The sequence below is a fragment of the Lathyrus oleraceus genome, chromosome 4 (assembly GCF_024323335.1).
Source record: "Lathyrus oleraceus cultivar Zhongwan6 chromosome 4, CAAS_Psat_ZW6_1.0, whole genome shotgun sequence".
Classification (NCBI taxonomy): domain Eukaryota; kingdom Viridiplantae; phylum Streptophyta; class Magnoliopsida; order Fabales; family Fabaceae; genus Lathyrus; species Lathyrus oleraceus.
In genome coordinates this window covers 398,310,727-398,454,905 of record NC_066582.1, presented here as the reverse complement: position 1 = coordinate 398,454,905, position 144,179 = coordinate 398,310,727, and the positions used below count along the sequence as shown (strand labels likewise).

The window sequence follows — 144,179 nt, the reverse complement described above, 5'->3', positions numbered from 1 at the left end:
CGCTGTCCATTGTAGCAAGCATCATGGCTCCACCAGAGAATACCTTCTTAACTACAAATGGCCATTCGTATGTGGGAGTCCATTTGCCCCTAGAATCACCTTGTGGTAGAATGATACGCTTTGTTACCAAGTCGCCAATTTGGAATTATGGTGTTGTATTTTGACCTGCGTGCAGAGTTCAGTAATCATCTTGTTGTTCAAATTAGTACCATTATCAGTGATAACTCTTTTAGGAGAGAGCAGGGTTTTCAAATAGATATTTGATAGGGTCCATCTTAGAAATCAATAAAGCGGTATGATTCAACATATACTGTCTTAGTCGGCGAGCAGCCCAAGCCAAAGCACAGCAAGCTTTCTCGAGCTGTGAGTATCTTGTTTCATAGTCGGTACCTTTTTGCTAAGGTAGTATATGGTATGCTCTTTTCGACCAGACTCGTCATGTTGCCCCAACACACATCCTATTGAATTTTCTAACATGGTCAAATACATGATTAGAGGTCTTCCTTCAACTGGTGGCATCAGAATTGGAGGTTCTTGGAGATACTTCTAGATTTTGTCTCAGTAATTTGAAGATGGGTTTGCAAGTAGCAGTCAAATGGGAGCTAAATCGGGCGACGTGGTCCAGATTTACGATTTTGATCGATTCCTCATGCGGCTGAGTAGTCTTTTCTTCTTGCAGTAACAGTCTGGCAAGTTCTCCAGGTACTTCACAATCTTCCTCACTTCCATCCTCGGCTTGGTAGATCGGATTTTCAAAGTCATAATGAACAGTAGCAGACTTATTATCAACAGGATCCAGAGTGGATATGGATATGCAATTTGTTACGTGAGTGTGTGCAAGAAAGCATAGCTTGTTTGAAAGATGACAGGAAAGATAAAGAGCGCAATATTTGAATGCAAAAAGTCCATTGATTTATTGAATGTGAATATGCTTATGAAAATGACAAAACCCTTAACAAATTAGCTATCATGCCCCGGGTATAGACACAATGCTCTAAGAAGTTCAATTGTAAAAATTAAAAAATGCAACATTAAAATAGACAATAACAATTACTCCTGACTAAAGGAAATCGGGATAGTGTCTTCAGCCTTCCAATTATTGGGTCCGTCACCAATTGTTGGGAAAATCCAGCTATCCAGGTCGCAATCGCTATCAACATCTTCCACAGCATTAATAGTCTCGTCATGGTTAGGCAGAGGGGCAGTGATGTCATTAGGAGTCTCTGGAGGATCAGAGGTAGCCGCCTGTATCTTTCCACTTCGAATGCCGCTTTCAACATGTTCACCTGTCAATATAAGTTCAGTGAAACCCGATGAGGAACTTCTCAATAGATGACTGTAGAATGGGCCAGTCAGTGTGCTCATGAACATGTCCACTAATTCTCGATCAGTCATAGGGGGTTTGACTCTTCCAGCCAAATCTCTCCATTCTGAGCATATTCTTTGAAGCTTTCTTTAGATTCCATAGTCATATTCTGTAACTGTAGCCGAGTAGGCGCTAGTTCAGAATTATACTGGTAGTGCTTGTAGAAAGTCGTCGCTAAATCAGTCCATGTGTGGATGTTAGAGCTCTCGAGCTGGTAGTACCACTCCAGCTGTGTGCCAGACAGACTCTCTTGGAAGAAATGGATCCATAGCTTCCTATCAGTGGTATATGGCTGAATCTTTCTCACATAAGCTCTCAGATGCATCTGAGGACAAGACGCACCATCATACTTAGTGAAAGCGGGGACCTCAAATTTGCGGGGAATGACCACATCAGAGACCAGACCTAAGCTTTCGAAATCCAGACTGGGCGCCTTCTGACCCTCCATAGCTAGCATACGTTCTTCCAGCAACTTATACTTATCATCTTTTGGAGAGTACTGTTCATTTTCATAATCTTCATCGTCGTCCTCAGGGCTGAAGAGATCAACATTCTCCTCTTCTTGATCCTTCGGCATTCTGATCTTGACTCCTGCGGCCTGTCCTTTAATCCTTCTTCCCGGGTTGATGTAACTCACAGGTTTCTTGTCTTTCTTCTTTTCGAGCAAGAGAGCCTTCAGTTCCTCCTGCCCCTTGGATAAGTTCAAGATCATCTCCCGGAATTGAGCATTTTGAGCCTGGAGATCCTTGACAGTTTGTTCGAGGTCCATTTTTCTGTTTGCAGGAAAACCGTGAGAACATTGATCCCTTTAGAGTACCTGTTATGCAATGTTATGTTATGCTATGCAATGTATGAAATGTTTTCAATGTTTAGAGTCCTTGAAATGGTTAGTACAATGCCATGATGTCATGATGTTATGATGTTATGATGTTATGATGTTATGCGAATAATAAGCACAAACAAGTCACACAACAATCATCCCTAAGTTTTAAGGCTTGCATGAGTTCCATAGGTAAGTATCCTCCCACTGAAGTTCGGTTGGTTCAACCTGTCCTAGAATAGTAACCGGGTTCTAAAAGGATCTCCAATCATTGACCTTCCTTTAAGTCCACTTCAGTGCAACACCAAGTGGTTGACCAAAGCTTCCCTAAAGTCCAATCTCGAGGAGTGTAGTATCGAGTCTCAACCAACCCCAGTCGGAACCGAAGTCAGTTATCTCACTACTTTCTAATGGCTAGGATGAGTCAATTAGGGTTCTAAAGGTCTGGTTAATGCTTTGATGACACCACACAGACGCCAAATTTTTCCTCAAGTAAACATGAGGAACATCAGGACATCTAAAGTGTCACATTAACCGTAGCCATCATTTTAACCATTCCAGTATACGCCGGATAGTCACGATGATCTATTGCTACTTACCTAAGGTACACTAGATCCGGGTGTAGGATCTTTCACTCAAGCATAGAATACCCAAACAATCCCTTAAAAGACAATTCAAATAAGTGATCTTTTTTTTTTTTAAGGTGACCTCTCTTTGTTATCCCCAGCAGAGTCGCCAGTTCTGTCATACGGTGAACTGGACTTTTGTGTTGTTGCTTTGGAAAGCAAATGTCGCGGTTAGCAAGAGTCGCCACCGACTTTTCTTTTATCCAATAAGGAAAGGTGGAAAAGAACAGGAAAGACCTAAATTAGATTTTGGGTTCGGGAGGTACATTATACAAAGGGAAGGTGTTAGCACCCTTTGTATCCATGGTTATCCATGGGCTCTTAATTGCTTGATCACTTATGTTTGTCTGAAAAAAGTGTCTGTGAATTGCTTAGAAAATGTTTTGGAAAGAGAGTTTAACTTTGTAATGATTCTTGTACGAATGTATACAAAGTGTTTATCTCGTTTAATTTTGAAAGTTGTTTAGAAAAATATAACTTGGCAATGATTCTAGTACGAATGTATGCCAAGTGGTGATTTTCTAATAGAGGTTTTGAAAAGTGTGAGGTGTGAAAAGTAGTTTAAACTGTGAGCAAGCATTTAGGAGTTGTACCTAACCAAGGTCTTTATCAGTATTTCCTATCCTTATGAGGATAAAACAGTCCTTACTATTGAGAAGTAAGTAGTCTTATCCTTTGGATGTGAAGGGACATCGTAGGGTCGTCGATTGGTCAATGAAGGCAACATTTGTAAGGATACCTTAGCATTCGAAGGGACGATCATCATTTAACCGTAGGCTACCACGACGGGTCATCGAGGGATAAAAATCATATATTCGCAGGCAACATCCGAGGGACCATGATTTATTTTATAGGGACATAATGATTTAATCGAAGGGTCTTTGCTAAGTGTATCCCCACATTCGCGGGACATGACCATAATACCGTAATACCGTAAGGCAACAAAGAGAGGTCCAAGATCACATATTCAAAGGCAACATTTTACAATCAATTAGGTAGTTGTAGTCAATTAGGTAATTAGGTCCATATTATAATCAGTTAGATAATTAGGACGAATCTCCACAAGGGTATCCTACAAATAAAGTGGAATACCTAGCAAGCTACCTTGTCCGGGAGTATGTGAACCCTTACAACATTCAGCAAACAGGTCAGAATACCAAATCAGGGTGCAATCGATAGTTGCACCAAACAAAAGGCATCATAATAGAAATAGTGTTAGGTAAACAATGTATGGTTATAATAAAACATGTCAGATAAGCAAAAATCAGAACGGAAAAATCAGTGACTGTCATGCTCGCTGCTGCCTCGCCTAGCGAGGGCTTGGCGAACACTCGCTACATGTTCGCTTAGCGATGTGCTAGCAAACGGCTGCGGGTTTTGAATTTTAGAACGGTACGATTTTAGCAAGATTCAAAGCATATGGCATCTATTACAGAAATTATATGGGTAAACAATCAAGATATTCAGACATATTTAAATCCACGGGTAAAACCTCAAATATATTTATGAACTCGATTATGATATCATATGTAAATTAAGCACCTAAAGCGGTAATAGTAATGCAAACCTGTTTGCAATTGAATTGCAACCTTGAATTGGCAAGTCGCTCTTAGGGTTGGCGCCGGATTGAGTTGGGCGGAGGTAACCTTTGTGCAGATGAGTTTTCCTTCAGGGTTTCCTTTAGGGTTGCTCTGAATTCTCTGGGTTAGCCTCCAGGGTTTGTTGTGCCTTCTTTCTATCTCTCTGGTCTCCCCTCTTTCGACTGATCCCCTTTTTCCTGACTGAAGTGCTGGTATTTATAATGCTTTTTTGTGACCTAATGGGCTCAGAATGAAGCCCAATATTTCTGGTATTCGCACGCTTCGCTAGGCGAGTGGTGTAGCGAAGGGTTCGCTAGGCGAAGGATTTGCTCGCCTAGCGAGCAAGCCAGTTTAGGCCATTTCCTCGGTTTGGCCACCTGTGAGCTGGGTCTTTGTTCTTTTAGGACCAATGCCTTGAAAAATAAGTTGGAGTGCCTTGAAAAATGTCTTGTAATATTAACGGGCAAATTTTGGGGTATGACACACACCATTGGAATCATCTTTCAACAAGCAACATGAGTCTATGCTTATTTTAACCTAATTCGACCTAGGTTCAAAGATTCGAGCCATGGAAGTTTCACTCATCGAACTTAAAATCAATGTAACTTGTTCATTTCAGCATGGATTTCAATGATTTAAATTGTAGATTAACCACCTAAGAAAGATCTACAAGATACATCAATCAATTTTAAGAATCATGATGGTCGAATTCTAACCTTCTTTGAAGTGCAGAACTGGATTCGATGTTTTCAGGCCTTGGCAAGCAAAAACAGATGATCTCCAATGTTCATGTGAATGAATGGATAAAAGTTTGAGTGTTAAACTTGCACGATTTAGCTTAAATCTCCATTTTCCATTGATGAACACATGCTTCAACAATCCTCGAATCTTGAAGAAATCCCTTGGATCTTGCTTCAAACAACTCCAATTATGCTAGTAGATGATGATTGGATCAAGAACCAAACAAAGTTTATGCAAAAAATTGGAGAAAAGTGAGAGAGAAAAAATGAAGAGTTTTTGGATCTAGATCTAGATTTCAGAATTCTGTTATGCTAATGAAGAAAACAGTTATGATTAGGTTTATATATGGTTTGTTAATGATGTTGCTAATTACAATTAGCCAAAATGCAAAAGATTAAGCAAAAACCAAGTTTTATGACCAATTTTGCATTTCACCCTCATGTGCATATTCCAATGGAACAGTGCAAGTTTTATGCTTCAATTCACTTCAAAATGCTGTGCAAAAGCCAAGGCAAGTGTTAGGAAGTGAACTCAATGAATAATTTTTGAACTTGACATTTCCCTCCAAATTTCAAATGAAAAGTCCAAATTTTTTGTGATCAAAATTCATGATATGTGATGCTTGAATTGGATAGAGCATGTCAAAACAAGAATATGGAAAAAAATCCCACTCCATTTGGCCTTTTGGTTCAAGAGTTATGCACTTTTGAAGTTCAAATTTGCTTGACCAAGATTGATCCATATCTTGCCAACCATACATGAGAAATTCATGTTCTTGGACAAAATTTCATTTGAAGCATTTTTGGACATGTAACCTTAAGGAGAAAACCTTTCCATTTTTGGCAATTTTGAATTACAAGTCACTTTCTATTTTTGGAAAGTTTTCATTTGACTTTATTTTCTTCAATGTTGATGTTTGAAATGTCAAATGAAACTTGTTTGGACATGAATGAAGTGGTTCTAACCCTCTCCCACCTCCAAATCCAACAGTTGACTTTTGGTTGACTTTGTTTGACTTTTGTTGACTGATAGATGAATTTCAGCTTGACTGTGGAGCTTGAGCCTCAACCTCCTGATGACATGGCTCCAAAATGAAACCCTAGCTTCCACAAGCTCAATAAAACCATATGATGATCCCCCATCTCCATGAAAGACCTCATCTCCTTGACAAGCCCTGATTGGCACAATGCAGATGATTAGGGTTGACCAGAGGTCAAAACCCTAATCCCAAGGAAAATGATCAAGCACAATGAATCTCTTGGTGATGACAAGACCATGATGATGATGATGTACCATTTCAACCAAGATGATGATCAACCTCCTTGAGGAACCAAGAAACCCTAATTTGAAGCACAAACCCTCAGATGATTAGTGATCAATCCATGAAACCCTCAGGCTTGAATATCTTAACCTCTTTATCTTATGAGCAAGACTTAGGAGGATGACTTGTTCAATGTAGCCACATGATATGCAAAGATGCAATGACTATTGTCCTAAAAAATGATATGCAATATGATAAGCTAGTCCCAAGAGAGGAGGGCAAATTTTGAGGTGTTACAGCATCCATTAGGTAGAACCCTTTGTATGATAACATAGGTAGAATTCCCTTATTCTTTGCATGCTAACATTAGGTAGATGTTCCCGTTTGTAAATCCTAACACATAGGTCCATATTGCATGACAACTCTAGAGCATAGCTTCCCCACTTTTAGACCTTCCGTGCGTCTCCGATCTTGTAGCATGTCAGTCCATTCTATTGCAAAGAGGTAACTGCCTAAGACTCGACTCAGCGAGCTGCGACACCTACTGCTAGGACGTTGAACACACTGTCCACCCTCCTTTGACACAACTGGTGTCCTTTTTTGTAAGTCCATGTTCAGATGGCAATCCTTAACCCCTAGTTAGCCGAACTACGTTTTGCTATGATTCTCATTCCAGATGAGATACGTAGGCATAAGACGCGACGTCTTACCAAGCACACTTCTCTTTAACCCATAGGTAGTCGAGCTACGAAGACTCTGATTCTCATACTCATATGAGATATGTAGGCAGTGGATGCGACATCCTTGCGAGTCATTTTCTTTTAACCTTCCTGTTAGTAAATAGTACTTTAGATATACCTACACCCTTTAGACTAGAACAACACTTATGAAAAGGGCTCCCTAGGAGTACCTAGGATGTTTTGGGTGCTTAAAACCTTCCCATTGCATAACCAACCCCCTTACCCAGATCTCTAACATTTTTACTAGTTTTTGATTCGATAAAACTTTTAGGTTTTTTGTTCGCTTTCTAACCATTCCTTTGGATAAATAGAAGTGCGGTGGCGACTCGACTTGTATGGTTTACCTTGGATTTAGTCAATATCTCTAATGGTAACGAATACCCCACTACAGAAAAGTGGCGACTCTGCTGGGGATTATCATTTGCCTAGTGGGTTTTGCCTACTTTTCATATTTGTTGTATTGTATGGTATATTGCTTTGTGACATATTTTTGTGCAATTTGGGATTACTGTATTGTATGTAATGATTGAATTGTTTGAATATTAATTCCTTGTGTGCTTGGTGATCTTCGTGAGATGAGTTCTATACCCGAACTCGAGTGCACTTAGGATAGGAGAATGGCATAGTCTTGTTGACTTGTGTGGAGTTATTCCTTAGCAAGTTGACTTGCAAGCCCATTCACTTGGTGGAGGTTATGTTGGGATCAATAATGTCACATGAGTAGTCGTGGTTAGGCATTACACTTTCCAATATATGCCTTAGAATCCAAGGACCTTAGTTTACCACGCCCATCTTGGCCAATTTTAGGACGTAATGCGAAGATCGTTCAAGTGTAAGATTTGATATGATTGTTACGCGATACTACACTCATAAGAGTCTCTCTTGAGAATATTTTTGGAATACGAGTAGTCGTTTATACGATAATATCCGAAAGATGGGATGATGACTATAGGAACCTCTTGTAGAACATGATTGTCAGGTTTAACCATAGTACACTCCCTTTGGGTGATTCTTAACCAAGACTCCATGCTCGTGACTTGCAACAAACCCTTGATTCGTGGTTGATCCATTCTTGTGTATCCTTAATATCAATGGAACTTGTGTGTTGATAAGGTGTAAACCATAACCCACCAAAATGGATGATTGATATTAAGGATGACTTGATCCATCCCATGACCTTTGTGTGGTGTGATTTGCTTGATCCTTGAGTGTGATTGTTGCATCCATGCATTCATGCATTCATACACATCCATATCATCAACAATGAGAAAATTTTCAAGGAACTTAAGAGGTCTATTTGCAAATTTTCAAACATGGATAAGCAAAGAAGAAATACGAAGAAGTACAGTTTCAGACAACCCGACTTGAAAGAGTTAAGGAGTTTGACATCCTATGTATTGGATCCCTTGGAATTCAAGGCTCGTCATCGGAAGCTTCTGTCTATTCTGGCTACTCAAGTGGATGAAGGTCTAATGAGTGTGTTGGTGCAGTTCTATGATCCCTTGTACCGTTGCTTCACTTTTCCGGATTTTCAGCTTTTGCCTACGCTTGAGGAGTATGCCTATCTTGTGGGTATACCTATTCTAGATCAGTTGCCGTTCAGTGGCTTGGAGAGAGTTCCTTCTTCTCAAGAGATTGTTGATCTGTTGCGTATAGATGAATCTATTATTGGTGCACATATGACTACCAAAGGTGGAATTCAAGGTCTCCCGTCTGATTTCCTCATTGATCAAGCTACTATGTTTGGGAAGGCCATGAGTGAGGACGCCTTTGAGGCCATCTTTGTACATCTCATCTATGGGCTAGTGTTATTCCCCAACATCGACAAGTTTGTGGATATGAACGCCATTAGGATTTTCTCTACTCTTAATACCAATCCTACTCTGTTGGGTGACACTTATTTCTCTTTGCATATGAGGAATGCAAAGGGCGGTGGTACCATTGTGTGTTGTTTGCCTCTGTTGTACAAGTGGTTTATTTCGCACTTGCCTCAGACGCTCGCCTTCAAGGAGAACAAAGGATGTCTACGGTGGTCCACGAGACTTATGTATCTCACTAATGATGATATCATTTGGTACAACCGTGTATATGATGGTGTGCAGATTATCGACTCTTGTGGTGAGTTCTCCAATGTACCTCTTCTTGGTACATGCGGTGGAATTAACTACAACCCTATTTTGGCACGTCGTCAGCTTGGGTTCCCCATAAAGGATAAACCCAATAACATTATGTTAGAGGATGTATTCTTTCAGGAGGGTAAAGATCCCCAAGGCTTGAAGGGCAGGATGGTCCATGCTTGGCGCAAGATTCATAAGAAAGGAAGGAAGGAGCTAGGACCGAAGAACTGTATCTCTTTGGAACCCTATACCTCTTGGGTTAGGAGGAGAGCTTTCGAGTACCTCATGCCTTAGGAGTATCCAAGACCCACACCTTTGGTTGTGGATGGGCCTTCAACCCTCCCTAGCCAAGGAGTAAAGGAGTTGAGAGGCGAAGACCGTTCGCGTGCTTGGATCCGTGAACGAGAGGAGTTGCTTCAGCAGATCAGAGAGAAGGATGCTTTGATAGAGTTCCTTGAGCACCATGTTATTGATGATCCTGATAACGCATTGACTTCTCTACTTCCTCAGTCTTCTATGTTTTGGAAGAGGAAGTATGATCGACTCGCCAAAGAGAAGGCAGATATGGAGGCAGCCTATGAGAGGATGGTGAAGAGGCTTTATGCAGCTTATCTTCCGGTCTCGAGGGCTTTGGACGATTGCTTCTAGGGATCCATAGGATGTTCATTTTCCTTCTCTCTTGTATTGTATTTGGTTACCAAGATTGTACTTCTTTGGCGTAAAAACATTTCCAAATATTAATTGACGTGATATTTCTGTATGTGATAAACGTTTAATATTTCCAAAATTTGCAAATAAGACTCTAAAGTTCCTCTGATATAAAAATTAAATCATAAGCATTGCATGCATCATGTTTATCTATTCCTAGGGGTTTATATCTTCTTCTTGATTCTAGTCGGGGTTTTCTTACACTGTTTATCTAATGTGAGTCTGGAATCAAAGGGTAGAATACCCTTTGAAATTGATAAACATGTCATTGCATTTGAATATTCATTAGCATGTCTTGCATAACAGGTACCGTCGCAATGTTCTCATATTGTTTGGTATTCCATTATTAGATTAGCTGACTCAGGCATTCACCAATACGGTAGCCGAAGAAATCAATAGAGAGCAATGGAAGGTTTATAAGTAGAGCTCGCTGAGATGAGGATTAGCATAAATCAGTTCATGGAAGTGGTCCAAGGAGTGGCTCAGGGACAGCAGGAGATTAGATTGTTAGTACAGGGGAATCCCCCTACTACTCAACCGGAGGTTATGGCTGATCCTCCCGCTGGAGAGGCTAATGTACCCAATGGACCGGGGCCTATCCCAATCCCACATGGCAACCTTGGTCAATAACCCATCCATGATGATCAGGAGGATCAATTCCCCCTGCTTCAGGAGGACTTTGGCATGGGCCATGGTATGGACCCTATGTTTCGGAGATTGGAAGAGAGGTTGAAAGCTGTGGAAGGGCAGAATGCTCTTGGTGTGGATGTTGCTGACTTGGGGCTGGTCCTAGGCGTGAGAGTTCCGCCAAAATTCAAAGTCCCCGTGTTTGATAAGTACAATGGCAACTCTTGCCCGAAGACTCATGTACAAGCTTACTTCCGCAAGATGATCGCGTATTCTGATGATGAGAAGCTGCTAATGTACTTCTTCCAGGACAACCTAGCTGGGGCATCCTTGGAGTGGTATATGAGGCTGGACAGAGCCCATATTCGCTGCTGGAGAGACTTGGCAGAGGCCTTTGTGAAGCAATATCAGTACAATGCAGATATGGCACCTGACAAGACTCAGCTCCAGAATCTGTCTCTCAAGAGCAACGGGTGCTTCAAAGAGTATGCTTAATGCTGGAGAGAGTTGGCTTCCCGTGTTCAGCCTCCGATGTTGGAAAAAGAGATGGCCAACATGTTTATGAACACACTGCCTGGATCTTATTTGGAGCGTCTGGTGGGTTGCAACGCCTCGAATTTTGCTGATGTGGTCTCTACCGGTGAGAGGGTGGAGAACTACTTGAAGACATGTAAGATCCAAAATGGGGTTGGATCATCTTCGGGGTCAAAGAAGCCATTCTTAGGAGGACAGAAGAGGAGAGAAGGGGATGAAAATGCCATATCTTCTTATCAGAACAAGGGTAACTGGAGGAATAACTTTCAGAATTACCATCAACAACCTTATGTTGCAGCAGTGACCATTCCGGCTGCAGCACTAGTGCAACAACAACAACCTCAACGTCAACAAAATCAATACCAACAACAACAGGGTAACAGACCTGCTTATCAACAGAGACAGAGGATGATGGATAGGCGTTTCGAGACTCTTCCGATGTCGTATGCCCAGTTGTTTCCCAACCTTCAACATTTGCAACTTGTGCAGTTACGCACTTTGGCTCCTCTCGTTGGCAGGCTTCCAGTGGGTTATGACGCCAATGCTATGTGTAATTTCCACTCCGGGGCACCTGGCCACACTATTGAGAACTGCAAAGCTTTTAAGCACGTAGTTCAGGACCTTATTGATTCAAAGGCCATTAAATTTGCGTCGGCTCCAAATGTTATCAACAATCATATGCTGCAACATGGTAGAGCAAATGTTAACATGGTTGAAGGAGAAGTCAAATTAGTCAAGGAGGTGTTGAAGTTGAAGACTCCGCTGTTAGAAATCAAAGAATACTTGCTAAAAGTAGATGTTTTCCCCGGTTGTGGGAGCGGCTGTTTGGGTTGTGTTGCACAGAGTAGGGGTTGTGCGAAGCTGCAGCAGGGTATCCAGGCCTTGCTTGACAATGGTATCCTCCAAGCTGAAGACTTATCTGCCCAAAGGTCTGTTGAAGGGGTTGTTGAGAATGCAGATGTTGATCTTCTCTTTCCTGAAGATGATGAAGAATTTACAAATGTTGTTCCTGCTGATTTTGTAATTCCCAATGATGTAATTAATATTTCTGATGTTGTTGCTGATATTCCAAACATGGTGTTTGATTCTGATGTACTTGCTGGACTTGATTCCGATGTTTTGAATGTTTGTACTTCAATAAATAAGATTTCTGAGTATGACTGTGACATTTCCACTATCACAATTTTCTACCCGACCGCTCAGATCAGTGCGCCAGTAGCGCAACCGGTACCACCAGTGCGACTGCATCAATCCACTATGACCATCACGACCCCTGGTCCTTTACCTTTCACCAGCGAAAGGTCCATTCCTTGGCATTACGGGGGGAGTGTGTACACGCATGATCATGGAGTGGAGCAGCCACTGAAAGTAGAAGAGGTGCAAGATCAGAAGTTTAAACCTAGAGTTGAGGTAAAAGATTCCGCAGTGGACAATGTTGGTGGAATCAGGTGATTCACCAGAAGTGGTAAACTGGTCTCACCACCAGTTACCCAACCTGATAGTGATGACGCCGCGGCGAAGGCCAAAGGCAAGCAAGTTGTGAATGAGGGTACCTCTGCACCACAGGCTGGCTCTGAGCCTGCTTTTGCGAAGGATGTGGACGAACTTTTGAGAATGATAAAGAAAAGCGATTACAAGGTAGTCGATCAGTTGATTCAGACGCCATCCAAGATATTTATTCTCTCACTCCTACTGTGTTCGGAGGCACACAGAGAGGAACTTCTGAAGGTCCTTAATGCTGCGTATGTGCCTCAGGAGATCTTAGTGAACCAACTAGAAGTGATCGTTGTAAATGTTCATACAAGCAATAGGTTGGGTTTTATTGATTCTGACTTGTCGCCAGCTGGATGCGATCATAACAAGGCTTTGCACATTTCGATGGAGTGTAAAGACATTGCATTATCCCATGTTCTGGTGGATACAGGTTCCTCTCTCAATGTGCTACCCAAGAGAGCCCTGTCAAGGTAAGATGTAGAAGGTTTGATCTTGAAGCCTTCTGATCTTGTGGTGAGAGCCTCTGATGGTTCTAAGAGGTCGGTGTTCGGAGAGGTAGAATTTCCAATTCAGATTGGATCACAAACCTTCAACACCGTATTCTATGTAATGGATATCAGTCCTTCGTATAGCTGCTTGTTGGGTCGTCCTTGGATCCATAATGACGGGGCAGTCTCCTCGACCTTGCATCAGAAGATCAAGTTCCCGGTCAATGGAAGAATTATCACTGTCTGTGGTGAGGAGGATATTCTGGTCAGTAACCTGTCTACATTCAAGTATGTAGAGGTAGAAGGTGAGATTCATGAGACCCTGTGTCAGGCCTTTGAGGCAGTTCAAGTCAAGGATGCAGCTCCAGTGGAAGAGGTTGAAGCAAGTGCCTCTTTGTCGTCCTTCAAGTAGGAACAGGTCTTGGTAAATTCAGGTGTTGCTCCCGGTTGGGGACATCTTGTGGATTTACCTGTAAAGGAAGACAAGTTTGGGATTGGGTATCAGCCGACATTGACTTCTACAACTTCAACGCCTTAGACTCGTCAGGGGCCGATTAATTTCTCCAGTGTTGGCATCATTCAGTACGGCCAGGTCTCCGCAATCAACAAAGAAGATGGGGATAGTGATTGCGACATTGACAACTGGGTGCGTCCAAGGGTCCCGGGTGAAGTTCTCCGCAACTGGTCTTCTGAAGAGATTATCCAAGTCACTCTTCTTAAAGAGTAATTTTCTTTGTTTATTCATGCATATCCAAGTCTTACGTTCCGCCCAGGGCATGATGACTCATTGTAGGGCTCATCTATGTGGATACCTGCATTTTTTTATCATAAATAAAGGACGTCTTTTTGCATTCAAATATTTTGTTCACTGCCTTTCTATTTTTGCAGTTTTCAAAAATCAAAAATATAAAAAAAAATATACATTTGGCAATGTTTTGTTTAGTTTTCACTTCTTGTTCACACTCATAAGCATATACCATCACTCATGCAGATGCACGTCACCGGATCCTATTGATAACAGTTCTGCTATGGCTCGCTTCGACTTTGAAAATCCAATCTTTCAAGCTGAAGAAGAGGGTAATGAAGACTGTGAACTCCATGAAGAACTTTCCAGGTTGTTAAAACAGGAGGAAAGGGTCATTCAACCGCATCAAGAGTCTATTGAAGTGATTAATCTTGGCACCGAGGATGCCAAGAGAGAAATCAAGATAGGGGCTGCTTTGGAAGATAATATGAAGAATGGGCTGATTGAATTGCTGCAAGAGTATGTTGACATCTTCGCTTGGTCTTATCAGGACATGCCAGGGCTTAACACAGACATTGTGGTACACCGTTTGCCTCTCAAAGAGGATTGTCCTCCAGTCAAGCAGAAGCTCAGAAGAACAAGACCAGAGATGGCTGTCAAGATAAAGGAAGAAGTGCAAAAGCAGTTGGATGCAGGGTTTCTAGCGGTTACAAATTATCCGCCATGGGTTGCGAATATCGTTCCAGTACCTAAGAAGGATGGAAAGGTACGAATGTGTGTTGACTACCGGGATCTGAACAGAGCTAGTCCTAAAGATGATTTCCCATTACCTCACATCGACGTTTTGGTGGATAACACGGCCCAGTTATCGGTATTCTCCTTCATGGATGGCTTTTCTGGCTATAATCAAATTAAGATGGCACCAGAAGACATGGAGAAGACAACTTTCATAACCCCATGGGGCACCTTCTGCTACAAGGTGATGCCGTTTGGTCTGAAAAATGATGGGGCAACATATCAACGAGCTATAGTAAGTCTTTTCCATGATATGATTCATCATGAAATCGAGGTTTATGTTGATGATATGATTGCCAAATCTCAGACGGAAGAAGAACATCTGGTGAATTTGCAGAAACTGTTTGAGCGTTTGAGGAAATTCAAGCTGAGGCTTAATCCGAACAAGTGTACTTTCGGTGTGAGATCTGGAAAACTGTTGGGTTTTATTGTTAGTGAAAAAGGGATTGAGGTGGATCCGGCCAAAGTGAAAGCGATACAAGAAATGCCTGAGCCAAGAATAGAAAAACAAGTTCGTGGTTTCTTAGGAAGGTTGAACTACATTGCAAGGTTCATCTCTCACCTAACAGCCACGTGTAAGCCAATATTCAAATTGTTGAGAAAAGATCAGGCCATCAAGTGGAATGATGATTGCCAAAGGGCTTTCGAGAAGATAAAAGAGTATTTGCAGAATCCTCTAATCCTTAAGCCTTCAGTCCCAGGGAGACCGCTGATTATGTATTTGACAGTACTTGATAATTCCATGGGTTGTGTTCTCGGTCAACACGGCGAGACAGGTAGGAAAGAGCATGCCATCTACTACCTGAGTAAAAAATTCATAGATTGCGATTCGAGATACTCAATGCTTGAAAAGACATGTTGTGCACTTGCATGGGCTGCTAAGCGATTGAGACAATACATGCTGACTCACACAACCTTATTGATCTCCAAAATGGATCTAGTCAAGTATATATTTGAGAAGCCAGCTCTCACGGGAAGGGTTGCTCGTTGGAAAATGGTACTGACAGAGTACGACATCCAGTATACATCCTAGAAAGCCATCAAAGGGAGTATTCTGTCAGACTATCTTGCTCAGCATCCGATTGATGATTATGAGCCGATGAAGTTTGATTTTCCGGATGAAGACATCATGTTCCTCAAGATGAAAGACTGTGAAGAGCCAGTTGTTGAGGAGGGACCTGATCTAGATGAAAAGTGGACTTTAATGTTTGATGGGGCCGCCAATGCCAAAGGAAGTGGAATTGGTGCTGTTATTACCACTCCGAAAGGTGCCCACATGCCTTTCACCGCTCGTCTGACTTTCGAGTGCACCAATAATGAAGCTGAGTATGAGGCCTATATCTTGGGTATTGAGCAAGCCATTGATTTTAGAATCAAGACTTTGGACATCTTCGGAGATTCAGCTCTAGTGATCAATCAAGTGAATGGTGATTGGAATACTCTCCAGCCTAATCTGGTCCCCTACAGAGATTACACGAGAAGACTGTTGACTTTCTTCACAATAGTAAAGCTGTATCATATACCTCGTGATGAGAACCAGATGGCAGATCCTCTTGCAACTCTATCCTCCATGATCAAGGTGATTCGGTGGAACCAGGTTCCCAGGATCGATGTTATGCGCCTTGATAGGGCCGCGTATGTGTTTGCTGCTGAACTGGTAGTTGATGACAAGCCCTGGTATCATGATATCAAGTGCTTTCTGAAGAATCAAGAGTACCCTGCAGGAGCATCCAACAATGATAGAAAAACTTTAAGAAAATTGGCAGGCAGTTTCTTCTTGAACAAAGACGATGTGATGTATAAGAGGAACTTCGACATGGTTTTTCTCAGATGCGTGGATAGATACGAAGCGGACATGTTAATACAGGAAGTTCATGAAGGATCCTTTGGTAATCATGCTGGCGGACATGCAATGGCTAAGAAATTGTTGAGAGCAGGTTATTACTGGATGACCATGGAATCCGATTGTTTCAAATATGCTCGGAAGTGTCATAAATGCCAGATTTATGCTGATAAGGTGCATGTGCCGCCAAATCCTCTGAATGTGATGTCTTCGCCGTGGCCGTTTTCTATGTGGGGCATTGATATGATTGGAAAGATTGAGCCGACTGCTTCCAATGGGCATCGCTTCATCCTTGTTCCCATCGACTATTTCACCAAGTGGGTCGAAGCAGCGTCATTTGCGAAGGTCACCAAACATGTGGTTTGCTGATTCATTAAGAAAGAAGTCATTTGTCATTATGGGATTCCCGAAAGAATCATTACTGATAATGGTTCTAATCTCAATAACAAAATGATGAAGGAGTTGTGCAAGAACTTCAACATTCAACATCACAATTCTTCCCCTTATCGTCCTAAGATGAACGGTGTTGTTGAGGCAGCAAATAAGAACATAAAGAAGATTGTGCATAAGATGGTCGTTACGTACAGAGATTGGCATGAGATGCTACCCTTCACCTTGCATGGGTACCGTACTTCAGTACGCACATCGACCAGGGCAACCCCTTACTCCCTTGTGTATGGTATGGAAGCAGTCCTACCTGTTGAAGTGGAGATTCCTTCTCTAAGAGTCCTGCTGGATGTCAAGTTATACGAAGCTGAATGGATTCAGACAAGGTTCAATGAGTTGAGTCTTATCGAAGAGAAGCGAATGGCAGCCATTTGCCATGGGCAGTTGTATCAGAGTCGGATGAAGAGAGCCTTTGATAAAAAAGTGCGTCCTCGATGGTTCCAAGTCGGAGATTTGGTGTTGAAAAGGATCCTTCCTCCTCAGACAGATCATAGGGGCAAGTGGACTCCTAACTATGATGGACCGTATATTGTCACCAAGGTTTTTGATGGTGGAGCCTTAATGCTTGCAACTATGGATGGTGAAAACTTCACTTCCCATGTGAACTCGGACACAGTTAAAAAATACTTCGCATAAAATAGACCCGCTGGACGATAAAAAGAATAGTCCAGGTAAAAAATGGGCATCCCGACGAACCAAGAAAATGAAAGGGTTCGGGCAAAAATTAGGGATTAAAAATGAAAAGATCGTACACCCGGTAAGTTGAAAACCTGAAAAGGCAACTTAGGCAAAAATGGGTATCCCGGTGGATTGAAAACCCGAAAGGGCGATCCAGGCAAAAGTTAGGGATTAAGCGAATGACTGCGTTCTGAGTAGTTCTGAATCTCATCTCGTATCGATAAGTGGAAACTTCCGAAGGATAGGAAACAGTCCAATCACCTTTTTCAGAAAGCTGATCATCTGGAGGATCTTGAAGACGAGCGAATCATAGCAGAATTGGAACCCGATAGAAATCCATTTCACATTGCCATTAGATCAATTTCTATTTTTATCTTGTGTGTAATTACCTCTTTCCAGGGATTGCTTCCTGATGTAAATGCCTATTCAGAGGCCATTCAATCAATAAAATCACGTTATTCAGTATATCTCTGAGTTCTTTTTCATTTTACTGTTTTGTTTGCAAAAATGACGTCCGAATTTTTCATAAACATTGCATCATGAAACATAAGAGCTTTACATGTACATGCTTAATAAACATTTAAAATTGCTGTAAACTTTAAGTGCACTCGGATCGTCTATTCAAGCGTTGGATTCTTCAATCCCCAACAGGTTCTCACTATGATACTTCCCCAAGCATGTGTTTCAGATTATGTATCCACCAGTAGAGTCGACAGTGTCAGACTGTATATCCCCAACAGAGTTGGCAGTGTCAGAGTGTACTCTCCCCAGTAGAGTCGACAGTGCCAGATTGTATCTTCCCCAGCAAAAGAGGCTGCTCCTCAGAGTTCGATGCCAGATCGATGATCTCGACGCTAGACCCATGGTCTCTTTCCTTGAAGCAGAATCTCGGTACCGTATCGGTGTTTGCTTCCCCTGCTGAGTCGTCTCTCTCGCAGATTATGGTTGCCAGAACCACTGGCGCTTTCCTCAGCAGCAAGTTTTCAGTGCCATTCTCTCCCCAATCAGAGCCTCGGTATTTTGTTATTTTCCAGAACACCGTGTGGCGGGTCATTTCCCCACAGAGTTCTTTGTGCTGTGCATCTCCAACAGCCTTGCCAGGGTCCAGAAGATGGTGATCATTTCCCCAGCAGAATTCCTTGTCTCAGCTTGGCGTTCTCTCTAACCTATCATTCTGCATCCCTGCATATAGAATCATATCACATTGCATCCTCCCAAATCGCGTAGCATTTCCATTTTCATGGAGCATTACGCCATTGAAAAATTCAAACATACGCATGTAAAGCATAAGACATTTTTAGTATCCCAAGTGATAAGCCAGAAGTTTTGTTTCCAGTACTCAGACTGAAGTTTGTTCATGACTTATCTTTATTATTCCCAGCTGGGGTCGTTGGCCCACGCGCCGCCTCAATTATCATTTTCCCTATTTCTGCCGATGCTGATAGGCATGAAAGTTTCTGGTATTCAGACCGAAGTGGCATTCAGGCCAATTTTCCGGTATTCAGACCGAAGTGGCATTCAGAGCAGTTTTCCGATGTTCAGATCGAAGAAGTCTCCGACGTTCAGGTCGACGCAACTTGTGGCATTCATGCCAGTTTTCCGGTATTCAGACCGAAGTGGCATTCAGGCCAGTTTTCTGGTGTTCAGACCGATGTTTGATAATCAAGTATCGTCCGATGCTCAGATCGAAGTCATTTCCAGTATTCAGATTGATGAGCAGCATTCAGGCCATGGTTATTTGTGTGTTACCATTTATGTTGGTATTCAGGCTAACATTCCTTGTTTCGGTGTTCAGACCGACTCTCACCGTACCAGACGAATTCTTTTTCAAGACCACCTCTTGTCCTATTCTGACAGGCATTGTTACTTTGTTTTTTCACTTTTGTGTAAATTTTCGGGCTTTTATTGTATTCAATCACTTGATACCTCGAAAGTGCGAAAGCTGTTGCTATCTTCCTTTCGGGTTTCTAGTTGATTGAATAGGGGAAGCTGTAATACCCCAAAATTTACCCTTCATTTTTCATGGAAGCATGGGATTATGTTTTACACTTCATTAGCATCATATTAGGCCATACTCATTGCATACTGCATTAGTGACATGGAGATCAAGTTTTGATCGATCACTCTTTAACAAAAGGAGCCCACACAAAGCAAGATTGAGAATTGGACTTCATTTTCTAAGTATACAATTCTCAAGGGTCTCAGGGGGGTCCAAGTATCTTATTATGGTCCTTAGTTCATCAGTGAAGGATTCAAAGCTATTAGAGTGTTCATCTAGATTTAATCAAAAATTAGGGTTTCATGGCTACCTGCAATAGGCAATGTTTGGTTGGAAGTAGAGGAGCTCATCCATGTCATGATTAGAGAGGCATCTTGGCCTAGGAAGATTCACAATTATCTCAGAAAGATCCATTGGCAATCAGTGCAATCAGTTCTTGATCATTTTGCCCTAAAACTAGGGTTTGGTATAAAATCAGTTTATTTCTGATTCTTTGGGTGAAACTCTTTTCCATGGCCCTCCATATGTCCACAAGGGTCTACATACAAAAAATCAGCTCTTTATTTGAGCCAGAAGTACTTCAATTGATCAATGGAATCGGGAATCGGACAGTTTAGGAAAAGTCAATTGTGGGGCCAGAAAAGTCAACTCTCGACTTTTTAAGAGTGGAATCTAAAAATTCATGCCTAGGGGAGCTTACATGTGAAGTTTGATCAAGGTTGGATCATGGATTCATCATTTAATCAGGAATTAGAAAAGTTACTTAATTTGGAAATGGGTGACTTTCCATTTAGGGCAAGTTTTCATGATAGTTGCACTCACTTTAAGCCCATTTTCCATCAATATGAAAGCTCCATTTGAAATTTTCTCCAAAATGAAAGTTGTTCCTATTGTTTCAAGATTTCTAGAGATATAAAGTTTGCTCCATTTGGATTAGAATTGAGAAAGTTATGCTTAGTCAAAGTGAGACATTTTTTTAGGACACTTGCTAATACAAGAATTAAAACGAACATCCGATAACCATTTCAAAATAAGATCAAAAGCTCGATCCAACGTCGAGTAATCATTTTCAAAACTTAACAGAACCAACACGCATTCATCCATCCTCTTGTAAGTCCAAAATCTTCAAAATTTGTCAAGACTTCTTGGCCAGTTTTCTTGCACTTCAAGGCATTATTTGAAAATAATTTCTTCACAATAATTGTACCTTTCCATGTCCTCTTTCACATCCTTTTGGAATCATCTTATTTGGATCTATGGTTTGAGAGATACATTCATTTAAAGTGGGCACCATGACTTGATTTTGTAGGCAGATTTTGGGTCTGGCTGGCCCAATCAGATTTTCTAAGCATGCTGCACAAACCATTCACGTTTCTTACCTCTTTTGGCCATAAATTGGACATCCATTCACTTAAGTTTGGCCCAAAATAACAACATTTTACACTTCACTTCACACTTTTACTCTTATGGATAAATCACTTATTAAAACGCCCATGAGAACACCTAATCCACCCTATTTAAGAAGCTGAAACCCTAACCCTAAAGGGGCATTGGAATTTTGTAGCAAGGAGAAAAAGATTCATCACATATCAGATTCCATTCCACTTCTATTTTCCATTAGGTAATCATCTCTTCCATGGTCATGTTTTGATCTATCTACGCTTGCTTACCATGTTCATCACATTAATCCTTCCATATTCATATTTCTTTTTCTTATTTAAAATATTTTCTTTGTCCATAAAATTACCCAAAAATATTTTTCACTTTTCTTAACGTTTTATTTAATTTTATATAATTTTTATTTTTGTATTTTTTTAATATTAATGTTTTACTTTAATTATTTATTCTAACTGGTCTATTTTAACACACTTTTTTTATTGATTTTATTTTTATGACTTAAAATTATTGTTAGCATTTGATTTTTGGGATGAAGGTTGACCATTGTCTCATAATCAACCTGACCTTTTCTTGGAATTTTATTTCACATTTTCAATCTATTTTGGATTTATTTTTGACCTAGTTTGGTTGGTTGACATTTAATTTGACTTCTGTTTTATTTTAATTAATTCATGTACCAATTTTCATTATTTTGAAAATCTTTTTGGGGGATGATGATGTCCTTACCCTACCTTATTTATTTTAATTTTTCATAATTTTCTTGATTAATTTACTATTTATTCTTGATTTATTTCTAACCTAGTCTCATTAATTGACTTCTGGTTTGACCTCTGTTTTATTTTAATTAATTTATGTACCAATTTTCGTGATTTTTAAATTTTTTTTGGGGGATGATGATGTCCTGACCCCACCTCATTTATTTTAATTTTTCATAATTTTCTTGATTTATTTTCTATTTATTTGTTATTTTTTAAGTTGACTTGAATTTTCAGTTGACTTCTTTATGATCGATGTTTGACTTAGGGATTGCTTATGGAAATTGAAGAGATCTTTTGATCCTCCCTCGTTCATCTCATATGCCTTGTATTAGAGGCCTTTTACCTTGATTTTATTTGGTCCTTACCTCATTTCCTAATTAAATTATTCAGTGGACCCTTCGTGTGCATATTTTCATCTGTTTGATTCATCTGTTATCTTTTATACTTGTTTCTCTCATTCATGCTTTCTATTGCTTGATTATTTAACATGTTCATACACCCATGCATTGTTTAAATGCTCCATATATTGATTCTTTGGTTTGATTATATATTGTTTATTTATCCGATCTGATTGATAATTGTTGCCTACTTGTATGAAGTATGAGGCATATATTCTTATTGTTTATTTGCCATGAACAATCCCCATTCATAACAAATGTACCCCTCTCCCATAAAGTGTATCATATTTATTTCTTTATTTCTTTAGTCACTTGCTAATACAAGAATTAAAACGAACATCCGATAACCATTTCAAAATAAGATCAAAAGCTCGATCCAACGTCGAGTAATCATTTTCAAAACTTAACAGAACCAACACGCATTCATCCATCCTCTTGTAAGTCGATTGCCTCAGGCATCGCCATCTACCTGTAAGTCGATTGCCTCTGGCATCGCCATCTACCCTTATCCGTAACTCCTCTTCGCGCTCCATCCGTCCACTCTTGTTCCGTTTAGGTAGCATCCTTTAGGTATAACCCTTTGTATGATAACATAGGTAGAATTCCCTTATTCTTTGCATGCTAACATTAGGTAGATGTTCCCCTTTGTAAATCCTAACATATAGGTCCATACTGCATGACAACTCTAGAGCAGAGCTTCCCCACTTTTAGACCTTTCGTGCGTCTCCGATCTTGTGGCATGTCAGTCCGTTCTATTGCAAAGAGGTAACTTCCTAAGACTCGATTCAGCGAGCTGCGACACCTACTGCTAGGACGTTGAACACACTGCCCACCCTCCTTTGACACAGCTGGTGTCCTCTTTTCTAAGTCCATGTTCAGATGGCAATCCTTAACCCCTAGTTAGCCGAACTACGTTTTGCTCTGATTCTCATTCCAGATGAGATACGTAGGCATAAGACGCGACGTCTTACCGAGCACACTTCTCTTTAACCCATAGGTAGCCGAGCTACGAAGACTCTGATTCTCATACTCAGATGAGATACATAGGCAGTGGATGCGACATCCTTGCGAGACATTTTCTTTTAACCTTCCTGTTAGTAAATAGTACTTTAGATATACCTACACCCTTTAGACTAGAACAACACTTATGAAAAGGGCTCCCTAGGAGTACCTAGGATGTTTTGGGTGCTTAAAACCTTCCCATTGCATAACCAACGCCCTTACCCAGATCTCTGACATTTTTACTAGTTTTTGATTCGATTAAACTTTTAAGTTTTTTGTTCGCTTTCTAACCATTCCTTTGGATAAATAGAAGTGCAGTGACGACTCGACTTGTATGATTTACCTTGGATTTAGTCAATATCTCTAATGGTAACGAATACCCCGCTACACAGTGCCTAATACTTCAACCTCACTGTTCTTGTGTTACACAAATACAAAATCAAAATCATTAAAACAAAAATGGTACACCAAAGAACTAGCATCATTAATCAAATCTAATGAAGAACATTAGGTTGGCACATCATAAACTCAGGATCATATCCCATTGCCACCAAAATTTCATAAGGTTGAAACACTTCAAGGTCCATGTTACCTTTTTCTACACATCCATACACATAAACTTTTCCATTTCTTTTACTCTCATACCCACTTCGAACCACTACAGGTTTTCCCCATCCAAAATCACTCTCATAAAACTCAAACCAGGGTAAACTTCCAATGACCAATGAATTAACGTTCGCCGCATCATCATGCGTAATAGTAAAACTCGGTTTCATTAACCAATTCTTATACTCACTTCTCAATTTCTCATCATTGTGCAAAGCAATTATCTTATTCATTTCCAATGCACCTTTCCCAATGCCGCTATCTCCCAACAACTCACCGGCTTTCATGGAAACCACACATTCTATCACAACACAAATTTAACGTCTGTTTGTGGGTCAAGTTCTTTGGAACGTATAAAAGAACGCCAAAGGTGAGTGAAAAGTGCTTGCAAAGAAGATATATTCGTTGTACCAGGCTCTAAGTTGGCTTTGAATTTCAGTTTTGAAATATTCTCTTTTGTGAAAAGAAATATTCTCTCTGATGGGTTGAGTTTCTTTTCTTCAAGATTACTTTGTTGTTATATTTAAGTGGTCTAAGTTTAGAACAAAAATAGTTCACATAAAGAAGTTTTTGAAAAATGAGGGAGAGATTTTGAAATTAAAGAAGTGGGGAGAAGATGAAGAGACTACCCTAGATACAAGAAATTTAAAAGTTTAAAGTTGAAAAGATCTGACCAAATGGGAGCAATCCAATAGACAAGTATGTAAATAGAAACCCAGATTTCCCTTGGACTTTTTTTAGAATCAAGCAACACACAAATGCACAATTATCAATCTCGAAGAGCAAAGGCATCAAATAAAGAAGGCCACATCCAAGCTTATCCAATTCAATGATCTTCTTCAAAATGGCCTATGTAGCATATGAAATCCACAAGTCACAGGTTCAACATAACAGCTTAACAAGGATCAATGTTGCAGATGAATCTGGAGAGATCTAGAATGATGTATCAGATGAATTCAAACTTGCAAGTTCTTGGTCTTTCAACAAATTGGCATTGGCCAAGTCCATTAGCAAAGGAATGTTGCCTAAATTCTAAGTTCAATTGGGGAGATCAAAACAACAGTCCACTCAAATTGTCTTTTAGTGTTTTTGTTATTATTATGTGCATTAATGGTCAAAGACCAATCAAACAAACAAAGCAACCAAGTATATCAGACAATATGGTCCAAGTGAACAAAGTGAAAATTGCATAAACATAAACAATTAGAATGATATGTACAATGACAAATGATAATAGAGCAATAAAAGTAAATTTAATTAAAAATAAAAGTTTAAAAGTAAAAGTTAATGGTTAGTAAGTTAATAGTTAGTTTTGTTTGCTTTTTAATGTTTAAGACATTCTTTGGAGAACACTCGACCCACTTGCCACAAGCATGGATCCTTGAACCAAAACATCTTCCAAAGGAAGGAAAGAAGGCCAAGTTTCCACACAATACCATGGAAGAGGGGAGACTTACAATCTCACTAACTAGAATGCTTATGCCTTTTGTGTCACAAATTTAGCGCTATGTTAAGCAATCGTAATTGGACTTATGTAGAAGTCACAACTATTTGAGGCCGGGCAATAAACTTTTGGTGTTAATGCATGTTGGAGACATAGTATTAAAAACTATGCTCATTAAACATACCACACACACAAAAAATATGCAAAGGTGTGGCCTAATCTCATCCATACTCATGTTAATCTTTCAATCAACTAGCATTTGGACTTTGAGATGTCATTGGCCAATTGAAAATGAATGGATGAAGAAGGGGAATTAGATGATGAGGGAAAGGGATGAATGAGATCACAAATTGGTCAAAGGAGTACTTTATCAAATTAATATTATTCATTCATTTTGGGAGATGAAATGTACATTCCATCAATACCCTAAATCCAATAATATTAACTTGACAAAGTCAAATCAACCTTGACCAAGGCCCAACAATAAATGAGAAACTCAAATAAGTCAATCCAAATGGTCAACATAATTAAAATGGCATTTATTCAATTAAAAATATTAAAATAATGCATTAAATTCAAATATGTTTTGTCCAAATCCTAAAATCACATCAAAACACCAGATAAATGGCCATGTGATTTATCATAGGTCAAACAAGGTCAGAGGACCTTGGATAAAAAATTTCACAATTTTTGGACACTTAAAAATATTTTTAAACAATTAAAAACAAATGAAAAATCAATTAATTCGTGAAAAATATTAATAATGATCCAAAAAATGATTTTAATTCAAAATATGAAAGAGAAAAATATTTAATTTTTTTTGGTGAAAGTCCCATATTTTTTGGATCAATATTGAATTTAATATGAATTATTGAAGAAAATGAAATAAAAAGGAAAATCAGAAATTGCAAAAATACGTGGACCATCAGATCTCCCTCATTAATTGAGGTGGCATATCTGATGATCCACAACGCGCGTTCCACCAACACCTTAGTCAATCGCATTGTACACATGGTAATCACAATGCACGATCAAGATTAAAACGTCGGAGTTGGATCACACGGTCTAGACATGAAACACATCATCATCGGAGCCAGAGCTCTGGTTGTCTTCTCCGACGAGCCTCGCCGGACTGGTCATCATCAACCATCACCAAAATTTCAAACAGGGACATGATTTTAAAGAGAAAACATCACTGAGCACGAATATCACCTCAATTTCTTCCAATTCCAACTATATTGAGATATGTGGAATTGAAAAATGAGGTTCATGATTTGAGTTGCTTCGGTTCAGCATCAAAACAACTCAAACACCTTGCATGCATTGGTAGAACTTCAGCCAACACAATAATCAAGAGAATTGAGCAGGAAACAAGGAGAATCGAAGAGATCAAATTCTCTGCAAAATACCTTCAATGGAAGTCTGAGCTTGCTAGATCTTGATCTGAATCGTGCTCTGCTTCACTTCAATTGCTTGCAGAAGATGAATGGAATGGCTTAGAATCAAAGAACTCCTGGAGAATTGAATTCCAAAACAGTGGAGATTTAAGCTTAAATTCAATAGAATTTTTCAGGTTTATCCTCTCAATGTGAAGGGTTTTCTGTGGGGAATCAAAGATTGCGCAGTGTGAGTCTTAATTCTGAGTGATTGAGCTCCAATTTATAGAGAATTCAAGTGTTAATTGCACACTCCATTCAAGTTTCCAAAATTGGCAAAGTGATATAAGCAGCTGCATGGGCACGTATAGGCCCATAAATGATTGCTATAAGTCCAAATTTGAAGTTCAGATATGTTGAAGCAAGCTTGGTATGCAAGGCAATTAAACATTGATACTTGAAGTTGGATCCATGACACATGATACCAGCCTGGTTAAGCCATGCGCAGCCTATGCATTTCTCATCCAAAATGCATGAATTTTAGCTCTTTGGAAAGGTGAGATCAAGAGGAACAAGTTTGATGTTGAAAACTTTTTCATTTGGAGCTTGGAACTTGGAGATATTTGAGGTGGAAGTTTGGAAAAATTTAACATATTGAAAATTCTCTAAGTGTCAAGCCATATGTCTCAATATTCCACCTTGCTTAACTTTTTATGGGAGCTTCAAATGAGAAAATTGTCTTCATAAAAGTTGTATCTCTCTTAAATACCGTCATAATGGTCACCAATTTCATGTTATTTGGATTTTAAATGATAGAGTTATGCATTTTTGAAGTTTGGCAAAATCACTTGATCAATGGTATAAGTCAAAAGTGACCTATAATGTGGCATCATATCACATGTGCAAACAAGTTGAATTAGCTCTCACTCCAAACATCAAAGTTGAATTAGACACATTGAATTTGATTGTGCAACTTGTAAATATAACATCTCATAAAAATTGAGCAAGTTATGGCCTTGGGAAGTTGACTTTCAAATTAGGGTTTAGATAAAATGACCTATAATGTTTAAACATAGAAAATGATTTTCCAAGAAAAACTAGCTCTAGGTCTCAACATGAAAGTTGTTTATAATGATATTTAGAGTAAGTTTGCTTTTGGAATCATTTTCATATGGTGAAAATTGTAGGAGATAGGGTCTAGGGAGACCCAGTTTTGATCAGATGAATTCATCTGGCCAACCACCATCAACCAACTTGCTAACTTCCAATTATCTTGGCTTTCTTGGCTCATGGTAGATCATATATACATAAGATAATAAATTTTGAAGTGTCCCTTGAGAAATTTGATCAATTGGTGAGATAGCTTGTTGGAGAAGTTACTCAAGATACCCATTCAAACTAGGGTTTCCAAGGCAAATCACCCTCAAACTCTTGAAGAAAACTTGATCAATATAACATGTAGAAACAATTGGGACTCATAAATGATGCTCATAACCATTCTTGAATCAAATCTTGATGGTGCTCTTTATTCATGAGGGTCTCAAACCCTAGATGTGGTCAATGAATCAAGGATATCATGTCCCTACCTATAAAAAGAGTTTGATGGATACAAAGACATATTTTTGGTATTTTGGTTAGTAAAATAATAAAATACAAGTATGATATAATCAAAAAGTGCTTAGTGATCTCTCCCAAAACAAATCCAATGAAAAAGGGTAAGGAGGATGCCAAGGTATGATCCCAATGCTAATGCTTATGATGAAATGCATGAGGGGTCTTAGGGTCAAAATTGGGGTCTTACAGCTTCCCCTATTTAAGGACGTTCTAACTGAGGAGGCGAAGGTTAAAATCTTCATGTCGACCCAGTAGAATGGGCTTAAATAACAACATAGAGAAACAAATTTTTGTCCCTAAGAGACCTCATGATGCTTATGATATGAATGCTAAAGTAAATGCTTTGTGGGGAAATATTATCACAAAGGAAAGAGAAATCAGATAGACCGAAAGTCCGCAGGAGCATAATGTATTCCATAAGGAAAACTCGTTGGGGAGACAGAGACTCTGGGAAATAAAATGAGTTATGCGTAGGCCAGGCTACGACTTAAAACTACTGGGGGACTTGAGGGGATCCATACAAAATTGAAAGACTCAGTAAGGGAAACAAAAACATCTGCAGGGGATACGAATAAGTGAGGACAAAACTGAAGTACTTGACTCATGCAGGGAAAATCGATTTCACTAAGGAAATGCGCACTTGACTCGACTGTGGAAGCGTTACACTTCAACACAGGAGGAATAAAAATCTATTATCTACTACCTATTACTGGGTAAGGAGATAATAAAGATCTGACAGAGAGAACATCCGTCATCGATTAGGATGAACATATCAAGGATGACTCGCTGAGGAAAAGCCAGGAGGAAATCTTCATTACCGGTTACTGGGTAAGAATAGTCCTGCTGGGGAAAACTGTAGAAAATAGGATTTACAACTACCAGTTACTGGGCAGAAGACCAAGGGTGAGAGTATCCGTCATCGGTTAGGATGAACATATCAAGGATAGACTTTCCTGGGGATGTCAAGAAGGATATCCGTCATCGGTTAGGATGAACATATCAAGGATATACCAACTGAACGAAAAGGGAATTACATCTATCGAAAACTGGATAGAAAACCGTCTAGGAGAGAATCCGTCACCGGTTAGAATGAACATATCAAGGATTAATTTCTGTTAGGGGACAAAGTAGGATTTACAACTACCGGTTACTGGGTAGAAGACCAATCAAAGAGAAAATCCGTCACCGGTTAAGATGAACATATCAAGGATAAACTCTAAAAGGGGAGAAAATAAGGATTACATCTATCGGTTACTGGATAGAATACCAACAAGGAGGGAATATATGTCACTGGTTAAAGTGAACATATCAAAGATTAAACTCCGCTAAAGGGGAACAATAGGATTTACAGCTACCGGTTACTGAGTAGAAGACCGATGGGTGAGAAGGAAACCCGTCATCGATTAAGATGAACATATCAAGGATTAACTCTCTGGGGAAACAAAATAGGGATTACAACTACCTTTTTACTGGGTAGAATACCAACAAGGAGAGAATATCCGTCACTGGTTAAAGTGAACATATCAAGGACAAACTCACGCTGGGAAAAGAAAGATATCCGTCACCTGGTTAAGATGAACATATCAAGGATATATTTCCGGGGACTCCACTGGGGAGAAAAGAGGTACTTTTGCCGGGTATTGGGCAAAAAGTAACAAACTGCCGACTAAGAAGAATATCACCAGTTACTGGGTAATAGACTCTTAGGGGACCAAAGATATCTATCTAGGTAAGGGCTTGAAAGAAAACGGTCAATCAAGACTCAACCCAATGAGGACATAACTCAAGGGGAGTAATTTCATCCAGAAAATTTGCTGGAGAGGAAACTAAAATAACAATCATCCACGAGGAAACAAACTTAGTGGGGAAACAGGGAAAGATTAAAGTCTTTTCTGCTTAAGGGGGTGACACTTTATAATTGAAAGAGGACAGACACCTGTAAGACCCCAATTTTGACCCTAAGATCCCTCATGGCATCATAACATTGCATTTGCATAGCCTCAAGGATCATGAGCATCTTGGTTCCCTTTGCCTTTGGGTGGGACTCCTTGTGATTAGGTTTGAGATCACCAAGCATGCTTGAATTATACATCATTGTTTCTCTTACTTTTGTTTACTAAAATAATAATAATAATAATAAAATAAATAAATAAATAAATAAAGAAAAAAAAAAGAAAAACGAAAATAAAAAAAATAAAAAAAAAAAGAAAAAAGAAAAACGAAAATAAAAATTAAAAAAAATAAATAAATAAATAAATAAATAAAATATAACAAAAAAAATTGGACTTGGGCATCTCTCATTTGAGCCCACAGGTCCACAAAAACCAGGTTATAAATTCAGAGTTTCAGTGAAACAAAAGGACATTCCATTCCTATTACCCTGGCGGGAAAAAGAAAGTGAGAGTCTTAGCTAACAGAGTTCAGAGCAGCCTCCAAACCCTGAAGGAAACTCAACTGCAGAGAATCACCTCTACCTCACATAAACCCTAAGGATTGTTTTGTAAACCTCACGGGTGCAACTCAATTTCAATCAAGCTCTCCAATCAGGTTTGCCCTATATCCATCATCTTTATGCCTTCAATTTGAATTTTCTGAATATATGAGGTATTATGGGTGAATTTGATACCCTTTTGATGCATGTGTTTGATAAGAGGTTTAGGCCTCCTACCCTTGGTTACTTTTTGTGAGCTTTTTGTGAATTGAAAGGGCATTATTCATGTGGTTACATTTTGATTTGGGGGCAACCCTTGATTACCCTATTTTTTTTCTCTAACCTGTTTGTTGAGTTTTTTTTTTGTTTTTTTTGTGAGGACTCACATGACTCTTGCAGAGATGGCCTGGTGTTCCACTTTATTTGTGGGATACCACCTGGAGGTTTATTCCGATTACCGGTGCTTAATGGCTTGAGATATTTGTTTGTGAATGCTTATTCCAAAGGATGGGAGCTACTTGTGTAACACCCTTCTAAAATACCCCAATTATTTAATTAAAATACTAAACATATATCAGAGTAATTATGCAGTTAAGGGTGTCACACAATCATTCACACCATGAAACAAAATAACTGTCATGCACTTTATTTAATCAATTAAACATTTGCATAAATCGCAGCGGATATAAATCAACTCTATCAAAACATGTAACATACTACATGTAAACTGGTTCAACAATCATTAACAACATAATTAAAAGGTTCCCTCCCGATGTTACATCTATCAGAGCATGACCCACTAAGGAGACTACACTAGACTCCAAGCATTTGCTTCTACTCAACTCATTTCTCGTTACCTGAAAAATAGTTGTAAGGGTGAGTTCCTCAATCGATATAATAAGCATTATAGAATATAATGTCATGTCAAGTAATTTAACACATTAATCACCCTAATCACAACATACGATCAGTAACAGCACATCAGCTCAACATCATACTCAACAACAACATAAAACACAAGTATAATCTCAAATCATACTCCATAACAACACCAACACACGTATAATATTGGAATACATCCATTCATATTATACGCCAGACATACATTATGCAATGAGACTCCACACATGCGGTACCGACTATTCTTGAACATATAGTTCAAGCTCACCGATCAAATCCAGATACGGCTACTAAGCTCACTAGTCCCATTCATTTGAGATCTAATGACTCACTCACTAATTCCTCACCATGGGAATTAGCTACAGCCCCGAAGGCTATGCTATGCACACTAATCATCTAGCATGCAAACATCAACAACAAATCCACAATGATTCACTCACTAATTCCTCACCATGGGAATTAGCTACAGCCCCAAAGGCTATGCTATGCACGCTAATCATCTAGCAATGCAACATCTACAACAATCTACAATGGACATATGCTCTCACTCTAAGCCATACAACAGTCCATTCACAAATACATGCATAATATATACATTCACAACATTATGCATATCATCATACATCATCAACACATTTGTCAAAACATCATATTATCTCAAATAATTGAACACAGTATTAGCACCCTCTACTAATACCTATACTGCTCAAAACAGCGGGATATAATCCCTATTACATCATATGCCAACATAGGCCAACTCTCCATTATGTACACAACATTAAAAAGCCAATTTTTCCACTCTGCAACAGTGTTAACCGGTTAACGCCCTGGGTTAACCGGTTAACGCAGCACAACACGCTTCCTGTCCCACAACTTAACAGTGTTAACCGGTTAACGCCCTGGGTTAACCGGTTAACGCAGCACAAACAGCAATATTTTCACAATTCAAAACAGTGTTAACCGGTTAACACCCTGGGTTAACCGGTTAACGCAAGACAGAAGCTGTTCCTGCGCTAACTCAAGGCAGAATGCAGAATTTTCCGCATTTTCCGCCATTGGAGGACTTCCGGACCTCCGATTCCAATTCCGTAAAAAGCTACACTTTCGGAAATTTACAACTAACCCAAACACAGATTCAATTACAGTCTAACACAACTTATTCATCAAAATTTCTCAGCATTTCAAAATCCCAATTAGGGTCAAATAACGGCTTATCACTATCCATTAGATATTATCCCATAATACCCATTAATCGACGATAAACCCCCCTTACCTGAGTTAATCCGGCGAATCCCAAGCTCCAAGCTCTTCTCTTCTCCAACCTTCTTCCTCTTGCCCTTTTCCTCTTTCAGCCGCTTCTCTGAGTTTCACGTGAACCATATTTTCCAAATGAAACTCTTTTTACTTATTCCAGCTTATATATTTTCCAATAATTATTATTATCGCAATAATAATAATAATAATTCAATAATTCCAAAAATAATAATAATAATAATAATTCAATTATCTAATTAAATTAATAAATATATTATTAACTTAATTTAAATAATTATCATATTATTATCGGGGTGTTACAACTCTCCCCCACTAAAAGAGTTTTCGTCCTCGAAAACATACCTCAAGCGAACAACTCTGGGTAAGACTCCTTCATCTTACTCTCAAGTTCCCAAGTCACATTGCCACCTGCTGGTCCTCCCCAAGCTACCTTCACCAAGGCAATCTCTTTACCCCGCAACTTCTTCAACTCTCGATCCTCGATCCTCATAGGTGATGTTTCAACAGTCAGGTTATCTCTCACCTGTACATCATCTACTTGGACTACATGCGACGGATCATGAATGTACCTCCTCAACTGAGACACATGAAAAACCTCATGCAAATTCGCAAGCGACGGCGGTAAAGCGACACGATAGGCTACCTCCCATATCCTCTCCAAAATCTGATAAGGACCATTAAATCGAGGTGTCAACTTCTTCGACTTCAAAGCTCGACCAACACCAGTTATCGGAGTAACACGAAGAAACACATGATCTCCCTCTTGGAACTCAAGTGACTTCCTCCTCTTATCATGATAACTCTTCTGACGACTCTGAGCAATTCTCATCTTCTCCTGAATCATCTTAATCTTTTCTGTAGTCTGTTGAACAATCTCCGGTCCAACCACAGCACTCTCACCGGACTCATACCAACATAACGGTGTCCGACATCTCCTACCATACAAAGCTTCAAACGGTGCCATACCAATGCTCGAATGAAAACTATTGTTGTAGGTAAACTCAATCAAAGGTAAATAACAATCCCAAGCACCTCCCTTTTCCAAAACACAAGCTCTCAAAAGATCCTCTAATGACTGAATCGTCCTCTCAGTCTGACCATCAGTCTGCGGATGATATGCAGAACTCAATCTCAGCTTAGTTCCCAAAGCCTTCTGCAAACCTTCCCAGAATTTCGATGTAAATCTAGGATCTCTGTCCGAAATAATACTCGACGGAATACCATGCAAACTTACAATCTTCTCAATATACAACTCGGCTAATCTCTCTAACGGATAATCCATTCTGATCGGAATGAAATGAGCCGACTTTGTCAACCTGTCCACAACCACCCAAATGGCTTCCAAATTCTTATTTGTCCTCGGGAAACCAGAAACAAAATCCATACTGATACTATCCCACTTCCACTCTGGAATAGCCAACGGTTGCATTAGCCCAGACGGCTTCTGATGCTCAATCTTTGACTTCTGACAAGTCAAACAGGAATAAACAAAACTCGCAATTTCTCTTTTCATTCCCGGCCACCAAAATAACTTTTTCAAATCATGATACATCTTCGTAGCTCCAGGATGAATACTCAGGCCACTACGATGTCCTTCTTCAAGAATACTCTTCTTAAGTTCGATAACATCCGGAATACACACTCGATTACCAAATTTCAAAACACCATTCTCATCAACTCTGAATTCACCACCTTGGCCTTGATTCACTAAAGTCAACTTATCAACCAAAAACACATCGGATTTCTGACCCTCTCTGATCTCATCCAGAATACCACTCGTCAACTTCAACATTCCCAATTTAACACTCTTGTGAGTACTCTCACACACCAAACTCAAGTCTCTAAACTGCTCAATCAAATCCAATTCCTTAACCATTAACATAGACATATGCAATGATTTCCGACTCAACGCATCAGCCACTACATTTGCTTTACCCGGATGGTAATTCAAACCAAAGTCATAATCCTTCAGAAATTCTAACCATCTCCTCTGTCTCATATTCAGTTCTTTCTGATCAAACAAATACCTTAAACTTTTATGGTCACTGAAAACCTCAAATCTCGACCCGTACAAGTAATGCCTCCATAACTTTAGAACAAACACTACAGCTGCTAACTCTAAATCGTGTGTCGGATAGTTCTTCTCATGAACTCTCAGTTGTCTCGAAGCATAAGCTATAACCTGCTTATTCTGCATCAACACACCACCCAAACCCAACAATGAAGCATCACAGTAAACCTCAAATGGTTCCGACGAACTCGGTAATATCAGAATAGGAGCAGTAGTCAACCTTCTCTTTAACTCTTGGAAACCTTCTTCACATTTCGAGTCCCAAACAAACGCTTGTCCCTTTCTAGTCAACATCGTCAACGGTAACGCCAATTTAGAAAATCCCTCAATGAACTTCCTATAATAACCTGCAAGTCCAAGAAAACTCCTTATCTCAGAAACTAACTTCGGAGCTTCCCACTTAGATACCGCTTCTATCTTAGAAGGATCAACAGCAACACCACCTCTTGAAATCACATGACCAAGAAAACTAACCTCTTCTAACCAAAATTCACATTTAGAGAGTTTAGCAAATAACTTCTTTTCTCGTAGAACTTCTAAAACCACTCTCAAATGCTCAGCATGCTCTTCTTCAGATTTCGAATACACCAAAATGTCATCAATAAACACCACAATAAACTGGTCTAGGTACGGATGGAAAATCCTATTCATATACTCCATGAATACTCCAGGCGCATTAGTCACACCAAAAGGCATTACAGAATACTCATAATGTCCATACCTTGTTCTGAAAGCAGTCTTCTGAATATCCTCAGTTTTCACACGTATCTGATGATATCCCGATCTCAAATCTATTTTGCTGAACACACTCGCACCAACCAACTGGTCCATCAAATCATCAATCCTCGGCAAAGGATACCGATTCTTGATCGTCACTTTATTCAGTTGCCTGTAGTCCACACACAACCTCATAGTACCTTCTTTCTTCTTAACCAATAACACTGGTGCACCCCACGGTGACACACTCGGACGAATAAACTTCTTATCCAACAGATCTTCCAGCTGACTCTTCAATTCAGCTAACTCAACAGCAGACATACGATACGGAGCCATCGATATCGGTCTAGTACCAGGTACCAAATCAATCGAGAACTCAACTTCACGCTCTGGCGGTAATTCATTCACTTCTTCTGGAAACACATCAGGAAAATCACACACCACGGCTAGATCACAAATCGCCAGTTTATCTTTAGCCTCCAAAGTCGCTAACAGCATAAACAACTCTGCTCCATCTGCTACTTCCTCATTCACCTGCCTGGCTGATAGAAACAAACTCTTTCCTTCTTCAATCTCAGGAAATATCACAGTCTTATCAAAACAGTTAATAGAAACTCGGTTAAACACTAACCAGTTCATTCCCAAGATAACATCAATCTGCACTAGTGGAAGACACACAAGGTCTATCCCAAAGTCTCTACCAAAAATACTCAAAGGACAATTCAAACAAACTGAAGTAGTAGTCACTGAACCCTTCGCAGGAGTATCAATCACCATACTTCCAAGCATATCAGATATCTCTAACTTAAGTTTCACAGCACAATCCAAAGATATAAAGGAATGAGTAGCACCGGTGTCAATAATAGCTACAAGAGGAAAGCCATTAATATAACACGTACCTCGGATCAAACGATCATCTGCAGAAGTCTCAGAACCCGATAAAGCAAAGACCTTGCCTCCTGACTGATTCTCCTTCTTCGGCTTAGGACACTGTTGACTGATATGACCCACCTCTCCACAGTTGAAACAAGTTACAGTCTTCAACCGGCACTCTGCAGCCAAATGACCACCCTTTCCACACTTGAAACACTTCATCTTAGCACTGGTACACTCATGGACACGATGTCCAGCCCGACCACATCTATAACACTTAGCAGGGGCACTAGAGTCTCCCCCACTAGGCCTCTTCATCCCACTCTGTCTCTGAAAACCTTTGCCAGCTGCATACGGTTTTCCACGATCATTCTGATTCTTGCCTTTCCTATCAACTCTCTGTTGATAGCTCTCTGCTCTGGCTTTGGAATCCTGTTCAAAAATCCTGCAACAGTCAACCAAGTCAGAAAACACTCTGATCCGCTGATATCCAATAGCCTGTTTGATCTCAGGACGTAGCCCGTTCTCAAACTTCACACATTTCGAAAATTCTCCAGCAGCCTCATTATAGGGAGTATAATACTTTGACAGCTTTGTGAACTTAGCAGCATACTCAGTAACCGACCGATTGCCCTGCTTCAATTCCAAGAACTCTATCTCTTTCTTTCCTCTGACATCCTCTGGAAAATACTTCCTCAGAAATCTCTCTCTGAACACCGCCCAAGTGATCTCAGCATTCCCAGCAGATTCCAACTCAGTGCGGGTAGCAACCCACCAATCATCAGCTTCCTCTGACAGCATATGCGTACCGAACCTGACCTTCTGGTTATCGGCACACTCAGTCACTCGGAAGATCCTCTCGATCTCCTTCAACCACTTCTGAGCACCATCTGGATCGTATGCTCCCTTGAACATTGGAGGATTGTTCTTCTGGAACTCACTCAGTTGACGAGCAGCTCCCATTCCCACAACATTCGGATTTCCTCCAAGTACTCCAGCTAGCATACCCAGAGCCTCAGCAATCGCAGCATCATCTCTACCTCTTCCAGCCATCTCTATTCTGAAAACCCAAACAAACTAAAACAATGAGTACTGATATGGTTACACAACACCTATACCGTACAGGGGAAACAGAATAATTACGACTCGACTCGACCGACTATGCTCTGAAACCACTAATGTAACACCCTTCTAAAATACCCCAATTATTTAATTAAAATACTAAACATATATCAGAGTAATTATGCAGTTAAGGGTGTCACACAATCATTCACACCATGAAACAAAATAACTGTCATGCTCTTTATTTAATCAATTAAACATTTGCATAAATCGCAGCGGATATAAATCAACTCTATCAAAACATGTAACATACTACATGTAAACTGGTTCAACAATCATTAACAACATAATTAAAAGGTTCCCTCCCGATGTTACATCTATCAGAGCATGACCCACTAAGGAGACTACACTAGACTCCAAGCATTTGCTTCTACTCAACTCATTTCTCGTTACCTGAAAAATAGTTGTAAGGGTGAGTTCCTCAATCGATATAATAAGCATTATAGAATATAATGTCATGTCAAGTAATTTAACACATTAATCACCCTAATCACAACATACGATCAGTAACAGCACATCAGCTCAACATCATACTCAACAACAACATAAAACACAAGTATAATCTCAAATCATACTCCATAACAACACCAACACACGTATAATATTGGAATACATCCATTCATATTATACGCCAGACATACATTATGCAATGAGACTCCACACATGCGGTACCGACTATTCTTGAACATATAGTTCAAGCTCACCGATCAAATCCAGATACGGCTACTAAGCTCACTAGTCCCATTCATTTGAGATCTAATGACTCACTCACTAATTCCTCACCATGGGAATTAGCTACAGCCCCGAAGGCTATGCTATGCACACTAATCATCTAGCATGCAAACATCAACAACAAATCCACAATGATTCACTCACTAATTCCTCACCATGGGAATTAGCTACAGCCCCAAAGGCTATGCTATGCACGCTAATCATCTAGCAATGCAACATCTACAACAATCTACAATGGACATATGCTCTCACTCTAAGCCATACAACAGTCCATTCACAAATACATGCATAATATATACATTCACAACATTATGCATATCATCATACATCATCAACACATTTGTCAAAACATCATATTATCTCAAATAATTGAACACAGTATTAGCACCCTCTACTAATACCTATACTGCTCAAAACAGCGGGATATAATCCCTATTACATCATATGCCAACATAGGCCAACTCTCCATTATGTACACAACATTAAAAAGCCAATTTTTCCACTCTGCAACAGTGTTAACCGGTTAACGCCCTGGGTTAACCGGTTAACGCAGCACAACACGCTTCCTGTCCCACAACTTAACAGTGTTAACCGGTTAACGCCCTGGGTTAACCGGTTAACGCAGCACAAACAGCAATATTTTCACAATTCAAAACAGTGTTAACCGGTTAACACCCTAGGTTAACCGGTTAACGCAAGACAGAAGCTGTTCCTGCGCTAACTCAAGGCAGAATGCAGAATTTTCCGCATTTTCCGCCATTGGAGGACTTCCGGACCTCCGATTCCAATTCCGTAAAAAGCTACACTTTCGGAAATTTACAACTAACCCAAACACAGATTCAATTACAGTCTAACACAACTTATTCATCAAAATTTCTCAGCATTTCAAAATCCCAATTAGGGTCAAATAACGGCTTATCACTATCCATTACATATTATCCCATAATACCCATTAATCGACGATAAACCCCCCTTACCTGAGTTAATCCGGCGAATCCCAAGCTCCAAGCTCTTCTCTTCTCCAACCTTCTTCCTCTTGCTCTGCCTCTTGCCCTTTTCCTCTTTCAGCCGCTTCTCTGAGTTTCACGTGAAAACCTTATTTTCCAAATGAAACTCTTTTTACTTATTCCAGCTTATATATTTTCCAATAATTATTATTATCCCAATAATAATAATAATAATTCAATAATTCCAAAAATAATAATAATAATAATAATCCAATTATCTAATTAAATTAATAAATATATTATTAACTTAATTTAAATAATTATCATATTATTATCGGGGTGTTACAACTTGGATCATCAATATGATCTCAAGAGGGGAACTCCTAATGTGGTTTTATTTTCTTTTCCCTTATCTCTTGTATGTTTAGGAATTTAACCCTTCCGTTTTTTCCCCATTCTAACCTAAGCCAAAACTTTTTGTGCAAACAATAACTTTTGTTTTCAACATTAGAAACCTAAGTCTTATGCTTTTGATTTTCAAAACTTAATTTTCATAACGCTTATTCTGAATTGAACCTTTTAATCCACTTTAACCATATTTTTGTAAATACTTTTAATTGGTAAATATAACCCATTCAAATACTTTTTGTGGTTTCAATGGCCACCTTCTTAATCAAACCTTTTTTTATAACCATTAGCTATTAGGTTTGAGTTATCCTTGAGGTCGATATAATACTCACCTTTATCCTTAGTGATGAACAATGAGTCTTCCATACTTATTATAGGGTTAACCCCTCACTAGCATGTTGAAGCTATCCTCACATGGTGGATTTGTGGTTTTAGGTTGAGTTTTCTCCCTTTGATTGTTGGTGTAAGCCCTAGAGGCCAATACTTTTTGGTACTTGTATCGAATTATTTATTAATAATAAAAGGCATTTTCTTTATTATGGTTGATTAATAAAGTCCCTGGAATAGATAGTCCGTTTAATGTATTAAGTGTGACTTAATCATGAGAACACATTAAACATAAGGACACTATTCCTAAAGTATCCGTAGTCGAGCTTTAGTGTGAAGTGGGATAACATTAAAGCATTAAGACTATTATGTTTGTAGACTGATGATCACATCTCATGGATCATGGATAAAGAGTTATCAAGTCTTAAACATAGGTATGAATATTAGGAGTAATATTTATACCGGATTGACCCGCTATGAGAATACTATATAGAAAGTTATGCAAAGTGTCATAAGTTATTCTCATGGTGATAATGGTGTATACCACTCTTCGACCTGAAACCACTATGGATCCTAGATGTGGAGTCGAGTGCTTTATTGCTGATCCAACGTTGTCCGTAACTGGATAACCATAAAGACAGTTGATGGGTACTCCACAAAGCATGCTGAGGGACATGAGTGTCCTAGATGGAATTTGCCCATCCTGCGTAACAGGATAAATGTCTATGGGCCCAATATTGAACTGGACAAGGATGACACGGTCTATACCTTGTGTTCAATATAGACATAAGGGCAAAAGGGTAATTATACACATAAGTATTATCACAGAAGGAAATGTCAGATCACATGACATTTTCGTGTCTTGGGTAGCAGTGATGTGTTGCTAGATACCGCTCACTGTTTATTATGTTAAATGCGTGATTTAATATAATTGCCAACATCACGAAAACCTACAGGGTCACACACAAAGGACGGATTGATGAGAGATAGAGTAACTAAGGAATACCGTAAGGTACGGTGCCCTTAAGTGAATTATAGAACATCGTAAGGTACGGTGTACTTGAGTAGAATACGAAATATGGTAAGGTACCATGGGCTTAAGTGATTTTGGGCATATTATAAGATATGGGCCAAAATACACTTAAGTGGGCTTTTTACCTTGAAGCCCACACAAGTGGTTCTATAAATAGAACCCTTGTGCAGAAGCATTAAAAGCGGTTGCATTATTTTCGTTTTCTCACTCTCTCTCTCTCTCACTCAAAGCCTTCATTCGTACCAGCTAGCACTGAGATTGAAGGAACCCGTTCGTGTGGACTGAGTAGAGACGTTGTCATCGTTCAACGTTCGTGATCGCTCCGTGGATCTGCATCAAAGGTTTTGATTGTCGCAAGAGATCTACACCAAAGGTTTCAATCGTCACAAGAGGTAAATATTCTATCACTGATCATGACCATTCGTAAGGATCTCTAAAGGAGACATTTTAATTTCCGCTGCGTTTTGGACCGCAATTCTCCTTCAGTGGTATCAGAGCCACTTACGAAACCATGAATCGGATAGCTATTTAATTTCTGTATTAATATGATTAAAAGACAGAATGAATCAATTAATTAAACGGGTAATTAAATTTGGCATCATGAGTGTACGAGTTGGATGATTGATGTTGACTATGCTTCGGTACCGACATTAGTATGGTGAAGCAGCGATACATCGATCGTCCATAGGTTACGCAATTGAGACCGATCAGCTTATATATGATATAAGTAATCCTAATGCAAAGTACGGTATATGTGATATACTGTTTCTATTTCGTTCATTCAAACACTAAATGATTATTTTCCTTTGAGCGATCAACGGTCATTTGCTTCGGAATCCGACATTAGTATGGTGAAGCAATGACCTGTTGATCAATCATACTGAATTAACAATCTAGGTGTGTTTGACGGTCTGAAATTGGCGCATTAGGGTTGGTGACGCCGCAAGGGTTGTGCCGTCAAGGAGTTGTGAATTTAGGGCTTTTTGGAAGAGGTCCGTAGACTGTTTCAAAGTTCTGTTAGTTTGGCCGCGTGAAGCTCGTGACGAGCATAACAAACTGGATGCGTGACGTTCGTAACAGGCCCATGACGGTCGTAACAAGCCTGTGATGGTCGTCACGTGCTTTGTGACGGTCGTCACACTCACAGATCCAAAATTCTAGGCGTTTCTGTTTTGGCCCCGTGACGGTCGTAACATATGCCTGTGACGGTCGTAACATGCTTGTGACCTGTGACGGTCGTAACATGCTTGTGACGGTCGTCACACTCACAGGGTTAGAATTTTTGGGGTTTTCAATTTTGTGACTACGCAAGAGTTGTGTTGATGCAAAACAATGACCGGGCAGCGGAACCCCCGGCTAACTCTGCGTAGTGTGATCGGTCGCCGAAATTTAATTTTGTTTTAATTAATTAAAGGAATTAAAAATTAATAATAATAATGTGTTTGTTATTATTGCCTTGTTGTGATCAGTTATGGCCTTAGTCTTCCTTCATTTTGTTTTGGTTTTTAAATACGACCTACGTGCCGTGCCTCTCCTTTTGATCTCTTAATGTAACTTCTTTTCTCATCTCAAACCCTCGTATGTAAAATGAGTTTCTTCTATGTAATGTTATGAAGAAAGAGAAGAAGACAATGTTATGAAGAAAGAGAAGAAGACAATGTTATGAAGAAAGAGAAGATTTCAATATCAAAGGAGGACAACCTTGAAGATCTTGCTTGGAGAAGCTTAGAGAAGAATTCAATATTAAAGGAGGACAACCTTGAAGATCTTGCTTGGAGAAGCTTAGATCGTTATTAGGTTAGCTTAGGTTCTCTCATTGTCTTGGGAGAACAATTGCGCTAGGGGCCATAATTGTTTCATTGTGTATGTATGTTGATGCATGTGTATGTATGTTGATGCATGTGAATATATGTTGATGCATGTGAGAGACGATTTATATGATAAATAAGCCGGTGAGATCATAACAATTGCAATTCCCTCAAACTAAAATATTAAGTTTATGCTTTCCAAGTCTTAGCACTCATCAAGACTAGTATCGGATAATGTAGGTTTCGCCTACGCGAGGTGCATGTTCTATATTAGTAAGGTGCGATGGGATAATTGTAATATCCAACTGCTAAGACAATGGGTAAAACTTAACTAAACAAATTATAATAATATTATATGTTTGCTTTCCAAGTTTTAGCACTCATCAAGACTGGTATCGAATATGTAGGTTTCGCCTACGCGAGGTGCATGTTTTGTATTAGTTAAGGTGCGATGGGATAATTGTAATATCCAACTGCTAAAACGATGAGTCAAACTTAATTATAATTTTATTATATACGTTTAGAAGAAAGAGTTGGGAATAATCCATATGATGGATTGGAATAAGGAGTTATTCGCCCAACTGAAATTTTCGAGAGTTGTATGAGATACAACTGGAAGGAGTTCCTACCTAAATAACCTAGTTTTGTGTAATCCGCCTACGCGGACTTAGAACGAAGTGAAATATGGATCTCGACCCACTAGAAAATCTTCCAACGGGATTTTCCGAATCAAATGATGAGGGTCATTTGTTTTGAGTAAAATAGTGGGAGCATATTTAATTAAAGGCCTAATTAAATATGTCAATGATACTTATATTTTCTTAATCCTTATGTAGATAACCATGACAGCAAACACCTCTAACAACATCTTGCGATCAATCCTTGACAAGGAAAAATTGTCTGGGACAAATTTTCTGGATTGGTACCGAAACATGAGGATTGTCCTCAAACATGATAAAGGGAAAGGCAAGGAAGTTGCCAAACCTAAATCCACTATTGCTGCTTTAAAGCCTAGTGGAAGCATAGAAAAAGAAGGCACCTGCTTCCATTGCGGTAAGACCGCACACTGGAAGAGGAACTGCCCAAAGTACCTGGAAGATAGGAAGAATGGAGTAGAGACTCCAACTTCAGGTATTTTTGTTATTGAAATTAATTTATCTACTTCAGCATCATGGGTATTAGATACCGGATGTGGTTCTCACATTTGTACAAATGTGCAAGAACTAAAAGGGAGTAGAAAATTGGCAAAAGGTGAAGTCGACCTACGAGTTGGTAATGGAGCAAAGGTTGCTGCCTTAGCCGTAGGAACCTATGAATTGACTTTACCTAGTGGTTTAATAATTCAGTTAGAGAACTGTTATTATGTACCAGCAATTAGCAGGAATATTATTTTCGTTTCTTGTTTAGACAAGATTGGCTTTTCATTCATGATAAAGAACAATTGTTGCTCAATTTATTTGAATGATATATTCTATGCTACTGCATAAATGAGCAATGGACTGTATGTCCTTGACCTCGAAATGCCTATATATAACATTAATACTAAAAGGATGAAACCTAACGAGTTAAATCCAACTTACCTTTGACATTGTCGATTAGGCCACATAAATGAGAAACGTATTTCCAAACTCCATAAAGATGGACTCTTGGACTCTTTTGATTATGAATCATATGAGACATGCAAATCTTGTTTAATTGGAAAGATGACAAAGTCTCCATTCACAAGAAAAGGTGAAAGAGCTAATGATCTTTTGGCCCTCATACATACTGATGTATGTGGTCCACTGAACATACCAGCCAGAGGAGGTTTTCAGTACTTCATCACATTCACTGATGATTTCAGTAGATATGGTTATGTGTATTTAATGAAACACAAATCAGAATCCTTTGAAAAGTTCAAAGAATTCAAGAGTGAAGTACAAAACCAACTAGGTAAGAATATTAAAGCTCTTCGATCAGATCGAGGTGGTGAATATTTAAGCCTAGAGTTTGATGACCATCTGAAAGAGTGTGGGATCCTATCCCAACTCACTCTTCCTGGAACACCCCAATGGAATGGTGTGTCTGAGAGAAGAAATAGAACCCTGTTGGACATGGTCCGATCCATGATTAGTCACGCCGATCTTCCAAACTCCTTTTGGGGACATGCATTATTGACAGCAGCTTACACACTTAACCGTGTTCCATCCAAAAAGGTTGAGAAGACACCATATGAGATATGGAGTGGTAAGAAACCACATATGTCTTACATAAATATTTGGGGTTGCGAAGTTTATGTGAAAAGACAAATTTCAACTAAGCTTGAGCCCAAATCTGACAAATGCTTATTTGTGGGGTATCCTAAAGAAACAAGAGGGTATTACTTCTACAATCCTTCTGAGGGCAAAGTGTTTGTCGCTCGAACTGGAGTTTTCCTAGAAAATAATTTTATTTCCATAAGAACCAGTGGGAGGAAAGTAGAGCTTGAAGAAATTCAAGAATCACAAAGCATCGACACACCTATGGAGGAATTGGAGCAGGAAACACAAGTAGTTGTGTAAGAGCAACCTGCTCAAGTAGAACAAGATCAGCATAGATCAGGCAGGATACGTCAACTACCTGAGAGATATGGATATCTCATAACTGATCAAGGTGATGTATTACTCATGGATCAAGATGAGCCTGTGACCTACCAAGAGGCCATAACTGGTCCCGAGTCTGAGAAGTGGCTAGAAGCCATGAAATCTGAAATGGATTCCATGTACACAAACCAAGTTTGGACCTTGGTAGAGCCTCCTGTAGGAGTTAACCCTATAGGATGCAAGTGGGTCTTCAAAAAGAAGACTGACATGGATGGTAAGGTACATACCTATAAGGCAAGACTGGTTGCAAAAGGATATAAACAAATTCATGGGATTGACTATGATGAAACCTTTTCACCAGTTGCAATGCTTAAATCTGTTCGGATTTTACTTGCTATCGCTGCATATCATGATTATGAAATATGGCAGATGGATGTCAAAACTTCTTTCCTTAATGGAAATCTTCTTGAGGATGTGTACATGACACAGCCTGAAGGATTTGACATACCAGAGGAAGCCCAAAAGATATGTAAGTTACAAAGATCAATCTATGGATTGAAGCAAGCTTCCAGAAGCTGGAATCTTCATTTTGATGAAACAGTAAAACAATATGGATTCATCAAGAACGAAGATGAGCCTTGTGTCTACAAGAAGGTTAGTGGGAGCATGATCGTTTTCCTGGTATTTTATGTAGATGACATATTACTCATTGGAAACGATATCCCTACCCTACAACAAGTAAAGTCTTGGTTGGGGAAATGATTTTCTACGAAGGACCTAGGTGAAGCAGCCTATATATTAGGAATCAGAATCTATAGAGATAGATCATAAAATGCTTGGCCTAAGTCAGAGTACATAGACAAGGTGCTAAGACGCTTTAATATGAATGATTCCAATGGTTATGTGTTTTGCTTAAATGGTGGCGCTGTGAGCTTGAAGAGTTCAAAGCAAGATACAGTTGCTGATTCTACAACCGAGGCCGAGTATATTGCTGCCTCAAGTGTAGCAAAGGAAGCTGTTTGGATCAGGAAGTTCATTAGTGAACTTGGCATAATACCTAGCGTTGTGGATCCCATTGGTCTCTATTATGATAACAATGGCGCTATCGCACAAGCTAAGGAGCCTAGATCTCACCGATGATTCAAACACATACTTAGGTGTTATCATCTCATTCGAGAGATAATAGATAGAGGAGATGTGAAAATATGTAAAGTATCTACACTTGACAATATAGCTGACCCACTGACAAAGCCTCTTGCGCAGCAGAAGCATGATGGCCATACTAGATCAATGGGCATAAGGGGTATGCCTGATTGGCTCTAGTGCTAGTGGGAGATTGTTGGTGTAAGCCCTAGAGGCCAATACTTTTTGGTACTTGTATCGAATTATTTATTAATAATAAAAGGCATTTTCTTTATTATGGTTGATTAATAAAGTCCCTGGAATAGATAGTCCGTTTAATGTATTAAGTGTGACTTAATCATGAGAACACATTAAACATAAGGACACTATTCCTAAAGTATCCGTAGTCGAGCTTTAGTGTGAAGTGGTATAACATTAAAGCATTAAGACTATTATGTTTGTAGACTGATGATCACATCTCATGGATCATGGATAAAGAGTTATCAAGTCTTAAACATAGGTATGAATATTAGGAGTAATATTTATACCGGATTGACCCGCTATGAGAATACTATATAGAAAGTTATGCAAAGTGTCATAAGTTATTCTCATGGTGATAATGGTGTATACCACTCTTCGACCTGAAACCACTATGGATCCTAGATGTGGAGTCGAGTGCTTTATTGCTGATCCAACGTTGTCCGTAACTGGATAACCATAAAGACAGTTGATGGGTACTCCACAAAGCATGCTGAGGGACATGAGTGTCCTAGATGGAATTTGCCCATCCTGCGTAACAGGATAAATGTCTATGGGCCCAATATTGAACTGGACAAGGATGACACGGTCTATACCTTGTGTTCAATATAGACATAAGGGCAAAAGGGTAATTATACACATAAGTATTATCACAGAAGGAATTGTCAGATCACATGACATTTTCGTGTCTTGGGTAGCAGTGATGTGTTGCTAGATACCGCTCACTATTTATTATGTTAAATGCATGATTTAATATAATTGCCAACGTCACGAAAACCTACAGGGTCACACACAAAGGACGGATTGATGAGAGATAGAGTAACTAAGGAATACCGTAAGGTACGGTGCCCTTAAGTGAATTATAGAACATCGTAAGGTACGGTGTACTTGAGTAGAATACGAAATATGGTAAGGTACCATGGGCTTAAGTGATTTTGGGCATATTATAAGATATGGGCCAAAATACACTTAAGTGGGCTTTTTAGCTTGAAGCCCACAAAAGTGGTTCTATAAATAGAACCCTTATGCAGAAGCATTCATAGCGGTTGCATTATTTTCGTTTTCTCACTCTCTCTCTCTCTCACTCAAAGCCTTCATTCGTACCAGCTAGCACTGAGATTGAAGGAACCCGTTCGTGTGGACTGAGTAGAGACGTTGTCATCGTTCAACGTTCGTGATCACTCCGTGGATCTGCATCAAAGGTTTTGATTGTCACAAGAGATCTACACCAAAGGTTTCAATCGTCACAAGAGGTAAATATTCTATCACTGATCATGACCATTCGTAAGGATCTCTAAAGGAGAAAGTTTAATTTCCGCTGCGTTTTGGACCGCAATTCTCCTTCAGATAACAAAAGACCTTAAGGTTTTTGGACCAATCAATTCACCAACTTTTTTTGAATTTTTTACCCCGAACTACCAGGTTTTGATCCTAATCTTTTTTTAAGATGGTACGTAGGCAATGGTTTCATCCATTCAAACACAAAATGTAAATAAGATTGTATATTCTTTTCTCATCCCTTCAATCATGTTTGCACAACTAAATTTTCACAAAAAAAAAACAACCTTACAACAAACGTGAAAAGGGCTCCCTAGGAGTACCTAGGATGCTTTGGGTGCCTAACACCTTCCCATTGCATAACCAACTCCCTTACCCAGATCTCTGACATTTTTACTAGTTTTTGATTCGATAAAACTTTTAGGTTTTTGTTCGCTTTCTAACCATTCCTTTGGATAAATAGAAGTGCGGTGGTGACTCGACTTGTATGATTTACCTTGGAGTTAGTCAATATCTCTAATGGTAACGAATACCCCGCTACAGAAAAGTGGCGACTCTGCTGGGGATAGTAATCCTAGTGGGTTTTGCCTACCTTTCATATTTGTTGTATTGTATTGTATATTTTTTTGTGACATATTTTTGTGCAATTTGGGATTACTGTATTAGATGTAATGATTGAATTGCTTGAATATTAATTCCTTGTGTGCTTGGTGATCTTTGTGAGATGAGTTCTATACCCGAACTCGAGTGCACTTAGGATAGGAGAATGGCATAGTCTTGTCGACTTGTGTGGAGTTATTCCTTAGCAAGTTGACTTGCAAGTCCATTCACTTGGTGGAGGTTATGTTGGGATCAATAATGTCACACAAGTAGTTGTGGTTAGACATTACTCTTTCCAATATAGACCATAGAAGCCAAGGACCTTAGTATACCAAACCCATCTTGGCCTATTCTTAGGATGTAGTGCGAAAGTCGTTCAAGTGTAAGATTTGATACGATTGTTACGCGATACTACACTCATAAGAGTCTCTCTTGAGAATATTTTTGGAATACGAGTAGTCGTTTCTCCGATAATATCCGAAAGATAGGATGCTGACTATGGGAACCTCTTGTAGAACATGTTTGGCAGGTTTAAACCCTAGTACACTCCCTTATGGGTGGTTCTTAACCTAACTCCATGCTCGTGACTTACAACAAACCCTTAATTCATGGTTGATCCGGTCATGAATCCTTAATATCAATGGATCTTGGGTGTTGATAAGGTGTAAACCATAATCCACCAAAATGGATGGTTGATATTAAGGATAACATGATCCATCCCATGACCTTTGTTTGGTGTGCTTTGCTTGATCCTTGAGTGTGATTGTTGCATTCATGCACCCATTTGCATTCATATCATAAATAATAAGAAAATTTTCAAGGAACTTAAGAGGTCTATTTGCAAAATTTGCAGACATGGAAAGACAAAGAAGGAATACAAAGAAGTACAGTTTCAGACAACCAGACTTGAAAGAGTTAAGGAATTTGACATCTTATGTATTAGATCCTTTGGGTTTCAAGGCTCGTTTTGGGAAGCTTCTTCCTCTTCTGACTACTCAGGTGGATGAAGGATTAGTGAGTGTATTAGTGCAGTTTTATGATCCCTTGTACCGTTGCTTCACGTTTCCGGATTTTCAGCTTTTGCCTACACTTGAGGAGTATGCCTATCTTGTGGGTATACCTATCCTGGATCAGTTGCCGTTCAGTGGCTTGGAAAGGGTTCCTACTTCTCAAGAGATAGCTGACATGTTACACATAGATGAATCTTTGGTTGGTGCTCATATGACTACCAAAGGTGGAATTCAAGGTCTCCCTTCTGAGTTCCTCATTGCTCAAGCTACTATATATAGGAAGGCCATGAGTGAGGATGCCTTTGAAGCCATATTTGTACTTCTCATCTATGGATTGATATTGTTCCCCAACATCGACAAGTTTGTGGATGAGAACGGTATTAGGATTTTCTCTACTCTTAATCCCGTTCCGACTCTGTTGGGCGATACCTGCTTATCTTTGCATATGAGGAATGCAAAGGGTGGTGGCGCCATTGTGTGTTGTTTGCCTCTGTTGTATAAGTGGTTTATTTCTCACTTACCTCAGACGGTCGCTTTCAAGGAGAACAAGGAATGTCTACGGTGGTCCACGAGACTTATGTCTCTCACTAATGATGATATCTCTTGGTACAACCGTGTGTATGATGGTGTGCAGATTATTGACTCTTGTGGCGAATTCTCCAATGTACCTCTTCTTGGTACATGTGGTGGGATTAACTACAATCCTGTTTTGGCACGTCGGCAGCTTGGGTTCCCCTTAAAGGATAAACCCAATAACATTCTGTTAGAGGGTGTATTCTTTCAGGATGGTAAAGATCCCCAAGGCTTGAAAGCTAGGATGGTTCGCGCTTGGCGCAAGATTCATAGGAAAGGAAGGAAAGAGTTGGGTCCTAAGAATTGCATCGCTTTGGAGCCTTACACTATTTGGGTTAGGAAGAGGGCATCTGAGTATCTCATGCCTTACGAGTATCCAAGACCTACACCTATGATTATGGTTGGGCCTTCAACCCTCCCTAATCAAGGAGTAGAGGAGTTGAGAGACGAAGACCGTTCACGTGCCTGGATCCGTGAACGTGAAGAGTTGCTTCAGCAGATTAAGGAGAAGGATGCGTTGATTGAGTTACTTGAGCATCAGGTTATTGATGACCCTGATGATGTATGGACTTCTCTACTTCCTCAGTCTTCTAAGTTCTGGAAGAGGAAGTATGATCGACTCACCAAAGAGAAGGCCGATATAGAGGCAGCCTATGAGAGGGAGGTGAAGAGCCTTCGCGCATCTTATCTTCCTGTGTCCCGAGCTTTAGATGATTATTTCTAGGGATCCATAAGACGATTACTTTCCTTTTCTCTTGTATATGGTTGACGATGCTTCACTTCTTTTCCCTAATATTATTTGATGAGATATTTCCATATGTGATAAAATGCTTAATATTTCCAGAATTTGCAAATAAAACTCTAAAGTCCCTTTGAAATAAAAAACAAATCATATGCACAAACATTGCATGCATCATATGCATAAGCAGGTTTTGTTTCCGGTCCCCTTCCCTGTGGTCTAACTTTGTGTCCTTCATTTATTTTGAAGACAAGTTGACTCACCGGTACTACACTAGAGCCAACATTTCAAGACTGATGGGTCACTTATTCAACACGCAAGGGTTATTCAAGAGTGGAGGTTTCATCCACACTGGTCTAGATGAGGAGGTTGCTGCCGTTTTAGAAGAAGATACAAAGGATTCTGGAAATTTCATCATCCCTGGAGGGGTCTGCAACAATTGGGTTGCTGTGGATATTCCAACAGTTGTCCATAAGTCAACGTAATGATCACTTTGTTTAAAAACCCTTCTCCCATGCCAAAAGGAGGAGTGAGGACATTGTTGGCGCAATGATATTTTCATTCAATAAATTCAAGTTAAATGTTTGTTTTTCCAATTATTTTCCCTTTTTGCTTTTTGCATGAAATTGGTGATCACATAAAACCCTAAAAATAGAATAAAATCAATCCTTTCATCTGCATAATGATTTGCCTTGTTTGATTTCTAAAAATCTTTTCATATCCAAAATCATTATGCAGGTTGATTTCTAAACCCATTGAACATAATGACCCACACCATCTCCCAATTATGAATTCCCTGTATTTGAGGCAGAGGAAGATGATGTTGAAGAGATTCCTGACGAGATTACCCGTCTACTTGAGCATGAAGAGAAGATCATTCAGCCGCATCTTGAGAATCTGGAAACAGTCAACTTGGGGTCTGAAGATTGTGTGCGAGAGGTAAAGATTGGGGCACTTCTAGAAGAATCTGTTAAGAAGGGGTTGATTAAGTTGCTACGAGAATATGTTGACGTCTTTGCCTGGTCATATGAAGACATGCCTGGTCTAGATACTGATATTGTGCAACATTTCTTGCCACTAAAGCCTAAGTGCATGCCTGTAAAGCAAAAGCTCAGAAGAACTCATCCTAATATGGCAGTGAAGATTAAAGAAGAAGTTCAGAAGCAAATTGATGCGGGGTTTCTGGTGACTTCTACATATCCTCAATGGGTGGCCAATATTGTGCCCGTGCCTAAGAAAGATGGAAAAGTCTGAATGTGTGTGGACTATAGAGACTTGAATAAAGCTAGTCCGAAAGATGATTTCCCTCTACCACATATTGATATGTTGGTAGATAATACAGCTAAATTCAAAGTCTTCTCATTTATGGACGGATTTTCCCGGATATAATCAGATTAAAATGGCACCCGAGGATATGGAGAAGACAACATTCATCACACCTTGGGGAACATTCTATTATCGAGTGATGCCCTTCGGTTTGAAGAACGCCGGAGCTACGTATCAACGAGCTATGACCACCTTGTTTCATGATATGATGCACAAGGAGATTGAGATATATGTTGACGATATGATCGCTAAGTCAAGATCTTGATGGAAGCCAAGTTGACTGATGCTGAATGGGTTCAGAGTCGTTATGACCAGCTTAATTTGATTGAAGAGAAGAGATTGACCACCATGTGCCATGGTCAGTTATATCAGCAGAGAATGAAGAAAGCTTTTGATAAGAAGGTCAAGCCTCGTGTGTTCCGAGAAGGTGACCTTGTGCTCAAGAAAGTTTTGTCTTTTGCGCCCGATTCCAGGGGCAAGTGGACTCCAAACTATGAGGGTCCGTATGTTGTTAAGAGAGCCTTTTCAGGCGGTGCTTTGATACTTACAACTATGGATGGGGAGGATTTCACTCGTCCTGTGAATTCAGATGCAGTCAAGAAATACTTCGCCTAAAAAAAAAACTGAATAGCTCGCTAAGTTGAAAACCCGAAAGGGCGGCTTAGGCAAAAATGAGCGTCTCGGTGGATTGAGAACCCGAAAGGGCGATCCAGGCAAAAGTTAGAGACACAAAAAAATAATGATATATGTATCCCGCTAGATTGAGTACCTCATCCTGGGGAAATCTAGGCAAAAATTTGGGATTTGGCAAGTAACTGCATCCTGACAAGACCTTGTTCTACAACTGTCGTCCGTCAGAGATCCTTGCTCATTATCAACCAAAGCTTCAAATACATCGGATTCAGAACTGGTGAAGAAATGGTCATTATGTTCAATGTAGCCCTTTTCCAATATATATCACCAATTTCAAATTTGTAAAGATCTATGGAGTTTTGCCATTCGCAAACTACCATTCTATCAAATAAATTTGAGCCTTTTATCCAATTATTGGCACTCTTATCTGTTTCTATTCAACAAATGTTTTGCATGTTTTGATTAAGAAAATATCATTGTTTTAAAGGATCAAATTTTTTATAATTTATTTTTAAACAAAGTGAACATTCACAATGACGAAAGGATATTTAGGAGATCCTCAATGCTCTCCCAAGGGTGGTACGATCCCCAACAGGGTAAGATTTTTGTCCATATTTCTGGCATGACTATATCTCCTCCCTCCGGGACCTTTTGTGGTTTATCCTACCAAGTGGATTGCTTGTTGAGAGTCACCTCTCTTCCCTTCAGCAGAGTAGCAATCTTTCTTCCTCAGCAGCTTGGATCTCTTTGGGCAAGAGCGGTATTTGGTGGTTGATCCCGATAAATCCTTTATATCCTCGGATAGATTCCCCAGTAGAGTTGTTGGTGTGGTGGACCTTGTCTGTGATAACTCTCGTCCCCAGCTGGAATGATTGATGATTCATCCCTTGCAGAGTTCTTTGCTTCCTGGTATCTCTGATCCCCAGCAGATTGGATACTCCCCGGTGAACTTGGCTTTCTCTCTTGAGATGTAGTACTGGGTGGTTGATTCCTGGACCTGGTTGTGTTAGATATGTCTGTCTGTCAGCATACATCATACATAAACCACGCATATTCATGCATAATTATAACATTCAGATATTCATGTTGCATTCTTTGCCATATATCGTTGTTTGTTGTCTCCTTCTATTTGGTGATATACTTCCCCGAGCAGATGTGTGTGTCTGATCTCTCCATATAGAGTCAGCCCTATAGGTAGAAAGCGTCTATCCTTTCTTCCATATTCCCCACCGGGTTATATCCTCGTGGATGTTGATTGTTTTTGTTCCTTCCCAACACATATATTGGGATGGTTTTCCCCATTGAGTTATATCCTCACCGGGACAAGTCTTGATTTGGTGTGCCTATCCAGTTTGATCCTAGATCGGTCTCTTGAGACTCTTTTCCTGTTTCCCCGTGGTAAATGAATAATTGCTCAATAATTTGTAATTATTATCCCGGCGGAGTCTGTGGTTCTCTACCCTCATACCGGTAGTTGTAAGTCATATTTCTATGGTCTACTACCCAGTAACCGGTAGTTGTAAACCCCATTTTATCCCCGTGCAGAGTTAAACCTTGATTGTTGTTCATCCTAACCGATGACGGGTACTCTCTTTTGTGGTTCTCTACCCTCATACTGGTAGATGTAATTCCCTCCTTGTTTGTTATCTTTATACAAAATTCGATATTGACATTCCTTAATTTTTTAGTATACCACCCAGTAACCGGTGATATATCTCTCGGATAATTGCTCTAATTACGCAATTTATCCCCAGCGGGTCATCTCTCGTCTATCTTGTTGTTGTTAGTAACGATTGTTCCTCCCCTGAATTGGTCATCATTATATACCTAGTTTCCGTATCCCGATGCCTTTTCTTTTCGGTCGATTTATCCTTTATTTACCCAGTAACCGGTTGTGGATAATCGTCCATGCGAGTATATTATCTACGTTCTGACGATAATAGATAGTATATCTCATGCACTCTTTGGTCGAAGCCTTTTCTTCTTCCCCAGTTGAGTAAGATTCGTACCCCCTTTTCGGAGTCGAATGTCCATCCCATAATCGAGTTTGCTTTTTGCCCTCTTTTTGGATGATGAGTGTTTTGGGAATATTCCCCAATTCACGCCTTGATTGGTCATCATTATATGCCTAGTTTCGGTATCCCGATGCCTTTTCTTTTCGGTCGATTTATCCTTTATTAACCCAGTAACCGGTTGTGGATAATCGTCCATGCGAGTGTATTATCTACGTTCTGACGGTAATAGATAGTATATCTCATGCACTCTTTGGTCGAAGCTTTTGTTCTTCCCCAGTCGAGTAAGATTCGTACCCCCTTAGCGGAGTCGAATGTCCATTCCATAATCGAGTTTGCTTTTTGCCCTCTTTTTGGATGATGAGTGTTTTGGGAATATTCCCCAATTCACGCCTTGATTGGTCATCATTATATACCTAGTTTCGGTATCCCGATGCCTTTTCTTTTCGGTCGATTTATCCTTTATTAACCCAGTAACCGGTTGTGGATAATCGTCCATGCGAGTATATTATCTACGTTCTGACGATAATAGATAGTATATCTCATGCACTCTTTGGTCGAAGCCTTTTGCTCTTCCCCAGTCGAGTAAGATTCGTACCCCCTTTTCGGAGTCGAATATCCATCCTATCATCGAGTTTGCTTTTAGCCCTCTTTTGGATGATGAGTGTTTTGGGAATATTCCCCGATTCACGCCTTGGTTGGTCACCTATTATATGCCCAGTAACCGGTATCCCTGGTGTTCCCTCCTCTCTGCTCCCTAATATGACTTTTTATCCTCTGTGGAGTCAGATTTTCCTGAGTTGAGATATACCTTTTTAGATCTTCCTCGGATGATTTGGTTGATTGATATCTCTCACCCTTATATCGGTCTTAGATATTCATTCTTCCCGAGCATGTTGTATCTCACCCTCATACAGGCGATCAGATCACATGTCTCCTTGAGCTTATTACCCAGTAACGGTAATACCTCTCGTCCCGCTGCTTCCCCAGGAGTGTCCTTGTGGACATCCCCAGCGAAGTCCCTTAGTGAATTATTTTCATCCGGATTTTTATCCGAAGTATCTGTTGTGGATAGTTTTTGCTATATTGGCATATTCCCCAATACATGCACCTTTGAGTCAGCTCGGGTCTTTCCATTGGATATTTTCCCTTTGGAATTCTGTTCCCCAAGCGTTGAGTCAGGACCTGCTCACGCATTTTATTCTCTCTCCTATCCCCATAAGAGTCCCTAGAGTCTTTGTCCCATTGAGTGTATTTCTCATATGGATTGTCAGTTTCTCCGGATGTCTTTTCTTCTTTGTGGACACATATCCCCACAGAGTTTGTACTATTTGCATACATACATCTGCATCATGAGGTCTCTTAGGGACCAAAATTTGTCTCTTTGTTATTATTTAAGCCCATTCTACCTCGTCGAGACGAAGAGTTTAACCTTCACTTCTCCGGCTAGAATGACCTTAAATAGGGGCATCTGTAAGACCCCAATTTTGACCCTAAGATCCCTCATGGCATCATAACATTGCATTTGCATAGCCTCAAGGATCATGAGCATCTTGGTTCCCTTTGCCTTTGGGTGGGACTCCTTGTGATTAGGTTTGAGATCATCAAGCATGCTTGAATTATACATCATTATTTCTCTTACTTTTGTTTACTAAAAAAAATAATAATAATAATAAATAAAAAAATAAAAAAAACGAAAATAAAAAAAAAAGAAAAAAGAAAAACGAAAATAAAAATAAATAAAATAAAATAAAATAAAATAAAATAAAAAAATAAAAATAAATAAAATAAAATAAAATAAAATAAATAAATAAAATATAACAAAAAAAAAATTTGGACTTGGGCCTGTCTCATTTGAGCCCACAGGTCCACAAAAACCAGGTTATAAATTCAGAGTTTCAGTGAAACAAAAGGACATTCCATTCCTATTATCCTGACAGGAAAAAGAAAGTGAGAGAAGAGCTAACAGAGTTCAGAGCAGCCTCCAAACCCTGAAGGGAACTCAACTACACAGAATCACCTCTGCCTCACATAAACCCTAAGGATTGTTTTGTAAACCTCACGGATGCAACTCAATTTCAATCAAGCTCTCCAATCAGGTTTGCCCTATATCCATCATCTTTATGCCTTCAATTTGAATTTTCTGAATATATGAGGTATTATGGGTGAATTTGATACCCTTTTGATGCATGTGTTTGACAAGAGGTTTAGGCCTCCTACCCTTGGTTGCTTTTTGTGAGCTTTTTATGAATGGAAAGGGCATTATTCATGTGGTTACATTTTGATTTGGGGGCAACCCTTGATTACCCTATTTTTTTTCTCTAACCTGTTTGTTGAGTTTTTTTTTTTGTGAGGGCTCACATGACTCTTGCAGAGATGGCCTGGTGTTCCACTTTATTTGTGGGATACCACTTGGAGGTTTATTCCGATTACCTGTGCTTAATGACGTGAGATATTTGTTTGTGACTGCTTATTCCAAAAGATGGGAGCTACTTGGATCATCAATATGATCTCAAGAGGGGAACTCCTAATATGGTTTTATTTTCTTTTCCCTTATCTCTTGTATATTTAGGAATTTAACCCTTCCGTTTTTCCCCATTCTAACCCAAGCCAAAACTTTTTGTGCAAACAATAACTTTTGTTTTCAACATTAGAAACCTAAGCCTTATGCTTTTGATTTTTAAAACTTATTTTTCATAACACTTATTCTGAATTGAACCTTTTAATCCACTTTAACCATATTTTTGTAAATAATTTTAATTGGTAAATATAACCCATTCAAATACTTTTTGTGGTTTCGATGGCCACCTTCTTAATCAAACATTTTTTTATAACCATTAGCTATTAGGTTTGAGTTATCCTTGAGGTAGATATAATACTCACCTTTATCCTTAGTGATGGACAATGAGTCTTCCATGCTTATTATAGGGTTAACCCCTCACTAGCATGTTGAAGATATCCTCACATGGTGGATTTGTGGTTTTAGGTTGAGTTTTCTCCCTTTGATAACAAAAGACCTTAAGGTTTTTGGACCAATCAATTCACCAACTTTTTTTGAATTTTTTACCCCGAACTACGAGGTTTTGATCCTAATCTTTTTTTAAAGATGGTACGTAGGCAATGAGTTCATCCATTCAAACACAAAATGTAAATAAATTTGTATATTCTTTTCTCATCCCTTCAATCATGTTTGCACAAATAAATTTTCACAAAAAAAAACAACAACCTTACAACAAATGTGAAAAGGGCTCCATAGGAGTACCTAGGATGCTTTGGGTGCCTAACACCTTCCCATTGCATAACCAACCCCCTTACCCAGATCTCTAACATTTTTACTAGTTTTTGATTCGATAAAACTTTTAGGTTTTTGTTCACTTTCTAACCATTCCTTTGGATAAATAGAAGTGCGGTGGCGACTCGACTTGTATGATTTACCTTGGAGTTAGTCAATATCTCTAATGGTAACGAATACCCCGCTACAACACCAAATTTGGTATGGGGATAAAGTACCGCCATAACAAAGAATGAGAATCTCAAACAAATCTAATATGGAGATGCAGGATATGTAAATCGTGAAATTGTATGAATGTATATGTTTATGTATATATGATGATTATGTTGACAAGACGATCACAAATGGATACAGAGGTGTCGCAAAGAAATTTGAACCACCTGTATAATCCTCGGTCAATCCACAAAAATCATGGAGACAAATTGCTGGAGAACATAGAGATCAACATCCAAGGGCAAACCTAATTGGGGAAGGAGGAGATCTGATGAGGAGAAAACACACCCAACTGTAAGGAATTTTAGGTCAACACCATAAAAATGGGAGACAACCCTACTAGGGAGGAAACAAACAGCTGCTCAGAAACCAGGAGGGAACTCTGACTGGGAGCAAAGATTCGACGATCGGTGGGAACACCAAGGCGATCTACTGAAGAGAGATCAAGCTTCTTCTGATGACGGTCTACTTGCTGAGGAAACGCGAACTCCACTGGGAAGACCGAAACTCTATTGGGGACAATGACACGCCGCTGGGGATCTGAATCAATCAACTTAGCTGCGGAACAGAAAAGAAATTCCACTGATGTATCAAACACTCCACCGGGGAACTGAATCCACTAGCTGAGAACAACGACACTCTAATGAGGACATGAATCAACGCTAATGCCTAGAGATACCCGAAGAGTTACTACTTGGGGAACCTCGGATGCTTCACACTTAAGGACTTGCTATTCACTGAAATGATGTTGATATTACCGTTACTTGCTTTGGAAAAGTTTTTGCTTTTATATATTTAAGAAAATTTTATTTAAAATTTTTATTTCAAAATGATCATAACTAAAAAGTTAAAACTATTGGCTGAAGTAAATAAGAGTAGAAATAATTGGATAAAAACTCAACTTTATTTAGAGAATGGTAGTTTGTAAATGACAAGACTCCATAGATTTTACAAAGTTGAAAATGGTAATTTACATGGAAAAGGGTTACATTGAATACAAATGATCCTTAATCCTTCTACCAAATCTTGATATCCACTGTGTTTTTAACCGCTGCTGAAGATGAACCAACGTCAACCCTCGTGCTCAAACAAGTCCTCAAAGATCACTGAAGATCAGCAGAAGTTTCCCTAACTTGAGGTACTCAACTTATCGGTAAATTATTTCTGTTTTTATGTCTCTAATTTTTGCCTGGATCGCCCTTTCGGGTTTTCAATCCACCGAGACGCTCATTTTTGCCTAAGCCTCCCTTTCGGGTTTTCAACTTAGCGAGCTGTTCTTTTCTTTTTTAGGCGAAGTATTTCTTGATTGCATCTGCGTTCACAGGATGAGTGAACTCTTCACCATCCATAGTTGTAAGAATCAATGCACCGCCTGAAAAGTCTCTCTTAACAACGTATGGGCCTTCATAATTGGAAGTCCATTTTCCTTCGGAATTTGGCTTGAACGAAAAAATCTTCTTGAGCACAAGGTCACCTTCCTTGAACACTCGAGGTTTGACCTTCTTATCAAAAGCTTTCTTCATCCTCTGTTGATACAACTGACCATGACACATGGCATTCAATCTCTTCTCTTCAATTAAATTCAACTGGTCAAACCTAGTCTGACACCATTCAGCTTCAGTCAACTTGTCTTCCATAAGCACACGCAATGAAGGAATCTCAACCTCTACGGGGAGCAATGCTTCCATACCATACACGAGAGAGAAATGGGTCGCCCCTGTTGAAGTGCAGACGGATGTACGATACCCATGCAAAGCAAATGGGAGCATCTCATGCCAATCCTTGTATATGACAACCATCTTCTGGATAATCTTCTTGATGTTCTTGTTCGCAGCTTCAACAACCCCATTCATCTTGGGTTTGTAGGGAGAAGAATTATGATGTGCAATCTTGAAGTCTTTACAAAGAGCTTCCACTATATTGTTATTCAAGTTCGATCCATTATCAGTAATGATCTTACTTGGCACACCATAACGGCATATGATCTGATTCTTGATAAACCTTACAACAACTTGCTTGGTTACATTTGCATACGATGTTGCTTCAACCCATTTTATGAAATAATCAATTGCCACCAAAATGAAACAATGTCCATTCGAAGCTCTGGGCTCAATCATCCCAATCATATCAATTCCCCACATGGAGAAGGGCCATGGGGAAGAGATAACATTCAATAGTGTCGGAGGAACATGAATCTTATCAGCATAGATTTGACACTTATAGCATTTTTTCACAAACTTGCAACAGTCAGATTCCATTGTCAGTCAATAGTAACCTGCTCGCAACATCTTCTTCGCCATTGCATGTCCATTGTAATGAGTACCAAAGGATCCTTCATGCACTTCGGTCATCAACAAGTCTGCTTCGTGTCTATCCACACATCTGAGCAAAACCATGTCGTAGTTTCTCTTGTATAGTATATCACCATTCAAGTAGAAATTACCGGCTAATCTTCTCAAAGTCTTCTTATCTTTCAAAGATGCCCCAGGTAGGTAAATTTGACTTTGGAGGAAACATTTGATGTTGTAATACCACGACTTCTCGTCTTTGATCTCTTCAATAGCAAACACATGGGCTGGCCTATCAAGACGCATCACAGATAAATTGGGAACTTCATTCCAATACTTCATTACAATCATTGATGCGAACGTTACAAGAGCATCTGCCATCCGGTTCTCATCTCGAGGGATATGATGAAACTCAACCTTTGTAAAGAAGGTCAAAATCCTCCTCGCATAATCTCTATATGGTATCAAACCAGGTCAATTTGTCTCATATTCTCCTTTGATCTGATTCACACCCAAAGAGGAATCACCGAAGACATCCAAGCATTTGATTCTGATATTCAGGGCCTCTTCAAGCTTCATATTCTGCCATGTTGTTTGTACACTTGAAACCCAATCTAGCTGTAAATGGTAGATGCGTGCCATTAGGAGTAATAATAACTGCCCCAATGCCATTTCCATATTGATTAGTAGCTCCATCAAATACCATGCCCCAACGGGAACCAGGTTCTGGCCCTTCTTCAAGCAATGGTTCATCATAATCTTTCATTTTCAAGTACAAAATCTCTTCGTCAGGAAAGTCATACTGCACTGACTGATAATCTTCAATTGGTTGGTGAGCCAAATGGTCATCCAAGATACTACCTTTGATTGCTTTCTGAGATCGGTATTTGATATGATACTTTGATAACAACATCTGCCAATGGACAATTCTCCCAGTTAAAATAAGCTTCTCAAATATATACTTGATTGGATCCATTGTGGATATTAACCAAGTGGTATGATTCAACATATACTAAAGCGAACGCTTAGCAGCCCAAGCCAATGCGCACAAGTTTTCTCAAGCATTGAATACCGAGTCTCACAATCGGTGAACTTCTTACTGAGGTAATAAATTGCAAATTCTTTCTTCCCAGCCTCATCTTGTTGACCCAGGACACAACCCATACTATCTTTTAGAACAATCAAATACATGATCAACGGTCTTCCTTCAACAGGTGGAGACAAAATCGGAGGCTTAAGAAAATATTCTTTGATACTATCAAAAGCTTTCTGGAAGTCTTCGGTCCAATCACAAGACTGATCTTTCTGAAGAAGCTTGAATATAGGCGCACATGTGGCAGTCATGTGGGAAATGAATATGGAAATATAATTCAAGCGGCCGAGAAAACCTCTGACTTGCTTCTCAGTTTTGGGCGCATGCATCTCTTGTATTGATTTGACCTTGGCAGGATCAACTTCAATACCCTTCTCGCTGACAATAAAGCCCAACAACTTACCAGAACGAACACCAAAAGTACACTTATTGGGATTCAAGCGGAGTTTATACTTCCTCAAACGCTGGAATAGCTTCAACAAATGCTCAACATGTTCCTCTTCATCAATTGATTTAGCAATCATGTCATCGACATAAACTTCAATCTCTTTATGCATCATATCATGAAAAAGAGTAGTCATTGCTCTTTGGTAAGTTGCACCAACATTCTTTAGACCGAAAGGCATCACTCTATAACAGAATGTTCCCTAGGGTGTAATGAATGTGGTCTTCTCCATATCCTCGGGTGCCATCTTAATCTGATTATATCCGGAAAATCCATCCATAAACGAAAAGACTTTGAATTTAGCAGTATTGTCTACCAACATATCAATGTGTGGCAGAGGGAAATCATCTTTCGGACTCGCTTTATTCAAATCTCTATAATCAACACACATGCGGACTTTTCCATCTTTCTCCGGAACAGGCACAATATTGGCCACCCATTGCGGATACTCAACAGTCACAAGGAAACCATCATCAATCTTCTTTTGAACTTCCTCTTTGATATTCACATCCATATCAGGATGCGTTCTTTTCAACTTCTGCTTGACTGGCGGGCATTCTGGCTTCAACAACAATCTATGCTCCACAATATCAGAATCCAACCCAGGCATGTCTTGATAGGACCAAGAAAACACATCTGAATACTCTCGAAGAAGATCAATCAACCCCTTCTTAGCATCTGGACACAAACGAGACCCAATCTTGACTTCCTTTACATCATCCTCGGAACCCAATTTGACTAGCTCAATTTGCTCTTCAAATGGATGAATAATCTTTTCATCTTGGTCAAGAAGACGAGACAATTCATCATTCACTTCTTCATCACTTTCCTCCTCGGCCTCAAACACAGGGAATTCAAAATTTGGAGAAGGAGAAGGATCATTGTATTCAATGGGTTAGGAACCAACCTGCATAATGATTTGATATTTTGATTTTAGAGAAGTGAATTTGTGACCAAATATCATGCAGATGGACAATTATCTTGTTTATTTATGTTTTTTGTGATTACCATTTTCAGAAATAAGCAAAAAGTAAAAACAAACATCAAAGATGTGGATGAATAGAATTAATTTTATTAGTGATCAATTTAAAATTCCCAACAATGTTCACTTCTCCCTTAGGCATAGGAGAAGGATTTTTTAAAATATAAAAAGCAATTACTTAGATTGGTGCAAAATAACAGGAATATCAACAGCAGTCCAATTGTTGCATGTCCTTCCATGCATTACAAAATTGGTGCAGTCTTCCTCTTCATTGTCTTCTAGCACAGCAACTAAGTGTTGTTCATTCCCATGAATGAATCCTCCGCTACGGAAACTGAGTTACATCTCTTCAGATCTAATGGTTGACGAACCCTTTTGGAACCCCAAACCAGTTCTTCCTTTTTTCTCTGCGACCTCTACCACGCGCCCCCACTGATCCACAGGACCTTCTTCAACAATCTTTTGTGCATCTTTCAGAGAGGACATAGGTGCCCCAACCCTCTTCTCAGCAGTAATAGATAAGGCTTGGAATGGAGTTCCAACCTCATCCTCAACTTCCACATATGAAAAAGATGACAGATGGCTGACTAACAGTGCTTTCTCTCCCCCCACAGTTACCAACTTTCCATTCTTGACAAATTTGAGCTTCTGGTGCAGAGTGGAGGTAACAACCCCTGCTTCATGAATCCATGGCCTTCCCAATAAAAAACTGTAGGCCGGGTGAATATCCATTACCTGGAAAGTAATTTGAAAATCACTCGGACCTTTCTTGACTGGAAGGTCCACTTCTCCAATGACAGTCTTGCGCGAGCCATCAAAGGCTTTGACAATTACTCCACTATATCTCATGGGAGCTCCTTGATACGATAACTTTGACAATGATGATTTTGGAAGCACATTGAGTGACGGCTCAGTATCAACTAGCACGTTTGACAAAGCATCTTCTTTGCAACTCATAGAAATATGCAAAGCCAGATTGTGATTTCTTCCCTCCTCAGGGAGTTCTTCATCACAAAAACTTAAATTGTTGCATGAAGTGATGTTAGCTACAATGAGATCAAATTGAGCCACAGTAACATCTTGCTCCATGTATGCCTGTTCGAGAACTCTCTGGAGTGCTTCTCTGTGCGTTTCAGAGTTCAAAAGCAGAGACATCACGGAAATCTTAGAGGGGGTTTGGAGCAACTGCTCAACACGTTGAATTCACTCCTCTTGATCAGTCGGAGTACCTCATCATCATTACTATTGGCTTTCAAGTTGCTGGGTTCACCAAACTTATCTCTTGAACAGCCCACAAGATCTACCATAGGCACCTCCGCCTTCTTACCAACAATCAACTTTTCCTTACTCTCTGGGACAACTAACCCAAAAACTCGACCACTGCGGGTCACCTTCATAACATCTGCAATGCTTACTACTGAACTGGTCATAGGCAACGGGACCTCTTGACCTTTCTCAATCATCATAGCATTGCATTGATACGGTACTACTTTATCAGATGCATACGGGACTGGGCCCGCCAACCGTATTACCAACGGCGAAACTGATCTATTGCTGACGTTCTTGTTATTATCATACCGCATCACCAACCACTCTGGTTGCCTGAAAATGGGAACAATGATATTAACATCTTCATCTTCATGACGGGATTGACAAATCTGGATCATGCCTTCATCCATTAGGCGTTGGATATCCCTTTTCTCAACAACACACCCTCTTGGGTTGATACTACAAATATCACAACCTTCATGATCATGTTCACATTCACTCACCATACAGATGTCCTTGTGTATCTGCACCAAGGATTCACGAATGAAACGCACATCAAACAATTTATATTCACCTGGACAGCCTTCCACCATATTCACTGAGGCATTCCCATGTGCGGGCAAGGGATTAACTTTCACATTAGGCGCACAGTCTTCAAAAGACACCATGCCACTCTTCATAAGCTTTTTCACCTCATATTTCAGCGGATAACACTTCTCAATATCGTGCCCAGGTGCACCCTGGTGAAAAGCACAATGAAGTTCAGGTTTATACCACCATGGAAGTGGTTCTGGTATCTACGGTGGATTCCTCGGTTGAATCAAATTCTTGAAGACTCCACCATGGCAGTCAGCCGGGCAATTTCCTCTTTCAAGTCTCGATTCTCTTGCTCAAGGTGTTCCATGATCTTTGAATCATTGGCTCGAGTTTTGTACCGGTGAGTCAGCTTGGCTAAAGCACAGAAACACTGATCAGACACCTGGCAAAAACCTGCTTATGCAAATGATGCATGAAATGCAATGCTTAATTATTTTTATTTCCAAGGAACTTACTATATCTTTTGCAAATATATAAAAATTAAAATGGCAATTGCAATAATTTGATATGACCAAAAATCTCTTTTTATTTATATAAATTGGAAGGATTACACTGAGTACAATTTCAGAAACCAAAAATAAAAGATACAAGATAAAAGAAGACTAGTCATCAGAAGGATCCCTAACAACAGTGTCAGAAGATCTGGCTAAAGGCGCGTACTTCCTTCGAATGCGACGAATCTCGGTCTCAAAAGAAGCCTTCATCTGAGTCTTCTCGAGGACAAGCCGGTCAACAATCTTCTTCCAAGCAACGGAAGGCTGAGGCATGCTAGAAGCTGAAACCTCTGGCTCTCTGTGCCTCTTCGTCACTCGGTCTTCAAGTAGCTCAATCAGTGCATCTTTGTCCTTAGGCTCCAATAGGAACTCTTCATGCTTCTTGCTCAAATCATGGAAACGTTCTTCCCACATATCTTTCTCTTGCTTCATCTTGATGAGCGCGTCTTCCAACTCCTCTACATCTTGGTTAGGGAGAGTTAATGGATCAGCCACAACCATAGACATAGGTCTTTCACTAGGATAAGGCATCTTCAATTCCAAAGCTCTCTTCTTTACCCAAAGAGTGTAAGCTTCAAAAGCTACACAATTGCACGGACCAAGCTCGGATCTTCCTTTCCTATGCACATTATGCCAAGCGTGCACAATCTTCTGCTTCAAATGTTGGGGATCTTTACCCTCTTGATAGATTACACAAGAGGGTGATTTCTCCTTCAAAAAGGACTTAATCCACTAATCTTGAAAGATTACACAAACAATCGTCTAAGAGAATAAAGATCTCTTAGCCCTCTCAAGTTTACATACTTCACAAGTCACTTGAGGAGTTTTTCAGCAAATAAATAGAATTATAGTAATGCTTAGTGCTTCTAGGTAAGCAGAGATTACACAAGGTAAAAGCAAAAGAATTGTTCACACTTTAGAGCAGCAGCTCGTGTGAGAAGGAGAATGAATAATGAATATGATAGTAGTGTTGTATTCTCATGTGTTTCAGGTTGTCGTCTTAGTGATACATTCCATCCCTTATATAGGAGTGATGAGAAGGTTGTTGAGTGTTTGAAAGTCAGAATCTTTGGCAATGATGGATGATTAAAGTCATTAAACTCGGTGTTCTTTCCAAAACAATTTTTGGGGCGCCATAAAATTCTTCCTGAAATAGATTCTTTCCATAAGTGAAATTCGTCATAGCTAGGTATTCTGAATCAGCATATTCGAACATCAGAGTCTCTATTCAGCAAGTGTTTATTAAAATAGATGCTTGTTATTATCTATCTTCAGAGCTTATTCTGGTTGATTTTTTTTAGAGTGCAGAGCTTCAGATCCTAGAATGCATACTTCAGAGTGTCGCTTGTTGAGTTTGCGCTTTCTCTAATCAGATTTAGAGCTTCTGCTTGCGTATCTTCTAAGTGGCATCTTAGAACTTCTATCTGTATCTGATGGATGTCTATATGACTATTTTGATTAGAGTCCTGCACACTTAGATAAATTATGTTACGGTACTATTTTTGTTTCATCCTTTGTTATCATCAAAATCTTAGAGATACATTGTAGAAACTAGATTTGTTCTTACAAGTCTCCCTTCCAAACGGTGGATTGAAGAGGTTAGTTTTTTTACAAATAGAAACTTGAATTGGTTAGTCCCTAATCTAAATTGAGATTTTACATGGGTTGATATCGAACCTAGGTGAGCTCTTAAAGCAGACTGAACTCGCGAACCAAACCAAGGTTTTGATAGGGTGACCACGAACCTATGAGATTTTGTACGGGGGTTATCTTGAACCTTAGAAAGCTTTTAACTAGGTCGGGATTACCAACCTAATTGATCTATTGACGAGATGACTACAAGTATATGAGATTTTATACCAGGCTTATCTCGAACCTTAGAAAGTTGTTAATCGGGCTAAGATTACAAACCTATGAGATTTTATATTGGATTTATCTCGAACCGAACCGGGTTTTACTAGGGTAATCACGAACCAATGAGATTTTATATTTGGATAATCTCTAACTGAAGAAAGCTTTTGAACAGGCTGAGCTTTTGAACCGGAATGACGACTTAGTATCTAAATCCCTAAACTAAAGCATTTAAAGGGTTTAGCTTTAAACCCAAACAAATAATTCCTAATGGATACATTATTCAACCAAGACAAGAATATTTCTTGATGAATTTACAATTATATCCTTTAAAATAAAAATTCCTCACTATACAAAAGGACTTCCTCGGAAGCGCAACGACGACAAATATGTGAGAGAAAGTTTGAAAATATTTTTGAGAAAGAGAGAGAGAGTGAGGAGTGAGATAGTGAAATCACATTTGTGGATGTGAAAATGAGAAGGGAATAGTCTCTACTTATAGGCTAGCGAGTGGTACAAAAAAGGAATTTTTCTTGGGCCAAAATTAATTACCCAATTGATTGTCATCTAATTCCAATCAATTGAATGGCCTAAAATAATCAATCAGAAAAGTAAAAAAGGAAAGAAAAGATCCATATACGTTTTCGTTCATTAAGAAAATGACCCAAATGATTAGGGTTGGTTATTGCACTGACCCAATCAATTTGATATAAATTTCAATCGATTAGATTATCCAGAACTTTGTCGAAAATGATTCATACAATTCCTGATTCAACTGACATGTCTCTAAAAAAATTTTAGGGATATTTTCTAAAGAAAAAATTTATGAAAAAAATGTTTTGGTGTGAAGGTGTGTGTGTGTGTGTGTGTGTGTGTGAGAGAGAGAGAGAGAGAGAGAGAAAGAAAGAGATTTATCCATACAAATTTATGAAAAACATGTTCATTAAGTGTTTAATCCAGGGGGAGCTTAAGAGATCAGAAGATTATCACAAGTTCCGAACAAGTCATGTTGTATCATTTATTACAATTGATTAATAAACCCAGAATCAAAGTGACATCTAATCCAAATTGAAACTCTCATTCACATAATTTTCTCAAATCAAATTGAATCAATAATATCTCAAATTGGCCAAACATCAAAAAGGGGAGATTGAAATTGCATTGCAATTGATATCATTTATTTTGATGTTCTGTTTAAATTTGATTTGTGTGTTGTAATTTAAGTTATTGATTATTTGTAGTTCAATTATAATTTGATCATTTCTATTATTTGATTTGATAGGTACCTTAAGATACCCCTACATGTTGAGAGTAGCTTGAATCACAAGTTATAATACTTAAATAAAGGTTTTTTATGAAGCTTGATTCGAATCAAGCATATTGTGATTTGAAACAAATATTCACATGAAGTCTAGAATTTTGGCATGTTGACCTAATTCGAATCAGGGATGTGTGTGATTTGAATCACATAACTCCATGACTTAAATGACAAGGTTTTTTATTCGAACCATATGAATAAAAAATTCTTTTAAAACTAAATGTGATTCGTGTCATGCTTTAGTGTGACTCAAATCACACACACAAAACATGATTCAAATCAAATAACAAATTCTTCACTTTACTACCTTTAATTCAAATCAAATAACAAAATTTTCACTTTACTACCTTTTATTCAAATCATTATTTATTTGATTCAAATCATAACCTCATGATTTGACTCAAGCCATTTTGTGTTATCTTCACCTTTTTTCCTAACTTCTAGAACCTATTTAAACCATTTCATTGTCTCTTTTAAAAAGAGTTGGTTAATCATAGTTGGTTAATCATAATTGGTTAATTATAATTGGTTAATCATAGTTGGTTAATCAGATCTTGAATTTGGTCAATTAGTCAGTGTAGCGGTGTATTCGTCGCTATATGATTTATCAATTAAACCATAAGCAAGGTATACAATGAATTTCGAGTCGCCACCGCACTTTTATTTATCCAAAGGACTGGCTAAAAAGCGAACAAAAGCCTAAGAAGTTTTACACGTAGAAAACTAATAAAAAGATCAGAGAGTCTGGGTAAGGGGTAAATTACGCAATGGGAAGGTGTTAGGCACCCACTACGTCCTAGGTACTCCTAGGGAGCCCTTTTCACACTTGTTGTATAAAATTGTTATTTGTTATGACATAAATATTGTGCAAACATGATTGGGATGATGAGAAAAGAATGTACATTTTATTTATTTTTGTGTTTGAACGGATGAACCCGTTGCCTACGTACCTTCCATCAAAGGTAAGGATCAAAACGCCGTAGTTCGGCTAAAAGATTTCCAAAAGTTGGTGGATTCAATTTTAAACAATAGCACTGAGGCTTTTCATTATCAATGGGAGAAAACTCGACCAAGGAACAACATCCACCATGCGAGGATAGCTTCGACGTACTAGAGGGATTAGCCCTGTTTTCAGTACGGAAGTCTTACTGTCGACTCACTAAAGATAAGGTGAGGTTTACATCAACCACAATGATAATTGAAACCTATGGCTAATGCATGAAAAGATTAACAATGGACAAAGCCAAAACAATTGAATGAGTGAAGTTAATTGATTGTGATTATGAAAGTGGAGTCAAAGTATGATTAAGATTGATTCAAAAGAAGTGTTATGAAAATGAGTTTGAAAAAGTCAAGGACTTGGGTCCAGGTTTTTAGTTTGAAAACATGAAGATGTCTGCACAATATCTATGTCAAGTTTGAAAAGCAAAGTGTGAAAAGGTTTAGGACATAATGGGAATGAATGGATGAAGATGGGTTGTAAAACTTCTTAGAAGGTTCACCTCTTGAAATCATATAGAAGATGATTCAAGTGTGTCCTTTGGAATGAGCAATGGATAATAATAAAATAAGCAAACAAGTGATACCGAATGCCACTCAATGGTCTTACTCCAATCTCACAGACAAAAGCGGATATCGGATACCAATAGATGGATTTACACCAATCTCCTAAAACAGAAAGGGATATCAGAGGCCACTCAATGGACTTACACTAATCTCCTAAAACAAAATGAAACTTGGATACCGGATGCCAATCTGTCTGGACTTATACCAATATCCAACATATGATCCTAGGAATACAAATGCCAACTTGCAGGGACATACAATTGCATCCTCACATACAACAAACAAAACAACATGTGATCATAGGAAAGCAAATGCCAACTTGCAGGGACTTACAGTTGCATCCTCGCATACAATCAAATGCATCAAGCAAAGATAAGATGAGTGGCCAAGGTGATGGTCTTATACTCACTTCCATATCATAGGAGCAATGGCCAATGAATGGTCTTACAATTGTCCTCAATGGGCAAACAACAATGGTAATGTCACAAAGACAAATGAGATGGTTATGCATTAATGAGCAATTAATGATGATAAATGCATAGAGCATACAAGCAAGCATGTGCATATGAAACAATCAAGCAATCAATGAAGTCAATCAGCACGCACTATAACCAAACAAGGAGGCTCATACAAAAGGGTTAGGCAATGAAGCCAACTGGAATAGGGTCACAGGTGCTCTTAACCTTGCCATTGAGGGGCTAAGGTGAAGCAGATGAAAGGAGATGAGGGGTGTGCCTCATTGCTCTTATCCCTGATCAGGGAGAGCATTTGAATATCAGAAAGTGTGGGAGTTCAGAAAGTAGGAACTCTCTCCACATATTATTGACTCGATTGATCTTGGGCTTGGATCTCAATGCTACAACCATGTAATGGGAGCAAGGAGAAGACTCACAGAATAGTAGGGGATAGGTTGCTTATCCCTTTGATCTACCAATTGCCTTATTTGAAGGACTTTTCCTGCTTGGGACAAATATAAACACACACAAGCATTGCCTCTTAAGGAGGACTTCAGACAGTTGCCTGGCCAAATAACAGGCCAGGTCTTCCAGACTACATGAAGAAAAGGGATTATACCTCAAAGCAAATTGCTATTAAAGCAAAGCAAAGCAAGTTCAAAGAACTAAGCAACTAATGGTACCTGAAATAGTCAAACAAATCAGTACACAGTTCAACAGTCGAAGCAAAATGAGGTAGGAAACAATAGTCAAAACAGACAGGCAAATGTGCAAAGCACAAGACTCAAATCACATGAGTCAAGCCACCTACAAAACCAAGAGGTTAGCTCATGATAAACAATCAAGCTTAATCAACTTGCAAAAAGTTTCTTTGAAGCATTTGTGCTTAACCTGAAACAATGAGCTCAAACATAAGCAACAGGACCACTAGGACAAGCCTAGGGTCAAAAATGAATGAGAAAGCCAAAACAGCAAGTGATATCCAATCAAAATCAAATTCAAACATTTAAGAAGCAAACTCAAATGGTCTCACATGCATATCATCCATCATCATGATTTCATAAGCAAAGGAAGTCAAAACATGGCAAATGAAAGCTCATAGAAGTCAACAGCAAGACTTAGCTCAAAAGCAATCATAATCAATTCCAAAAATCAGCAAATAAATCATGGTCAATCACAATCCATAACATGACATGCATATCAAATTTCAGCTCATTTGGATCATGGGAAGATGGTCAATTAAAATCAGAAAGTCAAAACAATTTCAAGCATGCACAAAGAAGTCAACCAAACATACATCAACTTCAAAAAATCATAACTCAATGAAAACAGATGAGAAATGAATGGGATCAACACCATGGCAAAGCTTAAGATGTCTAGTAATCACATGTAAAATTTCATGATCATCCAATAAAGTATGAGAATTTCACAAATGGAATGGCAAGATGTATCACACAAAGTCAACATTTGACTAGACAGGGGAGGAAAATCTCAAACAATTAGGAAATGGTTCAAATAATTCCACAAAAAATCACATGTGAACTAGACATACAAAAGTAGGTTCATGCGAAAATTCAAATCAATTGGAGGTCAGGAAGCATGTCATCAAAAATCATGAAATTGCATATCATGGGTGTGACACACATTGTCACACCCTAGTTCAAAAATTCATAACTCAGCAACCAAATAAGATAAATTCAAGAACTCTACATCAAAATAACCATGGATGAGTGTAGATTAAGCACAAAAAATTTCAGGGTCATTGGATATATCCTCATCATTTCACAATTGAATTGGCAAGATGTACAAAATATGCATACATGTCAAAAACCCTAATGTCATTAAAAATTCGAACATGCAAAAATTCTGAAAAAATCATGATAAAATACTAGACATAAAGTCGAGCACAATGGAAAAATTTTCATGAATTTTGGATTTAATATGAGTGAATTATGATTTTTGTAAGATTGAGTATCAAATTGAAATAAATGAACAAAATAAACATGGATTGATAAGTCAAAAAGGTTGACCAGTGGCACGATGGTAAATATGGATTCACTTAAATGAAACGGTGAGCATCGATGGTAATGTGGCAAGCAACGATTCAGCATGGGTAATGGCACAGTAACAATTCATGCAATGCAGAAGTCCAAAAGCAGAAACGCGATTCACATGAAATTTTTCTGGGTTTTTTAGGGTTTCAACTACAGTAATCATCTTCATCAAATCATGAAAAAGGAAATCGCCCAGAAATCATGAATACGCATGCCAATCGAACAATCAAACCAAGCACAATCATAATCCCAAATCCATATTCGTTAAAACAAACTAAACACGAAGCAACAAGCAAAAACATCCATGAACATCAAGCTTTAAAACCGAATTACTCACTCCATACTCAACCATTTTTAATAATCTAAAGCTCATTGGACTCAGCAAGGTATAAACTATCTAAAGCATGGCACGATTTTGGAAAATAAGTGAATCGAAAACTAACCAAAAATGAAGCTCAGTGATGATTCAGTGTTTCTTTGGCCACAAATGCTTCAAACAGATGCACACGCAGGTCCTAGGAGGTGAATGGTTGAGATACTTTAGCTCAGCAAGGCTTGAAAGTGCTTAAATCGCATATTGCCATGGATGTAGCTTGAAGAAAACAGAACATAAGATGAACTTCCAGTTGGTAATTGATGCTTCAAAAGGCTTCCAAATGATGGCTAGGTGATGAAACAATGAAGGGATGCTCGGGGTTCTTTAGAGTTTTTGAGCAGAAATTGCAAAATGTCAAAATGGTGTTCTTGAGAGAAGAGGGTTTTCTGTATGTTTGTGAGGCTGCAGCTAGGGTTTGAAAATGCAGAAAATGAACTATTTATCTTCTGTTTTAAGTCTGCTAAGCAAATGCTAATCATCATTATCCCAAAAGAAACAAATTGGACATTTGCTAAGTTTTTACCAAATGGAAAGGAGGGTGTAAGTTCTGTCCGAGTTTGGGCCTTGCACAAGTCACAAATGATGTTCCAAACAAATTCCAATTGGCCAAAATGTTTAAAAATGCCTAATTCAAAAAGTCAACTTTGCACCATACTTGAATTTAATTAAGGCAAGTTCAAAAAGGCCATTTTGCATGGTAAGGTTTTGGTACATGAGGATGACATTTTTGGAAAGAGGGGATTAAATAGGACTTGTAGGAAAAAACCCCACCAAATTTGGCCAAATGGTTTGAGAGATATGGCCTTTTGAAGTTCAAGAAAATTTGAAAATGAATTGATCATATCTTGCCAACCATACATGGGAATTGAGTGTTCTTGGACTTTTTGGAAATGGGAGAACAAGATCTTCAACTTTCATATTGGGCAAAAATTCATTTGAAGCTTGTATCATGATGCAAGTTTAAGATCAAGAAGTTTCCATTTTTGGCAAATTTGAATTACAGGTCAACTTTCTATTTCTGGAAATTTCCTGTCTGACTTTATTTTCTTCACTGTGGATGCTTGACATGATGTATGAAGCTTGTATAAGCATGAATGAGACCTCTCAGACCAAAGTCCATCACCAAATCCCTGATTAAATGGACAGTTGACCAAGTTTGACTTTTTCTAGGGTTTTGCTTGATTGAACCACTTCTGATGAATTCCAAACCCTAATTCCTTGAGAACTTGATTCCAAATGATGTCCCAAGTTATATGAACTCTTGATTATTGATCATGGTGCCCAAATTCTGCAAGAATGGCCACCATCCACTGCAATGCCTGACTTTGACTGATTTTGACCTAATTGCTGATGATTGCTTCAACTGCAAGCAACAAGGTTAGACTGACAATATTTTTGTACTTTTTGGTTAGTAAACATATGAAAAGCAAAGATATACAAATGCAAGACATGCTTGGTGATCAAGAACCAACTCATAAGGCAACCCACCCACTAGGAGGGAAGCTAGGGCATGCAATGATCCTTGAGGCCATGGTATGATATGATATGGGCCATGAGGGATCTTAGGGCCAAAATTGGGGTCTTACAGATGCCCCTATTTAAGGTCATTCTAGCCGGAGAAGTGAAGTTTAGAAATCTTCATCTCGACGCGGTAGAATGGGCTTAAATAACAATAATGAGACAAATTTTGGTCCCTAAGAGACCTCATGATGCAAATGTATGTATGCAAAAGACACAAATTCTGTGGGGAAAATGATTCACACAGAAGAAAAGACGATCCATCGGAGTAATACACTCATCAGGAACAGAGACTCTAACAAGACTCTAGTTGGGGATAAACAAAACTGATATAGCGTGAACAAGACACGACTCTGATTAGGGAATAACAGAAATCAGACTGGAGACCTCACAAGGGAGTGAAGGGCTCACACTGGGGAAAAGAAAATTCCAAAGGAGAATAGATCCATTGGAGAGACACAAGCTGACTCGTGGGAAGAAGCAAAAGAAAACTTCACTGAGGAAGCACCAAAGAATGAGATGTTACCGGTATAAGGGTAACAAACTCAGGAAAATCTGACTCCACAGGGGGACCAAGGTCATAATAGGGAGCAGAAAGGAAGGAACACCAAGGACACCGGGTTGTAGGTATGTAACAGGTGACCGATCAAAGCGTGAATTGGATTTCACTTCCAAAACACTCATCATCCTGAAGAGAGCGAAAGCAAACTTGTTTATAGGATGGATATTTGATTCTGTAAAGAATGCAAATCTTACTCAGTTGGGGAAACAAACAAAGTGTTCGACAAAAGAGCGCATGAGATATATTATCTATAGCCGTCAAAACGTAGATAATGTACTCGCATGGAAAGTTATCCTGAACCGGGTTGTAGGTTGTTTGTAGGATAAGATCCGAAATCGTGAATTGGTTTGTGTTCCAAGACACTCATCACCCTGAAGAAAGCTAGAACAGCAGACTTGTTTATAGGATGGACATTCGATTCCACAAGGAATACGAATCATACTCTGCGGAGAAAACAATCAAAAGATTGACCCAAGAGTGAACGAGATATAATATCCATTACCGGCAGACCGTGGATAGTATACTCAAAAGGAAAATTATCCTGAACCGGGTTGTAGGTTGTTTATAGGATAAAATCCGAAAACGTGAATTGGTTTGTGTTCCAAGACACTCATCATCCTGAAGAAAGCTAGAACAGCAGACTTGTTTATAGGATGGACATTCGATTCCACAAGGAATGCGAATCTTACTCGAATGGGGACACAAACCCAAAGAGCGAACGAGATATAATATCCATTACCGGCAGACCGTGGATAGTATACTCGCATGAGATATATTATCTATTACCGTCAGAACGTAGATAATAAACTCGCATGGAAAGTTATCCTGAACCGGGTTGTAGGTTGTTTATAGGATAAAATCCGAAATCGTGAATTGGTTTGTGTTCCAAGACACTCATCACCCTGAAGAAAGCTAGAACAGCAGACTTGTTTATAGGATGGATATTCAATTCCACAAGGAATACGAATCTTACTCTGCGGAGAAAAAATCAAAAGATTGACCCAAGAGCGAACGAGATATAATATCCATTACCAGCAGACCGTGGATAGTATACTCAAAAGGAAAATTATCCTGAACCGGGTTGTAGGTTGTTTATAGGATAAAATCCGAAAACGTGAATTGGTTTGTGTTCCAAGACACTCATCACCCTGAAGAAAGCTAGAACAACAGACTTGTTTATAGGATGGACATTCGAATCCACAACGGGAAAACGAATCTTACTCGACTGGGGACACAAACCCAAAGAGTGCATGAGATATATCATTCATTACCGGCAGACCGTGAATAATACACTTGAAAGGAAAAGACACCAGAGATACCGAAGTATATAATAGGTGACTGACCAAAGACGTGAATTGGTATATATGCCAAAACACTCATCATCCGAAAGGAGGGCTTGAAAAAGCAAATCGACTTACAGGATGGACATTCGAATCCACAACGGGAAAACGAATCTTACTCAACTGGGGACACAAACCCAAAGAGTGCATGAGATATAATATCCATTACCGGCAGACCGTGGATAAGATACTCGCATGAGATATATTATCTATTACCGTCAGAACGTAGATAATAAACTCGCATGGTAAGAAACACCAGAGATACCGGTTACTGGGTATATAATAGGTGATCTACCGAAACGTGAATTGGATTTCACTTCCAAAACACTCATCATCCTGAAGAGAGCGAAAGCAAACTTGTTTATAGGATGGATATTCGATTCTACAAAGAATACGAATCTTGCTCAGCTGGGGAAAATCAACAAAGGATTCCAACTAAAGAGCGCATGAGATATATTATTCATTACCGGCAGACCGTGAATAATATACTCGAAAAGGAAAAGACACCAGAGATACCGAAGTATATAATAGGTGACTATCCAAAAAGAGAGACAATCGATACCAAGCATCCGGGTAAACGGAAGACAACTCAAAGGGATAAATTGCAAGCATCCGGCAATTATCCGACAACAAAGAAATATTCGATTCCACCACGGGAAATAACGAATCTTACTCAACAAAGAAAACACAAAGGCTTCGACTGAAGAGTGCATGAGATATATTATTCATTACCGGCAGACCGTGAATAATATACTCGCATGGAAGATTATCCACAACCGGTTACTGGGTTAATAAAGGATAAATCAACCGAAAAGAAAGGCATCGGGATACCAAACTAGGTATATAATGATGACCAATCAAAAGGAACAACAGACATTACCAACAAAAAGGGTAAATGAAAGGCGATCTGTTGAGGATGCATTGATGAAAATCAATGATCCGGGGAACACAATCACTGACAAAAGGTGAAAGGACCCGCTGGGGATAAAATTGCTAGCATACGGCAATTATCCACAAAAGACTTGCTGGGGATATACGTGCTGATCTGAGCAACTTATCCAAGCAAAGGAAAATCAACATCAAGAACTAGATGAAGATAATCACAAGGGGAAATTGTCATCGGTTGGGATGATCAACAAAGTTAACTCTGCAAAGGAGAGAACGGGGTTTACAACTACCGGTTTGTAGGTAGAAAAACCGCAAAGATAGGACTTACGACTGCTGGTTTGTAGGCAGAGGGCCAAAAGAGTGAAGGTGACCACAAAATTAGGGTTTACATCTACCGAATACGGGGTAGAAGACCAAAAACTCCACGTGGGGATAGAACAAGTCACAAATCCGCACGGGAAACCAAAATAGGGTTTATAACAAACCACAAACTGCTGAAGAGCAGGAAAATAGGATTTACAACTACCGGTTTGTAGGTAGAAAACCAAAACTCTGGCTGGAGAATAAAAGATGTATAACCACAAATTCTGCCAAGAAAGCCAGGAAAAATAGGACTTATAACTACCGGTATGAGGGTAGAGGCCCAAAACGTTCCGCTGGGGAACAACCCACTAGGAAGCACAAGACATTTGACAAATAGCCGATTCGGGAATAATCCGAAAAGACAGACTGAATCAAGACACGTCCTAATGAGGATGTAACTCAAATAGGAACATCCATCCCAATGTATGTGTTTGGAGGAAACGGAAGAAACCGTCGTCCACGAGGATATATCTCAGTGGGGAACTGCAGAAGGAAAGACAGACATATTTTCTGCTTATGGGGGCTGACTCTATATGGAGAGATTTTAAACACCCGACATCTGCTTGGGGAGATCTGTAAAGAGATCTACATCACCCGAAAGCAGGGAACAACAAACAAAGGATACATGGCAAGAAATGCAACATGAATATCTGAATGTTTTATGAATATGCATGAATATGCGTGATTTATGTTTGATGAATGCTGACAAAACAGACAATTCTAACACAAACAGGTTCAGGAACAAACGTCCGGTATTATACTTCCAGGGGAAAAACCAGCTGGAGAGCCAATCTGCGGAGATCTACATGCTGTAAAGCAAAGATCTGCGGGTACTGCTGAAGAAGCAGAGGATCAGAGATATCAGGGAACAACCCGCTCAGGGTACAGAAAGTCACAACAGGCAAAGACAGCCACCAAGACAAATCTGTCGGGGAACAAGAGAAAATCCAAGATATCTGCAGGGGATCCCAGTGTCAACTGAGAAACAAAAGGTGCATTGCACATGCACGAACTGCTGAAGAAGCAACTCCACATAACTCTGCTGGGGAACAACCCACTGAGGGAGAATGATATCATCCAAATAGAATCTAACTGCATAAGCAACTCTATTGGGGAAAAACTGTCAGCTACCCTCTTGGGGAATAAACCACTGAGGGAGGACAGATCAAACAAGTAGATTCTGCAACAAACCACTCCACTTGGGGAGAATACACATAGCAAACTGATCACAACAAGTAGATTCTGCAATATAAGCCACTCTACTGGGGATCACAAACAGTCAGGAAATTAATCCGTTCTCTGGAGGCTAGAGCCATCATCCGACCATACTGGGGATTGAAGGAGTATTCAACGGGCGAAACTGCCACAACAAACAATCTGCAGACTACGCTGAGGAAAAGATGAATGCAATACTGGGATGTCGACCCAAATCAAACACCGAGTAGGAAAATAAATCCTGCTCCGCTGAAGAGAACAACTCTGATGGAGAGATAGCAACGATTCCGCAGACGACTTCGCCGGGGAAAAGGGTAAAGTACCGGGCATCAAACCACTGACTCACCAAATCTTTAAAGAGAAAGCGATCGTGCTGAGGAAACAGACAATTCCGCTGGCAACTGCACTGGGAAGAGTGACAACAACTCTGCTCGCAAATCCGATGGGGATATCAATAACAGCTCTACTCGCGACTCCGATAGGGATATTAATAACAGCTCTACTCATGAATGCGCTGAGGAGACAAATAAAGTCTGGGGCATACGACCCACTGGAGAAAGTGACGGGGCACCAAGATGACAAACCATCAACCGCCTAAACTCACAAGGAAACACCCATGCTGGGGAAAACTGCTGCTAGAGAAAACGAAGTCTTCAACAACACTCTGCTTGCGACTATACTGGGGAACAACCCCAACAACAACTCTGTTTGAGGAACAACCCCAACAAAGATCTGAAGAAAGAAGATACCACCAAACCAGGAATACGAACAAATGTCTTACCTGTTGGAAATCATGTCACCCTCGGGAGAGCACTGAGATATTCTTGAGTATCCTTTCAATCTTGTGAATGTTCACTTTGTTTAAAACAAAAATTTTGAAAAATTTATTTGTTTAAAACAATGACATTTTATCAATTTAAAACATGCAAAACATTTGTTGAATCGAAACAAATAAGAGTGCAAATAATTGGATAAAAAGCTCAAATTTATTTGATGGAATGGTAGCCTGCAAATGGCAAGACTCCATAGATCTGTACAAATTTGAAATCAGTGATATATATTGGAAGAGGGCTACATTGAACATAATGATCCTTTCTCTACCAATTTGAATCTCGATGTATACGAAGCTTCAGTTGACGACGAATCGAGAATCTTCTGACGAAATGACGACTGGCGAACAGAAAGTCTTGTCAGGATGCAGTTACTTGCCAAATCCCTAATTTTTGCCTAGATTGCCCCATGGTGAGGTACTCAATCTAGCGGGATGCAAATATATTCTTTTTTCAAGTCTCTAATTTTTGCCTGGATTACCCTTGCGGGTTCTCCACCGAGACGCTCATTTTTGCCTAAGCCGCCCTTTCGGGTTTTCAACTTAGCGAGCTATTCTGTTTTTTTCATTTGCATATACTTTTTTTTTTAGGCAAAGTATCTCTTGACTGCATCTGAATTCACAGGACGAGTGAAATCCTCCCCATCCATTGTTGTAAGCATCAAGGCTCCGCCTGAAAAGGCTCTCTTAACAACATATGGACCCTCGTAGTTTGGAGTCCACTTGCCCCTGGAATCGGGCGCGAAAGACAAAACTTTCTTGAGCACGAGGTCACCTTCTCGGAACACACGAGGCTTGACCTTCTTATCAAATGCTTTCTTCATTCTCTGTTGATATAACTGACCATGGCACATGGCAGTTAATCGCTTCTCTTCAATCAAATTCATTTGGTCGTAACGACTCTGAATCCATTCAGCATCAGTCAACTAGGGACTTGAGGGTATAATTTTTTTCTTTTTTCCTTTGGAAAAATTTTGAAAAAATTTTCCTGATTTTTGATTTTTCATCTTTTTTCACCCTCTTCTTTTTTTTTGCTTTTTCTTTTTTTTTTTTTTTTTTTGATTTTTTTTTGATTGATTTTTGATTGCATTTGCAATGCCCCAGTTTGACTGTTCTGCTGATTTTCATGATATAGCTGAATGAGCTCCTTTTTGTGCTCAAGAAGGCGGGTAATCTCGTCAGGAATCCCCTTCAACATCATCTTCCTCTGCCTCAGATACAAGGACTTCAAGATTGGGAGATGGCGTTGGATCATTATGTTCAATGGGTTTAGAAATCCCTGCATAATGATTCTGGATAATGAAAGCTTTTGAATTTTAAACAAGCAAATCATTTATGCAGATGAAAAAGATGTTTTTGTTTTTCAGGGTTTTTTGTGATCACTGATTTCATGCAAAAGCAAAAAGTGAAAACAAAGGAAAAACAAATGTTTAACAATGCATTAATTGAATGAAACATCATTGTATTAAATGCTGCCAACAATGTCATCACTTCTCCTTTTGGCATGGGAGAAGGGTTTTAAACAAAATGAACAATTACTCTGATCTATGGATGACTGTAGGAACATCCACAGCGACCCAATTGTGGCAAGACACCACCAGGAATGATGAAATTGTTCAGATCTTCTGCATCCTCTTCCAAGATAGCAGCAGCTTCCTCTTCAGGTTGATCAGCATGGATGAATCCTCCACTCGTGAACAAACCTTGCTCCTTAAGTGCCCCAGAACAGCAGCCAATGTCAGCCCAGGATTGGTTAACCAGGAATAAATCCATCAACAGTACTAAGTCTGGCAAAAATCTCTCTGAATTCACAATTCTCTTGCTCAGGATGATCCATCAATCTGGCAGAGTTGGCTCTGGTATAATACCGGCAAAGTGCGTCTTCAAAATGAATGAAGATAGCAGGGTCAAACCACAGGACAGGAGACCGGAACGAAACACCTACTTATGCAAATGATGTATGAAGTGTTTGTGCATATGCTTGTTTTTATTTCAAAGGAACTCGAGGGTTTTATTTGCAAACTTTGAAATATTTAAGCATTTTGATCTTACATGAGAATATCTCATCAGATATATCAGGTGAAAAAATTTTCCCGGTTTTTCATGTTTTGAAATTTTTTGCAAATAAACTCCCTTGAGTTCCTTGAAAATTTTCTTTTTTCTGATGATATGAATGCGGATGAATGCGTGAATGTATGAATGCAACAATCACACTCAAGGATCAAGCAAGGCACACCAAACAAAGGTCGTGGGAAAGCTCTATGTATCCCTAATATCAATCATCCATTTTGGTGGATTTAGGTTTTCACCTTATCGACACCCAAGTTCCATTGATATTAACGGTACATGAACCGGCTCGAACATCCTTAATATCAACCAGCCGCTTTGGTGGATTTTAGGTTTTACACCTGATCCGGGATCCATTGATATTAACGGTGTCTGAACGACTCAACCACGAATCACGGGTTTGTTGAGAGTCACGAGCATGGAGCCTTGGTTAAGGACCACCCAAAGGGAGTGTACTAGGGTTTAAACCTGCCAGACATGTTCTACCAGAGGTTCCCATAATCATCGTTCCATCTTTCGAATATTATCGGAGGAACGAATACTCGTATTCCAAGAATATTCTCAAGAGAAACTCTCATGAGTGTAGTATCGCGTAACAATCGTATCAGAACTGACATCTGAACGACCTCCGCACTACGGTCCTAAAAAATAGGCCAAGATGGGTTTGGTAAACTACGGTCCTTGGCTTCTGCGGCACATGATTGAAAGAATAATGCCTAACCACAAATAACTTGTGTGACATTATTCGCTCAACATGACCTCCACCAAGTGAATGGACTCGCAAGTCAACTGGCTAAGGAATACTCCACACCAGTCAACAAGACTATGCCATTCTCCTATCCTAGAGTGCACTCGAGTTCGGGAATAGAACTCATCTCACAGATCACCAAAGCAAACAGCAATTGTATATCAAGCAATTCAAACATTACAATCAATACAGTGATCCCAAATTGTACAAAAATATGTCATATAACAAATAACAATATATCACAACAAGGGTGAAAAGTAGGCAATACCACCAAGGATCGGTTATTCCCCAGCAGAGTCGCCACTTTTCTGTAGCGGTGTATTCGTCGCTATATGATTTATCAATTAAACCATAAGCAAGGTATACAATGAATTTCGAGTCGCCACCGCACTTTTATTTATCCAAAGGACTGGCTAAAAAGCGAACAAAAGCCTAAGAAGTTTTACACGTAGAAAACTAATAAAAAGATCAGAGAGTCTGGGTAAGGGGTAAATTACGCAATGGGAAGGTGTTAGGCACCCACTACGTCCTAGGTACTCCTAGGGAGCCCTTTTCACACTTGTTGTATAAAATTGTTATTTGTTATGACATAAATATTGTGCAAACATGATTGGGATGATGAGAAAAGAATGTACATTTTATTTATTTTTGTGTTTGAACGGATGAACCCGTTGCCTACGTACCTTCCATCAAAGGTAAGGATCAAAACGCCGTAGTTCGGCTAAAAGATTTCCAAAAGTTGGTGGATTCAATTTTAAACAATAGCACTGAGGCTTTTCATTATCAATGGGAGAAAACTCGACCAAGGAACAACATCCACCATGCGAGGATAGCTTCGACGTACTAGAGGGATTAGCCCTGTTTTCAGTACGGAAGTCTTACTGTCGACTCACTAAAGATAAGGTGAGGTTTACATCAACCACAATGATAATTGAAACCTATGGCTAATGCATGAAAAGATTAACAATGGACAAAGCCAAAACAATTGAATGAGTGAAGTTAATTGATTGTGATTATGAAAGTGGAGTCAAAGTATGATTAAGATTGATTCAAAAGAAGTATTATGAAAATGAGTTTGAAAAAGTCAAGGACTTGGGTCCAGGTTTTTAGTTTGAAAACATGAAGATGTCTGCGCAATATCTATGTCAAGTTTGAAAAGCAAAGTGTGAAAAGGTTTAGGACATAATGGGAATGAATGGATGAAGATGGGTTGTAAAACTTCTTAGAAGGTTCACCTCTTGAAATCATATAGAAGATGATTCAAGTGTGTCCTTTGGAATGAGCAATGGATAATAATAAAATAAGCAAACAAGTGATACCGAATTCCACTCAATGGTCTTACTCCAATCTCACAGACAAAAGCGGATATCGGATACCAATAGATGGATTTACACCAATCTCCTAAAACAGAAAGGGATATCAGAGGCCACTCAATGGACTTACACTAATCTCCTAAAACAAAATGAAACTTGGATACCGGATGCCAATCTGTCTGGACTTATACCAATATCCAACATATGATCCTAGGAATACAAATGCCAACTTGCAGGGACTTACAATTGCATCCTCACATACAACAAACAAAACAACATGTGATCATAGGAAAGCAAATGCCAACTTGCAGGGACTTACAGTTGCATCCTCGCATACAATCAAATGCATCAAGCAAAGATAAGATGAGTGGCCAAGGTGATGGTCTTATACTCACTTCCATATCATAGGAGCAATGGCCAATGAATGGTCTTACAATTGTCCTCAATGGGCAAACAACAATGGTAATGTCACAAAGACAAATGAGATGGTTATGCATTAATGAGCAATTAATGATGATAAATGCATAGAGCATACAAGAAAGCATGTGCATATGAAACAATCAAGCAATCAATGAAGTCAATCAGCACGCACTATAACCAAACAAGGAGGCTCATACAAAAGGGTTAGGCATTGAAGCCAACTGGAATAGGGTCACAGGTGCTCTTAACCTTGCCATTGAGGGGCTAAGGTGAAGCAGATGAAAGGAGATGAGGGGTGTGCCTCATTGCTCTTATCCCTGATCAGGGAGAGCATTTGAATATCAGAAAGTGTGGGAGTTCAGAAAGTAGGAACTCTCTCCACATATTATTGACTCGATTGATCTTGGGCTTGGATCTCAATGCTACAACCATGTAATGGGAGCAAGGAGAAGACTCACAGAATAGTAGGGGATAGGTTGCTTATCCCTTTGATCTACCAATTGCCTTATTTGAAGGACTTTTCCTGCTTGGGACAAATATAAACACACACAAGCATTGCCTCTTAAGGAGGACTTCAGACAGTTGCCTGGCCAAATAACAGGCCAGGTCTTCCAGACTACATGAAGAAAAGGGATTATACCTCAAAGCAAATTGCTATTAAAGCAAAGCAAAGCAAGTTCAAAGAACTAAGCAACTAATGGTACCTGAAATAGTCAAACAAATCAGTACACAGTTCAACAGTCGAAGCAAAATGAGGTAGGAAACAATAGTCAAAACAGACAGGCAAATGTGCAAAGCACAAGACTCAAATCACATGAGTCAAGCCACCTACAAAACCAAGAGGTTAGCTCATGATAAACAATCAAGCTTAATCAACTTGCAAAAAGTTTCTTTGAAGCATTTGTGCTTAACCTGAAACAATGAGCTCAAACATAAGCAACAGGACCACTAGGACAAGCCTAGGGTCAAAAATGAATGAGAAAGCCAAAACAGCAAGTGATATCCAATCAAAATCAAATTCAAACATTTAAGAAGCAAACTCAAATGGTCTCACATGCATATCATCCATCATCATGATTTCATAAGCAAAGGAAGTCAAAACATGGCAAATGAAAGCTCATAGAAGTCAACAGCAAGACTTAGCTCAAAAGCAATCATAATCAATTCCAAAAATCAGCAAATAAATCATGGTCAATCACAATCCATAACATGACATGCATATCAAATTTCAGCTCATTTGGATCATGGGAAGATGGTCAATTAAAATCAGAAAGTCAAAACAATTTCAAGCATGCACAAAGAAGTCAACCAAACATACATCAACTTCAAAAAATCATAACTCAATGAAAACAGATGAGAAATGAATGGGATCAACACCATGGCAAAGCTTAAGATGTCTAGCAATCACATGTAAAGTTTCATGATCATCCAATAAAGTATGAGAATTTCACAAATGGAATGGCAAGATGTATCACACAAAGTCAACATTTGACTAGACAGGGGAGAAAAATCTCAAACAATTAGGAAATGGTTCAAATAATTCCACAAAAAATCACATGTGAACTAGACATACAAGAGTAGGTTCATGCAAAAGTTCATATCAATTGGAGGTCAGGAAGCATGTCATCAAAAATCATGAAATTGCATATCATGGGTGTGACACACATTGTCACACCCTAGTTCAAAAATTCATAACTCAGCAACCAAATAAGATAAATTCAAGAACTCTACATCAAAATAACCATGGATGAGTGTAGATTAAGCACAAAAAATTTCAGGGTCATTGGATATATCCTCATCATTTCACAATTGAATTGGCAAGATGTACAAAATATGCATACATGTCAAAAACCCTAATGTCATTAAAAATTCGAACATGCAAAAATTCTGAAAAAATCATGATAAAATACTAGACATCAAGCCGAGCACAATGGAAAAAATTTCATGAATTTTGGATTTAATATGACTGAATTATGATTTTTGTAAGATTGAGTATCAAATTGAAATAAATGAACAAAATAAACATGGATTGATAAGTCAAAAAGGTTGACCAGTGGCACGATGGTAAATATGGATTCACTTAAATGAAACGGTGAGCATCGATGGTGATGTGGCAAGCAACGATTCAGCATGGGCAATGGCACAGTAACAATTCATGCAATGCAGAAGTCCAAAAGCAGAAACGCGATTCACATGAAATTTTTCTGGGTTTTTTAGGGTTTCAACTACAGTAATCATCTTCATCAAATCATGAAAAACGAAATCGCCCAGAAATCATGAATACGCATACCAATCGAACAATCAAACCAAGCACAATCATAATCCCAAATCCATATTCGTTAAAACAAACTAAACACGAAGCAACAAGCAAAAACATCCATGAACATCAAGCTTTAAAACCGAATTACTCACTCCATACTCAACCATTTTTAATAATCTAAAGCTCATTGGACTCAGCAAGGTATAAACTATCTAAAGCATGGCACGATTTTGGAAAATAAGTGAATCGAAAACTAACCAAAAATGAAGCTCAGTGATGATTTAGTGTTTCTTTGGCCACAAATGCTTCAAACAGATGCACACGCAGGTCCTAGGAGGTGAATGGTTGAGATACTTTAGCTCAGCAAGGCTTGAAAGTGCTTAAATCGCATATTGCCATGGATGTAGCTTGAAGAAAACAGAACATAAGATGAACTTCCAGTTGGTAATTGATGTTTCAAAAGGCTTCCAAATGATGGCTAGGTGATGAAACAATGAAGGGATGCTCGGGGTTCTTTAGAGTTTTTGAGCAGAAATTGCAAAATGTCAAAATGGTGTTCTTGAGAGAAGAGGGTTTTCTGTATGTTTGTGAGGCTGCAGCTAGGGTTTGAAAATGCAGAAAATGAACTATTTATCTTCTGTTTTAAGTCTGCTAAGCAAATGCTAATCATCATTATCCCAAAAGAAACAAATTGGACATTTGCTAACTTTTTACCAAATGGAAAGGAGGGTGTAAGTTCTGTCCGAGTTTGGGCCTTGCACAAGTCACAAATGATGTTCCAAACAAATTCCAATTTGCCAAAATGTTTAAAAATGCCTAATTCAAAAAGTCAACTTTGCACCATACTTGAATTTAATTAAGGCAAGTTCAAAAAGGCCATTTTGCATGGTAAGGTTTTGGTACATGAGGATGACATTTTTGGAAAGAGGGGATTAAATAGGACTTGTAGGAAAAAACCCCACCAAATTTGGCCAAATAGTTTGAGAGATATGGCCTTTTGAAGTTCAAGAAAATTTGAAAATGAATTGATCATATCTTGCCAACCATACATGGGAATTGAGTGTTCTTGGACTTTTTGGAAATGGGAGAACAAGATCTTCAACTTTCATATCGGGCAAAAATTCATTTTAAGCTTGTATCATGATGCAAGTTTAAGATCAAGAAGTTTCCATTTTTGGCAAATTTGAATTACAGGTCAACTTTCTATTTCTGGAAATTTCCTGTCTGACTTTATTTTCTTCACTGTGGATGCTTGACATGATGTATGAAGCTTGTATAAGCATGAATGAGACCTCTCAGACCAAAGTCCATCACCAAATCCCTGATTAAATGGACAGTTGACCAAGTTTGACTTTTTCTAGGGTTTTGCCTAATTGAACCACTTCTGATGAATTCCAAACCCTAATTCCTTGAGAACTTGATTCCAAATGATGTCCCAAGTTATATGAACTCTTGATTATTGATCATGGTGCCCAAATTCTGCAAGAATGGCCACCATCCACTGCAATGCCTGACTTTGACTGATTTTGACCTAATTGCTGATGATTGCTTCAACTGCAAGCAACAAGGTTAGACTGACAATATTTTTGTACTTTTTGGTTAGTAAACATATGAAAAGCAAAGATATACAAATGCAAGACATGCTTGGTGATCAAGAACCAACTCATAAGGCAACCCACCCACTAGGAGGGAAGCTAGGGCATGCAATGATCCTTGAGGCCATGGTATGATATGATATGGGCCATGAGGGATCTTAGGGCCAAAATTGGGGTCTTACAGTCAGTTAGATTAATTAACCAAAGGATATTCACCAAGAAAGAGAAGCCGCACAATGAGATTCTTCTAGAGTGTGCGATTTTGAGATCCATAACCATTTTTTCAAAAAGATTGAAAAAACATAAGATTTTCTTCATTCACAAACACATTATCTCCTTGATTCAACCTTGTGAAAAACTTCCTAGAATGGAGTCAATTTTGAGAGTTTGTAGTTGTGTTGTGAGATATTCTTTAGATAACGTTCATCATATTCAACCTTGTTTCAAGAAACCATTATTGTGATGCTTAACTTTAAATGTTGAGTGTGAGAGGTGGATCCAAGGTACATTAGGAAAGCTAATGTTTTTAGTGAACTTTTTGTTGTGTGTATCATTAGAAAGAATCACTTTTTGTCTGTGGAATTTGGTGATGTCTTGTCCAGCAAGAGAAAAATTTCTATATAGTCCAAGACTTTGGTAAAACTAAGTAAATGTTACCACATAACAAATTTGAGAGTTCTCCAATCATTTTAAGTTAGGACAATCAGTCAAACAATAATTTGGTAGATCCGAGTAAAGGTTCCTACAGAATGAAAGCTTGTAGTAGGATTATTGTAGCTAGTAAGATTGTTGGATCAAGATCATCGAAGATCTTAAATATTGGCAATTGAGTAATTTGCTTCAACATAAGGGAATATCATTTTTTATCTGTGTTGGATAAAGCATTAGGCTTGTAGTGTTCATATTGGTGATACTCCATTGTACCAAAAATACTTGTATCATTATCTTAAAATAGTGGAAGACATTGCAATTTTTCAATGGTAAAACTTGTTAGTGTAAGCCCTATAGGCCCATAGTTTTGGTACTTGTATCGAATTATTGATTAATAATAAAATGCATTTATTTATTATGTTCGTCTTTCCAAAATAATAAATTCCCTATAATAACTAGTCTTTTTAATGAAATAATAAGTGTGACTTAATCATGAGATCTCATTAAACATAAGAACATTATTCTTAAAGTATATGTAATCAAGCTTTATTATGAAGTAGGATAACATTAAAGAATTGAGACTATTATGTGGATAGACTGATGATCACATCTCATGGTTCATGGATAAATAGTTATCAAGTTTTCACATAGGTATGAATATTAGGATTAATATTTATACTAGATTGGCTCGCTATAAGAATACTACATAGAAAGCTATGCAGAGTGTCATAAGTTATTCTCATGGTGATAATGGTGTATACTAACCTCCAACCTGAAACCAATATGGAACCTAAATATGGATGACCATAAAGATAGTTGATGGGTACTCCACAAATCATGTTGAGGGACATGACTGACCTATATGAAATTTACCATTTATGTGTAATAGGATAAATGTCTAAGAATCCAATATCAAATTGGACTTGGGTGACACGGTATATGCCTTGTGTTCAATATAGACATAAGGTCAAAAGAATAATTATACATAATAATATTATCACAAAAAGGTTTTGTCATATCATATAGCATTTTCTTGAATTGGATAGCAGTGATATGTTGCTAGATATCCATCATTCTTTATTATATTAAATGTGAGTTTTAGTATATTTGTCAACGTCAAGAGAACCTACATGGTCACACTCATAAGTAAAGATGATGAGAGATAGAATGAACAAATGAAATATGGTGCACCGCAAAGTACGGTGTACTTAAGTGGATTATGAATATGATATAATAATAATAACTATTATTATTATAAATAATATTATAATTATTAACTATAATAACAATAATAATAATATGGTTACTATAATAATTGTTATTATAATAATATAATAATATTATTATTATATATATGATGAACTTAAGTTGGACTTTTTCTGCTTATTTTCTATAAATGTGGTTCTATAAATAGAACCCTTGTGTAAAGCTTTTTTACATGATGAAATTATGTTTGTGAAACCTCATTGTAATCTATCTCTCCCCCCCCCCCTCTCTCTCTCTCTCTCTAAGTCTTTACTCATAGAAGCTAGCACTGAGATTGAAGGCACTTTATTCGTGTGTACTGAGTAGAGACGTTGTTCTTCATTCAATTCTCATGAAGTGATTTTTATATCACTGATCATGCAGCATTCGTAAGGCTCAACTAAAAGGAAAATTTTGGTTTTCTATTATGTTTTGAATCGCTATTTTCATTCAAAACCATCGAAGAGTGGAGTAGGTATAGCGAGGACGAATTATATAACCGTAATATGTAACACCCCAACTTAGTTATTTATTTTTAATTAGATTTATTAGTAATTCATTAAATTTAATTAAATATTAGCAATATTTTAGAGTTGGGAGAAAATATTTTTTTATTATTTAAAATTAGAGAGTAAAGGGTGGATTGAGTAAGAACCGAGGTGTGGTGAGAATTAGAGAAATATTTGAATTAAAATGAAATAATTAATTGAGTATTATGTATTTAATTTAATAATAGAAATAAAATAGAAAATAGAGTTTTAGTGGGGGTGAGATGAGAGTATGAGAATGGAGGAAGTAATTGGGATATTAGGTTAGAATAAATAGATAAGAGGAAGAAAAAGGAAGAGACCTCATAATCGTAGGAAGGAGGAGAGCGGTAGATCTCAAGAGAAAGAAAGTTCAACCTACTACAATTTCGAGGTAAAGGGGAGGGGAGACTCTGTACATATGGATGTTTACACAGTCAGATGGCGAGGGATCCTAACCCTCATATCTTTTTCTCCTCAATTTTATATCTATGATTGTTGTTGTGTGTATGTGGGCAAAAGAGTTTGCCTTGAACCCTTCTGCCATGTTCTTAAATACCTTGTATCAGGTGAATTAGGAATAACTGTTTATTTTTGTATCTTTTTCCTTGTTGTTGTATGATATTATATGATTGTTCCCTTTTGGGTAAATTTTCTTAATAATAATAATTGGATTATGGTATATGACTTGTCTGTGATTCGATATGTGTTTGTTTTTGAGCGATAACTGAAAAAGCAATGAAAAATCACAAATGACATTTTTCCCCGAAAAATAAAAAAATATTGAGAAAAGTCAAAAAAATCAATAATCAAAAATTGGGAGGGGGATCGACGGTAATCGATGATGAACAATGTCGTGCGATGGAGTCACATCATTGATCAACGGTGGCCGGAAATCAGGTGTCGCAGGACGGAGGGTGGCAGAGGCTGACGCAAAATTGAGAATCGTGCGGCGAGTGCCGCAACGGGGTTCGAGTCGTGCAAAGGTCGCAATTCTGGCGATGGGTGGTTTGACAGTTTTGAATCGCTGCCCAATCGATATTTATTAAGGAATTTTGAGTTCGGTGACATTTTTTTTACCTTTTTATGAGTTTAAGAGTAAAATTTGTGAAACTAGAGTTGTCTGAGTTGCTTTTGAGTTATTTAGAGTTGAAGATCAAAATATATGATACACTTGAGTTGTTCAATAAATTAATAATATTATTGAGTTGAGTTGAGATTTGAGTAATCTGACAGGTTCAGAGATGTTTTGAAAAGGCTAGAGTTTTCCTTGAATATTTGTTGCCTTACCCTGTTGGCGGCTGTAGCACCTCAAATTTGCACCTATCATTGTACATACATTCTCATATTAGGTCATAGCATAACATGGTCCACTGCATAGCATTGCATTGTCCCTTTTGCCTCAAGTGCAAGATCATCAGAGGAATTAGGTCAAACTGGTCAGGAGATCAGTCAGTCAAGCAAGCAAGCACAATTTCCAAGGAGCCAAGGCCCTAGGGTTGGTCCAACATGTTCACATGACTTGGGGATCCATTTGAGGTGTTTTGGTCAAGGTTTGGATGCTCAGAAGTCATCAGTCAATGCACAGTTTGCCAGAAACCCTAAAAAGTCAAACTTGGTCAACTGGGCCTGATTTTATGGTTTTGATGGTTGGATTTGGTTTGAGAGAGTTCCTTCATGTCCATATAGGCCTTATATATCATGTCAAACATCATCATGGAAGAATTTGAAGCCAGACAAGAAATTTCCAAAAATAGAAACTGGACCTGTAACTGAAACTTGCCAAAAATGGAAACGTCTTGATCCTCAAACTTACATCATGATACAAGCTTCAAATGAATTTTTGCCCAACATGAAAGTTGAAGATCTTGTTCTCCCATTTCCAAAAAGTCCAAGAACTCTCAATTCCCATGTATGGTTGGCAAGATATGATCAATTCATTTTCAAAAATTCTTGAACTTCAAAAGGCCATATCTCTCAAACCATTTGGCCAAATTTGGTGGGGTTTTTTCCAACAAGTCACATTTGACCTCCTCTTTCCAAAAATGTAACCCTCATGCACCAAAACCTCATGGATCAAAATGGCATTTTTTAACTATCATGATTAATTTCAAGTATGGTGCAAAAGTGAAATTTTGAAATAACCAATTTTAATACATTTTGCCATTCAATTAAGTTCTGAAATGTTGTTTGTGACTTGTGGAAGGCCCAATTTTTGTGCACCAGCCATTACACCTCCACATGTGAACCAAAATGGCCATTTAGCAAAATGCTTCATTAAGTTAATTTGTGATTAGCTCTCATTAAACCAACTTAAAACAGAAGTATATTAACCATTTTTCTGTCATTCCAAAACCCTAGTAGCCACCATTTTACCAACAGAATTCTCTCACTCTCTCAAATCTCCATTTTTGCACTTTGAGCTTTTCTTTGAAAATTTGTGAAACACACGAGCTGGCCATTGTTGCTTCATCATCTAACCACCATTTTGAGCCCATCCCAACCTTCATTTCACATCTGTAGCAGCTTTAGCTCGACTGTTTTTCTTCAAGCACCATCAATGGCAGTTTGAGATTAGAGCTATTCCAAGCTGTTTTGAGCCAAACCCTCTTCATCATTCATCATTTGGAGGTCCATAGAGCAACTGTTTCAGCAAGACATCACCAAACAACCACTGTTTCATCATTTTCTTCAAAATCAACACAAACCCTAATTTCTAAGCGTTGCCCAGAATTCCTCTCGTGTGTGCATGCGTTGGTCACTGTTCTATTGGCATGAGCCAATCAGAACATTTCATTTGTTCTCCCTGTGCGCTGCGTTTTGGTTAGTGGTTTCAGTAATTACAAGTATGCCATCGCCCGTGCCTTTGTACCATTAAATCCATGTCATGTTCATTATTTATTTCATTTGATTGCTCCATCTTACAAAAATCATATCTCATCCATTTGTGATCCAAATTTCATGAAATTTTTTGCATTATGCTCTGCTTGATCTCTACTTATTTATCATGATTTTTCCAGAATTTTTGGATGAGTGGTTTTTAATTGGTATTAGGTTTTTGATCATGTGACAATATTTTGTACCTTTTACCAAATCATTTGTGAAATGATGATGCATTATCCTATGGCCTTGAAAATTTTTGTGCACAAACTAGACACATCCATGGTGATTTTGGTATAGAGTTCATGAATTTATCATCTCTGGTCATTAAGTTATAATTTTTTGAAGCAGGGTGTGACAATTTGTGTCACACCATTGATGTGCAACTTGATGATTTTCATAGCCATGCTTCTTGACCTCAAAATGGATTGAATTTTTGCATGATTGAGCTTGTGTATGTCTAGTTTACATGTGATTTTTTGTGGATTTGTTTATGGCATTTTCCAATTGATTGAGATTTTTGTCCCCTGTTTGGTCTTATGTTGACTTTTTGTGACACTTGTTCCCATTTGTTTTGTGAAATGCTCATACTTTATTAGATGGACATGAAATTTGATATGTGATTACTAGACATCTTAAACTTTGCTATGGTTTTAGTCCCATTCATTTCTCATATGCCATCCCTGATTTATGATATTTTCAAGTCGATGCATGTTTGGTTGACTTCTTTGAGCATGTTCAAAATTGTCTTGCCTTTCTGATTTTCATTGACTATCTTCTACTTGTCCAAATGAGATGAAATTTGACATGCTTACCATGCTATGGGTTGTGTTTGATAATGATTTATTTGATGATTTTTGGGAATGTTTAAGATTGATTTTGATTCAAGTCTTGCTGTTGACTTCTATGAGCTTCTACATGCCATGCTTTGACCTAACTTGTTCATGAAATGATGATGATGATTGATACGAATGTGGAACCAATTGGTATTGTTTCTTGATTGTTTGAACATTATTTTGGATACTTGACCCTTGCTGTTTTAACTTTTTCATACCCTTTTGACCCTAGGCTTGCCCTAGTGGTCCTGTTACTCACATTTGAGCTCATTTTTTCAGGTTAACCAACAATTGTCCAATGAGACCAACATAAATTGGTTATGTGTGTTTGTTTATCATGACTAACATGTTTTGTTTTGTAGGTTGCTTGGCTCACATGCCTTGAGCCTTGTGCCTTGCACATTCACTTGCTTATGATTAACTGTTGATGTCTGTTTCCTTTTGCTTTGTTTTGAAGTTGCATACTAATGTCTGTTTGACTATTTCAGGTGCTTTTAGTTGCTCAGTTCCTTGTGAACTTTTTGCTTTGCTTTGCTTGTATAAGCAATTTGCATTGAGGTATATTTCTAATCTTCATGTAGTCTGGAAGACCTGGCCTGTTACTTGGTCAGGCAACTGTCTGAAGTCCTCCTTAAGAGGCAATGTTTGTGTATGTTTACAATTTGTCCCTGTACATATTTAAAGACCTCCTAAGTGAAGAGGCAATTGGCAGAACCCAAGGGATATGCAATCTATCCCCTGCTAGTCTGTGTGTCACTCACCTTGCTCACACTACCTGTGTTGATGCATAGTGAGTAAAAGCCCAAGATCCATAGAGTCTAACTTGTGGAAAGAGTTCCCCCTTTCTGAACTCCCACACCTTCTGATATTCAAATGCTCTCCCTGGCCAGGGATAAGAGCAATGAGGCACACCCCTCATCTCCTTTCATCTGCTTCACCTTGGCTCTCAATGTCAAGGTTAAGAGCTAACACCACCCAGTTCTAGTGGTTTGTTTGTTGAGGTTGATATGACCCCTCGACTAAAACCTAGCCTTGATGTTTGAGCCCCTTGTTGGTGTGTTTATTTCATGCTGTATGTGCCTGTGTGGTGTGATTGTATCCCCTAGGTTTGTTAGACTCCGCGTAGTCTCGTTTGCATGTCAATTAAGGTAGCACGGTTCCTTCGTATAGGACTTCCTTTCTTGCTTGAGCTTTCCTAAAACACAAACAAACATTATCCCCTCTAAAGGATACGTTAACTCCTTCTACTACAGGTGAGTAAGTCTCCAAAGGTCGAGCATCAGGTAGATTGCGCAGTGACGTTGTCCACTTAAAAAAACACAAACCAACGGGAATAGTTTAGCCGAACTACGGCAACTCTGATTCTCATGTCCAGATGAGATACGTAGGCACGAGATGCGATGTCTTGTCGAGTTTGACTAACAACTAACACTAATTCTCTTCTCTCGCCCTCGTTGCAATTGAGACCTCCCCTTTCTCTTGCCCTAGTTGCAATCGAGACCCTTGCTTCCTGTGCAAGTTAGGTTAGGTGTGGCTTGCTTCCTGTGCAAGTCATGTTTAGGATAGGCTTGCTTCCTGTGCAAGTTAGCTAGAAACCTTAACTTAGGGACGATTTTGCATGACAACATCTAGGCTCGAGTCGTAGTCTCCCTAGTGTTGTGTCTCCCTCTGTTATCTGGTTAGGCTAGTCCTTTTTCCCTGCGTAGCCGAACTACGGCAACTCTGATTCTCATGTCTAGATGAGATACGTAGGCACGAGATGCGATGTCTTGTCGAGTTTGACTAACAACTAACACTAATTCTCTTCTCTCGCCCTCGTTGCGATTGAGACCTCCCCTTTCTCTTGCCCTAGTTGCAATCGAGACCCTTGCTTCCTGTGCAAGTTAGGTTAGGTGTGGCTTGCTTCCTGTGCAAGTCATGTTTAGGATAGGCTTGCTTCCTGTGCAAGTTAGCTAGAAACCTTAACTTAGGGACGATTTTGCATGACAACATCTAGGCTCGAGTCGTAGTCTCCCTAGTGTTGTGTCTCCCTCTGTTATCTGGTTAGGCTAGTCCTTTTTCCCTGCGTAGGGGAACTACGTCACCCTGATCCTCATACCAGATGAGGTACGTAGGCAGGAGATGAGCTGATCTCTCCGGGCGCCTTTTTTTTTCTTTTTGTGTGTGTTGTTTGACAGTTGCTAGGCTCGAGTGCCTAACTCCTTAGCAATTTGTTGTCTTTTTGTTTGAGTGTGTGCTTGACAGTTATAGGCTCGAGTCCCCGACTCCCTATTAACTTGTTGTGTTGTTGTGTGCTTGGAAGCCGATGTAAGTCCATCGAGTGGCATTTGGGTTCCAGTGGGTGTGTGTTTTGGTTCGGATGCTGATGTAAGTCCAGTGATTGGCATTCGGGCTCCACGTTTGCCTGTGTGTGTCTTGTTTGTTTGTGTGCGTGTCAGCCGAGCTACGAATGCTCTGATTCTCCTTCGTCCAAAGGAGATACGTATGCATAGGATGCGATATCCTAGCGAGCATGTGTCGTTTCCCCAGTCCGAACTACTTCGACTCTGATGTCTATGCCTGATAGACTAAGTAGGCCCAGGATGCGGTATCCTGCCGAGTCAGTTTCAGTCTGTTTTCTTGCGTCTCTTTCAGCCAGTGTTTGATGTTTGTTTGAGCAGTGTTTTAGCAACCATTTTCCTTCCTATTGTGCGTGGATCCCGTCGAGTACGACGGATGCGTAGGGGTGCTAATACCTTCCCTTCGCATAACCGACTCCCGAACCCATTCTCTTTGGTCGCGAGACCACGTCTTTTCCAGGTTTACTTCGAGCGTTTCCTTTCCCTCTTTTGGGATAAATAACGCACGGTGGCGGCTCTGTTGTTCTTGTTTTCCCGCCGGTTTTTCGCGTAATGCGACAGCTGGCGACTCTGCTGGGGATAATAGAGAAGTTGACCTCTTGCTGGTCCATCTTCCCTAAGCGAGTCTCTCCTAGCGCTCTCTAGGTTAGGGCTTTGGTTGCTTTGTGCTGTTATTTATTGCATTCATTGTATATATGTGCATTTATTGTTTGCATTTATTGTTTGCATTAATGTTTGCATTCATTCATATTCATTTGCTGGTTGTGTTGTGTTTCTCTGTTTGGGGTGGGAGTTACTCGAGGTAAAAGGCCCAATACCCAGGCTATGAGTGAAATATAGGAAACCTAGGAATAGAGTGATTCATGGGAAGCGGGTGGTGTACGCCACTTAGCGGAACATTGATATCACGAGCAGTTCAGACCCTGGTGGGATATTATCGGTGCATACATCGGGTGTGCACAAGATGATATTCTGCGAAAGGTTATTTATGCTGCGTTTCTCTCGACCTTACCCTGGCCTAGACGACACCCGTGAGTGGGGAAGGGTTGATTATTACAGGTACAGTTGGTGACTTGTTGGTGACTCTTGGTACTGATGGTGATTGTGAATTATGGACATTTATTTTTGGGACGCCAGAGTTCTGTCTGTGGTTTATCAATAGGGTTCCGTTTATTTCGGATCCCTGGGCTGAATTTGAGGGTACTCGTTCAGATGATGATTTGGTTTCTAAGAATGGGTTCAGATGACAGTTCCTCAGATGACTTTGGGTTTCAGATGGATTGTGACTCCGAGTTCAAGCTGAAGCTTCGACCCTGTGCCTTGAGATGCACAGCCTGACCAGTCATGTTTGCATCATCTGCATCATAGCATATTTATTTTCAAAAAAATAATAATGCATGAAAAAAAGTTAACTCGCATACGCATATCCTTTATCAGGATCATTCATGACAAAATAGTACCCATATCATGCATATCATGCACATATCTTGCATTACAGACATGTTGGGAGAGACTTCTCACTTTGGTTCCTGACTGAGACAGGATAGTTGATCAGAGACAACACCGGTATTCAACCAGAATCAATCAACAAAGAAGCATGGATCAGGTTCAGACCGAGTTGGCTGAGATGAGGGCAAACATGGCCCAGTTCATGACAATGATGCAAGGAGTTGTTCAGGGGCAAGAGGAGCTGCGTGCCTTAGCCCAGAGACTGGAAGCCGTGATTCCACCAGTCCACCGTGCTTCACCAGTGGGTGTACCCGTTCATGAGAACGCTGCTGTCACTATTCTCGTCGATGATTATGCCGTGGATGATGAATTGAGGGGGATCAGAATCAGTGAACAGCCACTTGCTGCAGAGACTGTTAATGTCAGAGCAACCCGCGCTCCGGTTCGCCATCCTGGCTCTTCAAGTTCTTCCGGTTCTAAGAAGCCATCCTCTGGGCCACCCAAAAGGGGAGAAAGTGAAACAAATGCTGTGCACCGACGGAGGAGTGTGAACAGAGGACAGTATCGTCAGGCTGTTGGTGTGACTATTCCAGCAACTCAACCTCAACAACAGCAGAGAAGGCCAGTTCAGCAATATCAGCATCAACAACCTCGTCCTCAACAGCAGGCTTACCAGCCTCACAAGGGTAATCAGGCCAGTACTAGTAATGAGAGGAAGAAGATCATTTTTTATCCAATCCCCATGTCCTACGCCGAACTGTATCCCTCTCTGTTAGAGCGGAACTTGATTACTCCCAGAGACCCGCCGCCCATACCCGTCAACCCTCGGTGGTGGTATAGGCCTGAACAGCATTGTGTGTATCATTCAGGTGCTCCTGGTCATGATGTGGATAATTGCTTTCAGTTGAAGATGAAGGTTCAAGACCTCGTGAGGTCAGGTATTCTGAACTTTGAAGATTTGGGTCCCCGTGATAATCAAGCCTGAAGATAACAAGTCCTGGGCTGGCGCCGACTTTTTCTTCAGAAGGGTTGTTCAGAAAACAGAAGCTGCTGATGCAAGAGATACTGACAGTTGTCATCCCCGGTGGGATCTATCACAATTGGGTCACTGTGGGCTTTCCTACAGTTCTTCATAAGTCAGAGTAACAATAACTTTGTTTAAAAACCCTTCTCCCATGCCAAAAGGAGAAGTGATGACATTGTTGGCAACATTTTGTGCAATGATATTTTCATTCAAATAAATGCATGTTAAAACATTTGTTTTTTCCACTTGTTTTCCCTTTTCGCTTTTTACATGAAATTGGTGATCACAAAAAACCCTAAAAACAAGAATAAAAGCAATCTTTTCATCTGCATAACGATTGTCTTGTTTGATTTTCAAAAAGCTTTTCATATCAAAATCATTATGCAGGTTGTTTCTTAAACCCATTGAACATAATGATCGGACGTCATCTCCCAATTTTGAATTCCCTGTATTCGAAGCGGAAGAAGATGATGTTGAAGGAATTCCTGACGAGATTTCCCGACTTCTTGAGCAAGAAAAGAAGATCACTCAGCTGCATCTCGAGAATCAGCAGAACAGCCAACTAGGGCATAACAAGAAAAAAACAAACAATAAAACAAAAAAAAACAACAAAGAAAGAGAGGGTGCAAAATCAAAAGAAATCAAAAGAAAGAAAAAGAAAGAAAGAAATAAAAGAAAATAGCACCCTCAAAGTCCCTAGTTGGCTGATGCTGAATTCGATCGAAAAGAAGAGATCAACTGCCATGTGTCATGGTCAGTCATATCAGCAGAGAGTGAAAAAGCATTCGACAAGAAGGTCAAGTCTCGAGTTCTGAGAAAAGGACCGTGTGCTCAAGAAAGTCTTGTCTTTCGTGCCCGATTCCAGGGGCAAGTGGACTCCAAGCTATGAAGGTCCATATGTCGTCAAGAGAGCCTTTTCAGGCAATGAATTGACACTTACAACAATGGATGGAGAAGTTCACTCGTCCTGTGAATTCTGATGCAGTCAAGAAATACTTCGCCTAAAAGAAAAAACAGAATAGCTCGCTAATTCGAACACCCCAAAGGGCGACTTAGGCAAAAAGGAGCGTCTCGGTGGATTGAAAACCCGAAAGGGCGATCCAGGCAAAAGTTAGAGACATAAAAAAAAAAGAATTCACATCCCGCTAGATTGAGCACCTCACACTGGGGCAATCTAGGCAAAAATTAGGGATTTGGCAAGTAACTGCATCTTGACAAGACCGTGTTCTATATCTGTCATCCGCCAGGAATTCTCGATTCATCGTCGACTGAAGCTCTGAATACATCGAAAATTCAGAATGGTAGAGGAAAGGTCATTATGTTCAATGTAGCCCTCTCCAATATATATCACCGATTTCAAACTTGTACAGATCTATGGAGTCCTGCCCTTTGCAGACTACCATTCCATCACATCAATTTGAGCTTTTATCCAATTGTTTGCACTCTTCTTTGTTTCAACTCAACAAATGTTTTGCATGTTTTAATTGATAAAGTATCATTGTTTTCAAAATGAACAAAATTTTTCACAAAAGTTTTTTTTTCTTAAACAAAGTGAACGTTCACAATGATGGAAGGATACTTAGGAGATCCGCAGTGCTCTCCCGAGGGCGGTATGATCACCAACAGGTAAGACATTTGTTCGTATCTCGAGCATAACTTTATCTTTCTCCTGTCGAACCTCTTTTGGTTTCTCCTCAGCAAGGTTGCTCAGTGCAGTGTTGGTTGAAGTTACCCGGCAGTACAACATTCTTCCTCCAGGTCCCTGTTAGCGCTATTGTGGGGCATCTCCAGTTGAGGATTGTTTGAGCCCTACCGTGAGGCACTCCCAGCAAGGTTGCTGTTGAAATACTTTTGTGGGGCAGTTCCCCAAGCAGAGTGTTTACTGAAGACGTTAGCATTCGCCTCTCCAGCAGAGCAGTCTTCTCCTCTCCCCGCATGATGGTGTTGTTCCCTGATATCCCGGTTTCCAGCGGATCGCGTTTGCTCTTTGGTGTTTTGGCCTTCCCTATGGAAGAAGTGTAGTGCCGGATGGAGGATTCCTAGACCTGTGTGTTGAGCATGTCTGTTTGTCAGCATTCATCATGCATAATGCATACATGCATAATCATAGCATTCGGATACTCATGATGCAACTGTTGCCGTGTATCTGTTGATGGTTGTCTCCTGCTATTTGGTGATACAGATCTCTCTAGTAAATCCTCCCTAGCAGATATGGGTGTGTCTGATCTCTCCATGTAGAGCCAACCCCTTAAGCAGAAAGTGTCTATCCTTTCCTGCCATTTCCCCACTGAGATACATCCTCGTGGATGACGGTTGTTTCCGTTCCCTCCCCACACATAACGGGATGGGTGTTCCCTATTGAGTTCTTTCCTCATTAGGATGAGTCCTGTTTCAGTCTGCCTTTTTGGATCGATCCTAAATTGGCTTCCTGTTGGCTGTCTCCCGTGCCTCCCTGGGGCATAAATGAATAGTCGCTCACTAATCGGCACTCATTCATCTTATCATCAGCGGAATTTGTGGGCCTCTGCCTACAAACCGGTAGTTGTAAGTCCTATCGTCGTGGTTTTCTACCTACAAGCTAGTAGTTGTAAAATCCCACTTTCACCCCCTAGCAGAGGTAACCTTTGTGGTTCATTCTGTTTGTTGGCTTCTACCTACGAACCGGTAGTTGTAAGTCCTATCTTTGTGGTTTTCTACCTACAAGCTGGTAGTTGTAAAATCCCACGTTCTCCCCTTGGTGGAGTTAACCCTTTGTGCTCATCCTATCGATGACTGGTTACTTTTCCGTGGTTTTCTGCCTACAAACCGGTAGATGTAATCCCCTCTTTGCGGTATTGATATTCTTTCCCCTTTGGATACTTGCTTTGATCAAGCAGTATTGTCCCCATTGGGTCTGCCCTTTCTTTTTGGATACTTGCTCCGAGTTAGCAACTTTATCCTCTTTTGATTGGTCATCTTTTGCATACCTAGTCCTGGTACCCTGATGCCTTTCTTTTCGGCTGTTTATCCATCTAACAACCTACAACCCGGTTATGGATAATTTTCCATGCGAGTGTATTATCTACGTTTTGACGGCTATAGATAATATATCTCATGCACTCTTTGGTCAATCTTTCGATTATTTTCTCCAGCAGAGTTCATCCTACCAATGGATTGGACGAATTCCCGTAGCAGGTTGATATCTGCATCCCCAGTTGAGTCGATCCTACCTGTGGATTGCGTGGGTCGTCCCCGGCGGAGTAACAGATATTCCCCGAAGCAGAGTTTATCATATCTGAGGTTTGTATGAGCCTTATCCCCAAAGAGTTGCCTGGTTTATCTTCCCCAGCGGAGCAGTTATTTCCCCAAGCGGAGTTTATCCTACCTGTGGATTGATTGGGATATCCCCAGCAATTTTACTTTTGTCAGTAGCAAGCTGCTTTATTACTCCCCAGCGAGTTGTCTTGTCTTCCCCTAGCGGATTTGTATTGATCGGTTCCCCGACAGTGGTATTGTCTTCCCCCAGCGGAATTGTATTGAAGGTTTCTCAGCACAGTCGTCCTGTGTATTCCCAGCGGAGTTTTCATCATTTTGCATCTTGCATGTAGTAATCATTGCATCCTCAAATCGCGTAGCATTTCCATTCCATATGGAGCATTACGCCATAGAAAAATTCAAACATATGCATTCATGTGTTCGAAACCCCATCAGACTGTATCCCCGGCAGAGGTAGATCATTTCTGTTCAACATCAGCACAACAAGTCTGCTACAGTGGCTTTGACAGCATTCAGAATTGATATCCCCACAGAGGTTTATTTCCTCACCCGATGGTCACAGAAAATCTGTTTTCTCCCCAGTGAGACCCCCAGCAAGTGATTAGCCTTGCCTTGACATATCTAAGATGTCCTTCTTGTGATACCAGTAAGTGTCATGTCAACACCCGCGTGTGTTTTCATTTTTGGTGTCGGTAAACACCATTGTTTCGGTGTCGGTAAACATCGAGTCTCACCCAGTCATCGGTAAATGTCTGGTCATTTTTTGTGTCGGTAAACACCATTGTTTCGGTGTCGGTAAACATCGAGTCTCATTCCAGTCATCGGTAAATGTCTGGTCATTTTTGGTGTCGGTAAACACCATTGTTTCGGTGTCGGTAAACATCGAGTAGTCCAGTCATCGGTAAATGTCTGGTCATTTTTTGGTGTCGGTAAACACCATTGCTTCGGTGTCGGTAAACATCGAGTCTCACCCAGTCATTGGTAAATGTCTGGTCATTTTTGATGTCGGTAAACATCATCTTTCGATGTCGGTAAACGTCGAGCTTTTCCTCAGTCATCGGTAAATGTCTGATAATTCCCCAGCGAAATCCCCAGTAGAGTCATCGGTAAAATGTCCTATCTGGCTTCCGATTACGAATATTTGTTTGTCTCTCCCCAATAAATTTCTCATCCCCAGCCATCAGTAAATGTCTGGTCATTTTTTGATGTCGGTAAACATCATCTTTCGATGTCGGTAAACATCGAGTCTCATCCCAGTCATCGGTAAATGTCTGGTCATGTTGTGTCATCTTCCTTGTTAATAAAATCAAGATCCCCAGAAGTCGTCGGTAAACGTCTTGTCTGGTTTCACCATAAAGATTTCGTTCCTCCCCAAGCAGAGATGCCATCGGTAAATGGCCCAGTTTTCTTCGATATCGGTAAATATCGAATTCCCAGTTGCAGCAGCCATCGGTAAATGGCCTTGTTGAAGTTGATATCGGTAAATATCAAGTTGCTCTGAAGCCACCATCGGTAAATGGTCTTGCTTCCTTTCTACATCAAATTATTTCCCAGCAACCATCGGTAAATGGTCTTGCTGAAGTTGATATCGGTAAATATCAAGTTTTTAACCATCGGTAAATGGTTTTCGCTTTTCAGAAGTTGTTTTCCCAGCAGCCATCGGTAAATGGTCTGGCTGAAGTTGATATCGGTAAATATCAAGTTTTAACCATCGGTAAATGGTTTTCGCTTTTCAGAAGTTGTTTTCCCAGCAGCCATCGGTAAATGGTCTTGCTGAAGTTGATATCGGTAAATATCAAGTTTCCAGTTTTTTAACCATCGGTAAATGGTTTCGCTTTTCAGAAGTTGTTTTCCCAGCAGCCATCGGTAAATGGTCTTGCTGAAGTTGGTATCGGTAAATATCAAGTTCCCGGTTTTTAACCATCGGTAAATGGTTTTGCTTTTCTGAAGTTGTCATGCAGTTGTCATCGGTAAATGACGTGGTTCTATTTGTATCATATCTAGTTGGTGCAAATTTCTACGGTTCTTTGGTATTCAATCACTGTTTACCCTGAAAGTCTGACAGCCATTGCTATCATCCGTTCGGGTTCCCAGCTGATTGAATAGGGGCAGCTGTAGCACCTCAAATTTGCACCTATCATTGTACATACATTCTCATATTAGGTCATAGCATAACATGGTCCACTGCATAGCATTGCATTGTCCCTTTTGCCTCAAGTGCAAGATCATCAGAGGAATTAGGTCAAACTGGTCAGGAGATCAGTCAGTCAAGCAAGCAAGCACAATTTCCAAGGAGCCAAGGCCCTAGGGTTGGTCCAACATGTTCACATGACTTGGGGATCCATTTGAGGTGTTTTGGTCAAGGTTTGGATGCTCAGAAGTCATCAGTCAATGCACAGTTTGCCAGAAACCCTAAAAAGTCAAACTTGGTCAACTGGGCCTGATTTTATGGTTTTGATGGTTGGATTTGGTTTGAGAGAGTTCCTTCATGTCCATATAGGCCTTATATATCATGTCAAACATCATCATGGAAGAATTTGAAGCCAGACAAGAAATTTCCAAAAATAGAAACTGGACCTGTAACTGAAACTTGCCAAAAATGGAAACGTCTTGATCCTCAAACTTACATCATGATACAAGCTTCAAATGAATTTTTGCCCAACATGAAAGTTGAAGATCTTGTTCTCCCATTTCCAAAAAGTCCAAGAACTCTCAATTCCCATGTATGGTTGGCAAGATATGATCAATTCATTTTCAAAAATTCTTGAACTTCAAAAGGCCATATCTCTCAAACCATTTGGCCAAATTTGGTGGGGTTTTTTCCAACAAGTCACATTTGACCTCCTCTTTCCAAAAATGTAACCCTCATGCACCAAAACCTCATGGATCAAAATGGCATTTTTTAACTATCATGATTAATTTCAAGTATGGTGCAAAAGTGAAATTTTGAAATAACCAATTTTAATACATTTTGCCATTCAATTAAGTTCTGAAATGTTGTTTGTGACTTGTGGAAGGCCCAATTTTCGTGCACCAGCCATTACACCTCCACATGTGAACCAAAATGGCCATTTAGCAAAATGCTTCATTAAGTTAATTTGTGATTAGCTCTCATTAAACCAACTTAAAACAGAAGTATATTAACCATTTTTCTGTCATTCCAAAACCCTAGTAGCCACCATTTTACCAACAGAATTCTCTCACTCTCTCAAATCTCCATTTTTGCACTTTGAGCTTTTCTTTGAAAATTTGTGAAACACACGAGCTGGCCATTGTTGCTTCATCATCTAACCACCATTTTGAGCCCATCCCAACCTTCATTTCACATCTGTAGCAGCTTTAGCTCGACTGTTTTTCTTCAAGCACCATCAATGGCAGTTTGAGATTAGAGCTATTCCAAGCTGTTTTGAGCCAAACCCTCTTCATCATTCATCATTTGGAGGTCCATAGAGCAACTGTTTCAGCAAGACATCACCAAACAACCATTGTTTCATCATTTTCTTCAAAATCAACACAAACCCTAATTTCTAAGCGTTGCCCAGAATTCCTCTCGTGTGTGCATGCGTTGGTCACTGTTCTATTGGCATGAGCCAATCAGAACATTTCATTTGTTCTCCCTGTGCGTTGCGTTTTGGTTAGTGGTTTCAGTAATTACAAGTATGCCATCGCCCGTGCCTTTGTACCATTAAATCCATGTCATGTTCATTATTTATTTCATTTGATTGCTCCATCTTACAAAAATCATATCTCATCCATTTGTGATCCAAATTTCATAAAATTTTTTGCATTATGCTCTGCTTGATCTCTACTTATTTATCATGATTTTTCCAGAATTTTTGGATGAGTGGTTTTTAATTGGTATTAGGTTTTTGATCATGTGACAATATTTTGTACCTTTTACCAAATCATTTGTGAAATGATGATGCATTATCCTATGGCCTTGAAAATTTTTGTGCACAAACTAGACACATCCATGGTGATTTTGGTATAGAGTTCATGAATTTATCATCTCTGGTCATTAAGTTATAATTTTTTGAAGCAGGGTGTGACAATTTGTGTCACACCATTGATGTGCAACTTGATGATTTTCATAGCCATGCTTCTTGACCTTAAAATGGATTGAATTTTTGCATGATTGAGCTTGTGTATGTCTAGTTTACATGTGATTTTTTGTGGATTTTTTTATGGCATTTTCCGATTGATTGAGATTTTTGTCCCCTGTTTGGTCTTATGTTGACTTTTTGTGACACTTGTTCCCATTTGTTTTGTGAAATGCTCATACTTTATTAGATGGACATGAAATTTGATATGTGATTACTAGACATCTTAAACTTTGCTATGGTTTTAGTCCCATTCATTTCTCATATGCCATCCCTGATTTATGATATTTTCAAGTTGATGCATGTTTGGTTGACTTCTTTGAGCATGTTCAAAATTGTCTTGCCTTTCTGATTTTCATTGACTATCTTCTACTTGTCCAAATGAGATGAAATTTGACATGCTTACCATGCTATGGGTTGTGTTTGATAATGATTTATTTGATGATTTTTGGGAATGTTTAAGATTGATTTTGATTCAAGTCTTGCTGTTGACTTCTATGAGCTTCTACATGCCATGCTTTGACCTAACTTGTTCATGAAATGATGATGATGATTGATACGAATGTGGAACCAATTGGTATTGTTTCTTGATTGTTTGAACATTATTTTGGATACTTGACCCTTGCTGTTTTAACTTTTTCATACCCTTTTGACCCTAGGCTTGCCCTAGTGGTCCTGTTACTCACATTTGAGCTCATTTTTTCAGGTTAACCAACAATTGTCCAATGAGACCAACATAAATTGGTTATGTGTGTTTGTTTATCATGACTAACATGTTTTGTTTTGTAGGTTGCTTGGCTCACATGCCTTGAGCCTTGTGCCTTGCACATTCACTTGCTTATGATTAACTGTTGATGTCTGTTTCCTTTTGCTTTGTTTTGAAGTTGCATACTAATGTCTGTTTGACTATTTCAGGTGCTTTTAGTTGCTCAGTTCCTTGTGAACTTTTTGCTTTGCTTTGCTTGTATAAGCAATTTGCATTGAGGTATATTTCTAATCTTCATGTAGTCTGGAAGACCTGGCCTGTTACTTGGTCAGGCAACTGTCTGAAGTCCTCCTTAAGAGGCAATGTTTGTGTATGTTTACAATTTGTCCCTGTACATATTTAAAGACCTCCTAAGTGAAGAGGCAATTGGCAGAACCCAAGGGATATGCAATCTATCCCCTGCTAGTCTGTGTGTCACTCACCTTGCTCACACTACCTGTGTTGATGCATAGTGAGTAAAAGCCCAAGATCCATAGAGTCTAACTTGTGGAAAGAGTTCCCCCTTTCTGAACTCCCACACCTTCTGATATTCAAATGCTCTCCCTGGCCAGGGATAAGAGCAATGAGGCACACCCCTCATCTCCTTTCATCTGCTTCACCTTGGCTCTCAATGTCAAGGTTAAGAGCTAACACCACCCAGTTCTAGTGGTTTGTTTGTTGAGGTTGATATGACCCCTCGACTAAAACCTAGCCTTGATGTTTGAGCCCCTTGTTGGTGTGTTTATTTCATGCTGTATGTGCCTGTGTGGTGTGATTGTATCCCCTAGGTTTGTTAGACTCCGCGTAGTCTCGTTTGCATGTCAATTAAGGTAGCACGGTTCCTTCGTATAGGACTTCCTTTCTTGCTTGAGCTTTCCTAAAACACAAACAAACATTATCCCCTCTAAAGGATACGTTAACTCCTTCTACTACAGGTGAGTAAGTCTCCAAAGGTCGAGCATCAGGTAGATTGCGCAGTGACGTTGTCCACTTAAAAAAACACAAACCAACGGGAATAGTTTAGCCGAACTACGACAACTCTGATTCTCATGTCCAGATGAGATACGTAGGCACGAGATGCGATGTCTTGTCGAGTTTGACTAACAACTAACACTAATTCTCTTCTCTCACCCTCGTTGCAATTGAGACCTCCCCTTTCTCTTGCCCTAGTTGCAATCGAGACCCTTGCTTCCTGTGCAAGTTAGGTTAGGTGTGGCTTGCTTCCTGTGCAAGTCATGTTTAGGATAGGCTTGCTTCCTGTGCAAGTTAGCTAGAAACCTTAACTTAGGGACGATTTTGCATGACAACATCTAGGCTCGAGTCGTAGTCTCCCTAGTGTTGTGTCTCCCTCTGTTATCTGGTTAGGCTAGTCCTTTTTCCCTGCGTAGCCGAACTACGGCAACTCTGATTCTCATGTCTAGATGAGATACGTAGGCACGAGATGCGATGTCTTGTCGAGTTTGACTAACAACTAACACTAATTCTCTTCTCTCGCCCTCGTTGCGATTGAGACCTCCCCTTTCTCTTGCCCTAGTTGCAATCGAGACCCTTGCTTCCTGTGCAAGTTAGGTTAGGTGTGGCTTGCTTCCTGTGCAAGTCATGTTTAGGATAGGCTTGCTTCCTGTGCAAGTTAGCTAGAAACCTTAACTTAGGGACGATTTTGCATGACAACATCTAGGCTCGAGTCGTAGTCTCCCTAGTGTTGTGTCTCCCTCTGTTATCTGGTTAGGCTAGTCCTTTTTCCCTGCGTAGGGGAACTACGTCACCCTGATCCTCATACCAGATGAGGTACGTAGGCAGGAGATGAGCTGATCTCTCCGGGCGCCTTTTTTTTTCTTTTTGTGTGTGTTGTTTGACAGTTGCTAGGCTCGAGTGCCTAACTCCTTAGCAATTTGTTGTCTGTTTGTTTGAGTGTGTGCTTGACAGTTATAGGCTCGAGTCCCCGACTCCCTATTAACTTGTTGTGTTGTTGTGTGCTTGGAAGCCGATGTAAGTCCATCGAGTGGCATTTGGGTTCCAGTGGGTGTGTGTTTTGGTTCGGATGCTGATGTAAGTCCAGTGATTGGCATTCGGGCTCTACGTTTGCCTGTGTGTGTCTTGTTTGTTTGTGTGCGTGTCAGCCGAGCTACGAATGCTCTGATTCTCCTTCGTCCAAAGGAGATACGTATGCATAGGATGCGATATCCTAGCGAGCATGTGTCGTTTCCCCAGTCCGAACTACTTCGACTCTGATGTCTATGCCTGATAGACTAAGTAGGCCCAGGATGCGGTATCCTGCCGAGTCAGTTTCAGTCTGTTTTCTTGCGTCTCTTTCAGCCAGTGTTTGATGTTTGTTTGAGCAGTGTTTTAGCAACCATTTTCCTTCCTATTGTGCGTGGATCCCGTCGAGTACGACGGATGCGTAGGGGTGCTAATACCTTCCCTTCGCATAACCGACTCCCGAACCCATTCTCTTTGGTCGCGAGACCACGTCTTTTCTAGGTTTACTTCGAGCGTTTCCTTTCCCTCTTTTGGGATAAATAACGCACGGTGGCGGCTCTGTTGTTCTTGTTTTCCCGCCGGTTTTTCGCGTAATGCGACAGCGGCCTTACATGAGTAATACTAACTTTACCATATTTATGATTATGTGTGAATATTATATGTTTATATGATTGAGCGACAATTATATAATATATTTCGAGTTGAGTAGTTCAGAGAGAAGTATTGTGTTGGCCTTACATTGGAAAATTTGTGATTTAGAGAAACCTAATTCAAAGAGAACCTTTTTGAGTACAAGATGTGAATTCTACTTATTTAATTTCAAGTTGATTATTGAGTATGTGTTTTGAGAGTGTTTTGAGAGTGTTGTTGAGTCATATGCATTCATGTATATCGGAGATAGGTAGGACTTCGGTCTGACGAGGTTACAGTTTAGAGAGAACCAATAACGGTCTCATGTTCAAAAAGAACATTGTGTTCTAGAGAGGAGCAAGATGTGGATATCCAGTAACATACCTCTGACATCCAAATCTTGCTACCACATACATATTGGAGGGGAAATACATTACATCATACATTTGCATCGTAGTTGTTACCATTGTTGTGAACCTTTATGTGAGAATGATAATTGATGTTATATATGACTATCCTTGTTATTTAATGCACCACTATCATCTGTAAAGTTATTCTCACCCTTGTTTATTATTTTATGGTGTTCTGTACTCTCTTGGAGTATAGATAATCAGATGGAGGTGCAGTTGTTGTTGAGTTGGAGGAGAGCGTTAAGTCATATTCACTTATTTATTATTTTCTACGTTATTTAATTTTGTCGTTGCTCTGATATGTAACACTGGGTTGGGATGTTTTAGTCAATGTTTTATAGTTGTTGTTTGATTAATTTAATTAATCAATTGTTTTATTTTATTGAGATATTATAAAGCATGTTGAAGTTGAGTTTTGTTGCTATATTATGTTTTATTCTAAAGAGGATTGTTTGTCGAGTATGTGTAACATCTGTTTTTGAGCAAATAATTATTTTATCTTTTATAAATAAAGAGTCGGGTTAAAGGGTGTTCCACAATACATCTGATGTACATTTCTTTTCCCTATCTCATTGGTTTTGTGCATTATATGGGATGTTCTTATATTTGTTCATCCTAAGAATTTCATCAAGATTTAGATCTTACTTATGGTGTTTTATCATATAAGTTTAATTATGTGATGTATCTAGTTCATTGACTATTCTATACCCTGATTATGTTCGTAATAACTTTAGTTTAAATTAATCAGTTATTGTTATATCTCAATTTTGAGCTATGTCAAAAATTATACTATAATGAATATCAAATTGCTTGTTAAAGCAACTTTATTTATGTCTATTTGTTTCAATTTTGATTGAATCAATCATGTTGGGAAGACAATGAAACACATTAATATTAAATTCATCCTCTATATTTTGTTTTTGCTTATCACGTTTGCCTTCGCATTTTGAACATTAATTTTACGTAAGAAAAAGTTTTTCAGAATAATTTAAGGGGTTGGTTTATTCAACCCTTTCTAGAACGTTCATCCATGTATTCATTCATATAATGCGTATAGATGTCCAAGCATTACTTTTGTTTTCAATATAAAACGATATAAAAATTAAATGTCAAATATGCTACTCCATCCGTCTCATAATAAGTGTTTTATTTAAGTAATGTGTTGCTCTTAAGAAAATATTTAGACGTGTTAACTTTAATGAGATAATTAACATCATTTACTATAATTTCTTTATTAATTATAGTTAGTGGAGTAATTGAATATATCATGTGTAATTAATGAAGGACAATATTATAAATTCATATGTAATTTCTCTTTTCCAAACATCTTATAATTTGTTACGAATGAAGTAATAAATAAGGGTACAATAGTAAAAAAAATTAATAAATATTGTATTTGTATTGTAAAGAGACCTTTATTTTGAGACAAAGAAAAAAATACAAATGTATACAAATACGTTAAATTTAGAGTGAAAACCCTTTTTGTTCTCTCATAAAAACTACATAACCCAACTTAATCCCCGGGAAAAGGCCCTATTTAATTTCTTACAAAATTTAACCGACCATATTAATCCCTAGTTATTACTTTTCTCAGATCAATTTTTTTCTTATTTTTAAATCGTGATTAAATTGTCATGTGTATTATTTATGCGGCATGCAGGAATAACATAACCCATTATTTTATAAGCTAATACAGGAATAACTGATGACAACCCGTCATTGCATGAATTCGGTCGAAAAAACGGATCAAAACAAGTTAAAGAGGAGCAAAAATGAAGAAGAAAGACCAAGAATGAGGAAAAATAGCTAAGTGTGAAGAAATAGGGACTTAGTGAAAATCAGATGAAAAAAGGTAGCAAGAGCGTGAAACTACTAGAATAATCACGTGCATCATCGCGCGTGAGATAAGGATGTAACAGCTGCATTGCGTGCACAATGCAGATCATCACGCGTGCGATAGCCCCTTTTTAAGGGTTTTTTTGATGCGTTCTGATCCATTTTTAAGGCTTTTAAATGGGATTTTGACACTTTTTCAAGGGTTATGAAATTTGGCACAACAAATAAGAGTTTTACAACATCATAACTGATTTTTAGGAGCATTTGAAGCTATTGGAGGCTAATCCTTCAAGGGATATCATATGCAATTATTCTTAATTGTTTTTGGTATTGTATTTTGAATTATGAGTAGCTAGCTCTCTCTAGGTTAGGTTGTGTTTGATGAACCTGTTTCAATATTGTTAGGACATATCTTTGACTTGATATTGCATGAGTATTTTGACTTATAATTCTATTTAATTTCTTTTTGTTCGTAATGCTTTTTATCTAAGATACTCTTTTAATCTGATTTTGGGCACATAGTGACCATTAGTCTATGTGTTGTACCTAGGGAAATTATTATGCTTACGCTGGTTGAATAGGGATAGGAGACCCCGAGTAGTGGCAAGTAAATTAACGCTATGTTGCATTGCCTAATCCTGCTTACGTTGGTGAACTAGGGATAGAAAACTCAGAGTAGTGATTAGTGAGCTATATCGCAAGGGATTAGTTATAGCGACTTTGTTAATTATCTGTGGTATTATAGTGTCAATATTATTCATGTAATGCATCGAACATCAACAATAGAGAAATGGGGTATCCTATACACAACCTGACCACTTTCTAATTCTGTTTGAAGACTTTGTTTTTTTTTCGCATTTGAAATTGACCCCCCCCCCCCCCCCACACACACACACAGAGACATGTTTACTAATTCTTACGTATTACACAACTTTGTCTTGTTAAATAGAAGTCCATGTGGATTTGATCTTATTTATTACTGCGACATTATCGGTACACTTGCTGAGAAGTCATCAAATTTTTGGGGTCATTGTCGGGAACTGTTGTTATTTCAACAAGGCAACGCTTGTGCAACATTTTGTTTTTAGTTTTCTTTTTTATTTTTGTGTTATTTTCTCGTAAATCATAGTATTATTGAGGTATTTCCTGTTTGTGTATGCGTAACTCAGGATCGGCATTGACACCGTGTGATCCAGAAATTGAAATAATTGCATGTGTTATCAAGAGAGAAGTTAGAGAAACAACTCTAGCTCAAAGGATATTTGTAGAAGATCGACCATTGATTTCTTTGAACATTGAAGATGAGATCACCATGGTAGTTGCACCATCCCAAACCATGGGGGATTACTACAAAAGAATCGATGAAGGACATGTTTCGAGAGGGTTTGTATCGGAAAACCCCGTTAACTTTGATATTAAGAATTTTGTGCTATCAGGTTTAAGATATAATTCATTCGACGAGAATGTGATTAGAGACTTGTGGGAGCATCTTGCTCACTTCTACGAAATAGCTTCGATGTGCAGACTAGCTGACGTCACAGAAGACCAAGTCAAGCTAAGGTTGTTTGGGTTCTCACTAATTGGAAGGGATAAAGGTTGGTTACTTTTCCTTCCAAATAGAACTATTCACACATGGAAATAGATGAAGGATAAATTCTTAGAAAATATTTTCACCACCACTTAGTTTTCTGTGCGAAGAACAAAAATAACCAATTTTGAGCAACAGGAAATTGAATCGCTATATGAATCATGGGAAAGGTTTAAACTTTATTGTGCAGGTGCCCAAATCATAATATGAATAATATGGATCAAATGCAAAATTTTATCAAAGGTCTCAAGAGTCAGACACACATGTTGTAAGATGCTCCTGCGGGAGGCACGATCAGATCAATGACCGAACCATAAGTTAAACACCATATTGAAAAGATGTGCTTGAATGAGCATCATTCAAAGAGCGGAAAGTCGGTAAAAATTGAAAATTTAGACACATCCAAAGGTATGTTAGTTGGTGATACTCATACTGCACTTTTAGCCCAAATTGAATTATTAAACAAAAATCTAGATGAAAGCAGCTTGGGTAAGGCTAACGTGAGTCATGTACAAGCACTTAGGTGTGATTTATGTGGCGAGTGACATGAAAATGGAAGATGTTGTTTGGAAGGATCTAGTTAAGAATCCCAATTTTCTAATATTCATAAGAATAACCCTTATTTAAACACCTACAATACATACTGGATCACCCGAATATCCGATGGAGCAATAACCAAAATTCAAGTGCTAATCAAGGAATGCAACAAGACCAACAAGATCCAACCAAAGGAAGCATTTACAACTGGAAGAGACCCTGGAAAATTTCATTAGGGCAACTCATAATATATTTCATAAGGTGAATAAGAACCATGAGATAATGAGTATGAACCATGATGTGTCTATAAAAACTTTGGAGATGCAGATTGGTCAGTCATCTAGACAAATAGTTATTTTACCTATCTCGAGTGTAGGATTTATAGGTAACACTATAGATAATCCTAAGAATGAATCTTGGAAGGCGGTAGAAACAGGTTTTAAGGTGATCACGAATAAGGGTCAAGATGAAATAGTGAAAGAAGTTTTGATGGAAAAGGAAGAAGTGAGGATTGAAAGAGGAATCATCATTGAACAATTAAGATATAAAAATTACCCTTGGAGAAGGACCAAGAAGAAAATCCTAAATGATTTGAATCCATAACTACCTGATTACATCAAACCACCGTATCCAATAATTAAGAAGAAACCAATACATGAAGATGAGGCAGTAATGTTTGAAAAGTGTAAAGAGATGTTGACTACACTTCAAGTAAGTATTTTGTTCCATGAGGTTTTAAAACTAATACCTAAGTTTACTAAGTTTATGAAGGCATTACTAAAGGGAACAAATCAGAAAGTGGTCAAGGAATAAGTAAACATGACTAAGAAGGATGAGATAGAAGTTCCTCAAACATTGCCACCCAAGCTAAAGGACCTAGGTAAGTTTACTATCTCTTGCAATATTGGTGGAGTAAAAATCCCACATGACTTATGTGATTTATGGTCTAGTATAAATGTTATGCCATTGAATAAGATTAAATAATTTAACTTGGGAGAGATCATACCAAGTAATATGACTCTTACTTTAGTGGATTCATCTGTTACTCATTCGCTCGGTATCTTGCAAGACGTGTTAGTACATGTTGATGGATTAGTATTTCATGTAGATTTTATGGTACTTGATATAAAAGGAGATTCAGGAAGGTCAGTAATTCTCAAACGCACATTCTTGGAAATCGGGAAAGCTTTGATAGATGTGGAAACTAGTGAACTTGTCTTGAAGTTCAACAAAGAAAAAGTAGTTTTCAATGTGTATGATTGAACACAATATGTGAAGGACTTGGATACTTGCTACCATCTAGAGGAAAAAAGTAGTAAGGTTGACAAAGGAAAGGAAACAAATGAGTTGACTGGCACGAGGGTATCCCTTGTGCCTGATGTGCCTTAGGCATGGTCCGTCAAGCTAATGACGGAAAAGAAGCGCTTGATGGGAGGCAATCTATCAGTAAGTATCTATTTTATTTTTACATTCAATTCTAATTTTTGTAACGTGTAAAATTGTGTGCAATGTTTCTATAAGAGAAAATAGGTAAAAGAAGAGAAGAAAGAAAAATCAAAGGAGAAGAAAAGAAGAAGAAGAAAGAAGGAAAAAAGCTTTAGCCTCTAGAATAATCATATAGGCTATCACGCGCGTGATAGGATTCCATCATGCGTGTGATATATGCATAATGCACGATGGTGACGTTGGGGAGAATCTGAGGACCGTTAGCATCACGCGCATGATGAAAGTATGATGTGTGTGATATGAACGTTACAAAGAGATGTTGGGGAAGACCATTTCCATCGCATGCGCGATGGATGTATAATTCATGCGATGGGCAATAACTAGTTTGCCTATAAATAGTGATTTTTCAAATCACTTTTGTAGCAGTAAATTCATGACCATCAAGCTATGGATAAGCTTAACGTCAATAAAACCAGAGTTGCCACCGCGCTTTTATTGTTTCCAAAGGAAAAGGGAAAAGTTCGAACAAAATCCAAAGATAAGAAATTTTCAAATCAAAATTAATAAAATGTCATAGATTACAGGTAAGGGGGTTGGTTACATAGAGGGAAGGTGTTAGCACCCAAAGTGTCCTAGGTACTCCTAGGGAGCCTTTTTCATGTTTGCATATGTGTTTGGGATAAAAGATGTTTGAGAAAATAGAGTGTGGAGATGAGAAAAGAATTCATTGATTATATTTTTGTATTTGACAAGACCTTCGTACTTGTGCCTACATACCAACATAAAAATGAGGGATCAAAATCTCGTAGTTCGTGGTAACAATTTTAAAGGTGGTGAATTGCTTTTTAACAAAAGTTTTAAATAAAAAGGCACAAAGGGCCAAAAGCTTGAATGAAGTTATTAGTTCTTTTTTTTCTTTTTGAAATTTTAAGTCAATATTGTTAAGTTTATTTACAACTTTGATTTAAGAAAGAGTTTGAAAATTCATTGGCATAAGACCAAAGTTTTTAATCATTAAAACATGTCTAAGTTTGAAATCACAGGCAAATAAGGTTTTTGAAAAGAGGGAGAGATTTTAAAATATAATAAGTGGGGAGGAGATGAAGAGACTACCCTAAGCATGAATTTAAAAGTTAAGAGTTGAAAATATCTAATCAATGGGATGTCATCCAACAGACAAGAATGTCATATAGAAACCCATTTTCCCTTGGACTTTAATCAAGCAATAATCAATGAGCAAATAGAAATATCTAGACATCATGAAGATCAAGGCATCAAATAAAGATAGGCACATCCAAGCAAGTAAATTCCATAGCTAGTAGTCTTCTTTATCTTCTCATGTATCAACTGAAATATTCTTTGATCAACTCAGAACAAAGCATCACACACAAGATCAAAATAACAATTAAGCACAAAGACAGAGTTGCAGATGACCTCAAACTAATCCCAAAACTTGCATCAGATGAAGGCTCAATTCACAATAGCTTGGTCTCAAAATGTTGGCATTGGCCAAGTCCTTTTTGCATATGGAGTGTTGCCTAATCCAAAGTCCAATATTTCAGATCAAGGTCAACAGTCCAACAAACATTTTTTTAGGGTTTTTGTTGTTATTAAGTATTTTAAGGTCCTAAAACCATAAAAAATAATCAAAATGCAAAAACAATATATACAATCACAAGATATGATTCAAATGAGCGAAGTGAAAATGACATAAACATAAACAAGTTAAATGGAATGTAAATGGAAATGAATGATAAATGACTGAAATTTAAATTGCATAAAATAAATGACTTGAAAGTAAAGCAATATTAACAAGAGTTAGTCAAATGTTAGTCAAATGTTAGTCAAAAGTTAGTCAAGTGTTAGTTGTATTTTTAATTGATTAAGTCATTCTTTGGAGAACACTCAACCATCCATTCACAAGTATGGATCCTTAAACCAAGACATCTTCCATGAGAAGGGCTCCAACTTGGATAATTCAACAAGTATGCCACTAGCTCACATGAAAGAAAAAAAGGTCAAGTTTCCACACAATACCATGAATAATGGGAGATTTACAATCTCACTTACTAGAATGTTATGCCTTTAGGGTCAAATTTAGCTCTATGTTAAGCAATCGTAATTGGACTTTTGTAGAGTCACAACTATCTAAGGTCGGGCAATAAAAATTTAGGTGTTAATACATGTTATATGTTTGGTATGAAGAACCAAACTCCTAAAACATACCACACACTAAAAGAAAAGATCAAGAGGGAGAGACCTATCTCAGTCATACTTGTACTGGTTCATCTGACAATAGGTCATTGATGAACCAATTAGCCTTAAGACATTAGAGATTTCATTGGTCAAATGAGGGAATGGGGAAGAATAGAGATAAAGATGAATAGGGAGGGGAAGATAGAAACACAAATTGATCAATGGAGGATTATATCAAATCAAAACCATCCATTCATTTTGGGAGATGAAATGTACATTTCATCAATCCCCTAAATCCAATGTTTTTGATCCAATAAAAGTCAATTCAACCTTGACCAAGACCCAAACAAATAGTCAAACATCACAAGACCATAAAAATGGCTCGACATAATTTTTACACATTTAATCAATTAGAAAATCCAATTAAAAATGAATTAAAATACATTTTAATTTGGTAAAAACCTAAAATCTCTTCAAAACACCAAATAAATGGCCAAGAGATTTATCCTAGGTCAAAGGACCATAGACAAAAATTTCATGATTTTTGAAAAGTCAGAAGTATTTTTAAACAATTAAAAATATACACAAAAACATTTAATTCATAAAAAATATCAAAATTAATCCAAAAAATAATTTTAATTCATAATATGAAAGAGAAAAATATTTAAAGATTTTTGGTGAAAATCCCATGTTTTTTGGATTAAAAATGAAATTAATATGAATTAAACATAAAATCAGAAATAAAAATAAAAATAGAAAAAACAAGGGCCATCAAATCTCCCTCATTAATTGAGGTGGTAGATCTGATGGCCACGCGCGCGGTCCACATGGTGGACTTCAGTCAATGCAATGTACGCGTGGTAATCAAATGCAACGGTCCAGATTAGAACATTTAAACATGATTAGATGGTCAGGAAGCATGACAACACACCACCGGAGCTAGAGCTCCGGTCATCTTCTCTGGTGACCTCCATCGGACCGGTCCAACTTTATCTGAAATTCTGGTGTAGTCAGTATTCAGATGTTCTACCACAAGTCATGACATCTGATCTAACATTGTACATACAGCAAGACAGTTATTACACCCTGTACTAATGTACACCCCTTTTTTTTTTTTTTTTTTTCAGTGTCACATCCTCTCATTCTATGTCATCCTAGAATGGAGGAACACCTAGTTATGTGCACCATAACATTCACCACTGTTGTTTTCCTGCACAGTTGTCATCATGATGTCTCAATCCTGTTTTGAACATCATCTGTTACATTGTTCCAGTTTGTTGGTCATGTACTTGTATTTCCTAGATTAAAGGTTGTAACAAGTTAAACTAATCTCCACTTATTAAGGAGCTAACAAATAGATTATTTGTTAGGTTCATTAATTGTAGCTTAGTTGTTAGTTTCCTAGATTTTAGAACAGCTGGTGGATTCCTGAAGAATAGCCTGAGAAAAATCCTGAAACAGAAAAACTAACCATCCAACAATATAGCATATGCTGTCAGGAATGAATGTCACAACATTCCGTCTGACATCCAAGCCCATAACCATATGCTCAGTCTGTTTAGTTCCTGAACACAGACTGCTAAATTTGCTGTACTGTAAAAGACCAACCAGTCTCTACTTCAGTATCAGCTTACTGGAAGAACTGTCAAGACATCCAGTTTGACAGTTTCCCACAGCTCTTTTGGCCTTGTCTGATATGCTTTTGAAAACCAGACTTCACTACATACTGAACTGAATTCATCAGCTTATTAAACAGTATGTGCTGTTGTTGATGAATGTCAAAACATTCTGATTGACATTCCAACAGAAGGCTATGTATCAGGTTTGTTATTAACTTGATTGGCAGACTGTAACACAACCTGAATTATGGCAGACATGATTATAACATGCAGAGGTAAACAAACACAGGAAATTATTAACCCAGTTCAGTCCAACATGACCTACATCTGGGGGCTACCAAGCCAGGAAGAAGATCCACTATTAGTAGTATCAATTCAGAGTTAAACTCCCCCGTTTACAACTCCTCACTTAATCCCTACCCAATGCAATCTATACCTAGGAACTCCTAGATAGAAACCTCCAGTTTCCATTCCTATCACTACAAATACAATGTAATGTGCAAACACCTTGAACTTGCTTCACAGCTTCATTCAAGAACATAATTACTCTTGCCTACAGGCTTTGAGTAACAAACCCTCTCAGGTTTACCACTGAGAGACACATGGTAACCTTCCCACAGATTGGGAGGTTTACCTTACACACACCCCTAAAAATTCATTCTAAGAGGCTTACAAAAACTAGATTACAATCAGCTATTTATAACCTAATCACCCAACTGGATTTGGGCCTTCAGAAAGCTGCAGCAGACTTGTTCTTTGCTGTTACAACTTCAGCAGAAAAATTCTGCTAAAAACAAGGTCTTCAAGTTCCTAATCTCTCTCCATATATATCTCCATATTTTGAGCCTATATATATTCTGAATTAGTCTTCAAGTCCTCCACAAGGGAGTTAGGATATTCACCAGATATCCTTGCTGATCCCTTGACATATACTGAATTAATTAATTCAGTCTTCTACACATGTGCGATGTCACAGACCTGACGTCGTGACATCGTACATGACATGTTGGTCCAGATGTTGAATTTCTTCAACCCAACATATTAAAACAACAGAGGTGGATACATTATTTGTTTTCTAAAATTAATGCCAATCCTGAGGTATCAACAATCTCCCCCTTTGGCAAATTTTAGCTAAAACAAATAGGCCTCTGTTATTATCTCCCCCCCACCATGAACACCAATGTTGGTGTACACGAGGAAGATGAGGTACACGGGTCAGTTGTACCAGAACCCTTCCCTTCAACAGGAGAGCTTCCTGAAGAGTATGTAATGCTGAGTACACGAATGATGTAACTCAGATTACAAGGCACAACTGTCCTCTTAACTCAGATCACAAGACACAAGTGGTAATTCAGTTGGTGAATTTTGTGTCTAACCCCAACCCCAACTTTCTGTTTGCTACCACAGTGATCTGTTTGCTTCTCGACCCCAGGACTATGTTTCTTTCTCTCCCCCTTTTTAGCTAAACATTTGTAAAGGCACCCTTCACAAAACCAGATCCAGGCGCAGCTTGCCCAGACTTTAACATACCCCATGATTCTGAGATTGGAGTGTTTCTGTTGTGGGGAGAGGAGAGCTCTTGCATCCTTTAAATAGTCCAGCCCGTGCCTAGGAATTTCCGGTAGAAATAAATGCTTGGTCAAGATGCATTTATTTTTGCTGAGAAACAGTCAGAGAATCACCAACAAAATCTCAGACTATCTTTGAATACCTTTTATAGCTCTTGACTGTTTCTTTTCCAAAACAGCCGTTCCAGTGCATGGAGACCATTCCATATATGCAGTCAGACACGTTGCACGCGATGTCTTAACATTCCTGCATTCAGCCAGCATTCAACAAGACCTCTGTCATACCTCCAGTAGAGACTTGACACCTAGCACTGCTACAGCTCACTTTTCACACTTCAGTTGCTGGTTACTCCCCCTGTACCACACAGCTGTAGCCATTAGTCTTATTCTGGTTTATCAGACTTAGCCACACCACCCTCATAATTCCTAATGACTTGAAAAATCAGAAGGAATCAACAGCAATGTCCAGGGCAATGTCATGACATCCGGTCAGACATTCTTCTGCTCACTCAGCCTTGACATACATCACAGCATCCTGATAACTACCTAGTCATCTGAGAGCACATAGACCACAAGCTTGGTGATTGCTTGCAGCACAAAGGCACAACTCCCCCTGTCATGGACAACCTACTCTCTTGGAGGTCACACATGATCATATCCAACACCCCAAGGTTGGACCTTCACATACTTCCTGATTCAAAGAGATTCCAGACCACTTGATGAAAGGAAAACATAAGACGCATCTTCATGTCTTCAAGAGCGCACCCTCTGTCCAACCCTCTTGGCTGAACACATCCACACTCTGTGTCAATTTCTCTTCTAACCAGAACAGAAGATCACTTCACAAGATGTTTGAACATCAGCTGAGACTTCCTTCACAGCATCACAGGGAGCACTATCTGATAGACTTCAGATATTACTGAGTCCTCATCTTGGGCCAGAGGAATCCAGACATACTTTGGGATATATACACTCTCATCCCACTACCAGAGACAGTCTTCCATAGATAGATCAGAACTTCTACCACAAGCTCCAAGGGATGAATGGAAGCCCCTCCTTTTGTCTTCAACTTCCTACTTTTCTACTCGAAAGTAATTAGTCTCAGACCTTACTCAAGAATAATCTGCTGCCATATGTTGATTATCTTGATTCTTAGAACTCACTTCTGAGATAGACCAAATGCCACTGGTTGATTACCTCCTTCATGAATCCTCACATGAAAAGGTCAAATGCTGCTTTTTGACCTCCCCAAATTTATCAGACTTCTCCCAAAGATATTCTGACCTTCCAAGTAAGAATAGAACTTCAAGCTTTTGAAGTATCCAATCTACAACCCTGTAGACCTTTCTATCTCAAGTTGATGTGCCACTTCACCAACTAAGCGTCTGATGTTGAACCAAATGTCACAACATTGTGTTTTGACATCTAGCTGTTGAATTCAGCTCCTTCTTCTGCCACTTTGAAAGAACTTCCTCCCTTCACAGAACAAGAGTTCAATGTTCTCATAGACTTGATTGTGGAACCAAGTTTGAGTAAACAACCTCCATCCTGCAGGTTTGCAGTTAAGTCATCCAAGATCACACCTTGATGAATCCCTGCTTCTTCTCCAAAGACATCAGACACTCTGATGTATGAGTCTTCAGAAGGACCAGTTAGAAACTAACCCTTCAGCTATGCCAAGGATTCCTCTTCCTAAAGCAGGGCTGTTTCCATGATGTCAAGACTGCTGTCACTAGTTCTTGACTCCACAGTGTGCATTAGCCAATGCACTTCCTTACCTAGATCAGAAATAAACTGATCCAAGTAACCACCATCAAGACTATGATGTCTTCTTCTTCTTGTACACACCAGGCCTGAACATGTTTCTTGCCAGGAAACCTTTTCAGAGATCATACGCTTTTGCTGCCACCAAAGAGACAGATCAAAGCCAATGTACTATCCTTCCTGTGATTCTGCACAGGGTCTTGAAGAAGAGATGTTCCAGCATCTTTAAGAAACATCAGTTGTCTTGAGCTCCAAGGATAATCAATTAAATACTTGTACTTGACACAAGTAGACATTGATCTTAAATCCTTTCCCAATTATCCTTTCAGATACTTCCACCATAAGAATACTTTGAAGGTACTCTTTTTGTGTCAACATCTTCTGCCTGCAAGCACCTCAACAGTCTTGAGACTCTTTCCAGATTAGATTCACCCTTAGGAATGAGAGAGATGAATCCTTCCTTGCAAATGTGTCACACATCAACCAGAACCCATGTGACACAGGTCAACAGCCAACCTGACCCTAGGCTGACCAAACGTGAGGGGGTTGACCAAAACTCCCCCTCAAATCAACAATCATGGAAACTCCACACCAATATCCATGCATTGTACACAAATGTCTCAACATGACATCCACCATCCCTTACCAGTGGCAACTAACTCCTCCAATCACACCAATCAGGCTTCAGCTGATCATAAGTACTTGTGAGACACACACCAGTCAATAGTAGATATGCATTGCCAGAGCATATTACCTCAACCAACCTCTGAATCTTCATATTCTCACTCCTAGTAAGAACTGCCACTTCTGAACGTGGTGTTTGAATAACAAGATTCATGGTTCCAACCCCCTTAAATGATATCACAATCAGGTTACCCCATTATTGACTGCTAACATCCAGGAGGCTTGTCTTCCAACACATCATAGTACTTCAGGGAACAACTATCCAATCCTGATCAAATTGCAGGAAGATGCCTAACAGCAGGAGATTGCACAATGTCACATCTCAACCAGCTCAACTTCTAGGGATGACCTTCTTGAGCTCACACCCAGTTGACTCTGCCCTTGTCAACTTAGCACACACAGATGTCTCCTCTTCCAGGTCAGGAGTAGGTTCCAAACAGAATTATCCCTTTGTTTGAGCCCTAATACATCTGCTCTTCAACCAGTAGCTGCATACTTGTTGAACAACATGTTCTAACATCACATAGAACATTGGTTCCACCTCCTTGGAACAAACCTTCCTTGAAGGTCTTCAAGGTCTTCATATACACTACTCAAGAGAGTAAGAGAATCAGTAATTAAGTGACTCTTACCATCCTGAAGTGAGAACGTCATGATGAGTGGACTTGAGGAGACTCAAGTATCTTTGACATCTTCAGTAGATTATGATGAGATCTTGAACACAGCAGCCTTTCATCCACATGAGGGGAAACTACATCAGAGTTTGAGTTCTGCCAGGTATTATGCAGCGGAAATCATAATACAACTCAACCTGTGAACACACACTTCACCAAATTGGCCTCCAAGACCATACCAGGTTTGAATGTGATTAAGTACTGGCACAGCTGTCTCACACTCAGCCCAATTGCCAATCTCCAGAGACAGGTACACACCATTCCTGTTATGAACAGTCCATCCACCTACTTCAAGGGACCATTCAGGGAATTTCAGAACCTTACCCAGGTTCCAGCTTCAGTACTAACATAACTCCTTGCCAGCTACCAGAAAGTATCACCCATGGATCTCATCCAGAGACAGAACAGGATGCCTGCTCTGATACCAATTGAAATTCTGGTGTAGTCAGTATTCAGATGTTCTACCACAAGTCATGACATCTGATCTAACATTGTACATACAGCAAGACAGTTATTACACCCTGTACTAATGTACACCCCTTTTTTTTTCAGTGTCACATCCTCTCATTCTATGTCATCCTAGAATGGAGGAACACCTAGTTATGTGCACCATAACATTCACCACTGTTGTTTTCCTGCACAGTTGTCATCATGATGTCTCAATCCTGTTTTGAACATCATCTGTTACATTGTTCCAGTTTGTTGGTCATGTACTTGTATTTCCTAGATTAAAGGTTGTAACAAGTTAAACTAATCTCCACTTATTAAGGAGCTAACAAATAGATTATTTGTTAGGTTCATTAATTGTAGCTTAGTTGTTAGTTTCCTAGATTTTAGAACAGCTGGTGGATTCCTGAAGAATAGCCTGAGAAAAATCCTGAAACAGAAAAACTAACCATCCAACAATATAGCATATGCTGTCAGGAATGAATGTCACAACATTCCGTCTGACATCCAAGCCCATAACCATATGCTCAGTCTGTTTAGTTCCTGAACACAGACTGCTAAATTTGCTGTACTGTAAAAGACCAACCAGTCTCTACTTCAGTATCAGCTTACTGGAAGAACTGTCAAGACATCCAGTTTGACAGTTTCCCACAGCTCTTTTGGCCTTGTCTGATATGCTTTTGAAAACCAGACTTCACTACATACTGAACTGAATTCATCAGCTTATTAAACAGTATGTGCTGTTGTTGATGAATGTCAAAACATTCTGATTGACATTCCAACAGAAGGCTATGTATCAGGTTTGTTATTAACTTGATTGGCAGACTGTAACACAACCTGAATTATGGCAGACATGATTATAACATGCAGAGGTAAACAAACACAGGAAATTGTTAACCCAGTTCAGTCCAACATGACCTACATCTGGGGGCTACCAAGCCAGGAAGAAGATCCACTATTAGTAGTATCAATTCAGAGTTAAACTCCCCCGTTTACAACTCCTCACTTAATCCCTACCCAATGCAATCTATACCTAGGAACTCCTAGATAGAAACCTCCAGTTTCCATTCCTATCACTACAAATACAATGTAATGTGCAAACACCTTGAACTTGCTTCACAGCTTCATTCAAGAACATAATTACTCTTGCCTACAGGCTTTGAGTAACAAACCCTCTCAGGTTTACCACTGAGAGACACATGGTAACCTTCCCACAGATTGGGAGGTTTACCTTACACACACCCCTAAAAATTCATTCTAAGAGGCTTACAAAAACTAGATTACAATCAGCTATTTATAACCTAATCACCCAACTGGATTTGGGCCTTCAGAAAGCTGCAGCAGACTTGTTCTTTGCTGTTACAACTTCAGCAGAAAAATTCTGCTAAAAACAAGGTCTTCAAGTTCCTAATCTCTCTCCATATATATCTCCATATTTTGAGCCTATATATATTCTGAATTAGTCTTCAAGTCCTCCACAAGGGAGTTAGGATATTCACCAGATATCCTTGTTGATCCCTTGACATATACTGAATTAATTAATTCAGTCTTCTACACATGTGCGATGTCACAGACCTGACGTCGTGACATCGTACATGACATGTTGGTCCAGATGTTGAATTTCTTCAACCCAACATATTAAAACAACAGAGGTGGATACATTATTTGTTTTCTAAAATTAATGCCAATCCTGAGGTATCAACATTATCTCAATGGAAAATGAAAAACTAAAACACTATTTCAAAGAGAAAATGCTCAGGATCACAAATCTGGCCTCAATTTTCTTCAATTCCAAGTATATAAAAAGATACAGGGATTTGAATTTTGAGGATCATGAACTGATTTGCTTCAATTTGACCTCAAAGCAACTCAATTTTGTTGCCTACATTGGTAGGAGTTCAGCCAACCAAAAGTCACAAAGAATGGTGAATAATTGAGAGAGAATCGAAGAGATGAAAGTTTTGGAAAATTACCTTCGAGTGAGCTTCAAACTTGCTTGATCTTGCTTCTAATTGGCCTGGGCTTGACTTCAGAAGCTTGTAGGAGTTGAATTGGATCAAGGAAAATTTTGGACTCTTGGAGTTTCAATCTCAAAACAGAAGGAGATTTGAAACTCGATTTTCAAATGAAAACCTTCAAGATTATCCTCTAATGGTGAGGGTTTGGATTGCAGGTTAAAAGCTTGGGCAAGGTGTCTTTAATTCTGAGCCATGAGGGGCTTATTTATAGGCAATGCATTTGATTTCCACACACTTCCAAAATTAACCAAAAATAGCAATTCACTTGCATGTTTGCATGGGCGTGTGATAAACCACTCAAATGATGTGATCAGGTCCAAAATCCCTCATGTGCAATGCTGAAATCATGTCATGTGATCATGCAATGGATATTGAAATGTGATCATCAATTTCATCTAAATGAACCCTTGAAAGGAACCCATGGGTAAGTCCTCCAATTCTTGGCTAAATGAGATGATCTTGGACGTTTTTGGAAAGGTCAGATCAACGGGAACAACTTTCATGTTGAAATTTTTTCCATTTGAGGCTTGGATCATGATGAATTTTGAGGTGGAAGTTTGGAAAATCAAACATATTTTAAAATTTTCTAAGTACCAAGTCAAATGTTCACTTCTTCCACCTTAAATAACTTTTTCTATGGCCTTCAAATGGAAACAGTTCATTCATGAAAGTTATAGCTCTTTCATACCTCTTTGATTTGGTAACAATTTTGACCTCATTTAGATTTTTCATGAAGGAGTTATGCATTTTATAAGTTGAGGAAAATCACTTGTTCAATGGTAATGGCCCAAAATGACCTATAATGTTTCCTCTTGGCACATGCACTTGCAAGTTGAATTTGAATTTATTCCAAGAATCAAAGTTTAATAGGACATCTTTAATTTGATCATGAAACTTTAATGGATTTCATATCATAAAAATTTAGCAAGTTATCATCCTTGGAAGTTGACCTCCTAACTAGGATTCAGAAAAAACGACCTATAATCTTTCATCATAAAAAATGCCTTTCCAAGAAAAACTAGATCTTGACTTCAACATAAAAGTTGTTTGTAATGTCATAAAGAGTAATTTTTATTTTTGAATAATTTTCATATGACAAAAATTGTAGGAGATAGGGTCTAGGGAACCCCAATTTTGACCCGTTGACTTTCTCTAGTCAACCACCATGAACCAACTTGCAAACTTGAAATTATCTTGATCTCTTTGACTCGTGGAGGATCATATGTGCATAAGATGATGTAATATGAAGTATACATTGAAATATTTAATCAAATGGTGAAGAAACTTGTTGAGGAAGTCATACAAGACACCCAAATGAATTAGGGCTTCAAAGGCAAACAAGCTTCAAACTCTTGATGATTTCTTGATCAAAATGATATGTGAATACCACGGGGATCCATATATGATGTATAGAGTCAATGTGAACCATATCTTAATTAGTCTTCTTGCATTGAGGGTCTCAAACCCTATATATGAGCTTGATGGAGCATGGGTGAACACATACTACCTACAAAAGAAGTAAATTATACATCGACATATTTTTGGTATTTTGGTTAGTAAATAATGAAAAACAAAGTATGATACAATTAAATGTGCTTGGTGACCTCCCCCAATGCAAACCCAATGAATGATGGATAAGGAGGATGCCAATGTATGATCCAAAAGCTAATGCATATGATGAGATAGCATGAGGGATCTTAGGGTCAAAATTGGGGTCTTACAGCTGCCCCTATTTAAGGACATTCTAACTGAGGATGTGAAGGTTAAAATCTTCGTATCAACGCAGTATAATGGACTTAAATAAAAACATATAAAAATAAATTTTGGTCTCTAAGAGACCTCATGATGCATATGATATGAATGTTAAAAATAATCTTCGTGGGGAATATATTGCCACAAAGAAAAAGAATTCGGAAAGACTAGAAGTCCACATGAGCATAATGGATTCCATAAGGAAAACTCACTAGGGAGGCAGAAACTCTGGGGGGGAATAAAAAATTATGCGTAGGCCAGGCTACGACTTAAAAAACTGCTGGAGACACGAGGGGAATTTCAAGGAAAATAAATCAATGGAAGGACCCGATTGGGGATAAGGGAAATCTGCAGGGGAAATAGGTATATCAGAACAACGCTGAAATACCTAAAACAAACTCAACTGGGGAAGAATGAACTTCAACACAAGAGTACCAGAAATATATTATCTATTACCGGTTATTGGGTAGGAAGATAATATACTATAACAGAGGGACATCCGTTACCGGTTATGGTAAACATATCAAGGATGAAAAGCTGAGAAAAGAGAGGTGTATTCTTTATCGATTACTGGGTAAGAACAACCTGCTGAAGAAAAAAGATCAAATAGGATTTATAACTACCGGTTACTGGGCAGAAGACCAAAGAGAGAATATCCGTCACCGGATAAAGTGAACATATCAAGGATAAACTCAAGGGAAGAATATCCATCATCGGTTAGGATGAACATATCAAGGATAAACTATCAGGGAAAAATAAGAATTATATCTACCCGTTACTGGATAGAATACCAAAGAGAGAATATCCATCACCGGTTAGGATGAACATATCAAGGATATACTCGGAGGGGTAAAGGATTTACATCTACCAGTTACTAGGTTGAAGACCTCAAAGAGGAGAAAAGTCGTCATCGGTTAAGATGAACATATCAAGGATTAACTCCCTAGGGAATAAAAGTAGGCATTACAACTACCTTTTTACTGGGTAGAAAACCACAAAGGAAGAATATTTGTCACCGGTTAAGGTGAACATATCAAAGATATACTGCCTGGGGAAACGTGAAAACGAATCCGCTGGAAAAACCAAGGGAAGTATGTTACTTTTACCGGGTATTGGGCAAAAGTAAAGTACTAAAAAATTGAGAAGAATATTACCAGTTACTGGGTAATAAACCCTCAAGGGACCAAAAATATCTATCTAGGTAGTAACTAGAAAGAAACAGCCAAACAAAGACTCAACCCAATGAGGAGATAACTCAAGGGGAGTGATTCCATCTAGATAATTAACTGGGGAGGAAACTGAAATAATGATCATCAATGAGGAAAATAACTCAATGGGGAATGAGAAAGGTTAAACTCTTTCTACTTAAGGGGTTGACATTCCACAATCGAAGGAGGACAGACGCACCAAACTTGCATGGGGAAATAATATCACTGTAGCAGGGGATCAGAATAAAGGAGTCAAATGCAATAAAATGCATAATGAAATATCTGATCTTATGTTTTATGTATGAATATGTATGTATATGATTATAATTTTGTTGACGAAACAACACAAAGGATACAAATATCACAGATTTGAATCATTGCTGCAACACTCGACTAATCTCAACAAGATGGAAACACCAACTGGAGAATATGTTGGGGATGAACATAAGTCATCTAGCTCTGAATAACTCAACCTTGGCTGAGGAAAGAGAAAAGATCTGCTGAGGATCCAAATTGTCAACTCTGCGAGGAATTTTAGGTCAACACTATATCCAAATGGGAGACAACCCTGCAGGGGACCAAAATACTGCTCAGAATCCAAAACCGCCAAGGATGAGGGATCTTCGATATCAGAAGATAAACTCCACCGGGGAATACAAGAGGTAAAACTCTACATGGGGATCTAAGCAAAATACTGAGGATGTTGTGACCAAGATCGTTGTATCCCTCAAAAATCATCAAATTCCTTTAGGAAATTGCGAAATAAACCAATTCCAAGAAAAGGATAATCGGATCTGATGAACTGCCAAAGTCATGCAACACAAATATGCGAATGGAAGACCAACTGTTGGGGAAAATTTACCAAATCGACTGCTCGGGGAAGACCAACAAGGCTTCGCACTTCAAGACTTACCTGTTCTCAGACTGCTATTGATATTCCTTGCTGAAATCGATTATTCTTAAAATGATTGTTTTATTATTTTTTAAGAAAAATGATTTTTATTTATTAATTTATTTCAAAATTATCATCATAAAAGTTCAATTTTATTTAGCAGAAATAAATAAGAGTAGAAACAATTGGATAAAAGCTCAACTTTATTTAATAGAATGGTAGTCTGTAAATGACAAGACTCCATAGATCTTTACAAGGTTAAAAATGGTAATTTACATGGAAAAGGGCTACATTTAATACAATGATCACTACTCTTCCTTCCAACTTCAATATCCACCGTGCTCTTGGTTTTGATTGAGAATGATGAATCAAACCCAAATGACTTGCTCAAAACTGCCTTCATGACTAGGACCAACCGAATGCAGTTACTTGCCATAATCCCTAATTTTTGCCTAGATTACCCAAAGATGGGTTACTCAATCTACCGGGATAAATTCCTATTTTATGTCTCTAACTTTTGCCTAGAACGCCCTTTCGGATACTCAGTCCACCTAGACGCTCATTTTTTCCTAAGTCGCCCTTTCAGGTTTTCAACTTAGTGAGTTGTTCTTTTCTTTTTTAGGCAAAGTATTTCTTGACTGCATCGACATTCACAGGACGAGTGAACTCTTCACCATCCATAGTTGTAAGAATCAGAGCACCGTCTGAGAAGGCTCTCTTAACAACATATGAGCCTTCATAATTAGGAGTCCATTTGCCCCCAGCATCAGGTTTGAAAGATAAAATTTTCTTGAGCACGAGGTCGCCTTCTCTAAACACACGAGGCCTGACCTTCTTACCAAATGCTTTCTTCATTCTTTGCTGATATAACTGACCATGGCACATGGCAGTCAATCTTTTCTCTTCAATCAAATTCAGATGGTCATATCTGGTTTGGCACCATTCAGCTTCTATCAACTTGTCTTCCATTACCACACGCAGTGACATGATCTCAACCTCCATGGGGAGCACAACTTTCATGCCATAAACGAGAGAGAAAGGGGTTGCCCCTGTTGAAGTGCGGATGGATGTACGCTACCCATGCAAAGCAAATGGAAGTATTTCATGCCAATCTTTATATGTCATAACCATCTTCTGAATAATCTTCTTGATGTTCTTATTTGTAGCTTCAACATCCCCATTCATCTTAGGTCTGTAGGAAGAAAAATTATGATGTGCGATCTTGAAGTCTTTACAAAGAGCTTCCACCATATTATTATTATTCAAGTTTGATCCATTATCAGTAATGATATTACTTGTCAGACCATACTGGCATATAATATGATTCTTAATAAACCTCACAACAGCTTGCTTGGTTACATTTGCATACGATGCCGCTTCAACCCATTTTGTGAAGTAATCAATAGCCACCAGAATGAAACGATGTCAATTTGAAGCTTTGGGCTCAATCATGCCAATCATATCAATTCTCCACATGGAGAAGGGCCATGGAGAGGAAATGATATTTAACAGTGTCAGAGGAACATGGATCTTATCTGCATAGATTTGACACTTGTGGCATTTCTTCACAAACTTACAACAGTCAGATTTCATTGTCAGCCAACAGTAACCTGCTCTCAACATCTTCTTTGCCATAACATGCATATTGGAATGAGTACCAAAGGAACCTTCATGGACCTCAGTCATCAATAAGTCTGCTTCGTGTCTATCCACGCATCTGAGCAAAACCATATCGAAGTTTATCTTGTAAAGCACATCACCATTCAGGTGGAAGTTGCCAGCTAATCTTCTCAAAGTGTTCTTATCTTTCAAAGATGCCTAAGGCGGGTAAATTTGAGTTTGGAGGAAACATTTGATATCATAATACCACGACTTTTCATCTTTGATTTCTTCAACAGCAAACACATGAGTTGGCCTATCAAGATGCATCACAGTCAAATTGGGAACTTCATTCCAAAACTTTACCACGATCATTGATGCCAACGTTGCAAGAGCATCTGCCATTCGATTTTCATCTCGAGGGATATGATGAAACTCAACCTTTATAAAGAAAGTTGAAATCCTCCTCGCATAATCTCTATATGGTATCAAACCGGGTTGATTCTTCTCCCATTCACCATTGATCTGATTCATCACCAAAGCCGAATCTCCATAGACGTCTAGATATTTTATTCTGAGATCAATGGCCTCTTCAAGCCCCATAATGAGAGCTTCATATACAACCATATTGTTTGTACATTTGAAAGTCAATTTAGCTGTAAACAGAAAATGAGTGCCTTGAGGAGTAATAATCACTTCCCTAATGCCATTACCATACTATAGCGGGATATTCGTTACCATTAGAGATATTGACTAAATCCAAGGTAAATCATACAAGTCGAGTCGCCACCGCACTTCTATTTATCCAAAGGAATGGTTAGAAAGCGAACAAAAACCTAAAAGTTTTATCGAATCAAAAACTAGTAAAAATGTCAGAGATCTAGGTAAGGGGGTTGGTTATGCAATGGGAAGGTGTTAGGCACCCAAAGCCTCCTAGGTACTCCTAGGGAGCCCTTTTCACATTTGTTGCAAAGGTTGTTATTTTTTTTTAAAATTTATTTGTGCAAACATGATTGAAGGGATGAGAAAAGCGTGTATGTTTATCTAATGTATTACTTACTAAAAGAAGGGTCAAAAGAAAATGACTCGCACGGACGTCACATCCACTGCATACGTATCTCATTTGAATCTGAGAATCAGAGTCTTCGTAGCTCGGCTACCTAGGGGTTAAAGAGGAGTGTGCTCGCTAAGACATCACATCTTATGCCTATGTATCTCATCTGGGATGAAAATCAGAGCAAAACGTAGTTCGACCAACTACGGGTTAAGGGTTGAACGACGTTACTACGCAATCTACCGGATGCTCGACCTTTGGAGACTTACTCGCCTGTAGTAGAAGGAGTAAACGTGTTCTTACGAGAAGAAAAATCAATGAAATGTTTGCATTGTAGGAACGCTCATGCGAAAGGGTAGTCCTGGACGAAGGAACCTGCATAAAATAAACACACAAAAACATTGCCTCCTATCGAGGTCTTCCAGCTAAGAAAGCAGTAAAAATGAGGGAAAAATACAGGGATCCGAGATCTACCACACGGATAAAGATCCGAAGCAACAACAATTAAAGGGTAAGAAACCCCAGAGATCCTTCCAAGCTAACACCATCAAAGAAAGTGAGTCAGTACAGGTAATAGAAATAAACCTCCAGGTGGTATCCCACAAATAAAGTGGAACACCAAGCCATCTTTGCAAGAGTCATGTGAGCCCTCACAAAAAAAAACTCAACAAACAGGTTAGAGAAACAAGATAGGGTAATCAAGAGTTGCCCCCAAATCAAAATGTAACCACATGAATCATGCCATTAAAATTCACAAAAATCTCACAAAAAGCAACCAAGGGTAGGAGGCCTAAACCTCTTGTCAAACACATGCATCAAAAGGGTATCAAATCCACCCATAATACCTCATACATTCAGCGCATTCAAATTAAAAGCATAAAGTAATGGGAATAAGGCAAACCTCACTGGAGAGATCGAATGAAATTGACTTGCCCGATTGGGTTTGCAAAGCACTCTTAGGGTTTATATGAGAGGGAATTGATTCTTTTCCGATGAGTTCCCTTCAGTCTCTGGAGGTTGCTCTGAACTCTGTTAGCTCTTCTCTCACTATCTTTTTCCTGCCAGGGTAATAGGAATAGAATGAATTTTGTTTCACTGAAACTCTCAATTAATAACATGATTTTTGTGGACCTGTGGGCTCAAATGAGAGAGGCCTAAGTCCAAAAATTTTCTGTTATATTTTATTTATTTATTTATTTATTATTATTATTATTATTATTTTATTTTTTTTCGTTTTTTTTAAACACGTGGGCTTCGCCTAGCGAGCATGACAGTTCAAGAAATTCCTCTGAGCGTAGGTGATTCTGGTGGCTTTTCTTAGGACTCGCTAGGCGACCCATTCTGCTCGCCTAGCGAGCATGACAGCTCATGAACAAACTTTTGCTCCTCCAAGATTAACATTTTGACTGACGAATAGACCCCATTTGAACCTGTTGGAAGTAACTCAAGCCATTCCCTTGTGTTGACTGATCATCTAAATAGAACCCACAAAGTGTCTTGGATGATACTCAAGCTTCAAACAAAAGATGTTAGTGACACATTTTTGTGCTTTTGGTTAGTAAACAAAAGTAAGAGAAACAATGATGTATAATTCAAGCATGCTTGGTGATCTCAAACCAATCACAAGGAGTCCCACCTGTAACACCTCAAAATTTGCCCTCCTCTCTTGGGACTAGCTTAACATATTGCATATCATGTGTAGGTCATTAGGCATTGCATATTGCATATCATGTGGTTACATTGTGCAAGTCATCCTCCTAAGTCTTGGTCAGAAGATGGGAGAACTCATGATGCAAGCTAGGGTTTCATTGGACTGGATCATTAACTATCTGAGGGTTGGTGATTCAAATTAGGGTTTCTTGATTCTCAAGAGGGATTGGTCTTTATCTTGGTTGAAATGATACATCATCATCATCATGGTCTTGTTATCATCCAAGAGATTCAAGTGGTTGATCATATACCTTGGGATTAGGGTTTTGACCACTGGTCAACCCTAATCAGTTGCATTGGGCCAATCAGGGCATGGCGAGGAGATGGGGTCTACAATGGATATGGGGATTATCATGTGATTATATTTAGCTTATGAAGGCTAGGGTTTCATCATTGAGCCATTTCATCAGGAGTTTGAGGCTCAACTTGATCAGTGCATTGCCAAATTCATCTATCAGTTGAAAAAGTCAACTATGGTCAACTGTGCTTGATTTTATGGATTTGGAGGTGGGAGAGAGTTGGATACACTTTATTCATGTTGAAACAAGTTTCATTTGACATTTCAAACATCAAGAATGAAGAAAATAAAGTCAGACAAAAAGTTGCCAAAAATAGAAAGTGACTTGTAATGGAAGTTTCCAAAAATGGAAAGTTTTTCACCACAAAATTACATGTCCAAATATGCTTCAAATGAAATTTTGTTCAACATGAAAATTGTAGATCTTGATCTCACCTTTCCAAAAAGTCCAAGAACTTGAATTTCCCATGTATGGTTGACAAGTTATGGCATAATCATTTTCCAAAAATGCCTAAAATCAAAGTGGCATAACTTTCACATGGAATGGCCAAAATGGATGATCTTTCTTTGAGCAAACCCCATTTCATATGTACTTTCATGTTGCATGGTCCAAATTCATCAAAAATAAGCATGGCAAAAAGTCATTTTTTAAGTGGATTCTTTTGAATTTTTGGTGTGAACATGTGAATTTGAGAAATACAAGGCATATGCACTCAAGACCACTTCCAACACACTCCAAATGCCAAATATGACTTGTGTGAACGGTCATCTTACTGTTACATTGCCAATTTGGGAGGGTCATTTTTGGACTTAACACTTAAAACTCATTTTCACTAATCAAGCCAATTTTGCTAATGGTGATTAAGAGGTGGATTAAGGAGTGAGTATAAGTTGTTAATCATAACAGAATCATAACCACTTTTCACATTTCTCAAGATCATAACTGTTTTTCCCTCCAATTCTCTCAAATTCTCCAAATTTCTTCCAACTTTTTTCAACATTTCTCCATGAAATCTTCATCAATTTGGATGATTCTTGCTCGATCCATGCTCCATAAACCTTGAGGAAGAACTGTTTCATTGAATTCGTGGCCAAAGAGCGAAGAATTCCAACTGTCCAAAGCTTGCATTTCCATGGCATTTTGCTAGTTCTTGCAACTGAAGCATCCTTGAGCTGAGACACCTGTTGTAATCAACTTCCTGAACATCAAGCTGCATCTGTTTCACCTTTTCACACGTGGAAACTCAAAGATCACAAGCTGCCATCTCCAAGAGGTTAGGATTCGAAATTCTCCATTGCTTGAATTGTTAAGTGGCTTTTGTAGATCTCTCCATGTAGGTTAGCATGATGCTTGTAGTTTGTGATTTGGTTGAGTGTAGAGAAAGAAATCGTGATTTGAAGTTCGATGTGCATTTCTATTTTTGATCGATCCGGATAACATGTTGAGAATTAGGAAAAATCAATGGCATAGCCTTAATCTAGGTTGAAAGACGAACACGTGGATGTATCATTTGTTGATTTTGGTTGAGAATTGTTCTTGCGCATTTTTGGAAATTTTCTGAGTGTTCTTGATGAAGAACAGCTCAAGAACACGCGTAGATCTTCATTTGCCTGGCCTTGATTTTGAAAGATGTTTACCGCGCGCCCTGAGCCAATAGGAAGGTGCCACCGAATAAATGAATGCTACGTTGTTTTGGTCTTGTTCACTAAAATTACGCTTATGCCATTATCAGAATTAATTTGTTTTATTTCTTATTTCTTTTTCATTTTCTATTTCATTTTCATTACACAACTTCAAAAAATCATATCTAGTTCATTTTTTGTCCAAAATTTGTGAGGTTTTTTTCACCATGCTCCTTATGATGTATAGATTTTAATGATGATTTTTAATATTTTTGTGCACGTGTGAAAAGTAAAAATGCTTAGGGATTGTTTGAATGTGTCTCTTTTGTACATGTCTTGCCATATCATTCATAAAATGATGATGCTGCCAAATAAATTCATGAAATATTTTGTGCATATTCTAGACTCTTTGATGGTGATTTTGATGTAGAGTTTGTAATTTTTGAATACTTGGTTGATGAGATATGAATTTTTGATTAGAGGTGTGACAATTTGTGTCACACCAAGCTTGCTGAACTTCATGATTTTATTTGATGTGCTTAGGGATGTTAGATGGAGCCAATTTTTTGCATGAATGAACATATGTATGTTTAGATCACATGTGAATTATTCTGGAATATTTGATGGCATTTCCTAATTGATTGAGATTTTCTCCTCTGTTGGCTCATTTTGTGATTTTTTGTGACACATGTTGGCATTTGATTTGTGAAATTCTCATGGTTAATTGGATGGATGTGAAATTTGACATGTGGATTGTATACACATTATAGGTCATTATGGTTTTGATCCCATTCATTTATCTTGCTTTGTCACTGTTTTATGATTTATGGAAGTTGGTGCTTGTTTTGATGCCTTGTGTTGGCTTGCTTGAAATTGTCTGAACTTTTTGATTTTCATTAACCTACTTCCTCTTGTCCAAATTCCATGAAAATTGATATGCTATTCATTCCATATGTTCTGTTTAGACTTGAATTTTTGTGGAATTAATTGAATTGTTTTGATATGGATTTGATTGAGATCTTTCTGTTTGGTCTTTTGGAGTTGCAAATTGCATATTTGATGCTATTTTGTGCATGAAATGATAATGGTGAATGATATGAGCATGGGACCAATTGCATTTGTTTTTAATTTGTTTGATTGTGGTTTTGGATAATTTTCACTTGCTGTTTTGATTTTTTCATCTCCTTTGGACCCTAGGCTTGGCCTAGTGGTCTTGTTTCTCATGTTTGGTTTGGATTTTCAGGTTGAGATGCAAATGGTTTAAGGAGATTGCTTCAAGTTAATTAAGTTGAATTGTGAATTGTTTATGGCTAACCTTGAATTTGTGTTGTAGGGTTTGATGCTTGAGTTTGAGCTCATGGCTTGCACTTGTGTGCATTAACTTGTGTTTGACTATACAGATACAGATTGACTTTTGCTGTTTACTGTTGGTTTGTCTGAGTACTGATGATATTTGATTGATTTCAGGTACATTAGTTGCTAACAGTTCTTTAAGAACTTGCTTGCTGTTGCTTGGTTGTATAAACCAATTGAGGTAGAATTTCTATTCTCCATGTAGTCTGGAAGACCTGGCCTGTTACTTGGCCAGGCACCTGTCTGAAGTCCTCCTTAAGAGGCGATGTTTGTGCTTGTTTACTTTTGTGCCAAGCAGGTAAAGACCTTGATTAAGGCAATTGGCGGATCAAAGAGATATGCAATCTATCTCCCGCTATTCTGTTGAGTCGTCCCTCTGCTCACACCCCTGTGTTGATGCATTGGGACACAAACCCAAGATCTTGTACAGTTGTACAGTTGTGTCAGAGTCATGAGTGTAGAAGGGTTCCCTCTTTCTGGACTCACACTCCTTTGTCTGAAGCTCTCCCTGGCCAGGGATAAGAGCTGTGAAGTCTAATCTTCACTCTCCTTTCATCAGCTTCACCCTGACTCTCAATGTCAGGGTTAAGAGCTAACACTACCCTTGTACAGAGGACTTGCCTTGGCAGTCTAACCCATTGTTTGAGCCCACTTTTGACTGGATATAGTGTGTGCTACTTGAAATGTGAATGCTTTGTTTTGTTTATGCTTGCATGCTTGTTTTTCCTGGTTAGGATTAGCTTGCTGTTGTGCAAGTAGATAGAAACCATAACATAGGGCAATGATGCATGATAACACCTAGGCTCGAGTCCAGCTCCCTAGTAGTGCGTCTCCCTTTGTTTCTGGTTAGTCTTTCTCCCCTGTTTAGGGGAACTACGTCGCCCTGATCCTCATACCAGATGAGGTACGTAGGCAGAAGGTCGTGCGAGACTTCTCCGGGCACTTTCTTTTCTTTTTGTGTGTGTTTGTCTGACAATTGCTAGGCTCGAGTTCCCGACTCCTTAGCAACTTGTTGTTTGTTTGTTCTTGTTGTGTGCTTGGAAGCCGGTGTAAGTCCATCAAGTGGCATCTGGGTTCCAGTGTGTGTCTGTTTGGTTCGGGCGCTGATGTAAGTCCATCGAGTGGCATTCGGGTCCCATGTTTGCCTGTTTGTGTGTTTGTGTTGTTTGGCGTGCGTGAGCCAAACTACGGCAGCTCTGATTCTCGTTCCAGACGAGATACGTAGGCATAGGATGCGATGTCCTAGCGAGCCCGTTCCTCTTATCCCCCACCTGTGTTGTTTTCGGTGTGTGTGTGTGGTGTTTGTTTAGCAACCTTTTCTTTCTTCTAGAGCGTGGATCCCGTCGAGTACGACAGACGTGAGGGGTGCTAATACCTTCCCCTTGCGTAACCGACTCCCGTACCCTTTCTCTTTGGTCGCGAGGCCATTTCCTTTCCAGGTTTACTCTGAGCGTTTCCTTTCCCTCTTTTGGGATAAATAACGCGCGGTGGCGGCTCTGTTTGTTTTTGTTTTAGCCCGCCGATTGTTTTTCGCGGATGCGACACCACCCAAAGGCAAAGGGAACCAAGATGCTAAAGATCCTTGAGGTAATGCAAATGCAATGTTATGATGCCATGAGGGATCTTAGGGTCAAAATTGGGGTCTTACAGATGCCCCTATTTAAGGTCATTCTAGCCGGAGAAGTGAAGGTTAAAATCTTTGTCTTGACGGGGTAGAATGGGCTTAAATAATAACAAAGAGATGAATTTTGGTCCCTAAGAGACCTCATGATGCAAATGTAGGTATGAAAAATGGTAGCACTCTGTGGAGGTATGTGTCCACAAAAGCAAAGAAATCAGAAGCCACTGATAATCCATATGAGCAGTTCACTCCATGGGACCAAGACCCTGGGGACTCTTCTGGGGATAGAAAAGGGATAAAAATGCGCGAGCAGGTCACGACTCAAAGCGTGGGGAACAGAATTCCAAAGGGAAAATATCCAATGGAAAGACTCGAGCTGACTCGAAGATGCATGTATTGGGGAATATGCCAATACAGTAAAAAACTATCCACAGCAGATACTTCGGATAAAATCCTGATGAAAACAATCCACTAAGGGACTTCGCTGGGGATATCCACAAGGACACTCCTGGGGAAGCAGCGGGACGAGGTATCACCGGTTACTGGGTAATAAGCTCAAGGAGACATGTGATCCGAACGCCAGGTATGAGGGTGAGAGATACAACATGCTCAGGAAGAGATGAATATCCAAGACCGGTATAAGGGTGAGAGATATCAAAACTTCAAAACGTCTGAGGAAAACCTAAAAGGTATACTTCAACTCAGGGATTCTGACTCCATAGGGGACAAAAAGTCATAATAGGGAGCAGAGAGGAAGGAATACCAGGGATACCGGTTACTGGGCATATAATAGGTGACCAACCAAGGCGTGAATTGGGGAATATTCCCAAAACACTCATCATCCAAAAGAGGGCTAAAAGCAAACTCGATTACAGGATGGATATTCGACTCCACAAAGGGGATACAAATCTTACTCAATTGGGGAAGAACAAAAGGCTTCGGACCCGAGAGTGCATGAGATATACTATCTATTACCGTAAGAACATAGATAATATACTCGCATGGACGATTATCCACAACCGGTTACTGGGTTAATAAAGGATAAATCGACCGAAAAGAAAAGGCATCGGGATACCGAAACTAGGTATATAATGATGACCAATTCAGGGGAGAAACAATTGTTACCAACAACAAGAAGGTAGACGAGAGATGACCCGCTGGGGATAAATTGCGTAATCAGGGCAATTATCCAAGCAGATGAGGGGATATCATCACCGAATATTGAATGAAGATAGTTGTCACCAATTAAAGATGAGCAAAAATAGTTACTCTGCAAAAAGGGAAGAAATAGGGTTTACAACTACCTGTATGAGGGTAGAGAAACACAGACTCCGCCGGGGATAATAATTACTAATTATTGAGCATTATTCATTTACCACGGGGAAACAGGAAAAGAGTCTCAAGAGACTGATCTAGGACCAAACTAGATAGGCACACCAAATCAAGACTTGTCCCGGTGAGGATATAACTCAATGGGGAAAACCATCCCAATATATGTGTTGGGAAGGAACAAAAACAATCAACATCCACGAGGATATAACCCGGTGGGTGTCATACCCCGATTTTGACTCTGAAATTTTTTCTCATCAAATCAGTCATTTGCATTTCTCTTCATGACCACTTCACGTTTAATGATTTCTACGAAGTCATTCATCTAGAAAAACAAGTAAGTTTAAAATTGAAGAATAAAATTTAGGGATATTTTCTTCTAAATTTGGAGAATGAAAAGAATGGTACTCCTATGAACCGTGCAATATTTATGGAAACACAATCTCGATGATTTCTTCTATGTCTATCGGTAGTGATGATCGATTGATAGCACTCTTAGTTCTGTTACTGATACCAACAGTTCTTGGTTGGGGAAAAGAGGGACACTATGTGGTTTGTAAAATTACACAGGAGTATCTTAGTGAAGATGCTCTTTTTGCAGTGAAACAACTGCTTCCAGATTCTGCTCATGGCGATCTTGCTGCACTTTGCTCTTGGCCTGATGAAATTCACTTCCATTATCATTGGAGTAGTGCTTTGCATTATGCTGATACACCTGATTTCTTGTGTAATTATCAATACTGCAGAGGTTGTCATGATTCTTATGGACGGAAGCATAGAGGCACTTTTGTTCTTGTCACATTTTGTTGGGGATGTACATCAGCCCCTACATGTTGGTTTTACCGAAGACCTAGGTGGAAACTCGATAACAGTTCGTTGGTACAGGAGGAAAAAAAATCTTCATAATGTATGGGATAACATGATTATTGAGTCTGCTCTGAAAATGTTCTATGGCTCCGATCTTTCAACTATAATATTCAATCACACCATTCAAATTTTCATTTAGCCCGATTGCATCCATACACAAGGTTTCCAATCAAAAAAATACATAAAACCCACAATCTACAATTCCAAGTCAACTCCAAAGAAAACTATAGTACATCATGGAGCCTTTCAATCTTCTTTGATAGAAAACCAACACCCTGCCAAAGAAAAAACTGCAGTATATAAAGCAAGGTGGGATTAAGAGTATGCACACGGAAGCATATACTGGTCAGCTAAAAGTCGAATCCTTTGTTGCTGCTTGTCGCTCGATCAATTCATCCCTTGAAGTTGTGGAACATGAAGAAGCTTTGCAGAATTCCAATGCTCTGGAAATTTTCAGCAAATACGATATAATAATGGATGCAACACAATGCATCAAAGTTGTTGCCATCTCAGTCGCAGTAGTCCCAAGCACAGGCTTCACCGCAACAATTAATGTCGCAGATTCACAATCAGCTTGCACTGATGCAACAACAGCCAAGTTCTTTGCAAAAATTGCAATGAGATATGCAGCAAAATCTCCAAGCATCAGGGTCCTTACATCAACAGACAAAAATCATGGGCAATATAATCAGAAGGAAAATGGTTCATGCATTGTCTGCAGCAAGATAGTATAACAATGGAGAAAACAATTTTTGCAAACAACACCCTACAATGTTACCCGATCATCAAAACCGGAGCTGTAATCAAACCAATGCTCCATTTTTTTCACTGCGGTAAAACAAAAAAAACGCAATTAATTACCAAAGCGTTAAAAGTCAGAAAAATTCCCAAATCAGAATTAAGACAAAAATAAGGAAGAAAGCACGAGCTCAGAATACCATTTTCGGTTTTAGCATTAACAGGGCGATTTGATTCTGAGAACATCCAAAGTGCTTTGCAGAGTTACTCTTCTAGAACATCAAAGACACCCTTTGAAACCCTAATTTGAAAAGCATAAATAGAAAACGAATCAGTGAAGGGATGGACAACGAAAAAATCGGAGGCGGAATTGAAATTTAAAAGCAAATCAAAACCCTAAATCCCAAATCAAAAAAAACCGGTATTGGAAAGGAGGAGGAAGATTTAAGCTCACCCGATTCGTCGTCGCCAAAGGTGAGATTTCTTTTGTTGAGCATTTCAGTTTGAATGAGCGTCTGAGTTTGAGAGAGATTAGTTGAGGACGATTGAGCGATTTTGAGAGAGAGAGGGTTGGACGCGTTTGAGAGACGATTGGGTGAGGTTGAGGACGATTGAGTGAGATTGAGAGCGAAAGGGATATTGAGACGGAAGCGGCTACATGGTGTGAGAGAGGTTTCGTTGAGGTTGATAAGCGAAGGTTGAGGACGATGAGAGAGAGAGATTCTTTGAGTTTGATAGAGAATTCGTGAGATTGTGAGAAAGGAGACGGAAGTGTCTTCTGCTTTGGTTTCCTTATTTTATTTTTTTTAAATTTATTTTAAACAGAATAAGTTTTTTGAAACATTAAAGATTTTTGTTTAAAATTCCTAGGTTATTTAGTTAATAATTGTTTTATGTTTTCAACTTATCCCCCATTGTAAACCCAACAGCCAAGCGGCTGGGTTTAATTACTGGTAGTCCAACAGACTTTTTTTTATTTTAGTTTTTATTCTAATGTTTAATCTATTTTGGTTTATATATTTAAAGTAGCATCAAAATAATAACTAGTCATGAGTGGTCTGGTGGAGAGGGGTGGTTTCTATGGTCTTTAGTGTAGTGGGTTCAATACCCGTATTGATCATTTTATTTCTTTCAGCATTTGCATTTTATTTTCTTTTAACATTTTTTGTTATGTTTATGCTTTATTATTTTCATAGTTTCATTATCATAACATAGATTTGTTTTCTTTTAATTTCATCATTCATTCAAAACCATTTTTAAACTATAAAAATCATATTTTCCTCGATTTAATATCGAGCCCATTTTTCCACACCCT

General features: G+C 38.9%; 1 protein-coding gene and 1 pseudogene across 1 annotated transcript; one reads left to right on the top strand and one right to left on the bottom strand.

Annotated features, from left to right (window-relative positions):
- Positions 1 to 23,659: 23,659 nt before the first annotated feature.
- LOC127137716 (uncharacterized acetyltransferase At3g50280-like) lies at positions 23,660 to 112,368 on the bottom strand. The gene is made up of 2 exons (XM_051064147.1): positions 112,317 to 112,368; positions 23,660 to 24,072 (listed from the first exon to the last, which is right to left on the bottom strand). The coding sequence occupies exons 1-2, from the start codon at positions 112,366 to 112,368 to the stop codon at positions 23,660 to 23,662; spliced, it is 465 nt and encodes a 154-aa protein (XP_050920104.1).
- Positions 112,369 to 141,596: 29,228 nt separating this feature from the next.
- On the top strand, positions 141,597 to 142,265 carry LOC127137715 (endonuclease 4-like; annotated as a pseudogene).
- The last annotated feature ends 1,914 nt before the right edge of the window (positions 142,266 to 144,179 follow it).

Bases quoted from the DNA above. Each gene is read 5' to 3' on its own strand.
- LOC127137716 (XM_051064147.1), bottom strand. From the start codon at position 112,368: ATGCAGCTGTTACATCCTTATCTCACGCGCGATGATGCACGTGATTAT. The intron at 24,073-112,316 runs GTAGTTTCACGC...GTGTTGTGATAG, and splicing joins TGATGCACGTGATTATTCTA to AATGTGTGGTTTCCATGAAA.